A 141,656-nucleotide genomic window follows, 5' to 3' on the forward strand; every position below is an offset into this window, starting at 1 on the left:
TTAGAATGTCAGCTCCATGAAGGCAGGATTTTTACCCATCTTATTCTCTTCTGTATTTCCCAGTGCTTGTGGGTGGTTCAAAGCTCAGGCTGAGAGCTAGGAAACCTTATGCATTTAGTCTTATACTCTCCAATGCTCTTGCAGAGGATCCATTGGATACTGAACCTGGAAGGACCTCAGCTACCAGTCAATGCTGTGTGTTAGAACTATCCACAACAAGGGAGATGCTCCTTATCTCTGCTGTCAAATACCATAGCCCCCATCCACAACTGTCTACTGAGAACATGAAATGTTGGCTAGTATAACTAAGATTGGAATTTTAAATTGTAAAGATTTTTATTTTTTTATTTTTTTTATTTTTTTATTTATGACAGTTTTTTTAAGGCCTTTTAAAAAAATTTATTTATTTTAGAGAGAGAGAGGGGGGTAGAGAGAGGGAGAGAGCATATCAAGCAGACTCCCTACTGAGCACAGAGCTGGACGCAGGGTTCAATCTCATGACTCTGAGATCATGACCTGAGCCAAAATCAAGAGTTGTATGCTCAACAGACTGAGTCACCAGGGTGCCCAAAATTGTAGTTAGTTTTAATTAATTTAAATTTAGATAGCCACATAGGGCTAGCAGCTACCACACTGACATCACAGGCCTAGACACATTTTTTTTTTTTTTTTTTGGTTGTTCAATGGACAGGAAGTCTAGGCTTGAAAAAGTCAGTGACTTGAGTAAGATCACATTGTGAGTAGATGGGCACCTAGATGTGATTTGATGAGCATTGAAGGTGAAGTGCACAGAACTGAGAAAGAGACAGATGTAGGTCTCTGGTAGTGGTTTCTGGCCCAAAAAACTGGGCAACTTGGATAATTTCTGTGGGCCTCACATCTCTTCTGTAAAAGGAGGCTTTTACTTTATGTTTGCTTGCTCTAAAATGCCTTCTAATTATTCATGTTGAAAGGTTCTAGGGGCATCTGGGTGGCTCAGTGAGTTAAGCATCTGACTTGGGCTCAGGTCATAACCTTGGGGTCCTAGGATCTAGTCCCACATTGGGTCCCCACTCAGCAGGGAGTCTGGTTCTCTCCCTCTGCCCCCCACTCATGTGTGCTGTCTCTCTCAAATAAATAAATAAAATCTTTAAAAGGGGGGGCGGTTCTTGGTGGGAATGCAAGCTGGTACAACCACTCTGGAAAACAGTGTGAAGGTTCCTCAAAAAGTTGAAAATAGAACTACCCTATGACCCAGCAATTGCACTACTGGGTATTTACCCTAAAGATACAAATGCAGTGATCCGAAGGGGTATGTGCACCTGAATGTTTATAGCAGCAAAGTCCACAATAGCCAAACTATGAAAAGAACCTAGATGTCCATCAACAGATGAGTGGATAAAGAAGATGTGGTTTGGTCGGGCTCTCTGCTTGGCAGGGAGTCTGCTTCCCTCTCTCTCTCTACCTGGCCTACTTGTGATCTCTCTCTCTGTCAAATAAATAAAGTCTTAAAAAACAAAACAAAACAAAACAAAACAAAACAAAAAAAAGAAGATGTGGTTTGTGTACACACACACACACACACACACACACACACACACACACACTGGAATACTATGCAGCCATCAAAAGAAATGAAATCTTGCCATTTGCGATGACATGGATGGAACTAGAGGGTATTATGCTTAGCGAAATAAGTCAATCAGAGAAAGACAACTATCATATGATCTCCCCGATATAAGGAAGTTGAGAAGCAAGGTGGGGGGTTTGGGGAGTAGGAAAAGAACAAATGAAACAAGATGGGATCAGGAGGGAGACAAACCATAAGAGACTCTTTTTTTTTTTTTTTTTTAAGATTTTGTTTATTTATTTGACAGACAGAGATCAAAAGTATGTAGAGAGGCAGGCAGAGAGAGAGAGAGAGAAGCAGGTTCCCCACTGAGCAGAGAGCCCGATGCGGGGCTCAATCCCAGGACCCTGAGATCATGACCTGAGTCGAAGGCAGAGGCTTGACCCACTGAGCCACCCAGGCGCCCCCATAAGAGACTCTTAATCTCACAAAACAACCTGAGGAAGAGGGGTAAGGGGAGGGTGGCGGGGTTATGGACATTGGGGAAGGTATGTGCTATGGTGAGTACTGTGAAGTGTGTAAACCGGGATTCACAGACCTGTACCCCTGGGCTAATAATACATTATATATTAATTTAAAAATAAAAAATTATTTTTAAAAAGGGGAGTTCTAAATGGGTAATTTGGTGTCTTCCTTGCACAGTGCCACCTAGTGGTGCACTATGAACCCTGCATCTCCTCCTCCCGGGTGAATCTCTTGGCCAAGGAGGATGGAAACTTCTGTGAGGCGACCACTCTCTTCCTCTGCCTAATTTGGCCGTGAGATCGCACTTCAGTCTACTTCCCTCACAGACTTGGGCAAGCAGTTCAGTGCTGACGCTGCTAGATGTCCCTGGGCTTTTCCCGATCACCTTCCACACCCTCCATCCACAGGAACAAGCTTTGTGACCCTGCTCTTGGTGGAGCACGACCCATCTTACAGGTCAAAAGTCTCTCCCTGTGTCTGGTCCATGGCATCGCAGCCACCTCCTCTGCCAAGCCCCAGTTTGATTTTTTTTTTTTTCTCTAGACACAGCTCAACTGATGACCAAGCGAAGAGTCAGCAGGTGGAAATCTATGAGCCCCTCAACATTGAGCTGGGGACAGTGCAAGAAAGATTCTCAAGGTTCTTACCCATAAGATCGTAACAGTTCTGTGAGCTTGAGCAGGTTATTTAATTTTTCCGAGCCTTAGTTTGCACAGTGGAGATTAAAAAAAAATACCTATCTCATGGGTAGTTTTGAGCCTTCAAATTAATACATAAAGTACTTAGTGCATAACAGGTGATCAATAAATGATAGTTGGCTATAATTATTTGCTTGGGACCGATATCGAACTCTAGGGGATGCAGAAGGGGTGTAGAAGATGTGATCCCAGCAGGCTGCCACGCAGAAGCAAGAACAGATCATTGGAGACAGGGTATAATTAAGTGCAAAATGGTGGGTCATGGCCCGAGAGTGCTGTGGGAGCACAGAGCCAGGGAAGATAATAATCATCCTCATGTCTACATAACACTTCAGTGTTTACACTGTCCTTTAACATCTATAATTTTACTTATAACAACTGTGAGCTGGAAATTAATGTTGTCATCTCCTTTTTTACAGAGGGAACTGAGGCTCTTGGAGGCAACGTAACTACCCAAGGTCGCACTAGGAAGTAGCAAAGGTGGGACTTGAGCTAGGGGCACCCTGACTCAGTGACATCCTTCTTTTCACTCCCCAGAAGGTTTTCTGGGTAAGTCTGAACTTGAGATGGGTCTTGAAAGGGGTGAAGCATTGGAGAATCAGTGGAGGTTCTTCAAGCAGAGACACCCGTTAAGGATGCAAGGGGAGGGGCACCTGGGTGGCTCAGTAGTTTAAAGCCTCTGCCTTCAGCTCAGGTCATAATCCAGGGTCATGGGATCAAGCTCTGCATCAGGCTGCTTCCCCTCTCTCTCTGCCTGCATCTCTGCCTACTTGTGATCTCTGTTTGTCAAATAAATAAATAAAATCTTAAAAAAAAAAAAGGATGCAGGGGGAGGGGGCATGAAATTGGACCAGATGACCCTTGGGATCCTTCTGGGTGGGGAGAAAGCCCTGATCCTATATACCAAGGATTGCTGAACCAGTCTGATGGGGCAGAAGAGGTTGGGGAGGGCTTCCTGCAGAAAGCCTCAGAGGGCTGAGACGTGTAGGATGATCAGGAGTTGGCCAGAGCTCCCAGGCAAAAAGAAATATGAGCACATTTAGGGAACTGGAAGTAGTTCAACCAGGCAGAAGCCGGAGTGCATTAGAAGTGAGGCTGTGGCCAGATGGGCAGGGCCTTGTAAGCCACATTAAGATCTTAGACTTTATTTCAGGCCACTGAGAAATCAATGGGGTGTTTACCCTGGGAATTTGAGCTTTAGACCAATCACTTTAATTGCAAAGTGGAAACTGAATGGCAGGGGCCAAACTGGTGGCAAAGACTGGTGAGGAGGCTGATGCAGCATTCAGGCAAGAATGGAGGACTGCCTGGTGGAGGGAGCATTGCAGGGATTGGGAGACATGGCAGATCTGGGAAACAGTTTAAGAGGAAGAATGGACTGGAGTTGGTGATTGATTGGAAACTGAGGGTGTGTAGGGGGAAGTCAGGCAGAAACAAAGAAGGAGTTGAGGATGACTTCTGGTTTCTGGCTTGGAGCAGCTGCGTGGGTGGCTGTGTCTATCCCTGGGCTGGAGAAGAAGAGGGAGAAGTGGTCCCTGAAGGGAGACCAGAGGGGAGGGGCTTCCAAGGACAAAGGGATTTAGCAGCTGATGCGGAGTAAGGGAGCGGGGTCAAGTACTCTCAGTGGAAGGAAGCAGAATTTCCTCTTTTTATTCATTCAATATATTAGGGACCTACTTTGTGTTAGACACTAGGAATATAGGAGGGAACCAAACAGACCAGGTCCTTGCCCTCATGGAGTTTCCATTCTAGAGGGTGGAGACAGACAAGAAGCAAAGAAATAAGTACATTAAGGTGCCATGAATGACACAGAGTAAGGGGATGTAGGTGATGGAGGCTGCCGTTTCGAAGGGGTGATAAAGAAAGTCTTCTCTGACTTTTAGGCAGACATGAAAGAAGAGAGGGAGTATTACAGGGAGCAGGGGGACACCCTACTGGGCAGAAGGAAGGGCAAGGCTTAGAGGTGGGAGGTTCCCCGTATGCAGCAGCCACTCTAGCCACAGCAGGGATTGAGGTCGGAAACTGCTTTTGCTTCCTCCCAGCGATGCTGCTCACCAGCTACATGACCTTAGGCATGTCACTTAACCTTCACCGAGCCTCAGCTTTCTCATCTATAAAATGGGTATACTAATACAGAGAGCTAAATGAAGTTAGGTATAGTGCCTGGCACAGAACAGATTCTTCAATATTTTCACCTTTTGTTTTCTTTTTCCGTGGAGGTACTAAAAGATATGGGATGGTGAAAACTGATCTAACTGAGGCAAAGTGAGAACCTGATAAATTCTAGAACTGAACTCTCATGGAAGGAGGGAAAAGTTACACCAATATATATGTTCCTTCACCACATTATTCTCTCCTCTCTTTTCCTCCCCCAGCTTCTGACCTGGACTTTCCAAGCAAGCGTGTTGAAGAGAGACTGATAACAGACACTTCTGATGGCACCATCTCCTAGATTCAGTCTTCAGGTCCCTCCTCTGTCCCCAGTCCCCTGTCCCTACCCACGAATTGGTTTCATTTCACTCTGGGAGGCAGGAATGAGCAGAGGGGGTGTGGTGGAAAAAATGACTCAACCTAGAGTTTGGTGATTGGTGCAATAAAGCTCCACCCCACCAGGGGGTCTCCATGCTGGGTGGGAGGCTCCAGCCTTTATCAGGTGTGGCATGTTGAGATTCTAACTGCCGAGCCTCTAAGGACCACTGAAACAGCCCAGAGTGGGGGCGGCAGCGTGGGCCGTGGAGGCGATCACCTCTGTGCTAATGACTTAGATTCTTGTCAGAGCTTGGCCTCTGTGGGCAAAGGAAGAGCACGTGGAAGGAAGGGGCATCAGGAGGGGAGGGCTGTAGGGGGGCCTCCGGAAGCGGAACTGTGTGAACTTGGCTGAGTCATTATGTAATTAGCTACACCCTTGCACAATAGCCTTCTGTGGCTCCCCACTGCCACAGGATAAAGTCCTGAAGGCTTAACCAGAACCCAGGCTATCCCCTCCCTCCCATGCTTCTTACAGTGCTCTCTGCTTAGAATAAGCAAGAGCTTTTTTTTTTTTTTCTGATGCCTTTCCCTCATTTCTGATGCCATTCCCATTCATTTCATTTCACATATCATATACAGGATATAGAAAAACAACCTTTTCTTTGAGAGTACTTTTAGATTTAAAGAAAAGGTACAGAGATGGTCAAGTGAGTTTCCCTGAGTGCCTCACCCAGCTTCCCCTACTATTAATATCTGACATTGCCAAGGTGCATTCCTCAAAAGAACTCAGCACTGATATATTTCATTAGCTAAACTCCAGATGTATTCAGATTTCACTAGTTTTCCCACAAATGCCTCTTTTTCGGGTTCAGGCTCCCAGCTAGGACACTCCATTGCACTTACTTCTCAGGTCTCCATAGTCTGATCAGGTCTGGGAAAGCTTCTGTCTTTCTTGTCCCTATGACCTGGATAGTCTTCAGGAGCACTGATCAGATCTTTGGCAGAATGTCCTTAGCATGGGTTTATCTGATGCTTTCCTCATGGCTAGACAGAATTACGGGTTTACAGGAAGAGTAGGATGGAGGTGAAGTGCCTTTGCACATCCAATCTGGAGCACGTGTGACCCACATCACTTATTACTGGTGACATGAACAGTGGATCACTCCGTGATATTTTCCAGGTTTCTCTACTGTGAAGATACTTCCATCCACTCCCACGCCCTACTCCCTGGCCCCCTCTGCTATTTCCATACTCTATTCTTAAGCAAGTCACCAAGTCCAGCCCACACTCAAGAGGTAGAGAGTGGGATTAAGCCCTACCTTCCGGAAGGGGGAATGACTGGATAATTTGGAATTCTTCTTTAAAGTTTAAAAACTCTTCTTCCCTATTCATTTATTCAGTTATTTATTCATATCAATATGGACTCAACTCCTATATATTTATTTCATACTTTGGGCTATAATCCAATACTATGTTATTTATTTTGTTTCTCCAGTTGTCCCAGCTTTGGTCATTGGGCGTTCTTTCTGGTTGACTACTATGTCCCTTGGCCATGCCCCCATCCTTTTGTTTTTTGAGTGCTTCCTTCCTTTCTGGTACTATAAGATTCTCTGGGCTCATCTTGCCTTTTTTCTGCCCCAGCCCTTCAATGGTCTCCCACTACCACAGGATAAAACCCTAAAGTCTAGAATCAGTTTCTCCAAAGATCCTTGGTTCTATCTATCTATCTATCTATCTATCTATCTATCATCTATCTATCTATCTATCTATTAAAGATTTCATTTATTTGACAGAGATAGTGAAAGAGGGAACACAAGCAGGGGTGGTGGGAGAGGAAGAAGCAGGCTTCCCACTGAGCAGGGAGCCCAATGTGGGCTAGATGCGGGGCTCGAATCCCAGGACCCTGGGATCATGACCTGAGCCAAAGGCAGATGCTTAATGACTGAGCCACCCAGGTGCCCCCTTTGTTCCTTTTATTGGAGAATATTTTTTAGAACCCAAAATCTAGATGTTGGATCCTTGCTTGTTGCTACTGAGGAGTAGACTTTTTTTTTAATGAAAAGTATTAGACCTATGTTTTGAAATTGTGAACTATACATACACAGAAGAGTACATCAAGCAGATAAGTACAGTTTAAAGAATAATTATAAACTGAAGATAATCAAATCTGTTTTTACCATTATGTTTATTGCTTTGTCTCTTCCTCCTGAAACCTTCCCTTGACCTGCAAGGCCAGGATTGGGTGCCTCTCCTATGAGCATTTTTTTTTAAAGAATTTATTCATTTTTTTGACAGAGAGAGATCACAAGTAGGCAGAGAGGCAGGCAGAGAGAGAGAGGAGGAAGCAGGCTCCCCACTGAGCAGAGAGCCTGATGCAGGACTCGATGCCAGGACCCTGAGATCCTGACCTGAGTGGAAGGCAGAGGCTTAACCCACTGAGCCACCCAGGCACCCCCTCATATGAGCATTTGTAGCACCTGATGCTTATTCCTATCCCGATTCTGTATTAATGCATGTTCACGGTAAACAAGTTGGAAGACGCAGATGTTTAAGGAAGAAATCAAGCCAGCATTCCTGCTGTCCAGGGGGAAACTTTCTAACTCACCAGAGTCATCTGAGGATGTAAGGGGCTCGCTTTAGATTTGTGCTTCATTCATTAGCCACATGGGGCCAGTGAGTACAAGAACCATGGCTGGGTCTGAGTTGGGATGATTTGATACAAAAAAAGAATGTAGGGGCACCTGGGTGGCTCAGCGGGTTGAGGCCTCTGCCTTTGGCTCGGGTCGTGCTCTTGGGGTCTTGGGATCGAATCCCGCATCGGGCTCTCTGCTCGGTGGGGAGCCTGCTCCTCCCCTGCTCCGTTTGTCTGCCTCTCTGCCTATTTGTGATCTGTCTGTCAAATAAATAAATGAAATCTTAAAAAAAAAAGAATGTAAAATATCTATTTAACAGCTTCTTATATTGATTACTTGTTAAAAGGATGATACTTTGGATATGTGGAATTAACTAAAACATTGTGAAAATTAATTTTACCTGTTTGACTTTTTTGGTATTTTTTAAAAAGATTTTATTTATTTATTTGATAGAGAAAGAAATCACAAGTAGGCAGAGCAGCAGGCAGAGAGAGAGCAGGAAGCAGGCTCCCCGCCAAGCAGGGAGCCTGATGTGGGGCTCGATCCCAGGACCCTGGGATCATGACCTGAGTCAAAGGCAGAGGCTTAACCACTGAGCCACCCAGGCACCACTTTTTTTTAGTATTTAACAGAAAAATTTAATTATATATATATATATATATGTATATAAATTATATATGTGGCCTCCATTATATTTCTATCAGACAGGGTTGTCCCCATGACCAGATATATTTGAGCACTGATTGGATTTTGGTAGAGTGGTGATGGCTTCATTGGAGATGGGATTAGGTGGTATTTATTTATTTATTTATCGAAGTATAATAATATATAATGTTCTATTAGTTTCAGGTGTACAATATAATAATTCAACAATTCTGTAAATTACTCAGTGCCCTTGATTTCCTTTACCTATTTCCCCCTTCCCTCTACCCACCTCCCCTCTGGCAACCATCAATTTGTTCCTCTGTATTTAAGCATCTGGTTTTTTTGTGTGTGTGTGTTTTTTTTTTTATTTGTCAGAGAGAGAGAGAGAAGGAGAGAGGGATCACAAGCAGACAGAGTGGCAGGCAGAGTCAGAGGGAGAAGCAGGCTCCCCGCCGAGCAAGGAGCCCGACGCAGGACTCGATCCCAGGGACACTGGGATCGTGACCTGAGCCGAAGGCAGCTGCCCAACCAACTGAGCCATTGTTGTTGTTGTTTGTCCCTTTTTTCTTTGTTTGTTTCTTAAACTCCACATCTGAATGATATTATATGGTATTGTCTTTCTTTGATTTATTCCGCTTAGCAGTACACCCTCTGGAGATATCTATCTATCTATCTATCTATCTATCTATCTATCTCACATCTTCTTTATCCATTCATCAGTGGGTGGACACTTGGGCTGCTCCCATGTCTTGGCTATTGCAAATACTGCTGCAATGAACATAGACATGGATATCTCCTTACAAATTCATGTTTTTATATTCTTTGGGTAAATACCCACTAGTGAAATTATTGGATCATACGGTGATTCCATTTATAATTTTTTTGAGGAACCTGTTCTCTACAGCGTTTTCCACAGTAGCTGCACCAATTTACATCCCCAAAAACAGGACACAAGAGTTCCTTTTCCTCCACATCCTCATCAACACTTGTTATTTCTTGTCTTTTTGATTTTAGCCATCCCAACAGGTGTAAGGTGCTAAGTCATTGCAATTGTGGTTTACATTTCCCTGATGAGTGATGTCGAGCATCTTCTCAAGTGTCTGTTGACCATCTGTATGTCTTCTTTGGAAAAATATCTATTCAGTCCTTGCCCATTTTTAATTGGATTATTTATATATATATATAAATATATATATATAAATATATATACATTATTTTTTTGGTATTAGGTTGTATAAGTTCTTTACATATTTTGGATATGAGCCCCTTGTGAGATACATTTGCAAACATCTTCTCCCATTCAGCAGGTTGCCTTTCGTTTTATTGATGGTTTTTTCACTCTGCAGAAGCTTTTTATTTTGGTGTAGTCCCGATAGTTTAATTTTGCTTTTGTTTCCCTTGCCTCAGAAGACATATGTATCTAGAAAAATGTTTCTATGGCTGATGGTAAAAGAAATTACTGTCTATGTTTTCTTCTAGGAGTTTTATGGTTTCAGGTCTTACATTTAAGTCTATTTTAAGTTTATTTTTGTGATTAGTGTAAGAAAGCGGTCCGGTTTCATTCTTGTCATGGAGCTGTCCGATTTTCCCAGCACCATTTGTTGAAGAGACTCTCTTTTCCCCATTATCTATCCTTGCCTCCATTGTCATAGATTAATTGACCATATAAGTGTGGGTTTATTTCTGGGCTCGTTACTCTGTCCGTATTGATCTGTGTCTATACTGTTTGGATTACATACAATTTACATTTATGTCGTACATGTTGGGATTGTGACACCTCTAGCTTGTTCTTCTCTCTCAAGATTGCTTTGCTTATTCAGCGTCTTCTGTGATTCCATACAATTTTTAGTACTGTTTGTTCTAGTTGCAGTGAAAAATGTGGTTGGTATTTTAATAAGGACTGCACTACACCTGTAGATTGTTTTGGGCAGTATGGACATTTTAACAATATTGGTTCTTCCAATCTGCGAATGTAGAATAACTTTTCATCTCTTTGTGTCATCTTCAATTGATGTTATCAGAATTATATGATCTTTTTTTTTAAGTTTTATATTTATTTTTATGTATTCTCCACACTCAACATGGGGCTCAAACTCACGACCCCAAGATCAAGAGTTGCATGCTTTTCTGCCCCAGCCAGGCGAACGCCCCAGGATTAGGTGATCTTTAACATAGATTTTATCCTGGAGAGTTTATGATTATGCTCTTCTGCTTCTACTACATTGTTCTTATCCTCCTAACATGCCCTTTGGTTATTTGTTTCTGAGCCTCTGTTTATCCAGTATGCGCCATCTAGAATGCCTTCTCTCCTATCTCTTCTGTCAGAACCCTACCGAACCTGAAAAGCAGCTCACATGCCGTCTCAGCCATGAAGCCTTTCCTGGCCGCTCACAGCCAGAATGAACTCCGTAACACCTCCAGAACTACTACTCACCAACCCCTCCATATATTCTGTACTTTGGCAATTTGCTGACTTCCGTCCCCTACTAGTTTGGGAGCACCTTGAGGGCAGAGATAAATGACACAGATAATTCCAATAACTGATGTCAGATCCTCAAACTTGGGCTGTTTCCAAAAATCCATCTGGAGAATACATGGGGTCCAGGGTCCTCTTCTTTCCTGTCTCCCCTCCTTGCGCTTTACAGAAGTCACTCAGCCCAGGTCTTTAGGGGCACCTGGGTGGCTCAGCTAGTTAAGCGTTTGCCTTCGGCTCCGGTCAGGATCTCAGGGTCCTGGGATTGAGTCCCACGTCAGGCTCCCTGCTCAGCGGAGCTCCTTCTCCCTGCTCTTGAATCCTTGCTCTTTTGCTCTTGCTTGAGTGCCCACTCTCTTTTCCTCTCACATAAAAAAAAAAAAAAAAAAAAACCAACCAACCAAATAAGTAAATAAATAAATAAAGTGTTTTTAAAAACTCAAACAACCCAAATTTTTGCCCACAGCATTGGGAGTGGAGGTGTTATGCCTTCAGGGCACCAACCAAAGGTGAAGGATTCTGATGACTGAATAATAAGGCATTTTGCAAATCAGGCAATTGCTAGTTCCTTTTGAGGGACGCCTGGGTGGCTTAGTCGGTTAAGCCGTTGCCTTCGGCTCAGGTCGTGATCCTAGGATCCTGGGATCGAGTCCTGCATCGGGCTCCTTGCTCAGTGGGGAGCCTGCTTCTCTCTCTGCCTCTGCCTGCCACTCTGCCTGCTTGTGCTTGCTCTCTCTCTCTGACAAATAAATAATTAAAAATCTTAAAAAAATAATAAAATTATAATAATTTTTGATGATAGATCACTATGTGATTTTTGGCTTGTAACTCAGAAGGAATTCAAATAATTAAGTGACATTATTATAACAAAACTCTGTCCATTCTCATCTTACCTATGGTAACATGGTTTCTCAGTGATTCCACTTACAGAAATAAAAAACTGATATAAAATTATGGCAGAACCCAGCCTTATTCCAACAATAAGTAATATTTATCCAGAAATATGTAAACTCATAGCAAAAAATCTTTTTTTTTTTAGATTTTATATATTTAGGGGCACCTGGGTGTCTCAGTGGTTTAAAGCCTCTGCCTTTGGCTCAGGTCATGATCCCAGGGTCCTGGGATCAAGCCCTGAATAGGGCTCTCTGCTCGGCAGGGAGCCTGCTTCCCTTCCTCTCTCTCTCTGCCTGCCTCTTTGCATACTTGTGATCTCTGTCTGTCAATTAAATAAATAAAATCTTTTAAAAAAAGAATTAAAAAGATTTTATTTATTTATTTGACACAGGAAGAGAAAGCACAAGCAGGGGGAGCAGCAGAGGAAGAGGGAGAAGCAGGGTCTTCACTGAGCAGGGAGCTGGATGTGGGACTCGATCCCAGGACACTGGGATCATGACTTGAGCTGAAGGCAGACATTTAACCAACTGAGCCACCCAGGCACCCAACAATCTATTTCAATGAGATGCATTTCCAACATTATTTTGCTCTTGCTTTAATAATTACTTATGTTTGGGGCGCCTGGGTGGCTCAGTGGATTAAGCCGCTGCCTTCGGCTCAGGTCATGATCTCAGGGTCCTGGGATCGAGCCCCGCATCAGGCTCTCTGCTCCGCAGGGACCCTGCTTCCTCCTCTCTCTCTCTGCCTGCCTCTCTCCCTACTTGTGATCTCTCTGTGTCAAATAAATAAATAAAATCTAAAAAAAAAAAAATTACTTATGTTAAAAAACAAAATTCGGGGCACCTGGGTGGCTCAGTGGGTTAAGCCTCTCTGCCTTCGGCTCAGGTCATGATCTCAGGGTCCTGGGATAGAGCCCCGCATCGGGCTCTTTGCTCAGCAGGGAGCCTGCTTCTCCCTCTCCCTCTGTCTGCCTCTCTGCCTACTTGTGATCTCTGTCAAATAAATAAATAAAATCTTAAAAAAAAAATTCAATTGAGTAATTCCATCATTAATCAGGTAGCACCCCATCAAGCAAGTAGAGGGGTGCTCGGAGGAGTTGTACAAAATGTAAGGTTTTTATAGCAAGGAGGTGGGGCAAGAAGTTTCTAAACAAAAGAAAAGCAAGGCAAGATTGTCTTCCCTTAGAGGGAAAGACAGGGGGTCTTATGTGGACTACCTCCTCTTTGGGAGACTGAGAAGGCCTATGCAAGGATTACCTCATTGGTGCTTCTCAGAAAACTCCTAACTGACTGATTAGGATTTACATTTCTCAAGGAGGTTGAAGAGCAATTCAATAACCCTGGTTTAGTGACTTGCCTGGCCCAAGTAATACCTTTTGGGGCCTCTGGTTTTCTTTTTAACATTTATCAAAAGATATATGTCCTGGGGACACCTGGCTGGCTCAGTTGATAGACCATACAGACTCTCGATCTTGGGGTCGTGAGTTCAAGTTCCAGAGAGATTACTTAAAAATAAAATCTTGGGGCGCCTGGGTGGCTCAGTCAGTTAAGCATCTACCTTTGGCTCAGGTCATAACCTAGGGTCCTGGTGTTGCAGGATTTTTCCTCCGTCGGTGCCTGCAGTTCTTGGTTAGGCCACTTGGAAAAATGAAGAGGGAGACTGGACAGAGTGGTGGGCAGCAAAGCAAGGATTATTGAGTGATAGCACAGGGACCGTACAAAGCTCCTGAGGAGGGAAGGGGACTGGCGGGCGTTGCCACTGGAGCTTTGTCACCTATCTCTCACGTGGGAAAGGGTGGAGGGCTCCTTCCAGGGTTGTGTAAAATCCTTTTAAGGGCGATTTCCTCTTAGGACAGGGGCACTTGTCCCGGCCTGCCTGCCTTCCAACTACCCTTCATCCCTGGGTTGAGCCCCACACTGGGCTTCCTGCTGGTGGGGAGACTGCTTCTCCCTCTCCTCTCTGCTCATGCTCTCTTTCATTCTCTCCATCTCAAGTAAATAAATAAAAATCTTAAATAAAATAAAGTAAAATCTTTAAAAAAAGATACATTGCTTTGATCAGTTTTGTACTACTACATATAATAACATTGGTGCTATTTAAATTTCAAAAAAATTTTTTTTAAAGATTTTATTTATTTATTTGACAGACAGAGGTCATAAGTATGCAGAGAGGCAGGCAGAGAGACAGAGAGACAGGCTCTCAGCAGAGAGCCTGATGCGGGGCTCGATTCCAATACCCTAGGATCATGATCTGAGCTGAAGGCAGAGGCTTTAACCCACTGAGCCACCCAGGTGCCCCTAAATTTCAAAAATTTTTAAACTGTAACTTTACATATAAATTTCTGTTGAAGTATGAACTAGGTAATCAATAACAGACTTCCGAGCATAAAATACATCAGCCTAAGATAACATTGCGTGAGAGGAAGCAAAATAAAACTAGCTATACATTCAAGAAGAAAAAAAAAGGTACACCATTTGTGTCTGTTAAAGTAGAGCTTTTGTTCCAGTATTTTCTTGGAATGAATGATAGTATGTTGATGGTGGAACAGTTTTATTTAAAATATTGATATTTACAATATGCTAGGAAGGATAGCCTTTGCAACAGTTTACATTTATGATGAACATTTTAGTTGTTGATCAGAGGGGTACCTGGATGGCTCAGTCAGTCCAGCGTCTGCCTTCTGCTCAGGTCCTCATCTCCCGGTCCTGTGATCGGGTCCCACCTCCCAGCTCAGCAGGAGTCCTTCCTGCTTCTCCCTCTCCCACTTCCCCCCTTTGTGTTCCCTCTCTCGCTGTCTCTCTGTCAAATAAATAAATGAAATCCTAAAAAAACAAACAAACAAACAAAAAACCTTAAAAATATGCCAGATATCCTGCAGACCCCTTCTTCACCTTCCTCCCACCTTTTTCTGCCCTAGTTGGCTCAAGGATAGATAGTTGGAAGGCAGGCAGGAAGAAGTACCCCTCCACCCCAAGTGGAAACCACCCTTAAAAGGATTTTACTCCACCCTGGAAGGAGCCCTCCACCCTTTCCCACGTGATAGATAGATGACAAAAACCTGATTGGATGACAGGCACAGGGAGGGTTACTCAGATTAAAACAGCCTGGCAGCAAGCCCACATAAACCCCTAGATTTAGAAGCTCCAGTGACGGCCTTCTCAGGTCCTTTCTCTCTTTGGGAGCTTCTTACTCTATCATTCAGTAAAGGTAACTATCGCTCAATAAACTTTGCTGCTTGTCTGCTCTACCTCTTCATTCTTCAGAGTGGTGGGACCAAGAACTGCGGGCATTAAAAATCTTATAACACTTATAACAAGAACATCAACAGCTCTGTGACTTTTTTTCCCCCTTTTTTGGTGGGCAGCAAAGCAGGGTTTATTGAGCGATAGCAAAGTTTATAGTACAAAGTCCCAAGGAGGGGAGACCCGAGGGGTTGCCCAGCTCTGTGACTTCTGGCCATGGCTTGGGTTGGGTAAATGGGGAGTCTTAGCAGGAGGGTAAGAAGGTGAGGTCAAGGTCTCTCTTGCCTTGGTTCCTACCTCTGCAAGTCTAGTTCGTCTGACCTTGTCCTTGGACAGGGAATTAATGCTGCTTTTCAGCAGAGGGACTGCCCCTCTAGGTCGCTGGTGGTAACAGCCTGGCGGCTGCCTGTCCCAACTTCCTGCGTGATCCCTGGTGATTTTCTCTACCTTGACCACGCCTTCTAAATTACCACTTTGTATATAGTATAACCACCTTGAATTGCCTTAATTTGAGTGTGCCACTTGTTTCCTGTTGGTATCCTCACAAATACGGAAGGGATGCAGAATTTTTTAAAATCCTGGAAGGGGCCACAAAAGTAAAAAATCTGAAGACCACTGATCCAGACTATAGCCTCATCCATTCATTCAATAAATACTGTATCGTGCCCAGGGCTCCACTACAGAGGTGGCTTACATGGGGTCCCTCAACAAGGGGTCCCCTTATTACTAAGTAATAACTCAGTGGAACAGAAGATACACAAATAATTAAGCAAAGGGCAACAGAATGGACTGTGATAAGTGCTTTACTAAAGATTTGGGCAATAGGTTGTGGGAGCACTGTGGAGAGAGCAACCATCTAATTTTACTTGGGAGAATTGGGGATAACCACAGTGGAGGTTTCACTGGTTTTATGGCAGCAAAGATAAGTAGCTTGCCTGAGAGGGAAAGGGAGAAAGGGCATTCAAGGCCAAGGGGCAACGTGAATAGAGAACCAGTGGTTAGCAGAGGATTGCCGAGTCATGGCTGGGTTTCCAAAGGTGATTCGACAAGCACAAAGAATAAAAGAAATAATGTGTAAATACGATTAGGTTAAAATAAGGAACTTATACGTGGCAAAAAGCATTGTAAACAGAGTTAAAACATTAAATGGCTCCCTGGAAGAAGATAATTACAATTCATATATAAAGAACGCCTAGGAATCAGTAAGAACTAAAGATAAGCAAGCAAGTTGAAAGATAGGCAAAGCACAGGAACAGGCAATCCTGTAAGAGGAAGTCCTAAGAGAAATGCAGATTAACACAATTAGGGACTGCTTCCGAAGAGCAGAGGGTGACAAGGGGAAAAACAACTGCACAGTGGAGAAACCTGGAAACACCACATTGATCAGGTACTCAAGGGTCATAACATCACCAGTAACAAGTCACAACAAGTCACTTGGGCAGCTCATGCCCTGGGGTTGGATGTGCCAAGAAGAGCACTTCACCTCCGTGCTATTCTTCTCGTAAACCCATAACCTCATCTAGTCATGAGGAAAACATCAGATAAGCCCATATTAAGGACATTCTGCCAAAGATGTGATCAGGGTTCCTGAAGACTCTCCAGGTCAGAGGGACGGGAAAGACTGAGAAGCTGTCCCAGACCTGAGGAGACTAAATGCCGTGTAGTGACCCAGATGGGACCTTGGACCAGGAAAAGGGCATTAGTGAAATCTGAATTAATCTCGAGTTTAATTAAGAGTAATAAACCAGGGCCCCTGGCTGGCTCAGTAGATAGAGCTTGCAACTCTTGATCTCAGGGTTGCGAGTCTGAACCCCAATTGGGTATAAAGATTGCTTTAAAAAGATAAAAAATAAATAAAAATAGTCATAAGCCAATGTTGGTGTCTTAGTTTTGACAAATCTGTCATGGTAATGTAAGATGTTAAATTAAGGGAAACTGAAGAGTATTTGGGAACTCTCTTGACTATGTTTGCAACTTTTCTATTGATCTAAAGATACACCAATAATAAATACTCCAATTAAAAAGTTTATTTTAAAAAATGCAGAGGCACACCTGTGTGGTGCAGTTGGTTAAGCCTCCAACTCTTGGTTTGGCTCAGGTTCTGATCTCAGATGAAGCCCTGTGTTGGGCTCTGTGCTCAGTGCAGTCTGCTTGAGATTCTCTCTCTCTCAACCCGTGCCCATCCTGCTCTCTCTCTCTCTCTCTCTCAGATAAATAAATAAATCTTTTTAAAAAATGCTGGGACACTATTTTTCTACCCATCAAATTAAAAAAGAATAAAAAGTCGGATCAAGCAAGTATTGAGAAGATATGGGTAAAGTAGCTCTTTCATACTTGCAGAGGGGAGGGCAAAATATACCTTAGGAAGGGACACCTGGCTGGCTCATGTGGTAGAGCATGTGACTCTTGATCTTGAGGTTGTGAGTTCAAGTCCCACATAGGGCATAGAGATTTTTTAAAAAAGACATTTTAGGAAAACACTTTAGGAAATCAGAGAATGTACAAACCTTACACTCTGGAAATAATTTTCAAGTATAGGGGAGAATTCTTAAGTGCTTATGTGCTTAAGAGATACATATAAGGGCAGTTGATATGATATTGTTCACAATAACAAAATTGGAGCATCTTGAATGTCCATCAGTAGGGAAACAGATTTAAACATTGAGATATGTTGGGGTTCCCCGGTGATATAGTTGGTTAGGTGTCTGCCTCTTGGTTTTGGCCCAGGTTGTGATCTCAGGGTCATGAGATCGAGCCCCACATTGGGCTCTACACACGTTCAATGTGGAGTCTGCTTGTGATTCTCTTTCCCTCTGACCCTCCCACTCATGCTCACTCTCTCTCTCTCTCTGAAATAAATAAATAAATATTTAATTAAAAACTGAGATATATTGTGGCGCATGGGTGGCTCAGTAGCTTAAGCCTCTGTCTTTGGCTTGGGTCATGATCTCAGGGTCCTGGGATCGAGCCTCATGTTGGGCTCTCTGCTCAGCAGGGAGCCTACTTCCCCCCTCTCTCTGCCTGCCTCTCTGCCTACTTGTGATCTCTGTCAAATGAATAAATAAAATCTTAAAAAAATAAAAAAATAAAAACTGAGATATATTAATATGACGAAATATTTACTATAGAGCATTTCAAAGAACAAAGAAAGAACAAGATCTACACATACTAACATGGCTAGATGTTAAAAATATAATATTGAATGAAAAAGTAACGAGGAAGAAGGATAAATATGATGCCATGGATATAAATTTAACAGACACACAAACATATCATATTGGTTTTTAAAAAGATTTTATTTATTTAATTGTGAGAGAGAGAGAGAACTCAGGCGCACTGGCACACATGAGCAGGGGGAAGGGGCAGAGGGAGGAGCAGAATCCCCGCTGAGCAGGGATTTCCCCACGTGGGGCTCGATCCCAGGACTCCAGGTTCATAACTTGCGCTGAAGGCAGACACTTTAACCGTCTAAGCCACCCGGGTGCCCCACCATATATTGTTTATGTTTACATGTATCCTAATTCATTCATCTAATAGAACTTTCATGAGTGCCTTAGTACGTGCCAAGTGCAATTTTCAGTTCTGAGGATACAGCAGTGAACGATAATAGCTGACAATTATATAGGACTTGCTGTGAGCCAAGAACTCCGTAATAATAATAATTAGTAATAATAATAACAGCAAACACTTACATAGCATTTACTACAGAGCAGGTATATTTCTAACTACTTCACATGCATTAGCTCATTGAATCCTCATAGTAACCTTATGACATATGTTCTCTTATTACTCCCATCTCATAGTGCAGCACCGTGAAGTGAACGTGCCTAGGGTCACATGTCTAGACCGCGATAGTGAGGGCATTCAGATCCAGCCAGCCTGGCTCCGAGGCTGTCCTACCAATCATTACACTCTCTGCCTTGAATCTGTGACGGCAAGACAGGCCACACAAATGTGTAGGATATGTAGTGTGTAGACAGTGGAAGAGCTGTGGAGAAAAATAGTGAAGGGGAGGAAAGAGGGAGAAGGGAGTGGGGGTATTACATTTAAGGAGGGGATGTGGCATTCAGGAACGGCCTCACTGAGAGAGAACATCTGAGCAAAGGTTCCCAAGGAAGGAGAGAACCCTGCAGCTCTCTGGGGGTGACTGCATTCCTGGCAGAGGGAACAGCAAAGTCGAAGGCTCTGAGGAAGCTCTAAACCTGGAGTATTTGAAAAATAAGGGACAAGGAAGCCTGGGTGGCTAAAGCAGAAGGAAGAAGGGGAAAAGGTCAGAGGTGAGGCCCAGGAGATGTGGGGGTTACAGTGCGGGGGGGGGGGCTTAGAAGTCACAATGAAGACCTTGGAGGGTTCTGAACAGGGGTAACAGCACCCAACTGAGGCTTTAGAGGGCTTCTTCTGGCTGCTTGGTTGAGATGAGACCGCTCAGGGACTTTTGTAATAACCTGGCAAGAAGTGGTGATGGCTTGGACTAGAGTGGTTGCAGTGGGGGTGCGAAGAAGTGGTTGGGTCCTGGACATATTTTGCAGATCCAGTTGGTAGTATTTGCTGAGGATGGACATGAAAGAAAGGAAGGAGTCTAGGGTGACTCGGCTTTTTGGCCTGAGTAAGTGGGAAGATGGAGAGACTGTTTCCTGGATGGAGAAACAGTGTGGAAAGCGGGTGTGGACAAGCAGGTAGTCATGTGCTATATTCAGCTGGACACAGTAGTCTGGACTGTAGAGCAGAAGAGATAAAAAAAAATCTGTGTATGGTCTGCAGATAGATGTTATTTGAAACCACAAGAAAGGGTGAGATCACCAGAGATGTGAGTATAGATACAGGCGGTGCAAAGGTGAGAACCAAGCCCTGGGCCCTCAACATGTAGAGATCGTGCAGGAAGCTGAGGAGAAAGAAGCCAAGAAGGGGAGGGTTCGGCAACAGGAGACTGAGAAGGAACAGCCAGAAGAGTAGAGGAAGACTGGGGGGGTGGGAGGAACCGGGAGGGAGCAGTTTCATCAACTGATTGAAGAAAGGGGTTTGAGGAGCAAGTGATCAAATGTATGGAAGGCTCTGGTAGGTAAACAAAGACAAGGACTCAGGAATGGCTGATTGAGCAACACAGAAGTGTAGAGGGCAGAGTACAATACCCCAAAATATGCCGCTTTGGCGTAAGGACTGTTTTGAGCTGAAGGCGACTGATAGAAGGAAGGCTCTCTGTCTTCCCCCTCTTCAGATGAAAGAAGGACACAGATTGACGAAGGTGTCCCTACTTCTTCTCCACCAGGAAGGACAAGAGTTAATCCCTGAGACAGCTTTAGACCCTTAGCTGGAACTAGTACCCCAAGAGTCTATACAACAGACTTCACTAATGAGCCATTCTCTATCATTAGTTTCCTCTGTTTGCCTTCCCACAATTTGCTGTCCCTGGAGACAGGTTCTTTTCCTTTGTCTTGTCGCTTCTCTAAAAATGTATTGTTCCTGTGCTAAGATGATATATAAGCCCGGGGCGCCTGGGTGGCTCAGTGGGTTAAAGCCTCTGCCTTTCGCTCAGGTCATGATCTCAGGGTCCTGGGATCGAGCCCCGCATCGGGCTCTCTGCTTGGCAGGGAGTCTGCTTCCTCCTCCTCTCTCTCTATGCCTGCCTCTCTCCCTACTTGTGATCTCTATCTGTCAAATAAATAAATAAAATCTAAAAAAAAAAAAGATGATATATAAGCCCAAGATCTAACTAGACCTTTGAGTCACTCATCTGTGGGTACATGATACACGTGTCCACAAACTTCTCTTTTCAATATATTTTTTTAAGATTTTATTTATTTATTTGACAGACAGAGGTCACAAGTAGGCAGAGAGACAGGCCGAGAGAGAGGGGAAGTAGGATCCCTGCTGAGCAGAGAGCCCTATGTGGGGCTCAATCCCAGGATCCTGAGATCATGACCTGAGCCAAAGGCAGGGGCTTAAACCACTGAGCCACCCAGGTGCCCCTTCTCTTTGCTTTTTCCTTGTTAATCATCTTTGGCTAGTCCCACTGACAGGACTCCAGCAGGAAACCCATGATGGGTAGAAGAAGAGACTTTTCCTCTCCAATAGTGGCCATTAGTGACATTGACAAGAGGGTTTAGGTAGCATTTGGGGGTGAAAACCTAACTGGGCTGGATTTTGGAGAATGGGAGGAGAGATGATGCGATGCGGACAGCCCAGAAAGTTTTCCCAGGTTTTAGCCATAGCTGGAGGCAGTGCAGAGTGAAGAGATGTGTTTTAAAGTGTCCAAATGATACTTTACTCTCATGACAGAAGTTGCCTGTCATTGCTAGAAGTTGATGTACATTACATTCATATAAAGGTTGATGCCAAAACAGTTTCTAAGAGACTTTTAAAGATTTACAGTACATATATCTGTTAAAAAAAACCATCACAAATAATTGTATGTTGAAAGCAAATACAAGAAACTGTAACAGCTGATAATTCAGAAGTGAAAATTTTGTTTGTTATGTTATCTTTGTACTTTCAAATTGTCTTATAAATAATTAGGGGGGAAAGTCGTGGGCCTGAATGTATGAAGTTGTGTGCTATGACGAGAATGGGGATGGGGTATGCAGCTGTCTAAACAGAGGCTCAGAAAGTTCTCCCTGAAAGCTGTGTGTGTGTGTCCCACTTGTCTACAACCAGCTGGAGGTGGGACATTTTGGGTGTGGGGGAGGGAGGGGAGGGGTGGAGGGAGTGACAGGGAGGGAGAGAGAGGCAGAGGCCAACTCAGGGCTTGATCTCGCAACCCTGAGATCATGACCTGAACGATAATCAAGAGCCAGATATCTAACCAACTGAGCCACCCAGTCACCTCCAAAGTTTAATAGAGCAGGCCAGAGTTTTCCAAAATGAAGACAGGACCAACTGCTTCAAAACCTTCCAAAGGCACTTAATAAAAATTCCAACCCTGGGCCCTTCCCCTCCAGTCCGCTAAATTTTAACCTCTCCAGCAGGCCCAGGCAATCTGGATCTGGAACATGGAGTGGCAGCAAGTTTGGGGTTGGGGGGGGAAGGGAGCTGCGTTTTGTACCTGGAGATGGAAGTACTCATGGGGTTTCCAGGCAGTGAGTGGATGTGAGTTCAAGTTCACTGGTGGGTGTTTATCAGATTCATCCTCAAGCTCCCATTGCAGAAGCACAGCAACTTGCACACAGTAGGGACTCAATATTTATGGAGGGAATTACAATTTCAGTTTAAAAGTCCCCTTGCCAAATCCCAAATTCTAACTTGTGACCATCTTCCTAACTCTCTTCTAGTTGCCCAGGGTGTGGACAACTAAAAAAAAAAAAAAAGAAGAAGAAAAAAAAATTTAATTCTGGCTATCAGCCTAGAAAATTGGGAAAAGCTTAGGTTTCAGATTCAGACAGACTTGGATCTGGATCTAACCCCTCTTCTCCCTGGTTTGGTGGACGCAAGCAGCTCTCCTCTCGGAGTCCTGATTGTCTCGTGCACAAATTATATATCCTCTCACGCATTCATTCATTCACTCACTCACTCATGAGGGCTCTTCTGCCCTCCTAGAACTTACTTACATCCTACGTGCGAGTGGGTGTAAACAATTAGTATAGTAGATAGGTCAATTATTCCATATGTGTGAAGGTGAGAAGTGCTATGGGGAAGAGAAGAGGAGCAGAGAAAGGGCTGGGACTGGCTTGCAGTGGTGGCGGTTGGGCAGGTGAACATCACTACTAACTAGGGTTATCAGGCAGTAGAGGAGGGAGAATTGTGGGGAGGCTCCACGGATGTGGGAGGGAGGGGATGAGTGGATATCTGGGGAAGAGGGAAATGCTTAAGGTGGAAGTGTCTGGGAAAGAGCACAGAGACGAGGTATGGTTGGAATGGGTCAAGTGAAGCGGAAATTGGAAAAAAGAGCCTTGCAGGGCAGTGATATTACAACAAAGGAGAGAAAGAAATGAACAGTTAACTGAGTGCTAACTATGTGCCAGGAACTGGGATTGACATACACCAGCCATTTACTCCTTCAAATACCCTTACCAGGCAGGTGCAGGTTGACCTCGTTTTGTGATGCTTTACAGATGTTATATCTTCACAAATTGAAGGTTTGTGGCAGTCTGGCACTGAGCAAGTTTACTGGTGCCATTTTCTCAACAGCATTTGCTCACTTCTTGTCTCTGTGCCATTTTTTTTTAAGGATTTTATTTATTTATTTGAAAGAGAGAGTGAGCGTAAGTGGGGGTGAGGAGCAGGGGGAGAAGAAGAGGGAGAAGCAGACTCCCTGCTGAGCAGGGAGCCTGATGCAGGGGTCCATCACAGGACCCTGAGATCACAATCTGAGCTGAAGGCAGATGCTTAACTGATAGCCACCCAGATGCCCCTCTGTGCCACATTTTGGTAATTCTCACAACATTTCAAACTTTTCATTATTCTCGCATTTTTTTGGTTTTTTATTTTATTTATATCATTTATTAACAACAATTATTGGTGATTATTAATAATTATTATTGTAATTATTTAACTATCACATGATATTTATAATATAGTATATGACATTTAATAATTTAATTGTTAATAATTATTAATAATTCATCAATTTGTTGCTGTTTTATTATTTTATTTTATTTAACTTTTTTTTTAAATTTTAAATTTTATTTATTTGACAGAGAGAGACCCAGTGAGAGAGGAAACACAAGCAGAGGGAGTGGGAGAAGGAGAAGAAGCAAGCTTCCCACTGAGCAGGGAGACCAATGTGGGGCTCGATCCCCCGACCTTTGGTTCATGACCTGAGCCGAAGTCAGACGCCCAACAACTGAGCCACCCAGGAGCCCCATTCTTGCATTTGTTACAGTGGTCTGTGATCAGTGATCTTTGATGTTACTATTGTAATTGTTTTGGGGTGACATGAACTGCACCCACATAAGACAACAAACTTAATCAGTATATGAGTGTTCTGACTGGTCCACTGACCGGTTGTTCTCCCGTCTCTCTCCCTCTCCTCAGGCACCCTAGTCCCTGAGATACAAAAATATTGAAATCAGGCCAATTAATAACCCTACAATGTCCTCTAAGTGTTAAAATGAAAGGCAGTCGCACTTCTTTCACCTTAAATAAAAAGCTACAAATGACTAAGCTTAATAAAGAAGTCACATCGAAAGCCAATTTAGGCCTCTCGTGTCAGTTAGCCAGATTGTGAACGCAAAGGAAAAGTTCTAGAAGGAAATTAAAAGTGTATTCCAGTGGGGATACCTGGGTGGCTCAGCTGCCCTCAGCTCAGGTCATGATCCCAGGGTCCTGGGATTGAGTCCCGCATGGGGCTCCCTGCTCATTGAGGAGCCTGCCTCTCCCTCTCCTTCTGCCTGCTGCTCCCCCTGCTCGCGTTTTCTCTATCTCTCTCTGGAAAATAAATAAAATCTTAAAAAAAAGTGTATTCCAGTGAGCACACAAATGATAAGAAAATGAAACAACCTTATTGCTGACGTAGAGAAAGTTTGAGTGGTTTGGATAAGCGATCAAACCAGCGGCAAATCTACTTCTGGTGAGGGCAAAACCTAATTCAGAGCAAGGCCCTCACTCTCTTCAATTCTGTGAAGGCTGAGAGAGGGGAGAAGCTGCAGAAGGAAAGTCTGAAGATAGCAGAGGCAGGTTCATGAAGTTTAAGGAAAGAAGCCATCTCCATAAAATAAAAGTGTAAGGGGAAGCTGAAGCAGCCGGTGCTGATGTAGAAACTGCAGAAAGTTCTCCAGAAGATCTGGCTCAGATCAGTGATCAGTGATCAGGTGACTACACTAAACAACAGATTTTCAACATAGATGAAACAGCTTTCTACTGGAAGAAGATGCCATCCAGGACTTCCATAGCTGGAGAGGAGAAGTCAATGCCTGGCTTCAAAACTTCAAAGGACAGGCTGACTCTCTCATTAGGGGCTAGAGCAGCTGGTGATTTTAAGTTAAAATCATTGCTCATTTCCATTCCCAAACTCCTTAAACACAATGCCAAATCTGTTCTGCCTGTGCCCTATCAACGGAACCACAAAGCCTCGATGTCGGCACATCTCTTTATAACCTGATTTACTGAATATTTTAAGTCCACTATTGAGACCTACTGTTCAGAAAAAACATTCATTTCAAAAACATTACCACTCATTGACAATGCACTGGTCACCCATGAGCCCTGATGGAGATGTATATTAAGATGAATGTTGTTCTCATGCCTGCTAATACAATGTCCATTCTACAGCCCATGAATCTGGGAACGATTTTGACTTTCAAGCCTTATTATTTAAGAAATTTATTTATTAAGAAATTATTTAAGAAATTTAAAAATTAGATTTCATATGTCTATAGTTGCTTTAGTAGTAATTCCTCTGATGGACTGGGCAAAGTAAATTGAAAACCTTCTAGAAAGGATTCATCATTCTAAATGCCATTAAGAACATTCACAATCCATGGGAGGGATATTAAATATCAACATTAATGGGAATTTGGAAGAAGTTGATTCCCACCCTCATGGATGACTGTGAGGCTTCAAGACTTTAGTGGGGGGAAGTAGCTGCAGATGTGGTGTTAACAGCAATAGAACTAGAATGAGAAGCGGAGCCTGAAGACAGGACAGAATGCTGCGAGCTCATGAGAAAACTTTAATGGATGAGGAGCTGTTTCTTATGGGTGAGTAAAAAAGTGGTTTCTTGGGATGAAATCTACTGGTGAAGATTCCGTAAAGATTGTCAAAATGACAACAAATGATTTAGAATACTACTTAAACTGAGTTGATGAAGCAGCGGCAGAGTTTGAGAAGATTGACTCCAATTTTGGAAGAAGTTCTACTGTGGTAACATGCTATCAAACAGCCTTGTATGTTCCAGAGAAATCATCATGAAAGGAAGAGTCAATCAATGCAGCAAACTTCGTGGTTGTCTTATTTTAAGAAATTGCCCCAGCCGCCCCACCTTTCAGCACCCACCACTCTGATCAGTCAGCAGCTATTAACATGGAAGCAAGACCCTCTACCAACAAAAAGAGTATAACTTGCTGAAAACTCAGATTATGGTTAGCATTTTTAGCAATAAAGTTTTTTTCCTGTTGGGGAGGGTGGAGTTGTCAAATGATCCTCTTAAAAATTTTTTTTATTAAACTTACTTAAAAAAAAAACAAAACCATGAAGTTTGCTGCATTGATTGACTCTTCCTTTCATGATGATTTCTCTGGAACCACTTGGGGCTCAAACTCATGACCCTGAGATCAAGAGTCACATGTTCTACTGATTGAGCCAGCCAGGTGCCCCAAATGATCCTTTATTGAAATATTTTCCTTTGTAGTTCTTAACTAGCTGGGCATTCCACTGTACCACTATTTGATGTCATCTATGATGTCATGAGGGTGGTGGCCATGAACATTGCAACCCACAGACTGGGCTGTCCCAGGATCTCTTTAATGGTTCCAGAGAGCTCTCTGGCTAAAGATCCATGCAGCATCTGTTGAGCAATGTTGATAACCTCATCAAAAGTGATATTTCCATTGTGCTTAATGTTTTTCTTCTTTCTGTCTCTTGACAATTCCTTGAGGGCTTTGATAATTAGGGCCAAGGCTGAAGGTGTCTTTTCAGTCTGGGTCTGTCTGTTCTGAGTGGTCAGTATCCCCGTAATCCTCATTCCTTCCAATCGCAGGTTGCCTTGGTGATGTCATCAGCAACATTTTCTGGATATAGACCCGGGGAAGATGAATCAGGGCCAGGACAGATGTGGCATTGATTTCCCCAACGGTGTACCTCAGGTATACAACTTTGATCTCATTGGGGTCAAACTGACATGGTATTGGGGGGATGGTTGGATGGTGGGGGAATGGTTGATGAACCTGGATTTGGGGCCACGGAAGACAACTGCACCTTCACCTCCTCTGAGCAGAAAGCCAAAAAAGCCATAAAGCATTTTTTAAAATTAAGACTTATTTATTTATTTGAGAGAGAGCATATGAATAAGCAGGGGGAAGGGAAGAGGGAGGGGGAGAGGAACAGAAGCAGACTCCCTGTTCTGGGACCATGGAGCCCAACACGGGGCTCAATCCTACAACCCTGAGATCATGACCTAAGTGAAATCAATCAGATGCTTAACTGACTGAGCCAACCAGGCACCCCCACAAAGTGTTTTTTAATAAAGGTATGCACAGGAGGGCCTGGCTGGTTCAGTTGGTAGAGCATGTGACTCTTGATCTCAGGGTTGTGAGTTCAAGCCCTACATGGGCATAGAGCTTACTTTCAAAAAAAAAAAAAAAGGTATGGACAGTGTTTTGTTTTGTTTTTATTGAACAGTGTTTTTTTAGACATCATGCTATTGCACACTTAACAGACTATAGTCTAGTATAAACATAACTTTTACATGCACTGGGAAATAAAAAAATTGATCTGATTTGGTTTATTGTGATATTCACTTCATTGCAGTGGTCTAGAACTGAATCTGCAATATCTCTGAGGTATGTCTATATTATGACCTTACCCACTTTCTCTTTTATTTTTTAATAAAAATTTTTACTTATTTGACAGAGACACAGCAAGAGAGGGAACACAAGCAGGGGGAATGGGAGAAGGAGAAGCAGGCTCCCCGCTGCTGAATGGGGAGCCTGATGTGGGGCTCGATCCCAGGACCCTGAGATCATGACCTGAGCTGAAGGCAGAAGTTTAATGACTGAGCCACCCAGGTGCCCCTCTTTTTTTTTTTTAACGTAAGCTCTATACCTAATGAGGGGGTTGAACTCCAAACAGAGTGACAAAAACAAAATGCGACTTGGTTATGACATACAACTAGCAAGTGGCCCAGCATATTCTTTCCTAGTACCATACATTATTTGCCACATATATCTATTGATATCGTAACTATAGCAATTTCATAAAATTCCCATTACTTTTAGTGAAAGGATTCAATGAGGGGACAGGGGAGCAGACATGGCCTATGCAGGGGGAGATGCCACCCAGGATCCAAGCATCCCGAGACTGCCCTAGATCTGAGGGGGAAGGGTCTGCCTAAACATGGCTTCTCTGAGTCAAGAAGTAAGGGCCTGGAATGGTTAAAAAATGAGGACTTGCTAAAAACAGGCTGACAAATATTGCAGTATGTTTTTACTGATTCCTTTTGTAAGATCATACTTTTAACATGAACCATACACAGTGATATAGTTTACCTGAAATTATTAAATTCATAGCATACTCTAGGTGGTGTGGTCTCATGATGGAACCAATTTCACAGATGTGAGGGCCTTCCTTATAGTCTGTCAGTGGGCCCCTGTGACTGAATGTGAAACTTCATGTAGTTCTAACACTAAAAGTCTACACTTGAGGCCCTCAGGACATAGAAATGAAGGTAATAATATATATCATGGTGTTTACTGAGTGCTGCTCTAAGCTTCCCAATGATTCCTGCTTGAATCTTCCCAATTCCGACAAACATGATACATTCAAATCTCAGTTCCACCTCTGCTGTGGGTTAAATTGTACCTTCCCAAAAGATGTTGCAGTTCTAACTCCCAGGACTGTGAATGCAGCCTTATTTGGAAATTGGGTTATTGAAGATAATCAAGTTAAGATAAGGTCATGAAGGTAGGCCCCCATCCATCTGACTGGTGATCTTGTAAAAAGGGGAAATTTGGACCCAGAGACAGAGACCCAGGGAGATCACCACTTGAAGACTATGCTGCCATGATCAAGCAACACCAAACATTGTTGGCAAACCACCAGAAGCTTGGAGAGGAGCAAGGAACGGATTCTCTCTCACAGCCCTCGGAAGGACCCAATTCTGCTCACACCTCGATTTTAGACCTCTAGCCTCAAGTGTGAGACAAAAATGTCTTGTTCTTTTTTTTTTTAAATATTTTATTTATTTATTTGACAGAGAGAGAGATCACAAGTAGGCAGAGAAGCAGGCAGAGAGAGGAGGAAGCAGGCTCCCTGCTGAGGGAAGAGCCCAATGCAAGATCTCTGGGATCATGACCCGAGCCAAAGGCAGAGGCTTTGACCCACTGAGCCATCCAGGCCCCCCTGTCTTGTTCTTTAAACCACCCAGTTCGTGGTATTTTGTTACGGCAGCTCTAGCAAACTGATATAACTATACACTAGTTAAGGAATTCTCCTATTTTCTTATCTGCAAAACTGGAACCATAATAATGGTTTTATTGGCCAGGCTCTATTCTAAACCCTTTAGTTAGATTATCTCATTTGGTCATCATAGCATCGCTCCGAAATAGGTACAGCTACTATGTCCCCTGTTCAGATAAGGAAACTAGGGAACAGAGAAGTTAAGTAAGTCGCTCAAGGTCATATAGTAACTAAATACATAAGATAAAATACATCCTTCACAAGACAGTTGAGAGCTCTTCATGAGACCGCTGGTGTCTAGTGAAAGCTCTTTGTAAATAGTAAAGCATTCCACCCGTGTTAGTTAGAATCTCTGGGGATTCAATCCTCCTCTCCACCCCCCGCCCCCCGCCCCGCCTTTTTTTTTTTTTTTTTTTTGGTCAACTTCGACTTGTCCTCTTCCTACCCGTAGTTCCTTCCCTTGGCGACAGCGGTCGCTGCGGTGCGCGGGCGCTGACAGATCCCTCTAGCCCGCTGCGCTGGCTGCTCGCTGGTGTCTATAAATAGCAGTGCGGGGCTCAGCCAGGCATCAGTCCGCAGCCGCCGCCGGGAAGGGTGTTGGGCTGGGGCTGCAATTGTCGCTGGAGCTGGACGCGGCGGAGCTGAAGCTGGGCCGGGGCGGAGCGCAGCGCCGCGTCGGGGCCGCAAGGAGGGGTGTGTTGCTGCCGGCCCACCGCGAGCCGCCCCTAGCCGGCGCCGAGGCACCCTCCCGCCAGGCCGCCTGCCTCCGCCTTCCGCCTCCCTCCATTTCCCCGGAATTTCAGCCCGGCGCGCCTGCACCCCGGCCCTTCTCTGGGTGGGGGAACTCCCGGCCCCTTTCCGGCTTCACTCCTTCCTCGCAGGCTGGGCTTCCAGTCCCCTCTCTTCTTTTCCTGGACTGGCTCCCACCTCCCCACCCCTCCTTTGGTCCCCTTCCTTTAGGTCAGGCTCCCTGCCGCTTCCCTTAGCTGAGTCCTGGCTTGTCAGTCACTTTCCTCAGCCAAGGGTCCCAGCCTTCCCCTTTCCTTTTCTTTGTCTGGGTCCAACCTCTTCTGTCCCTTCCTCTGTCCCTAGAGTGCAGTCCCTCTCTCCCCCTTCACCCCCCACGCATCCCCCCAAACCTGGAGTTCCAGACCTATTGGACTCCTGTGGTCCTTTCTGGGTTCTTGGCCTCTTTCCCCAGTTTGGAGTTCTCCACTGCAAACCCAGCCTCCTTCTACCCCCCAGAGATCTGCTTCCACACAAATACCTCTCTAAAACATGAACTTTTTCTAGGGACAGCCCCAGTCTGTCTTCCACCTGCTGACCCCTTGCTACCTATGTCCCAGATCTTACTCTCACTTTACTAAGGGTCAAGGCCTGCTGAACCAAGGGATCAGCATGGTGCTTCTGTGGTCTGGCATCTGCGGCCGCGCTCCCCCGCGAATCTTCCCTTCGTTGCTGGTTGTGGTAGCCTTGGTGGGGCTGCTGCCTGTTCTCAGGAGCCATGGCCTCCAGCCCAGCCCTACGGCCAGCACCATCCGAGGCTCAGAGCCCCCACGGGAACGCTCGATTGGGGATGTCACCACTGCCCCACCGGAGCTCGCCCCCGAGAGCCGCCCTGTTAACCATTCCGTCACTGAACACGGCATGAAGACTCGAAAGGCCTTTCCGGTCCTGGGCATCGACTACACACATGTGCGCACACCCTTTGAGATCTCTCTCTGGATCCTGCTGGCCTGCCTCATGAAGATAGGTAAGTCCAGTTACCTGGACACTTCTGCGGCCCAAACTGGTGAGCTGCTTGCCCCATCCTTACCACTTGAGACTACCCAGGAATAAAGGGCTGGGCCACTCCAGTAAAGTAGGCAACCTCTGTCCTGCCATCTTGGTCTTTCTCAAACTTGGGCTCTGTGGTCTGAGGGCTCCCAAGATTGGAGCCAGCTTATGTGCAAGGGGGAAAGCAGGATGAGAGCATGGGATGCTTCTAATACGAGGTACGTCCAGCAAGGGTTCCAGGCCTGCAGGTCTCCTTTGGCTGGGTCAGACCCCGAGGGGAGCCAGGCACCCAGCTGTGTATGAGACAGACGAGTGTCTTCCAGCAAGTGGCACAGTCGTCTCTGTCAACAGCAGCCGGGGCAATTACATGCTTCATGGGAGGGCATTCCAGAATGGAGTGTTTATCTACTTGGCCTGTCTGAGGAGTTTAAGTATAGTAGGGGACCTGTGTGCTGGAACCTGCGGGATCCCTATAGTATCACCTTCCTTTATTCCCAGAATGTTATCTGTCAGCTTTGCCTGCCCAGGCTGGCCGGGAGCCCCTGAGTCAGTTTCCGGCCCAGGAATGCCATCTTTTACACAGTGTATGGGACCGGGGCCCTGGAAGTTTCTGAAGTCTGTTTTGGATGTTGGGGGGGGAGAGTGGAGGAGGTTGAAGTTTGGTCTGGCCCCGCAACTCACCTGCACACTGGCACCTCACTGTGTCTCACGGTGCTGCATGGGCTGGCCAGTCACATTGGCTGGCCACCCAACCAAGTCAGAGAGGGACAGGTGGATGGGCTCAGGATATTCTGGTCCAAAGAGACTTTGAAATGTTCTTTTGGGGAGAAGGAACCAGAAAAGTTGTTCTCCCCTCCTGGTTTCCCTCCCTGCTAGGCATGGACACTCCGTTCTGCTGGGTGATTGATGGAGTTCCCCGGAGCCTGCATAGCCCAGAAGTCCCTGGAAGTGTGTCCGGGGGGACTTTGAAAGCTGCCTTTGCTTTGTTAGCCTCATCTATCTGTGGAAGGCATGAGGATCTGGGATTCTGCTGGTTTGGGTTTGGGGAGTTTGTGACTCTGGGTAGGAAGCCTTGCAGCTTTCCCAAGGACATGCAGGAGCTGAGTGGTGATGCTAGGCTGGTGTGAGGCAGGCTCTGGGACATGCCGCAGCAGGACACTCTGTTTTGGTGTTGCTGGCATGGAGCTTTGGTGCTGTGACAGTAGGAGGGACTGTGCATGGAGCTGGACCACCAGCTCCATGTACATATACCCTGATGGCAGCCAGCTTCCTGGTAAAAATCAAGGACTGGGCAAGGGGAGCTATGTGTACTGATTCGGACAGCAACATGACCTTGAACCAGCTGGGGCCTTTTTCTGCAGGTCTTGCCCAGCTGTGAGACTGGCAAGAATCTCTAAATTTGACCATTATCAATTGAATCATGAAAACTGTGTCTTTTTTTTTTTTTTGGTAAGAAACTAGTGACCGTGATGTGTCATTTGCCTGTATGAGACCCAGAAGAGACCTCACAATCACTGTTTAGAAATTGCCCTTCTCTCTGCAACTCCCTCACCTTCCAGCGACACCCGGCATTGTGTTAGGGCACTGGGGGCTGGTTCACACACAACAAGCCTCAGTGTCTTCTCTTGGTGTGACCACAGAGATCCTACTCCAGGGAGGAAGGAGTTTGTCCCTGAAGACCTGATATCTGTGTCTAATGGGGTCAGGCTTGGCCTTCTTTGTCCCCATCAGAACCTGTACCAGGGACCCTGAGCAGCTGGAGAACAGAGAGGTGGCATGGCCAGGCCATCAGTCTAGAAGTTAGGAAACTTGGCTTCTCATCCACCTCCCTCTGTGACCTTGGCCCAGTCACGCCTCCCCACCTGTCAGCTGATCTTTGGCCCCTTCCAGGTCTGACATTTCTGCCATTCATTCCACTGACTCGGGTAACCCTGGCAAGTCACTCCGCCTTGGGCCTCAGTTTTCCCATTGTAAAATGAGGAGACTGGATATGATGTCTGAGAACGTTTGCAGTTCCAAAAGCTGGTGTCTCTGGCTTGGAAGGGCATTTGGAAAACAGAGGAACCCTAGCATCTGGCTCTTCTGGGGAAGAGAATTACGACCAAAAGATCCCAACGTCCCTGTTCAGGTGGCAAAAGTGAATGATCATTTCTTCCTTTCCCTTTGCAGTGGAGAACTGAGGTTAGATACAGGCACCTCTGCTCTGCCACCAGCCTTTCTGAGCCTCTGTTTCCTCAGGTATAAAGTGTGTGGGGGGGGGGAATAATAGTACTTAGAGTGCTGCTGATGTGACAGTGACCCCAGTTAACACAGATGAGGCTGCCTTTATACCTACAGGAAGTACTCAGTGAGTGACAGCTGCCCCTGTTGGGACTTACTTTATTTTATTTATTAGAGAGCCCGTGCATGCATGCAGGCTCCCCACTGAGCAGGGAGCCTGATGCGGGGCTCATCCCAGCACCCTGCAATAATGACCTGAGCCGAAGGCCGAAGCTTAACCTACTGAGCCACCCGGGCATCCGCACCCGTTGGGATTTGAAGCACCAAAGGCAAATGCATCTCTATCTCAGCCTCCCACATACAGTCTTCCTCTGAAGCTGGAAGATTACAAATCTCTCAACCCTAGGCTGCCACAGGGCGTCCTTCCTTAAGGTTTCAGTGTGTTGGGTGTGTCCTACCTATTTTGTTCTTTCACTTTAGCTGCCTCCGGGGCAAGTTCTGGGAGGGGAGGGGAGACAGCACCAACTGACTTCAGGGACTTGGGGCTGAGGCCATGCTCCCTGCGCATGCTCAGATATCCAGGAACCTAGGAGTTCATTCTGGGGTCTTGCCTACTCTCTCAGCTCCGCAGTGTGGGTAGGAACCGAGTCGGAGCCCTCATTCTGTCACGTCTGGCAGCTGCTTCCCTTGCAAGGTGCCCCTCCTTTAAGAATAGAAAGTGCTGTGTGCATTTCGCTTTCCTGTCCTCATCAGTGAGTGGAGCCTTAGGTTGGCCCCGTCAGAGATGGCTGTGGGAGGATAGGGTTGGTTAGAACTGAAGTTCTAGAGTAATGCTTCTGGGTTCTCTCCTGACTGGCTCCATGGGTGACATGAGGCCCTGCTCTGGGCCTTTTTGCTTGCTCTGATGGTCAGGGATTCTTGCCTTGTCTTTGATGGGGAGGGGCTGGTGGGAGGAGGGGGGGGTTTAGACTGTTGGGAGACCTGTGAGCGTGACCCCAAGCCTCAGGTTAGGTTCGCTTCCCCGCCCCCCCACCTTGTGATTTGGGCCCTGCATGAATTCCGCTTTGTCCCCAGTTCACCCGACTCCCAGTCTAGTGCTTGTTCCAAAGGAGAGCCCAGCTGTAACCTGGCTTGCCACTGGCACCCCCTGTGTTTGTTTGCCCATATCCCTGATCTGGAACTCCTGGCAGAGGCCCGAGAGCCCATAAAGCAGGTATTCTTCTTGTCTCCTGACCAGAGACAAAAAAGCCTTCCTATGTCTCTTCACATCTTATAGCTTTTGTTTTGTTTTGTTTTGGGCTTTGCAAGGCATATCCTGTCATTTCCTCCTTAAACAGGTCTGTGAGTCCGGGAGGTGGGGGTGGGGGTCACTGCAGCCCACCTCACATGCATGCCTATCAGCCCCAGCATCCGGCTTCCTGTAAAATAAGACAAGAACTCACCTCTTCCACTTCTGAGAAGGAGAGAGGAACAACTTCAAAGGTCATGTTGAAATTGTCTCTAGAAGCCCAGACGTCCTTCTCTAAAAAGAAAGGGGTGACCTTTTTCTCTTTGGGAAGGTAGCTGACTGACTGCAGGACGGTGGGAGGAGAGGGTCAGCCAGGGGCTGGGAGGAGGCCTTCAGGTAGGACACGTGTCTCCAGAAGCATCCGGGTACTTGGAGGGCTCATGACCGGTCACGTTGCTGGACTTCATTCTGAGGAGCTCCCACAAGGCATGCCTCTCTTCTCATTCTTACCCCGCTCCTCCAGCTCTGGGGAAGCAAAGACATGGTCAGAACTCCTGGGCTTCTGCCCCTGCCCCGCAGTACCAGTGTCCCTGCCTTGTTTCTCCGGACCCGACTTGCCTCATTGGTAGTGACGATGCCGTCTCTACCTTCCTTCTAAGACGGGTGTAGAGGCCACACTTGGGAGTGCCCAGCACTGTGCCCCGCTGTTCAGGCGGCTTCTAGGGCCTATTCAGACTCCACCCCTCTGGGCGGTCTTCCCAGCCCACTCCAGCCCACAGCAGTTGCTCTGGCTTCTCCCCCTGAACCCGTTTCCCTTATTGTTTATCCACAACTTTGGCACGAGGCCTAGCCTGCCCTGTGACATCTCTTCTGTTGGGTGTGTTTGTGTTTTAATCAGAATTACCATTTATTGAGTATCTACAGAGTAGTGTCAGGCACTTTATAAAAGTGATCTCATTTAATTCCTACTAAAATCATATGAAATAAAGCCTATCTCTGTTTTACAGATGAGGAAATAGCTCATAGAGGTTATCCTCCGTGATGTTGAATTGCTGTGTCTTTTCTGTTTGAGTCTTGGCGTAACCTCCTAGAGGAGTGTGCCTGTCTCTCCTGCCCCTCACAGACCCAGGGGCAGAGGCACACACAGCCTTCTGAGGAGTCGGAGCCCAGCCTCCTGCGCGTGGACTCCCTCTCGGATGCGGCAGATGTCAGTGGTGGCAACCCTCTCTCTGTCCCGAGAAAGGAGTTCAGTTCAGTGCCTGGCTTTGGGCCTATCCCCTGTCTCCATGAGTTGCATAGATACAAGGCTGGGCCTGTCCCTGGTCCTCTGGTAGTGACCTCCCTGTCCTCTCTTTGGAGGTGCCCTCTCTGTGGTCTGACTAGAGCTCATTTCTTCCCTCCTTGGGCAGGGGAATGTCAGTGAAAGGGGGGTTAGCCAGCAGGGGCTCTTCTGCCTCTTGGCAGAGAGGGTGCTCACGGCTCAGCAGGATCCCCTGAGAGGCAACCTTTGTGTTGGGAGCAGGTGGCATAAATTTCTTTAGCCCTAGAAGGCAGGCAGAATCTAGTAGTAACTATTATTACTACTGTAACTCGTTTCCAAAGCACTTACGTATGTAGTAGTTAATTCTGATCGTCTCAGTGGGTTAGCGGGTGGTTGATGTGCCCCTTCTACATCTAAGGAACCCAAGGTCACGTAGCAAGTAAGTGGCAAAGGACGCATCTCTGGATTCCTAACCCAGGACCCCATCCTCTTTCCTTCCTGGCTGACATGCCGTGTCCTTATAAAGATCAAGGGAGACCAGAGATCCGAAGGGGTTTTGATGAGAGTAAGTGACTAGGCACATCCACATTGGTAACTCAAGTGGTTGTCAGAAGGGACACCAGCTCCCCCAGTAGGAAGGGAGAGCTCAAGGAGCGGGCAGTCTGGGGTGGTCTAGAGCCCAGGCCAGATCAGCTCCTAGAGCTAACGAAGAGTGTGAGGGCTGAATTCAGCTTTGGGACCTGTCATTCTCAGAGCCCCGCTCAATGGAACAGCAAACCTTTGCAATAGAGGGCTTTTCCTTTTCCTTAAAGTGTTGTAGGCCCTCCCGGAGGGGAAAGGAGAGGCAGAGAAGTGAATTACAACCAAAAACATGCTGAATGGGCAGGAACGAGGAAGTCAAGAAACTTGAGATCTGGTCTCAGTTCTTTGCTGAGCTGTGTGCCCTTAGGAAACGCACAACCTCTCTGAGCTCCTGTTAGGAATTATCTGTAGTAGTTTTGTCCAATTTTGCGAATTACCTTAGTTGCTACTTACTAAGCTCCTATATCAGAAGCTTTGTCGGGTACTTGCACAGCTAGATTGGGATTTAAGCCCAGATCCTTCTGCCTCCAGAGCCCATGTTCCTCATTATACCCCAGCTCCCTTTCAATTCAGAAGTTTTATTTTTCCCATAATCATTTTGAACAAGGAAGTTTTACGGTTTTAGTATTTCAAGTCTTAACGGCTCTGTGTGGATCATTTCTTGGGTTTAGGAAAAAACTGTGACCTCCCCTCCCCCCAAGTCCCACTGTGAATTAAATCATCCTTCTCTGAGACGTTGGCATTGAGAATCACAGGAGAGGCCGGGAACTGGAGTGGAGGAGCCCCGGACTCCCTTTGGGAATGCCAGCCTGGACAGAGCTGGCTGGCCTGCCTTCTTCCGTCCTCTCCTCCCCTGCCCGCTTTCTTTCTTTCCGTGGTGGGGAGAGAGGGCTCACTCAGCAAACCCAGGACCTGGATTATTCCTGAGTCATCCATCGCCTGTGTGGGCCTCATTTTGCAGCATTCACACCCCCTGCAAACATCTGAGTCAGACATGTCTCCCCAAGGTTGTCTGCACACACCACCCTGGGCCAGACCATGTCTTTAGATGCCGATAAACATCAACTCATACTTTTAGGCAGCCCGTGATTATGTGTGGGTATTTTTAATCTTATAGGTTAATCTAATTTTAACTGAACTAAGTTTTGAGTCGGGTCTGGAGCAGTGGGCTCTCTCCCTTCTTTGGGATCCTGCTGACTTCATTTTCTTCCCCCAAAGCTCGTCTAACTTATGGGGCCAGTTTGGGGGTCTGTTAGGGGAGACCTGACCCCTGACTTCTAATACTGACTTGCTGAGAATTTGGAGTTCCCCACATCACCCCCAGCAAGTTCTTTTCTGAAAAGATACGTCCTTAAGCAGCTTGGAGCGAGGTTCAGGATGAGAAATCCTGTTCCTCCCCAGGCCCCCTTTCCAGTCCCTTAGGGGGACACTTAACTCAGTCTGGCCCTTCCCCAGTACTCAGACTGTTGGTGACCAGGCCACCACAGACAGAGAGGTGACATCACAGCTGTGTGTCCACAAGCTCACCAAAATAAATAGCTAACAACACTTAACACACTCGCCGTGTGGCAGGCAAAGCTTACAAGCGCTGTCTTTGTACTGGTCAGCCAGGACTGAGAGCAGCTAATTAATTTGTCTCATCAAGCTGGGATCCAAGAGGCAGGTCAGTTGAAATCAGCCACCAGGCATTTAGCCTGTGGCCCATCAGGGAACCAAGAAGAGTGAAACCCCCAGCCCTGCTGGTTAGGAGCTTCAAGTGTGCTTAGGAGAAAATGGTGTTCGCACAGAGGGGATGGGCAGACTCCCGGCAGGCAGAGTTCAGGGAATGGCAGTCCCTGAGGGCCGGGGTGAGTAGGGGACGCTTCTCAGGGGAAGTGGAACTTGAGCCAGTCTTGAAGGATGGAGAGGAATGAGATAACCATGCAGGACTGAGAGAGTTATTCTTAGCACACAATTCCCACAAGCATGTCAGCCCTTGAGGACAGGGCCTTTGTTTGCTTCCTTCTGTGTGCCTGGTGCAGAGTAAGGTCTCCTGAGTATCCAGGGATTGAAGGAGTGCGGGACTGCCTTCCGGGTGGAGATGGGGTCCATGTGAAGCATGGGGCAGACAGGAAACCAGTTTGACGGCTCCGAGAGGAAGGAGAACAAGGGTTGGAGAGGCTAGTCACCAGACCAAACACCAGGCTGGGAGTTTAGCTGAGCTCCAGAAATCACATCAGAGTGCTTGGATCAGCCCGTGTATGAGCCGTGCTGCCAAGGCCACCTCCCTCTCTGGCCACCTCCCTGGGCTTGGCTCTAATGGAGGGTCTCTAAGGGCATCCTCTCTGGGCTGGGTGGGGTCTCTCTGGGAAAGTCTGGGTCTGTTTGGTTTGCCCTCAATTTGTGTAAGTAAAAGCAAGATACCAGAGCTTCCTCTGGGAGCTGCCAAGAAGCCCTAATTGAATTAAACTTTCCCCGGGAAGATTCTTCAAGCCATCACTGCACCGTGACTGTGAATGAATGAGACCAGTGGCCATAAACCACACGAGAAGGCAATCTCACTAATTTATGGTTGTGCCCAGACAGGTTGACGTGTGGCTTCTCTTTGTTTTTATGTGTGCTGGGAGTGGGCTGGGGCCAGAATCTCCTTTCTGTGGCAGATTTATTTTGAAAATATGAATAAATAAAACATGTTTCTGGTCCAAACAAAACAAAAAGAAATGAAATAGCACGGAAGGGTATCAAGGTAAAAAGTAAAACTTCCCCTCCTCACTTCTCTGATAACCCACTTGGTCATCCTTCCCAGAGTTAACGCTCTCAGTGCTGCTTTTCATAAATTCTCTCTGTGTATATATGAGCGTGGGAGTAGGAGGATAGATATGGTTTTCATAAAACCATTTGTGTAAAGGAAAAGAGATCTAGGCTGGGACCTGGGTCCTAGTCCAAGCTCTGCCTCTTTGTTGCATATGGACCTAGAATAAGTCATTTTGCCTCTCTGGGCTTTAATTTTCCCATCTGTTGATTTCGGTTGTTGAAGGGCGTCTCTGGGACTTTCCAGCAGGAAAGACAGTCATCCCAGAGGAGCCCCTGCTCTGCTGAGGCCCTTTGGTAGATGGGCCACTGCTGTTGTTAGCCCTGGCTTCAGAGCACAGAATTCTCAAACACAGAATCATGGTCCGCTCCAGTTCCAGCTCAGGGTTATGGGATTAAACGAACAGGTTCGCAGAGAGCCAGCTCTGTCGCTGGGGAAGTAAGACAAGGCACAGAAGGGAGGAAGCACAGGTGGGAAAGTGTGCGGCTGGGGCTGGGATGATGGGCGTTGGATTGGAGCAGGAGAGATGAGGGAAGGTTTCCTGAAGGAGTAGTCCTGAGGAGTGGGCCAGGTGGAGAAGAGGAAGATTGTCTGATAAGATTTTTTTTTTTTTTTTTTTTTTTATTTGACAGAGAGAGATCACAAGGAAACAGAGAGGCAGGCAGAGAGAGAGAGAGAGGGAAGCAGGCTCCCTGCCGAGCAGAGAGCCCGACGCGGGACTCGATCCAGGACCCCGAGATCATGACCCGAGCCGAAGGCAGCGGCCCAACCCACTGAGCCACCCAGGCGCCCCAGAGTTTATTTGTCAGAGAGAGAGAGGGAGAGAGGGAGAGAACACACAAGCAGGGAGAGGCAGGCAGAGGGAGCAGGCTTCTTGCTGAGGAAGGATATAGATGTGGGATTCAATCCCAGGACCTCGGGATTGTGACCTAGGCGGAAGGCAGATGCTTAACGGACTGAGCCACCCACCAGTAAGGCTTGATTTTGGAAGGGAATCTGGCTTGGGTGGGAGATGGGACTGGATGACCTGCTTTTCTTCTAGGATCTAGGTTTCTAAGATTCTTTTTTTTTTTTTTTTTAAGTGAGCTCTGCATCCAGTGTGGGGCTCGAGCTCACAACAAGAGTCGTAGGCTTCACCAACTGAGCCAGTTAGGTACCCCTCAGGGTCTTTCTGAGTCCATGATGGAGTTCAGGGGGCTTGCAGACCCCCCGAAATAGTCTGCAGATGTTGTATGTGTGTGTTTTTATCAGAGAGAGCAGTGCTAGCCACAGATTTTCTGACGGGTCTGTGGCCCCAAAGGGTTGAAGAGCTTTGGCACTTTGTGCTGTGAAAATCTGAAGGAAGGTAAAGGACTCCCCTTGGGTGAAGTGTAATACTGAAGCCTGGGATGAGTGGGATTTGCCTATGGGGCTGCAGAACTCATTCTGGGCGAGGAAAACGAACCCAGTCAGAATGAGTAAGCTGTGTCCTGGGAAAAGGAAAAGGAGATCGACCCTGAAAAGTAGAGAAAAGCTTTTCTGGATTGGGAATCAAAGTAGACGCAGCTGACTCCTCCTGCCGTGCCCTCCTTTCAGGCAGGGAAGGTGCTGGGCTCCTTCTGCCCCCAGGGTCTGCTGGGTTTCTGTGGTGAGTCCACACCCCAGAAGGTAATTCAGGCCTCTCCCCCTTTGTCCTAAAGTGGATAGGGCCCAGACACACCTCTGAGTCTCTGCTACAGGAAGCAGCTATCTTTGAGGCAGCAGAAACAAGGGATTGCCTCTGGAGGGGACAGGCTTTGAGGGCACAGTGCTGGGCAGCCCTGACTGGCCTCTGCTGTTCTCTGGACTGAGGATGCTTTGCTCTCACCCTGTTTCTGGGTGTGAGAGTAGAAAATATTTTTCTACCTGCAGAATACTAGTGGTAGAAAGAACCTTATGGTAACTTGGGGCCCCAGGGCCTAGAGGGGAGATGGAGATGTTTTGATCCTATCCTCTCATTTCCTAGCTGAGGCCCAGAGCAGATGTCCCCAGAGCCACACAGGAGTTTAGTGGCAGAGGAAGGGGTTCCCTTGCTCTCGTAACTAATAACCCAGGGGTCTCTGGGCCATAGGAGCTGGATCAATAGCAGAGGCTGTGACCTTTGTCCTGGATGTTGGTTTCTAAGTGTTGGTAACTCTGATGGGCCCTTGAAGCCTAAGAAGGGCAGCCTCCTCTCCTGCTGGAGTATCTGTCTGAAAGCTGTTCCTGGCAGGGAAGCCATTCGGCCTTTGGCCGTACAGCCCCTTGCAGGGGAACCAAGTGCAAGGCTTTGGACACTGTCACAAGCCAGTGTCAAGCCTGGGTGCTGTGCTTTTTATAGCATCTTTGCCATCAAACCAGGCAGGGCATCAAGATCTTATCTGTTGGGTCCTGGGCCAGGGCCCACGGGAATCTGGATGCTGTACCAGGCAGGCAGGATGCCTGTTTGAGGCGGAGCCAGATCACCTCCCCGAGCACAGCCCAAGACTCCTGTTACAACTCGCCGAAGGAGGGGGGCCAGCGGGCCCGCGGGCCGACCAAGCAAAGGTGCATGAGAACCACTTCTTTTGAGGAACTCAGGGGTGGGTCTGAGGAATGCCAAATGGATGTAGCCCAGTGAGGCAGTAGCAAGTGGGAGTGATTTGAGGTGCAGGTGGATTTCTCTGAGGGTTTAGAAGAGGCAGAAAGACCTTACCACCTGTGACGGTCGGGGGAGGGGGTTTTGTGGGAGTGACTGTTGGACTAACCCTTGAAGAATAAGTAGGAATTAGATGAGACGCTTAAGTGAAACGGGTCTCACTGGGCACAGCCAGAAGCTTCTATTGGGGCAGGACCTTTGAATTACAGAGGAGTGTCCCAGAGCAGCTCCCTTTGGAAACATGGTGGTTAGGAACACGGGCCGGGCCACAGACTTGGGTTCAAATCTCTGCTCTACCACCCTGTGGCACCGTGACTTTGGGCAAGTCACTTCCCCTCTTTTCCAGTCTCAGTTTGATCCCCTGCAACATGGCGTAACACCTGGCAGCGATGTCAGAGGGATTTGGAAAGAGTACCCTCATAAGAGGGTTATCACAGAATTTGACATGTTCCAGACGCATGATAAATGGAGGCACTCAGGAATCCTTCTAGGATCCGGGGGAAGAGAAATACTGGCTTGTTATCTCCGACTCCTGAATCTCCCAGCAACTGAATAATCACTTAGCGAGACTTACTGATGCCCTGCTGCGTGTCCAGCTCTGTGCTCAGCACAGGGGTGAGGTGGCTCTGGGTAAATCATATTTATCCTTTTTTAATGAGTACGCTCCTAAGGTGGCTAGAGCACTTTCCAGCATGCGTCAGGAAACCTTCTGGGGAGTTGCTGTTCTCCTTTTTACGGGTACGGAAACTGAGGTCCCCAGAGGTCAAGCGACCCCACCTAGGAGCATAAAGCCCAACTGTGGCACAGCTGGAGCCAGACCTAGGACCTCTCATTCTGAGTCCTGTGCTGTTTCTCCTACGTGACAGGCATTTCACCGTCTAGCTGTAGTAACAAGACGTATCACTTGAAACATTTAATGAGCAAAGCATGATTCTGTATGACAACTTGATGTGTAGCTCTAAAAGCACGAAATTTTGCAGAACAGATGATGGTGTTTAAAATAGGCCCCGCTGTGATGCCAGGTGAACTGTGCCAGTATGAAGGACAGAAGGTTCTGCCGCTTTATAGCTCCACCACCCTGGCTGAGCCTCAGTTTCTCCACTGCAGCGGGGAACGTGTGTTAAGCTCCAGGCGCATCATAAGCACTGGGAAATGGGAGTTGCCGCCGTGCCCGTAGCCTCAAAGGAAGAGGAAACACAAATGACTGGAAGATGGTTTTAGGTGTGAGAGCCAGAGGCCATTGGTGACTGTCACCAAGACTGGCATGGGCACGCAGATGAGTCCCTGCACTGAGTGTCTGAGTGTGGTCTCAGCTGGGAGGGGGAGACACATCCAACAAATACTGATCTGTGCCTCGTGAGTGCCATGCCGGAGACGGGAAGACGGATGAAGATAATCCCAGCCTCCCGGGAGAGACTGACACGTAAGGAGGCACGTGTGACATGCTGTGAGAAACCACCGCAGGGCCCTGCAGGCTATGGGTGCACGGGAGGGGATGCGTGGGGGTGGCTCAGAGAGGGCTTCCCAGCGCTTGCTGCTGAGCCTTGAAGGTTAAGCAGGAGTTGGCTGGCAGGGTGGGTGGAGCTGGAGCAGGGCACAGAGACGGGATTAACGCAGAACCATAGGTAATGCAGAGCCATTGACCTTTGCTTATGAAACCCACTGGGGCATTTTTCACCGCTTAACTGCAGCCCCAGACATAGTCACCCACCTGTGTGGCAGGGCAGAGAAGCCAAGCCTCCCTGCAGGGCTGTGGGCACCCGGTGCTGGAGGTCGCACAGGTGCTGGGTGTGGCTAGGTGTGGTGGCAACAGGGAGCTATGTTGTCTGGGAACTCCTCAGCGCCTGGCCTTGTGCTCAGGGCTCTGCGGGGTACATTGCTGTTCGAGTGTCATGGCTGCCCTCAGGAGTACGAGTCCTGGGGTGTGCCTTTAGCCGGCTTTAGAGCCACCTCAGGGAATAAAAGTGCCCAGCCATCGCTGTGCCACTGCCTCAAAGCCTGGAAGGACTTCAGGGAGAGGAGGGATGTGGCGGGAATGAGGACAGAGCAGAGGCCTTTGTGCAGGTGTCTTCGCAAGACCTAGACAAGGCGGGGGGTGGGGGGGAGGGTGAATCAGGTGACAGTCGCAACACCGGCCGAGGCTCTGAGCAGTGGGTGTGAGTAGGTGGGCAGCCGGTTGGAGGGGGGAGATGAGGGGGTCTAGCCAGTGTCTGAGCTGGGGGTCAGTGAGAAATAAGTCTGGGTAGGTGGGCTAGGACTCCAGTGAGAGAGCTCCTCAGGCTGCTGGAGAGCGTGGCGGCTCAGATCTGAGGCTTGCCCTTCACTCCATTTCCACTTCTGCTCACCCTGTCCAAGCCCTGAGGTCTCTAACCTGGTGACTCCAGTGGCCTCCTGGATGGGCTCCTGGCTGCAGCTCCCCTCTGCCTGTATTCAGCTCTCCATAAAACAGCCAGAGGGTTGTTCAGAAGTGTAAACCAGAGCTCAGCCTTCCCCTGCTTCAAACCTTTCAAGTGCTTCCTGATGAATTTGGGATGAAATAAAATTCCAGAGAGGTGTGGCTACACCTGTCTTGACTTTACTGCCTGCTGTCCCTCCCCTGCCTCGCTCACACCAGCCAGCCTGGGTTTCTCAGGTGCATGGGGCTTCCCAGGCCTGTCCTCCACTCAGGACCCCTGCACTTCCTCTCTCCCTCCTGGAACACTGCCGCAGCCCTGCTCCCTGTCCAGGCCCTGGATCAGAGGTTATCTCTTCAGAGAGGCCTCCCGGGCCACCGAGTCTGATGTGTAGTGCCCCCCTCCTCCCATGTCAGACACTCTTCTGGGTGCTGAGGACACAGCCAGGAGCAAGACAAGGAGGCTCCTGGAGTCAGGGGGCTCGCAGGCCAGTGTGGGGTGTTGGGCAGTGGACACAACAGTGTCAGGCACTGATAAGTATCCTGAAGAAAATAAATATGAGAGAGATGTGCTCCTTTGGATGGTCAGTGTAGGTCTCTGTAAGGAGGAGGCTTCTGAGCTGAGCAAATGACCAGAAGGAGCTTGTCTTTCAAAGACCTGGGCCCCTGGAGAGGGCATGTCTGAGGAACCTGGAGTAGAGAGAGAGGGAGGGGGAGGAAGGGAGGTGTGTGGGAGTGGAAAGGAGGGCAGGGGTCAGATCTGCCTGGGTTGGCCTTGGGTTGGATTCTAAGTGCTATGTGGTGCCATTGAAGGCTTTTGATTAGGGTGACGTGGTCTGACCCGGGGAGGGATATGCAGAGCAGCCTGGGAGTCAGAGATGGGGAGTTGGCCCTGGCTTGGCACTGGCTTCAGTGAGCTGAGCAGAGCTGGTCCCTGGCCCACAGCCACTCGGCCCAGGTCTGTGAGAGCAACAGGTGCAAAGCTTCCAAGCAGGCACCTGTGGCCAGGCCGGCAGTGGGACGGAAGCTCCAGCCTGGGAGAGCCGTTCCCACGGAGGGGTACCAGGGAACGGGAGCAGGGCAGGAGGGGATGAGGGCACCGGTGGGAGGGAGGGGCTGGGTGGACGCCAGGCTCTGCTGGGACTCCTGCCTCCCCCTCCCCTACCCTAGTGCCTGCGGCAGGCGGTCACCAGACCTGTCTTGTGCACGCCTTGCTGTGGCCAAGTACCAGGGCTCTGACATGCCTGTTCCCTGCTGAATCTTGGGCTCCCACGTGACCTGGGGGGCTGCCAGGCCTCAAATCAGAGAATCAGACTTTATTACTGGGAAGGATGCTAGGGACGGAGGAAGGGATCCAGGTGGTTAAGATAGAGAAAGAGAAGGGGGTTGGGGATCAAGAGGTTTGGCTCTTACAGCAATGGGGCCTGGCATGCTGACCTGGGGAGGGTCCCCGACAGCGCCGTGGAGAGCACCCGGCAGTAAGGCTGGCCAGGGCTTCCTGAGCTGTGATAGAGCCGGCCCAACCCCCTCATCGCACAGAGGAGGAAGCAAAAGGCCAGAGAGGAAATGACTTGCCCACAGGCCACGTGGCGACAGAGCTGGAGTTGGTTCAGGTCTCCTGAGCCCCTAGTCCCTTGTGTAATGGTATCAGTGGGTCTTCCTTCCCCCACCATTCCCTTGGGACCAGCTCCCGTCATTCCCTCTGCAGGTGAGGGCTGCCCATGGGCACCCCGGCTTCCCTTCAGCCGGTCTCTGGGCACCTGCTGTGTGCCAGCACAGCTGTGCTGGCAGGAGCTCCCCCACCCCCCCAGCCCCATGGTGCAGACAGTCGTGTGCCGGAGATAGACGTGCGAACAGCCACGGTGCAGGCTGAAGTGGTTCAGGGAGGCGGCACAGTGTGGCGTGGGCCCTGGTGGCAGACGGGTCTTGGTTCTGGCACTGCCACTTAAACTGTAGTGGTGATAAGCCCTGAACCTAAATTGGGAAAGATCAAGAAGGCCTGTGACTCAACGTAGAGGAGTGTGGACTCTGTCTTGTAGTGACAGGAGCCGGAGAGGTTTTGTGGTGGGGCCTGATCACGGCGAGCCTGTGTTGAGGGTGCAGCCTCTCCTAGCAGGTGGAAAATGGACTAGATGAAGTTTCTCCCAGTGTTCTTGGCTCTGGGAATTTTCCGCCTCCTCCCTCCATAGATAATTATCCTTCCTAAGAAACTGATCAGATGGGAAACTGCAGGAAATGGTTTGGGACAGGGATTGTGTAGGAGTGGGGGGTGGGGGAATGAAAAGGATGTAGCAGGAGGGGGAGCCGAGCCTAGCAGCAGGAGATGGCTGCCTTGGGAGGAGGAGGGAGGGAGCCTGTGCAGACGAGGAATTTAAAGCAGAGTGGGTGGCTCCGGAGAAGCCAAGTTCCTCAAAGTTCCTCTGCTCCCCTGGTGAGGAAGAGGGGGGAGACTGACTGGCAGGCCCAGCTCTGCTGCTCAGCAGTCCTTCCACATCAGAAATTCCATCACCACAGGCTGGGGCCGATGATGGCACGTGAGCACACACTGGGGTACCTCCTCTTGCACAGAGCACACTTCCTGTCCCCACTCCAGGCAGGCCCAAAGCTTTAGTGGTGGGCCCGGCCTCTGCTCCCTGTGGGCCTTGCTGGTGAAATAACTGCTCTCGGTGTGCTGAGGCTTCCACGGAGCAAGGCTGCTGTCCACGTGAGCAGGTGACCAAACCACAGCCACCGCAATAGGCAGGAGGAGAAGCAGAGGCAGGGCTGCCTGCTCAGGGCCTGGATGGGATAGAAGGCATCCTTTGGTACAGTCCGTACAGGGTCAGGAGAGCCTGGGGGCTTAAGGTCGTCACTGTCCGGCAGACCTGGCTTTGAACCCCAGCTGCACCACCTTGTGAGCTCTCGGATGTAGGCTGAGACATGAACATCATTCGTCTGGACATGATCCTCCCTTGCATGTTTTCTTGAACCCTTTCCCCCTCTAACTGAGGGATAACATGCATAAGTACATACAATAGACCATGCTCATCTTTAAGTGAACAACTCAGTGATTATTTACAAATGTTCGCGACCATGTTAACAAATTGGTCAACATAGAGAATATCTATGTACCCCCACCCTGGGATCCCCTCTTGCCCTTCCCGGTCTGTACCCCCACATGCCTCTGAGGTAACCAGGATTCTGAGATCTGTTGGCATCAGTTGGTTGAACCTGTTCTTAACCTCGGCACAACTGGAGTCAGACCACGGGTACTCTCTTGCGTCTGGCGTCTTTGGCTCGGCTTATCCAGGAGGCTCCTTTATGTCATCAGATGCCCAAGAACCTGTCCCTTCCATTGCTGTGTAGCATTGCCTGGTATGAAGAAGCCACAGTGGCTCATTCCCCTGCTGGTCAGCATCCGGGTTCGTTCCCATTGTTGACAGTTAATGAATGAAGCTGCTCTGGTCATTCTTAGACTCCACAGGGTTTTGTGAAAATTGAATGAAATAATCTGTTACAGTAAAGTGTTTAATACTGAGTTTAGACTTAGAGCAGGTGCTCAAAAAATTTTTATTCCAGATTTTTGTTGTTATTGTTCATAAAAAGGAAAAAAAAATTCAAACACTACTTAAGTGTGTAAAGAAAACATACAAGTCTATCCCTTGTACTCACCAGCTTGTTAGAGCCGATCACCTCACAGTTCAGTGTGTTTGCCTGGACTTCGCTGTTGTGTGAAGTTCTTCTTCTTCTTCTTCTTCTTTTTTAAGATTTTATTTATTTATTTGATACAGAGAGAGAGATCACAAGTAGGCAGAGCAGCAGGCAGAGAGAAAGGGGGAAGCAGGTTCCCCGCTGAGCAGAGAGCCCGATGTGGGGCTCGATCCCAGGACTCTGAGATCATGACCTGAGCCGAAGGCAGAGGCTTAACCCACTGAGCCACCCAGGCGCCCCTTCTTTTTTTTTTTTTTTTTTTTTTTTAAGATTTATTTATTTTTAGAGAGAGAGTGTATTCTGGGGGGGGAGGGCAGGGTGTGGAGGGAAAGAGAAACTTAAGCAGACTCAGAGCTGAATGTGGAACCTGATGTGGGGCTTGAGCTCACCACTGTAAATCACGACCTGAGCCAAAACCAAGAATGGGACGCTTGACCAACTGAGCCACCCAGGTGCCCCTGAAGTTCTTTTTAATAATAGTTTCATAGTAGTAATGATGCTGTTCCTACTCTTTTGCAACTTACTTTCTTTTATTAAGTCTGACTTTTTAAGAGTCCCCTTATCTGCACTGAAGGAGCAGCTTCAAGAGGAACAGGCTGGGATGAGCTCCCGAACCAGTCCATTGGGGGCCTTCCACTCTGGCCTGGCAGGGCTGCTTTCAGGCTTTCCTGCGTGTGGAACCCTGGGTGCAAGTTCCTGGCTCTCTTGTGCCTGTTTGGGTGTGTCTTGGGCTTCAGTGCGCTGAGATTTGGTTTTCTCATCTTTAATGCAGGAGAACCCACACCTGCCCCGTATGGATGCCGTGAAGTCCAAATCTAAATGCGATACTGTACAGGAAAGATCAATGTTAGGGTAGGAGATAACGCATAGCAAAGTACAAAGTGGAAAGTACAAGGTGGAAAGTGACGCATGTGTGCTGCTTAGTATGTAAAGTCACGGGCTGTCAGAGCTAGAGGTCTCTGAGGGGCGATCCCAGCCTGCCCTTTTACCTGGGAGGGAACCACAGCCCAGGGAAGGCTGCAGAGCCCGCAGACATTGGCCTCACAGCTTCTAAGCAGCACGCCCAGCCTCCCAGTGGAGGAGGTGCCCACCATCCTCTGGTCCTAGAGGGTGGGGAAGGAGGAAGGTAGGGCCGAGGCGGGGACTTGGGTGGGGAAGGAGATGCTGCCCAGTCTGGGCTATAGCACCTTCTCCATCCTAACTGTGCCCCCAAACCCAGACTTCTGTCCATTCCTCGGCCCCACGGAGTTCACTTCCACCCCTTGAGGAGCCAAACCAGCACCCTTGCTCCCTGCCGCCTCCTGCAGGTAACAGCCCGGAGTGCTGTAGTGCTGTCGTCTCTGAGGCTTTTTACAGCCCTGTGTTCGGACCTCCGGAGCCTTCACCCTCCACCCCCAGCTTTTATAAGGATAGAGAGGGCTCCCCCAGGCCTGTGAGCTGATGGCCTAGACTGAGGTCAGGAATCCGGAAGCAAAACCCTGACCAGCCTGGGCTGGGGCCTGTGCCTCATTCACCCTGCGCCTCCCCAGGAAGAATAGGCATGATAAGATTTGCACAGAACCGGCCCTGGCGGGCTCCCCTCTCCCCTGTATTTGGCCAGCGCGCTCAGTACCAGGCGCACAGAGGCAGAAGCGACTCCTTGTGCCTGGGCTCCCCCCTCCTTGGGAGCTGTCGCTCATTACAAAAGCACCCGTGGTGGCGATATCAGGTTGCTGGGCAGGGCCGCCGGGAGTGCCCTGTTGGTCCAGGGTGGGGTGGGAGACCTCAGGTCCCCTTTCAGGGCGAGGCTGTGCAGTGACGGGTGTTCTAGTGGCAGAGAATGGTGACGTCACAGGAGTCCCACACGAAGACTCGGAGGCCCTGTCCCCTCATGCTGGAGCTCTCACCCTGTGTGACCCTGCTTTGGGCTCTCTGCCTTCAGCATCTTGGGTGGGTGACCCTGTGCGGGGAGTGGAGTTGTCCTCATTTTATAAATGAGGACCCCAAGGTCTGGAGAGGTTAACTAACTCACCCAGGGTCACACACACAAGAAAGTGGTGGAACTGAGTGACCTTGAATCCTAGGGACCCAGAGTGAAAGAGCGGTGAGGTTCCCTGGCCCTGTCACCGCATGGCTGAGCACACCCCAGACCCCGAGTGCGGACCCGTGGGGATTGGCACCCAGGGCTGGTGTGTTTTCCATTCTGTGGGTAACAACCATAGTTAGGACCGGAGTGCCCCCGACCCCCAGTCTGTTCCTTTGAACATTCTGAGACAGTCCAGTTAGGGCCTTAGCTGGGAGAGTTGACAACATAGTCATCCAGCTTCTGTTTGCTGTGGCTCCGATGAGGAACTTGGTTGAGAAGTGCCCTGAGGACAAGCCCCTGGCAGCTCTGGAGTCTGCTTCCTGGGCTTGAACCCCGCTTCGCCCTGCCCCCTGCCAGCGACACGGCCTTGGGCAGGTGGCCTAGCCCCTCTGAGTTGGTGATGTGAGTGCGCTAGTGCCCCCCCACCGGATGGCTTCAGGGTTAAGGAGTCCTCAGGGAGTGCCATGATCACCCACGGCCCCATCTCAGGGAGATGCTGCGCTCATCTCATGACTGAGCTGATCGGAACCAGGGCTCCAGCCTGAGTTCCGGGCCTTCTTGTTGTTGCTTCCTGGTTCCTACCACCACCACAGGCATCCCCACCCCTGCGCCCTGTGCACAGTCGTCCAGTGGGGCCTGCTCAGGTGGAAGCAGGGCTGCTGGTGGCTTTCTTCGCTTCTTCCCAGGCACGGGACTGTGACTTCTTTGGGGCACACTAGCAACTGACAGGTTCTCTGCCTGCCTGGGGCCTCGCCCCATGTGCTCGACTCATCACAGATGGGCTCCCAGCCTCCAGCCAGGCCCTCACTGCACAGCTCTGTGTGGGCTGGACTCTAGAACTTTGGCCTACGGAAGAGAGTGACGGCAGGAGGCAGTGACAGGTCATTTCCTATTGAGCAGCCTGGCGTGAGGGCAGAGCTCAGCCTCTGGGGCCAGGCCGTCCTGGGATCAAGTATCAGCTTCGTTGCATCCTGTCTGGGTGCCACGTGGGCAAGTTCTTTAAGCCGTAAGCCTCAGTTTCTCCTCTGGAAAACGGAAATAGCGCCTAGCTTATGGCGTTGCTGAGGCCAAACGAGTTAACAGAGGGCTTGGTGACAATTCTCCCTTCTCCTATTGGCACACAGCTCGCGGCCACACTATGTCCCCCAAGGCAGTGCCTGCAGGTGGTACACAGGGGCCTCGCGGGCCTCCCCCAGGGGTACCGGACAGCTCCTGGTCTCCCCTGGCAGATCACGCACGGAACCAGGCCCTGTTGGTCCTGCTGGGGATCTTAGAGGGACCCAGGAGTTTAGAGTGGGTGGGTGTCTCACTCGCAAGGTCATACAGCAAGCCAGCGACAGCCTGGAGTGAACCGGGCCTCCTGTTCCCAGCCCAGCAGGATAGAAAGCCAGGGCTCAGGGCTGGAGGAAGCATGCTGGGCTGTGGCTCTGGAGTCAGAAACACCCAACTGCATGGCCTTGGTTAAGTCTCTTCACTGCTTCCTGCCTCAGTTTCCCCAGCTGCAGAATGATACTGAAGTCAGAGACCCTTTAGGGTTCTCATGCACTGAAGGTGTACGGCACATCCAGCAACGTGCTCAGTAAAAGGTAGTTGTAAGAAGAAAAGGTGCAAGTAATGAGGGGTACAGTGTCCACATGAGGACTGGCTTTGGAGTATGAGGCCTCACCTTGCTGTGTGACCTTGGCTGAGGCCCTGCCCTCTCTGGGCTTTATTCTTGCATCTGTGGAATGGAGGGGTTCGTCTGGAATGGCCTCAGGAGGCCCTGTCTCCTCGGACCTCCTATGGCTTCTTACTGAGGTTCTTTCTGAACCCTAGGAGAGGCCTGACCTCCCTTTGCTGTTCCCGTAGCCCTGGGCCCTCCTGGCACCAGGACCAAGGCCTGCAGCCAGCCGTGTCCTCCTCTCTTCTCTGCAGTGTCCTCTGAAGGGCACCCTCCTCTGAGCATGCTCAGCTCCCCCATCCACTCAGTCCCTCTCCTGGCTCGTAGAGGCCTGAGGTGACAGACTGTCCCAGTGGGCAGGGATAGCCCCTCCAAGCGTGCCCTCTGTGTCTCCCTCCTCGTGATGCTCAGCCAGCTGGGCTGTTGTCAAAGTGTGTAGGAGACTTTCAGGGCATTCCCAGGAGATGGCTGCCTTGGACACCTGCTTGGGGGAAGCTCTGGCCTCCCACCCTGCCATCCTGCCCTGGAATCTGGCACCGAAGTTTCAGGGACCCTGCATCTGCCCAGCCTGTCTCCATCCACAGCTCCTGTGACCTGTCCTCGGGTACTCTAGAAGGCAGTTTCACAGATTTCAAAGGGGACAAGAAACAGATTCCATGGGGTTCCAGAAGGCTTCTGCCTCCTCTTAGCCTCCCTCCACCCTCCCTTTCTGTCTCCCCTCTGCCTCCACCCAGTCTCCCCCGGCCTCTGCTCAGCCTCACCTCAGTTTCCCCCTCCACCTATCCTCCTGCTCCCCCTCCACCTCTCCTGCCTCCCCTCTCCTCCGTGACCCTTCCCCTCAGCCTCCTTGAGCACCTTTGTCGGCTTCTGCCAGCCAGGCTCGGCCTGGAACGAATGATAACAGGGACAGGATAGCAAGCCCTGTTTCGGAGGGGCTGCCTTGGAGGGTGGCTCTGTCTCCTGACTATGGCTGCTTCCTGGGCATCTGTGCCTTGGTGCCAGCAGGCCCTCTGTGGGCCTGGGGACGTGGGGTACAGAGGTGAGACCGTGCCCTTTGCTGAGCATTTGCTCTGGCGGTGCTTTGCTCCAGATACATAATCTCATCAGATCTTGGGAACAGCCCTTGAGATAGAAATGATTATGAGCCCGCTTTTCAGATGAAGAAACTGAGAGTCACCTGAGACTCAGAGCTCCTGCCAAGGAGGGACTCAGCTCCGAGGTCGCAGAGCCAGGAGACCACCACCGGTTCTCAGGACCGTGCTTTCTATTTTATTTTATTTTATTTATTTGACAGAGAGAAATCACAACTAGGCAGAGAGGCAGGCAGAGAGAGAGGAGGAAGCAGGCTCCCCGCGGAGCAGAGAGCCTGATGTGGGGCTCGATCCCAGGACCCTGGGATCATGACCTGAGCCGAAGGCAGAGGCTTTAACCCACGGAGCCACCCAGGTGCCCCCCGTGCTTTCTCTTAACCACAGGGCTCCCTGGTGGCTGAGTTTGGGTTGAAACCTTAGACAGATCCCCAAGGCGACTGGACCCCTGCTTGCTTTTCCGGAGGTCACCTTTCTCAGCTGTGTCACTGCGCATCTTCCAGCCTGCATGTAGGATGGCCTCCCCTGGCTCAGGCCCCATTGCTCTGCCTCAGACCTCCAGAGCTCTGGCTGGGTCCTCCTCTGGCTCCGACCTGGCTTCAGCAGAGGGTCCAGCCCCTCTGATGGTGTGATCTTCCCACTGTGCTCCTGCGGAACTCCTGTCAGGGGCAGCCATGCTGGGCTGCAGAGTAGGCCAACCCTGGAGAGCAGACACGCTCTGCTCCCTGGGAACAGGGGAGCCCCTCGCCGTCCTACCCCTCCATCTAAGACCAGCCTTTCTGTTTGCCACGGTCGCCTGGCACCATGAGCTTTGCTTATCGCCATGCTGGAGGGGAAGGAAGTGGGGCTCAGGGCAGTCCTGTGATTTGCCAGAGATCCCAGCAAAGTTCAGGTTCAGAGCTGGGACAGCAGCCAGCTCCTGCGTTGGCAGACCAGGGCTCTTGACACTAGCCCATGCTTTGGGCTATCTTACTCCTCATGAAGACTGTCCTGGGCCCTGATACTGTGCTTGTTGGCGTGGACGGGGTTGGTGAGTGTGGAGTACTTTGTACAGTAGCAGAGCTCATTGGTCGGATGTCAGAGCTGGAAAGGCTCTCAACATGCCGCTGAGAATGGGGAAGGCCACGGAAAGGCATGGGCTGGTTCGAAGCACCTAGTAAGGTGGCGGCAGGGTCTCGATCAGAACCCAGGTCTACAGATCCCCAGCCTGGGCTTGGCTCGGCCTCTTCCTCTCCCCAGATGTAGCTTCCTGGTCTCCCGAGGCATGTGGCAGTGGACCAGAGGCGGGCTTGCCCATCCTGCTGGAAGCTGCTGGAGGCAGCGCGGCCTGTCCCCGGAGCCTAGACTTAACAACGCTGCGGCTGGACCACTCTGCCCACTCCAGGGTGCTAAGATGGCCAGGCCCGTCTCCCATTATTTCTTTCCCGGGGTGCTTGCAGATAGGACTTCCACATTATCCCAGATCACAGCCTTTTGGTGACTGCCTGAGCACTGGATTGGGAGTCTGCAAGTCCCAGGTTTGTGACCTGGCTCTGCTGCTACTTGTGTGAACTTGGGAGAGTGTCTGGACCTTTCTGAACTTCTGTTTCTTCATCTGTTGTCTACTGCCCAGAGAAATGGCTGCTTTGGGCCCACCTAGGTCATCACTTCCTTTCCAGCCTTCACCGTCAGCTGTGCCCAGGAGAAAGCCGCTACCTACGCCATGCTTATTCCCCACACCTCCTGCCTTTCCACATGCTGCTGCTTTGCCCAGAAGCCCTCCCAGTGCCCTCCTAACCCCAGCTCCGCCTGCAGGCTCATGGCAGTTCATCTAGTGCACCGAGCCTACTGCCACATTCTGGAGACAAGGTTCTGTCAGACTGGAGTTCTGCCCTTGGACAGTCATGCAGGCTCAACAAAGAAGTCTTGGTCTTTGCCACATCCCAGGCTCTGTGCCAAGTGCCAGAGCGTCAAAGAGGACTAGGACAGGGTCCCTGCCCTTGAGAGCCGTCTGGAGGGGGAGACAGCCCGCCAGCCACACGGTGTGAGCCGACTCTCAGTGGAGGGCTGCAGGATGCCACATGCAAGGGTGATGAGTTTCTGCTCTGGGGGTCATTGAGGGAAAGCTGCTGGAGTGACTGGAGTTCTTTGCTTCTCCAGTAACCCACCAAACAAAGCCTCTGGTTTGCTCAGTGCTCTCCTCCTGTCTGTGGTCCCACGTGGTCCTCACGGCAGCTTTGCTAGGTCATCTAGGCAGAAGACGATCAGATGAGCAAGTAGTGGTAGTGAGCCTGCTGTGTGGGCACAGCTCTGGGTGCTGGGGGTACAGTGGCGGTCGCGACAGCCCACCCTCAGGTGGAGGATGGGGGGCCCGTCCATGAGCACATACCTCAGGTAGTGGTGAGTGCTGCAGAGAAATATAAAGCAGGGTGAGTGGAGAGAGGCCAGGGGAAGACCTCCCTGAGGAGGTGGCATTTGAGCAGGGACCTGAAAGATGGAGGAAATCTGTCATTCAGCTCTGTGGTACAGAGTGTTTCACGTAGAGGGAAGAGTAAATGCAAAGGCCCTGGGGTGGAATTGTTCTGTTCAAGGAAATCAAGGAGGCCGTAGAGTCAGAGGGAAGTTTGCCATTCAGTTTGGGGGCGGGGGAGGTATAAGAGAAAGGATGATTACAGGGCTTGGGATCTGAGCAACTGAATGATACTGGGGCAGCGGGGACCACCGTAGGAGGAGTGGTCCGGTGGTGGGGAAATGAGAGTTTTCAGCTCCTGTGCCCTTGCCACTTCGAGTCCACCCCATGCGCACTCAGACACACCAGCCTATAGGTCACCCATGCCCGCTCCTCTGGGCAGCCTCCTCGTCTTCTCAGGCCTTACTCCAATCATCGACCTCTTTCTGGCCCTTCTGAGAGGTCACCAAAAAGCCCAAGTTGAGATGTAGCTGACACCTCTTCTCTGTCGCTGCCCCCAGATGCTGTGAAGCGCTGGTGGAGCTGGGAGGGGCAGAAGGGGCTCCCCCGATGCTTCCCCTGGGTGCTATCCTCTCCCACCCAGCCAGCGCCTCTGAAGTCTTACCTTGTTCTCCCTTCGAAGCATGCCCCCTCCCTCTCCTAGAGCAGCTGAAAATGGGACGCCGGGCCTCGCTTTCCACAAGGCTGTTGTCCTGGATATGGTAGAATTTCTCTTTGTGTTGCTTTGATGGTATTGTGAGCAAGTTCAAGTTATATATAATGGATCTAATTCATTGTTAAGCTTCAAAGCTAAGTGACTTTCCCCTGGAAGGGACACTAAGGACTACAGGTATTTGGTATACCGGATTTCAGTTTTCTCCCAAATTTGCATTTTGCAAACTCTACCCTACCCCCACTAAAGAAAAAGAAAAGAGAAATCCAGCTTTCTCAAGGTCTAAAGTTTCTGGAAATGGAACATCTTTTACGGAGCATCTTGTTTCTTCCCTTACCCCTGGTGTGGGCAGCCATGCTAGGAGCTCCTGCTGTGGCCTGCAGGTCAAGACCAATCTGGCAGGAGGAGGGCTCCGGACAGGGATGGAAGGGTGAGGGGAAAGCCTTGCACCTGGGGAGCGACCCACCCGGCACCTGGAGAGAAAGGTGGGGTGGCTTGAATCCAGACTAAGTCCAGGTTCTTTTTCACCTCAAGCCAGCTGCAGGGGCAGGGCCTGCCTGGGGCTCTTCGTGGAGGATCTCAGTATGGGAAACCAGTCTTCATCCTGATGCCATCCTGGAGGGACTGTTCAGTATACTACAGCCCGGGCAAGGCAGGGATAGGGTGAGGGCACTCCACGAGGGGCGCTGGGGAGACCGCGAGAGGGGAGGTAATCTTGGGTCTGAAACACTGCCCTGGACCTTGGGGGCATGTAGGTGGTCATCCCTCCTATGCTCTCTTTCCTTATCTTAAAATGGGGGTTAATAATGATACCTACTGCATTTGAGTTGTTGAGAAAATTAAATGAGACGCTTCAGTAAAGGGTTTGGGGCAGCCTCTGTCCCAGGATGCCGTTCTAGCCCAGGATGTAGAATACGCTCCTTATACCAAATTTTAAAACTATAGATACAGAAAAGTTTGGAATTTTCTATACCAGACTGGTCACAGTGTGGATTTGAAGGCCGGAGGGTGTCTTATGTAGCCAGTAAAGGGAAAGGAGGAGAATCATGAGGAGAGCTCCCTCCTCCTCCTTCCGTACTTAGATCCTGTTGCGAAAAGTTTTAAAGGACCATGCATTCTGTTTACAGTCATCAAAGCACTGTGTTTCCATTTTGAAAATAATCAAAAGAAACCAGTATGTATAGCAAGAACCTGCCAGGGACCCAAACCAGCAGTGATCCGAACCTGAGGTCCTCCCCACCCCCCTGAGCTGCCATCCTTACTGGCTGCCTGGAAACCTCTGACTTGCCAAGCCCTCTTGTGCCTCCTGGAGCTCTGTATCTTGTCAACACACACGGGCTGTTTACTGCCAGTCCCTGGTCCCTGTCCCTACCCCCCTTCCCTCGTGTGACTCATCCTCCACTTCCCAACATGGGGACTCTCAACCTGGAACCTTTCCTGTGGGGGGTGGGGAGAATCTGCTGGAGTGAAGTTCTTCCAGCCAATGTTTGTGGGGTGCTTAGGTGAGATGGGGTCGGGGCTGCTGAGATGCATCCTTGAGACCCAGGGAAAAGACTAGTGGGAGTGGAAGGCAGGGTGGGAGTAGAGCCTGGCTCAAGGCCAGGTCAGGGGCTTTGGGGGTCAGATCTCAAGGTCAGGGGACCCTCCGAGGGCTGCAGCACCAGCTGGGGCCCAGACTCAGTTCCTTGCGCGGCCTGCCAGCTCCAGCTGTGAGCCAGGGTCTCCCTCCCCATATGGTCTCACCCCCATCCCCCTGAGCTGCCATCCTTACTGAAGATGACGGAGGTCCCCTCTGCGCTCAGAAGATGACGGAGATGGGTCCTCAGAAGATGACGGAGATCCCCTCTGCGCTCATTTGTTCACACTCTTCCCCCTCCAGTCTCCTGCTCCTACGGCCCAGCTTCAACCCCACATCCTTAAAGATGAACGTGCTTTTCCACATGCTTTTCCTGAGCATCACCCGTGGGGCCCAAGGCCGTGTGCTGGGATGCCAAGCGGACTAGAAGACCCAACTACAGAGCTCCTGGGTCCATGGTTAGGAGCAGCACCTGACTCAGCTTGGGGAGCTCGGGAAAGACCTCTCAGAGGAGGTGACACCACCACCGTTAGGGCAATTAGGTTTTGAAACGTGGGTGGAAGTTCAAGGTGAAAAATAGTTTTCCTCTGTGTGCACAGAGTTGGGGTTTGAGGACTTCGGGCAAGTAGAGTTCAGGGATTGGGGATGGTAGGTTAAGTGCTGAGGCTTAACCCTGAACTCAGCCAGCTCCCAACCCTGGAAAGCTGATCGCAGCACCCGCTCTGGTGCACCTCTCTTGTGAGGTCTCTGAGAGGGCGCAGCTGTCGCTGTGTCACTCTGCTGATTGCTTTCAAGTCTCCTCAGCTACAAGGTCCCCTCCAGCCCAGGTGGCATCTCTGTTCTTCCCTCTTCTTCATCTCTGATGTTAGGCTGTTGCTTCATAAAGTACGTGTTGCTTCTGTGTCCAACCCTTTGATTCTCACTTGTCTACACACGAGGCATCCGAGGCTGGTCTGTGGGGCGATGAATTGCCCAGAGCATCGTGGTTACTAGAGGGCAGAGCTGGGCCTCGATTCCAGGTGTCGGCCTCCTGGCCCAGTCTTCTTTTCTCCATGCCTCAGGCAGCCTAATACATGCTGTTTGTGTTCTCAGAGAGCTTTTTTAGTTCATTTTCTACCCACACTTGATGTTCCCGGGGGGTGGAGCCCTGTCTCCCTGTGATATGGAGCGAAACAAGCAAGAAATAGAGGTGACGTGTGGAAGGCGAGAGGGGGAGGCACAGAGAGCCCGACTCCCCCAGCCTGGGGGACGATTCCCGCCCAGGTACTTGGAACAGACTTATTTACAGCTTCATCCACGGCGGAGGCATATTGCAAACTGGAATGCTCTCCCCCTTGATCCTGACAGGCTTTGCTTCGCCACAGCATGGCGCAAAAGGTCGGCAATCTGGAGACCTGGGTTCTAATTTTGCCTCTGCCTCTTGCCGGCTAGATAACCTTGGGCAAGTCACTTCACCTCTCTGTGCCTCAGTCCCTTCATCTATCAAATGAGGGTCTGGATACAAGAGAAGAAATGAGAGGAGCTCCATAGACACCCCAGCGCAGGACCTCGTATCAGACCCTCGGGAGTGTCTAATATGTGCTTTCTTCTCCGTGCTGGACAGTGTATGTTCAAGTGCGTCATGAGCAAATACAGTATCACTGAGTGGCCACTATCAGTTTACATGTTTGAAAATTGTCATTCACTGGGTGACTCCCAGAGGCCAGGAGCTCTAAGTTATCTCCATGACATTTACACAGCTCCCCTGGGGGTGGCGGCATCACCCCAGGTACAGAGTAAGGACCAAGATTCAAAGACACATGCGACATGTGTCATGTAACATCTCCCGTGCTCTTCACAACAGTACTCGTATTTGGATATTGGCAAAGGATTGGTGAAGACAGCCCCCCTTCCTCTTTCTCTTTCTTTCTTTTTTTTTATTTGAAAGACAGAAATTACAAGTAGGCGGAGAGGCAGGCAGAGAGAGAGAGGAGGAAGCAGGCTCCCTGCTGAGCAGAGAGCCCAATGCGGGGCTCCATCCCAGGACCGTGGGATCATGACCTGAGCCGAAGGCAGAGGCTTTAACCCACTGAGCCACCCAGGTGCCCCCTCTTTCTTTTTCCTTACTCATTTTTCGTTTTTTTTTTCCTTTTTTATCCATTTTTTGTTTATTTCCTTATTCGTTTTTCACTTACTCATTACCCTTAACATCTTTCTCTATGTGCAGGATTCTTGTCCTGGGCGGTTCAGAGGATACAGACCCTAGAATGGCTCTCTTTCTGCTTCTCTCTCTCTCTCTCTCTCTCTCTCTCTCTCTCTCTGGCAAACTTCTACTGATCCCTCAAAGCCCAGTCCAAATGGTCCCGGCCCTGGGAGCATCACCTGCTCTTGAAATTTAGCCATCCCCACCTCCTTCTTCTTTCCTACACTTGACATCTAAAAGGCAGCTTTATCTCAGTTCACAGAGAATTAATAATGCCTACTCTGTGTTGGAAGCTGGAGACCCAGAAGACTCTGGAAAATCTCCACCCTTAGGGAACTTAATGCCCAGTGATGGACAAGTTTACACCAATGGGTCTTCATAATGTAGAGTGATTCATGTTATACTTCAGTTTTGGAGAAAATTATACTAATAGTGGTCAGCACTTTTTGGTGACATTGGGCGCCAGCGTTGTTTGGCATGCTTTGCCCCGATTACTTCCTCTCGTGCTCCAGACACCCTCTGAAATGGGCTTCTACACAGATGGGGAAACTGAGAGTAGAAGAAAAAACTTAAATGCCCAAGGCTGCCCAGCTCAGAACCCTGACTGGAATCCTGGGAAGCCTGGCTCTCATGTCTTTGTCTCTGCTGGTCTGTTCGTCAACCTGCTGGGACACTAGCTAAGTGTGTTCTGAGTGTGTCCTTTATCCTTGGTTCTCGTAGCTCATGTTGATGGTGGAAAGACTCAGACTAAAGAAGAATCAGAGCTCCTCCTACCCCAGAGGAGCCTCCAGTCCCAGCGGAGACCAGAGCTGAATACAGATCCAGCAGACAGGGGCTGAGCAGTCTGATTGTTTCCACCTACTGCCTTAGAAATCCAGCTGATAAGACTGAGTACTTCTGGCTGAGTTAACTTGGGAGGGCTTCCTGGAGGGGGCAGACCTGAAAGATGGGAAGAATTTCCCAAGGTTTTTACTAGCCACTGGACTGGAAGGGGAGCAGTGGTGAGACTTCCCTGGTGGAAAGCTCATGGAAAAGAATGCCATCTCTGGGGCGCCTGGGTGGCTCAGTGGGTTAAGCCTCTGCCTTCGGCTCAGGTCATGATCTCAGGGTCCTGGGATTGAGTCGGGCTCTCTGCTCAGCAGGGAGCCTGCTTTCTCCTTTCTCTCTCTCTGCCTGCCTCTCTACCTACTTGTGATCTCTGTCAAATAAATAATACATTCTTTAAAAGAAAAAGAAAAGGAATGCCATCTCTGGCCCTCTCAGAGGCCTCTTCCGGCCTGAGCACTGATGCTCCCCATAGAAGCAAAATTAAAAGCAAGAGATGATGCAATGAGTGGCTAAGAACACAAGCTCTGGAGTCAGATTGCCTGGGTTTGAGGCAGATAGCAGCTACCTGACTTTGAGCAAGTTGCTTAACCTTTCTGTCCCTCAGTTTCCTCATCTGTGAAATGAGGGGATGGCCGTCGTGACCTCCCCGAGGTGTGGTGAGGTGCAAATGAGATAAAAAGCGTCCGAGCATGCTGCTGTGAACTGTGGAGTGCCAGGTTCTCCTTGCGAGGTATATTACCTTTCAGGCCTGTAGTTGAGACTGGTTGCTGGGGCAGTTGAAGAGGGAGTTAGAGAAATGGAATCATGTGCAACCAGGAATCCCTGGGGACCCGGCCGAGTTGCAGCCCCAGAGCAGTCCTCAGGCCTGGAACTAGGGCGGCAGAGCCCCTCACACACCCCAGGGTCTCTGGTGACCGGCATGGCTGGGCCAAGGAGGCCCCCTCTTCCCGGCACTCCCCTCTGACTGCCCAGGCCAGGGGAGAGACAGCGGGAAGTGGAATCAGGGGTGTCCCGTCACCCTGGCAACCGAGGGTGGTGTGGAAAAGCTTTGTCTGCCGCTCCGCTGCCTGAGCCTCAGCAGATGGGGACCATCCCAGGAGACGGAAGTAACACATTCTCATGGTGGAGCGCAGAGAAGCTCCAGAAGCGCTGGGAGCCCCTAGCCAGTTTGATGTTTGCTCAAGGGTCTGTTCAGTGTGCCTGCGCGTGTGTGCGCGCGTGTGTGTATGTGTGAGAGAGAAAGAGAGTGTGTATGTGTAAGAAAGGGTGAGAATGAGTGTGTGTAAGAGTGTTATAAGCTAGAGTGTGGATGAGTGTAAGAGGGAGTGTGTAAGTGTGAGGAGTGTGTAAGAGATAATGAGGGCAAGTATGTGTACAAGGGAGTGTGTAAATGGGAGCACACGTGAGAGTGGTGTGTAGGAGAGAATGTGTGTGGTAAGTGTGTAAGGGAGTTGGTGAGCGTGTAAGATAGCGAGACTGTGGGCGAGCGTGTGTGTCCCTCCGTCCCTGCAGTTGCCCACCAGCCCCCATCCTGGACATGCAGAGCTGCCTCTGCCTTGTGGTGGCGGGGACTGTGGGGGATGGGTCGCCGGGTGGCCCCCAGATGAGGAATTCCACACCTTCTCCCGTCCCTGCGCGGGGAGGACTGGACACCCTCCCAGGAGGCCATGTGGTTTGAGAGACCAGCTGAGCCTCGAGCTTCCTGCCTTCTCCCGGCGGAAGGGTCATGTGACACTGGCAGGTCACTGGTTGTCTTTGAGTCTCAGTTTCCCTGTCCGAGGAGCAGAGGGCTTGGGTGATCTCCAGGCTCCGTTCCAGCTCTGGCTTTGACTCTCACTGCCTCTGCCTCACCCCACATTCCATCCTGGTGACATCAATGTGGCCACAAAGCTTGGACCTTGCAAGTTTTGCCTTAGTTCTTGGCATCTTGGGATCTCGCCTTAAGGCTGGACTTTTGTCAGGGGACTCGGGACCCCAACCACGCCCCTTTCACCACACCTGGTGTCAGCAACCTTCCTGGATTTTAAGGAGACTCTTAGGACTAGGGGGTGGGAACAGCTGGTGGCGTCAGAGCCTTGGAAGAGAGACAAGCCAGAACAGGCCCACGGGGGCCCCCCTTCCCTACACCACTGCACCGTCCCCCCTGGAAGCTTGCTTTTCAGTAGTGGGCTGCCTACCTGAGGTAAGGAGCCAAGAGTGGATCCCAGACCTTCCTCTTCAGCCTGGGCCCCTCCCTCCCTTGCCTTTACCCATCAGGGCCTGCCCACCAAGAGGCAGGGCCAACACAGGAAGACCCCGGGGAACTAGCTCTGGGAACATGGCTCCAACCCCAGGTCCTGTGGGAGCCTGCTTCTGTGGAAGGAGGTGCTTTGCACCCAGGTCAGGAGGCCCGGGACCTTGCCATCCTGGGTGGCCTAGGCCTGTCCTGCCTCCTCTGAGCTCCAGGTTTTCCTCTGTCACACAGGAATGCCAGCTGTCTCTTAACCTAGTGAGGGAGGCCTGATGGCCCGAAGGTCCTGAGACTGGGAAAAGCCATTCCTGTGAGTTTGTCATGGATGTTCTGAATCCACGTCACCTCCGTGTCCCCAGTGCACAGCACAGCTTGGCTTATAGAAAATGTCCACGGTGGAGTGTAGGATTGAGTTGCTCCCTCTGCTACGGATATGCTAAGCTAGGGTAGAAAGCCTCCCTTAGACTCCGGGGAAGCCACTGAATCTTGCCAAGCCCCAGCTTTCTCTGCTGCAAAGTGGGGACAATATAAACCCCGCAGGGCAATTGCGAGGGCCAAAGAGATGCCAAGTGTCAGGCTCCCAGCACAGTGCCTGGCTTGTGTGCACCTTCAGGAATAATGAGCGTTCTTCATGTTACCACTCTTGGCTTGCATCACTCGTCCTCTTACCCCATCCCTCTGTGTGGTCCCTGACTCTGGGTCTGCAGCACACGGTGTGGCACTCCGGGGGCTGGGCAAGCTTTGTGGATTGGACTGATGGCCGGGGGAGGGGGGCATTTGTAAAGTTTAGCGTGCTGGTGGAGGTGAGGGCTGTCATCTGCTTGCCCTGGGCTGTCTCTTCAGCCTGCGCCTTCTCTTAGTGCTCAATTCCAGGGGAGGATGTCAAGGTCAGCTGGTTGGGCCTGGAGCTGGACTCCTGGCCTCAAGAAGCTGGTTCCTGATGGCTGCAGGAGCTCTGCTCCCCTCGACCCCTTTGCCATCCTATCTTCCCTCCAGGACGGTGCAGGTCTCTGGGTGTGCTACCATTGTCCTGTCTCCCCTGCTCCTGCCTGGGTTGTCTGACCTCACTGAGTGCCAGGGAGAGAGAGGAATTGGGGCAGCAACTGTGGATTGAAGGTTCGAGAAGGAGAGGCACCAGAGGAGTCCTGCCCTACCATGAGCAGACAGAGGTGGTCAGGGAATGCTTCCTGGAACAGGAGGCAGGTAGAAGCATGTGACATCAGCCACACGCAGTAGGGAGAGAGGTACAGGAATAGTGTTCTGGAGAGACAGACTAGACCAGGCAGATATCTGCAGGCAAAGGAAGGATGTGGCTCGTTTGGGGGAAAATGCCCCTTCCAGTGCACCAGCCTGTTGAACACTGGGGCTTACTGGTAGACATTACAAAGACTGGGAAATTTTTCAACAAGAGTTGAGGTTAGGGCCATTTTGAAGCCAGGAGAATGCATGTGGTGGCTCTGGGGTTCTCTCCTGGCCTGCGATGGAGATATGTTTTTTTCCACCACGTTTTGAGTGTCTCCTGGGAGCTTGGCACTATACCAGCGTTCTGGGCCTAGCTAGTGTTTCGGGTGTGAGTCTTGACTTGTAGCTCTGCTGGAGGGCTTTGGGCATGGGGAACGAAGTTTCTTCTCCTTCCCAAGGATCTCAGGGGTAATGAGAGCCAAAGCCTGGCCAGATGGGTTATCAGGAATTATGTGAGTAATGGCCTAGCCCTGTGCATTTCCAAATCAGTAGATACTTACCGAGTACCAACTATGTCCCTAGCCCTGGGCATCTGATTATAAACAGGAATCTGCCTGCACAGAGTGTATGGGCTAGGAAGGGGAGGAAGAAAGCGAGAGCTTTTTCACTTCAATAAAGTATCGTACTTTTTTTTTTTAAGATTTTATTTATTTATTTGAGGGAGAGAGTGAGAGAAAGCATGAGAGGGGAGAAGGTCAGAGGGAGAAGCAGACTCCCCGTGGAGCTGGGAGCCTGATGCGGGACTCAATCCGGGGACTCCAGGATCATGACCTGAGCTGAAGGCATCGATTCACCAACTGAGCCACCCAGGCACCCAAGTATCATACTTTCTTAACCAAGCTGAGCCTGCGGTTTTTGGTGCCCAGAATGCAGATAGGTGCTGGGGTCTTCCTACCCCAAACAAAACCAAAACCCATTAGGGAGCTTGGGGGCCAAACCTGGCATTGAGAGAATACCTCCCAGAAGGGAGTTTTTGCTACTTCACAGCTCTGGATTTGGGGCCCCAGGGTGGGCCAGTACTGCTGGCTCGGGGAGGGGGTTGGCATGTCTCAGGCTTGGGGGGGGGACGTTCATGCCTTGATGAGGAGGGAGAGCAGGGGTCGACTTACAGAACTTCGGTTTGATGGGAGCTGGGGCGTCAGACCTGGGTCCTGTCCCGGTTCTGCTACTAATTTGCTGTGTGTCCTTGGGCAAGTCCTTTCCCCTTTCTGAGCCTCAGTTTCTCCATCTTTAAAGTGGAGGCAGGGGTTAAGCTAGAAACAGATGGCAGCTAGGTTTTGTCTCACATGCAAAACTGATTGCTCGTTGTTTGGCTTCTGGAACAGCTCTGTGGGCTCAGCAGGAGAGTGCACAAGTCTGAGTGGAGGTGTAGGTGATGCCCTTGGATACCTGGAGCCTCGGTAATCAGTGGCTCCTCTCTGCCTTCTGGAGGCATAGAGAGCTGCTTCTTTCTACTGCTCTACCACCGAGGCAGAGATAATCTGTACAGCCTTTGAAAAAAAAACCCTTCAAAAACATTGTCACTTCGTGCATACAGCAAACCCTGGGAAGCTGGTATTACCATTTGCATGTCACAGGCGAGGAAGCCAAGACTCAGAGAGCTATCAGAGTGGCCCTCTGAGGCCGAGCCCCTGTCACCAGCTGCTCTTCTCTCCAGCCCCGTCCCCAGCCTTGTGTTCTGGCTCGCCGCAAGCCCACAGCCTCCCGTTCTCTCGCCCTCCACAGGTTTCCACGTGATCCCCACTATCTCGAGCATCGTCCCGGAGAGCTGCCTGCTGATCGTAGTGGGGCTGCTGGTGGGGGGCCTGATCAAGGGCGTGGGCGAGACGCCCCCCTTCCTGCAGTCCGACGTCTTCTTCCTCTTCCTGCTGCCCCCCATCATCCTGGACGCCGGCTACTTCCTGCCGCTGCGGCAGTTCACGGAGAACCTGGGCACCATCCTGATCTTCGCCGTGGTGGGCACACTGTGGAACGCCTTCTTCCTGGGCGGCCTCATGTACGCCGTGTGCCTGGTGGGTGGCGAGCAGATCAACAACATCGGGCTCCTGGACAACCTGCTCTTTGGCAGCATCATCTCCGCTGTGGACCCCGTGGCCGTGCTGGCCGTCTTCGAGGAGATCCACATCAATGAGCTGCTGCACATCCTTGTCTTTGGGGAGTCCCTGCTCAACGACGCCGTCACTGTGGTGAGGGGCCCAGACCCGAATCCAGGTCCAGACTGGATCCCACCTCCACCCGCTCATTACAGTAGCGAAACCGCAAATCTCCCTTCCCGCTGGCTGTGTGCCAGGCATCGTGCTCAGCACATGACGTGCGCTACCTCTTTCAGCCCCCGGGGTGCCCTTGGGAGGTGTTTCCCACTCTTGCTCTACAGAGGAGGCAGCAGGGCCTCCTAGGTCAGACAACTTGCTCGCATGTGGTAGGACCAAGGTTAGAAGCCAGGTCTGTCGAATGTCAGGGCCTGAGCTCCTGGCCTTTCCGGGCCAGACCCTCTCTGTCCCTGACTCAGACTGTGATGTGAACTTGGTGAAATTCTGTATCACCTTTAGACTTCAGTTTACCCTTCTTAGGCCATTGAGTCTTGGGGGGCCAGTTCAGTTGTCCTCTTGGCTCAGTCCTGAGTTATAGTTCGGTTTGTGTAGAGTTCAGGGGCAGCCGTGGTGGAAAGGACCCTGCCCTCCAAACCTCTAGGAAGGGCACCTGGCTGGCTCAGTCAGTAGAACATATGACTCTCGACCTCATGAATTATGAGTTCCAGCCCCATGTTCGGCATGGAGCCTACTTAAAAAAAAATAAAAATAAAATTTATTGTAAAAACAACAAACAAACAAACAAAAAACTCCAGAAAGTGGTAAATAAAATGGATTGGCCTGAGGTTGGCCACTTGCTTATTATGTGGTCTCAGGCAAGTGACTATACCGCTCTGGGCCTCAGCTTTGCTAGCTGCAAGTGGCCGAGTGGGCCGTGCTTTCCTCCCAGGGGCTAGGAAGGACAGATGTCCCCAGTGCAGTCCGCACACGGCCACGCTGTATGTGCTAACACAAGCCCTTCCTCCCGCCTGGTTTCCTCAGGAAACGTGTACGTGTATGTGCACACTCACGTCGTGTTGTGAAAACGCCCCCATGCTCCTAGTCAGACCCCTCAGAGAGCAGCTGTTCACATAGGGAAATACAAGGACACGTGTGCCAGGGCACGCTCACACACACACTCCCTCTTCACCCACCCCCAGTCCCTCAGGAAGCCTCACTTCCAAGAGACATAGTGGTGATTGGCTTGCCACAGGTAGCCTCAGCTTCCTCTCCTCTCCTCTTCCTCTTCCTCCCCTGCGGCCTTCCTTGGGTTCTTATGGGGCTGAGAGAGCAACAGCCTGATCTAAGCAAGCAGGCCTCAGTGCTGGTCCTTCTGGCATCAGCTCTTGCCTCAGTTTCTCCATCTGTAACAAGGATTGCAGTACCCAGCCCGACATCCTCCCAGGGTTCCTACCGGAGTCACGCCAGTGGGTACCACAGACAAAGCCCTCCCCAGTTGGGTCTGGGTTTTGGGGTTCAGGTTGGCCCTCTTGGGGAGCTGTGGGTTGTGGTTATGTCAAGGAGGTATCGCAGTCTTGGCCAACTTAGGCCTATGGCCATGCCTCCCCGGGTGGCAGCCGTGCTGGTAGTCCTTGCTTATGCTCACTTCCTGCCTGAGCACTTCCTGTCTATGAGCATGTAGTGCCTCATCTAATCCACGGAGAAACGCCAAGAGGAAACTCCCGTTTTTCCAAGCGAGGAGACTAAGCTACTGGTCTAGGTTAGGGAACTCATCCAGGGTCACATTAGCTGGTAAGTGATTGCAAGTGACCTACACAGTGGGAGTCCACAGCCCGCACACTTACCACTCTGCCGCGCTGCCTCCCTGGTTCCTTTGACGGTACACCCAGGTGGGAAAGGAGGACCTTGCCCCGTCCACCTGCCCCGCTGGTCAACGTTGTAGACCCTGGGGACCCATGAATCTCCTCAGGCCAGGAGTGAGTGTAGGTAGCCTAGGGCTGAGAACCCACTGTTACCCGCTGCTGGATCCCTGCCCTGTCTGCCAGACAGCTATGGCCTAGGCAGCACCGGGGATAGGCCAGTGCTTGGCATCTCCCCTTCTTGCTTGGCCCACGTCAGGCCCTTTCTAGAGCTCTGGGCATGAAGGCGAGTGCCCTGTTTCCCGACATTAAAGCTGAAGGCAGCCCCTGAGCCGCCTGGTCTCAGGTCCCCTCTCCTTACCCACGCTCCCTCCCTCTAGGTCCTGGGGCTTTGGAGAGTTCCTTCTCAGCAGTTCTCAGGTCCTCTTCCCTCTCTCTCAGCACCCCGGCCTGGAAAGCCCTCTGCTGGCTTCCTGGCAAGCTGTGTGGGAGTAGACCCAGTAGCCAGGGAGCCAACACCGAAGCTGCCCCCGTCCAGGAGGGCCCACCCACTGCTCCAGGGGGCAAGTTCTGGGCCTGGCGCTCCTGCCGGGGGCATGGGACCCTTTGTCAAGTCATTCCACCACCCTGAGCTTCTGTTTGGGAAAGCAACGGGCATCTTTGGCTCCCTGCCTACTTCACGAGGCAGCACACGTGATGTGTGCTGAGCAGGACAGCCACTGTCCGCGGGCTTTATCATGTGTGACGTGCCACTGAGACGACTGACCGTCTGGTGACAGCACTACGCTGACGGTTCCCAGCCCAGGAGGTGGGGAAGCCTCAACGCCTCTGGTTCCGCTGCCTCTGAACTTGGCTGCTGGTAGTAACCACCTGGAGAGCTTGTTGAGCAGAGATTTCTGGGCCCCACCTCCCGAGAATGCAAGTGGGAGTATGGCCCGGCTGTGTGTATTTTCAGAAATTTCCAGAAGCTAAGAAGTCCTGTTCTGGTTCGTTGTCTGAACTTTCTCTGCTTTGTGCTGAAGGAGAGACTGAAAGCCAGACAGGGACACGATGTGTCCAGGTCAAACAGTGAGAGGGGGCCGCTGGGTAGCGCTAGTGGTAGCTGACACCGTGATGGGCCTGGTTCTGAGCACTTGGCCTTGATGAACTAGTTTCATCCTCACGGTGGCCCTATAAGGTTGGTACCATTATCCCATTTTATGGCGAGGAAAAGTGAAGCACAGGGAGGTGGAGTAATTTGTCCTGCATAGAGCAGCAGGGCCACAGTTCCGGCCCAGCTCGTTTGGCTTCAGAGTATGTGCTCTTACCCAGCACGGCGCGCTGCAGCCCTGACACAAGGCCCTCCAGGCCCTTGGCCACTGGTTTTGACCACCTCCTTGGCACTACAGTTCTCTCCTATCATGTGGCCTCCTCCTGTGGCCCTGGTGGAGAGCATCGATAGCCCTGATGGAGCTGGGGGTGGGGGGGAGAGCCAGGGCCCTGCCCTCTTGCCAACCAGCCTACACCCCCTCCCCAGGTCCTGTATCATCTCTTTGAGGAGTTTGCCAACTATGACCGAGTGGGCATTGTGGACATCGTTCTCGGCTTCCTGAGCTTCTTCGTAGTGTCCCTGGGCGGGGTGTTTGTGGGCGTGGTCTACGGGGTCATCGCAGCCTTCACCTCCCGATTCACAGCCCACATCCGCGTCATCGAGCCGCTGTTCGTCTTCCTCTACAGCTACATGGCCTACCTGTCAGCTGAGCTCTTCCACCTGTCGGGCATCATGGCGTGAGTCTGGGTGCGGCCTGGGGGGAGGGGTGCCAACCTGGATTCTCCGGGCTTGTGGGGATCACAAGGGAGTTCCCCAGGCCCGGCCTCCAGGCCTGGGATGAAACTCATACACCAGGCAACTGCCTATGGAACCACTGAGTTTAAAGTTCTGGAAAGCTTCAGCACTGCTCCTTTTTGCCTCCAAGGGAGTTCCTTGGTTGTAGCTAGACACAGGCTCTCACATTCACTGTGCCCTTCCGCAGCCCCAGCAAGGAGGCCTGCGACCTCCATTGCCCTGAGGATTCCTGAAGGTCCTGGGGCCTCAGCCAGGTCTTGAAGTCTAGGGACTGTGGAGAGGCAGTGAGATGCAAAGGTTTGCCCAGTAGGGGAACACATTGGAAATACAAAGGGCAGGCCAGATTGGGGGATATGGGGTAACCTTTTAAAAAATTTCTAAATTTTTTATTTTTAATGTTTTTCATTCCAACTTTTCCTTTTCTTTTTATTTACTTCTTTTTATTAACATATAGTGTATTATTGCCCCAGGGGTACAGGTCTGTGAACCATCAGACTTATTTACACATTTCACAGCACTCACCATAGCACATACCCTCTCCAATGTCCGTCACCCAGCCACCCTCCCTACTCCCCCACCCCTCAGCAACACTCAGTTTGTTTCGTGAAATTAAGAGTTTCTTATGGTCTGTCTCCCTCCCGATCCCATCGGATTCGGGGTAACCTTGAGGAGGCCGGGCCAGCAGGAGCAGAGCCAGGTATGGACGCCAGGCAGGGAGGGCTGGGGCAGGTGCCTGGGACAGAGCTCCCTAGAGGGACCTCCACACGGGAGAGACACTGTGCTCGGGGGGAATAAAGCAAGGCCATGGATATGTGTAACCGACTCCTGTTAGATGGCCGGGCAGGGCAGCGGTGGGGGAGGCACAGGCTTTAGAGTTGGGCAGACCTTAGTTGGCATCTTAGCTCACTGGCAGGGTGACAGTGGACAGGCAGCAATCTCTCTGCCTCCCAGATCCCTCATCTGCCCACGTCTGGAGGGTTGAGTGAGAGGATGGAGATAAAAGAGTTATGTAAAGCCTGCAGCGGGTTCTGACCTGTCAGGGGCACCTGTCCGCCTCCCTGGCCATGGAGGGGCTCTGGGAAGGTGCAGATCCACTGAGCCCTGAACTCTGCTCTTCCCTGACCCCAGGCTCATCGCCTCGGGAGTGGTGATGCGCCCCTACGTGGAGGCCAACATCTCCCACAAGTCCCACACGACCATCAAATATTTCCTGAAGATGTGGAGCAGCGTCAGTGAGACCCTCATTTTCATCTTCCTTGGCGTCTCCACCGTGGCCGGGTCCCACCACTGGAACTGGACCTTTGTCATCAGCACCCTGCTCTTCTGCCTCATCGCCCGAGTGCTGGGTGAGGTCCCGGGCTGGAGCAGGGGAGAGGTGTGTGCGTGCGTGCGCGTCTGTGTGCGCGTGCATGTGCCTGTGTGTGCGTGCCATGGAGGCAGGAACTGGGCTGGGGCGGGGACCTGGTATGAAGGGCCCGGCTGGGTCAGCTGCTGGCGGCTCCTCTCACAGCTGCACAGCTGGGGCTTCCCTGCCCCTCTCTGCCATGCTGAGGCTTTGGTGGGCCTCATGATGGCTTATGGGGAGTCTGTGATCTCTGGGAAGACGGTTGTGTGTGAGAACGGAGGAGCCTCAGGGACCCCGGGTCTGTGAATGTTCTCTGCATTGTCTTGGGGTGCAGGTGAGTTGAGCGCTTGCAGACCCGTCTATGCCGCCGGCCCACAGCCACATACAGGGACCAGGCCTCCAGTCCTTGGGTTCTGCTTGTGCTTTCCAGACACACCTCACCTCAGGGGCTGTCTCACTTCCCCTTCCGGATCTCACTCTCCTCCTCTCTCAGTCCCTGCCTCTGACTGGCTATTGCATCTGCTTGGTAGACTGAAAACCCATTCAGTCCTGGGCCTCATCCTCCAGAGATTCTGGCTCCGTGGGTTGAGGTTGAATCCAGATCTCTGCATTTATTTATTTATTTATTTATTATTTATTTTTAAAGATTTTTTATTTGACAGACAGAGATCACAAGTAGGCAGAGAGGCAGGCAGAGAGAGAGGAGGAAGCAGGCTCCCTGCTGAGCAGAAGAGCCCAATGCGGGACTCAATCCCAGGACCCTGGGATCGTGACCTGAGCTAAAGGCAGAGGTTTTAACCCACTGAGCCACCCAGGCGCCCCAAGATCTCTGCATTTTAAAAAAAGCATTCTATTATGGAAAATTTGAAGCCTGTGGAAAAGTAGATCCCATGAACCCATCAAAATGACTAAATGCCAACTTGGGGCCAGTCTTGTTGCAGCTCTTCTCCCTGCCCCCCACTGACTTCCAGCCTCTGGAGGCGGCTGTGACACTCTCTAGAGCGCACCCAGGTTGGGAGAGCCCCTTGAGAATCAGGCTCTTGGCTGAGGGACCCAGGAAGGGAGTGTACTGGGTGGGCGTGCTTGCGGGGGCTGCCTCCAGGCAGAGCAGCCGTGGGTGCAGCAGCCGGGAGGGGCTGGGGACAGGCTGACGCTCTCCTTGCCCTTCCTGCCAGGGGTGCTGGGCCTGACCTGGTTCATCAACAAGTTCCGAATCGTGAAGTTGACCCCCAAGGACCAGTTCATCATTGCGTACGGGGGCCTGCGCGGGGCCATCGCCTTCTCCCTGGGCTACCTCCTGGACAAGAAGCACTTCCCCATGTGTGACCTGTTCCTCACTGCCATCATCACGGTCATCTTCTTCACCGTCTTTGTGCAGGTGCTGGGCAGGGCAGAGCAGCCCCGCCTGGGGACCCTGACTCTGCCAGTGGAAGGAAGAGGCGCCTAACCTGACAGGGGGCCACGGGTTCTAGTCCACCGAGAACTTGCTACGCAGTCTTGGGCAAGGCGCTCCCCCTTCAGGTCCTCACTTTCCTTAATTGTGAAGGGAGAGTTGGGATAATGAGCGACCAGTCAGAACACTGTCTAACTTAGAAATCCAGACAGTGCTGAGAGAAGTAGGCAGAGTCAGCAGGCCCATGGTACCCGGTACAGGGCTTTAGGGAAGTGATTTGCTATTTTAGGATCTCAGTTTCTGTGCCTGTAAAATGGAAATAATAGCACAAGATGTGGGGGTGGAGCTAGATAGGTTGCTAAGCTGGGCAGTAGGTCTGGAGTCAGCCCGGGTTCTGCTGGGAAAGACCTTCCTCCCATTTCTGGGTCTCGGTTCCCCACCTGCGAAGTGAGAGGATTGGCCGAGATGATCCTGGAGTCCTTCCAGCCACTGGCCAGTGATTTCCATGCATTGAAATGATCCTGGCTTAGCGGAGAGTCCCCTACCCCCTTCAGAATCCCCAAGGAAACCCAGCCTGGATGGCATCAGTGCTCCATCTTACCTGACCTGTGACTTTGGGCAAATGAGAAACAAGTCTGTCCAGGCCTCCATTTCTCTATCCCCTCTGTCTTTCCTAGATGCAAATCTTGGCAAGGCTTTATTTATTTTTTTTAAAGATTTTATTTATTTATTTGACAGAGAGAGATCACAAGTAGGCAGAGAGGCAAGCAGAGAGAGATGGGGGGAGGTCAGGCTCCCTGCTGAGCAGAGAGCTCAATGCTGGACTCGATCCCAGGACCCCAAGACCATGACCTGAGCCAAAGGCAGAGGCTTAACCCACTGAGCCACCCAGGTGCCCCTTGGCAAAGCTTTAGATGGGAAACAGTGTTGCCCAGGCATCCCCCTAGGGCTAGACTCCCCTTCTGTCCCTTCTAAGGATAGGGGACTGCCTCTTTTGCCCTCTTGTCCTGTTTCCAGTGTCAAAAATATTTTATCACCTTGACTTGGCAGTTGTATACGCTGATGGCTTACCAAGTCCATTTTCAATGAAGTCTGCATTGAGAGAGGGGCCTCCCTGCCTGGGTGTGAATCCAGCTTTACTACTAGTTCTGTAAGCTCTGAGAAAGTTACTTAATCTCTCACCTGTAAGATAGAGACAGTGGAAGAACCTACCTCTCAGGGTCTTTGTGGGCATGCAGGAGCTAATACTTAGTATGTCAGCCCTGGCTCTGGCGGAGGGCACGCACACGATGAGCGTAGCTGCTCCCACTGCTGTTCTGGACTGGGTGGCTACAGTCCTGTGGAGTGGTTTTCCCTATCAGCCGGGCCTGACTTCTCTGGGGTTGCGAAGCACGTTTGTGGTGGAGCCCACGTTTGAACAGAGGCCCTCTGACCCCTCACCCGGGCTAGATGACCGGTGTGTGAGTCATTCGGCTGGAAGGGGCTGTGTCCTCGGGAGGAAGCAGATCTTAAGGACCTGCCTTTGTGCCAGGGCTGACATGCAGGTTGGGAAAGTGGGACCTCCGAGCAGAGGGCATCCCGGCTTCAGGGGCTCTAGGGGTGAGGGAGGGGGGGATGCCCCGTGGTCTCCCTGCCAGGGTAGCAGACCGGGAGTGCCTGACGCCCACCTGCCCCCCAGGGCATGACCATTCGGCCCCTGGTAGACCTGTTGGCTGTGAAGAAAAAGCAAGAGACAAAGCGCTCTATCAACGAGGAGATCCACACACAGGTACTGGAAACTGGGCCGTGTCCCTTGTTTTAGGAGAAGGCTCAGGGAGCTGGGGGGCAGCTAAGCCTCACATCAGTTTCCTCACTTGGCCCCCTCCTCCCTCATCCCAGTGCTGGGTGGTCCCAGCCGCTTGAGGTTGCCAGATTGTGCCATAGGCAGGTGTGGTGTGGGCAAGCAGGAGCCCTAGGAGGGGGTGTCATGGCATCTCTACCTCTAGTAGGAACCTACCCCAAGCACTGGGCTCATGTGGATTCAGGCAAGGGGGCTCAGCCCAGGCATGGCAGGGAGGGGTTTGAGGGGCTGCGAGTTCAGGATGAGTGAGATGTTGGTGCCACCTCCTGGCTGCTTCTGGAACTGCAATGCTGGGCTGAGCCAAGGGGAACTAGGGTGAAAGTCTTGGTAGGGAAGGAGCCCAGTAGTGAGGCTTGACCTGGCCCTGGGCCCATTTCAGTTCCTGGACCACCTTCTGACAGGCATCGAGGACATCTGTGGCCATTACGGCCACCACCACTGGAAGGACAAGTAGGTGGCAGGCCTGGTGGGCAGATGGGTGGGGAGGGGCAGGGAAGGGGCAGGGGAGGGTCTCCCCGGGCCTGGGTGTCTCCCCACCCTGAGGAGCTGGTTCCACACCTCCCCTCCCTCCCCCTACCAGGCTCAACCGGTTTAACAAGAAGTACGTGAAAAAGTGTCTGATAGCCGGCGAGCGCTCCAAGGAGCCACAGCTCATTGCCTTCTACCACAAGATGGAGATGAAGCAGGCCATCGAGCTGGTGGAGAGCGGTGGCATGGGCAAGATCCCTTCTGCTGTCTCCACCGTCTCCATGCAGTGAGTGCCAATGGTGATGCTGGCAGCTTTCACACCCACACACCGACCCCTGCCCAGAAGCCTGGCAGGCCACCCACCAGGGGAGGGGGTGCTGGGAGGGGTGGTGGCAGGCCAGGTGTTGTCCAGGCAGGGTGGGTGAGGGAGCCACGGGGCCACAGAGGACACCTCCCCACCCCCACCCAGGCCAGCCTGACTTCCTGGCCCAGCCCAGCAGGCTCCAGGGTCACAGGAGTTTCTTGGGGACCTAACCTGTGCCTTGTCGTCCAGGAACATCCACCCCAAGTCCCTGCCTGCCGAGCGCATCCTGCCGGCGCTGTCCAAGGACAAGGAGGAGGAGATCCGCAAAATCCTGAGGAACAACTTGCAGAAGACCAGGCAGCGGGTGAGGGGCTGCTCCCTGCCCGGCACCCCTACAGCAGGGGAGGCCCTCTGCTCCAGCCCTGGCCCCCACCGGGCCTGGCTTCTGGGGCCTGAAAGCTGTTCCCCCCACAGCTGCGGTCCTACAACAGGCACACATTGGTGGCAGATCCCTACGAGGAGGCCTGGAACCAGATGCTGCTCCGCAGACAGAAGGCCCGGCAGCTAGAGCAGAAGGTGGGTCAGGGCCTGGAGCCGGCTCCCGCCTTTCACGGGGAGTCTGGTTTCTTCCTCCCGCATCCCTGCCCCCAAGCCCCTTTGAAGACAGAGCCACTGCCCGTGTTTTTTGGCCTCCTCCGCTTGTCTGGAAGACGGAGCCCCAGGACAGGTTCCAGAAAACTGCCTCCTTCTCTACCTCCCCACTCAGGGTAGCAAAGAGACCCACTCACTGCACCCGCGGGCCTCTGAGTCTATCCATGTGCTCGAACCGCGCATTTCCTGGCACTCGATCATTTCCTCAGGAACAGTTTTTGAGTGGTTCCCAAGTGCTGTGCGACAGAGCGGCCTCTGTGGGCCCAGCAGTGAATCAGCCCAGTCCATGCCTTGCCGAGCTTCTCATGCAGTGGCCCAGGCAGGACAGGAGGCACAGGGACTGTGAGCACTCCGAGCAGGGGGGGAGGCAGGGGAAGCTCGGGAACAGGGCCAAGAGGAAGGCAGTGTGGGCAGAGGAAGGCCCAGGCTGTGTGCCTCAGTTCCCAGTCACAGACCATGGCCATTGTAGCAACTGAGAGGGTTCTGCTTTCTAGAAAGCTTGTCAACGGGGTCAGGCTTTGGGCTTTATGCCAAGGGCATGGAGAGCCATGAAGGGGTCTGAGCAAGGGGCTAACTTGGGAAGGGGTGGGCGGTGGCCTGGATTAGTGAGGTGGCGGGGAATGGGGCAGAAAGGAGTGGGTACACCCAAGGGACATTGAGGAGGTGGGACTGGCAAGACTCGGTCACCTGTTTGAGGTGGCTGCGGGAAGAGGAAGGAGGAGTCCTCTCCAGCCTTCTGGTCTGGGGTGTCGGGAGCGGTGGTTTCAGTAGGGAGTGCCGAGAATGGCATCAACAAGGTCTTGAGGGAGGAGAAGAATCTGAGTTCAGTTCCAGCCTATTGCATTGATACCTGGCGGCCACTTGGGGTCCAGGTGCCCACTCCTGAGCTGACTTTACCGGCCTGGACCTCTGGGGCGAGTGTGGACAGGAATAGAGATAGGCGGGGTTGCTGTGGGAGAGGCAGGGCTGTTTAAGGCTGCTCCAGAGATCATACGGCTTGACAGAGGCTGGGAAGCTTTCAAGAACCCCCAAAGGCCAGCAGGGCTTCAGTGCGGGCGGAGACAGATGATGAGCCTGATGAGGAACTGCCAGAGAGGGCGTGGGCCCCGAATACGCCAAAGGAGGGGGTGGCCATCAGCCTCGGGTACCATCCCGAGGGGCTGCCTGTGCTCACCCCTGTCTTGCCCTTTCTCTGTCAGATCAACAACTACCTGACGGTGCCGGCCCACAAGCTGGACTCACCCACCATGTCGAGGGCCCGCATTGGCTCAGGTGAGCCGGGACACAGGGAGCCTGGAGAGGGGTCTGGAGGGCACACACTCCGTGCCACTGTCCCCTGAGGGTGAGACTCCAGCAGGGATGGGCCTCAGAGAGCCACTGGGGAGGACAGGCTTCTCCCTCTGACCTCCTCCCACTCCATGAGCTCCTTCTACATCAGGTGGAGCTGGGGAATCCCCCAGCTGTCCTCCCCAGGGACAGAGGTGCTCCATGTGGGGCTTACGGGGAGAACTGTGAAGGGCTTTGATGCCTGGCAAGGAGGCAGGAAGGTCTGCACCACTGGGATGTTCAGCACGTGGATGAGACAGCGACAGGCCTTCTTCCAGGCCTGGGCAGGTCCACGCGGAGTGATCCTGAAACATGGCAGCATGGCCGCCCTCACAGGAAGGTTCTGTGGGAAGGTTCTTGGCATGATGTGGCTGGCACATGCCAAGGAGGGGGCACATGCTGGGCAGGGCTTGGGGCAGAAGCCAGCTTGGGTCTTGCTCTTGGTTCCCAGATCCACTGGCTTATGAGCCGAAGGCCGACTTGCCAGTTATCACCATCGATCCAGCCTCCCCGCAGTCGCCCGAGTCCGTGGACCTGGTGAATGAGGAGCTGAAGGGCAAGGTCTTGGGGCTGAACCGGGATCCAGCCAGGGTGGCGGAGGAGGATGAGGATGACGATGGGGGCATTGTGATGCGGACCAAAGAGCCCTCTTCTCCTGGCACGGATGATGTCTTCACCCCTGCGCCAAGTGACAGCCCGAGCTCCCAGAGGATACAGCGCTGCCTCAGTGACCCAGGTCCCCACCCTGAGCCTGGGGAGGGAGAGCCTTTCATCCCCAAGGGGCAGTAGCGCTGGGGTCCGTGGGCAGTGCCCATCCCAACACAGACTCTCCCACCAGAGCAGGGGCTGCTGGGGGAGCTGGGGGCTCCATTCTTCCTGACCTGGATTGGCCCTGCCCCTCCCCCAACTGCATGGCAGCTGGGCCCACAGCCCCCACCGCAGCACGGCTTCCCCCTGCCTCCTGGGAAGCACCCTCCCTCCCACCAGAACTGCCTTCCCAATCCATTTGGCAGAACTGTCGGGCTGTGAGGCAGATCCTGCCCCTTCCCGATTCAGGCTCTCTCCCAGACCTGGCCTAGGGCCTCGAGAGTCCCAGCCCTCAGGGGCCTGCCGCCCGCTCCAACCACCTCCTCATTCAGACCAACCTTAGTTCCTAACCAAAGAGCCTCTGGCTCAGCCTTGGTCCCACCTGGAAAGGGAAGGAGCCACGACCTCTCCTGGCCTAGGCCAGGCCCTGCATTAACAACGGAAAGACTGGGGGACCAGGAATCTGACTGGGGTAGCGGTCAGTGACACCCGGCAGGCCTGCCCTCCTCCTGCCGGCTCTGTCACCCTGGCCAGCCCCCGACCTGTCCAGCTCAGAGCTGCAGGCTAACGGCATCTCTGAGCTTCTCTGACTAGAGCTGGGGCGCTTTGGACAGTCTGGACCGCCCCAGTGGGGACCACTGGACCCTCCAGGGGCAACTGTCAGGAAAAGGACTGTTGGCTCCAGAAAGTGCTGCCTTTTTATCTGTTCTGTTTGTTCACACTCCATGTATGATTCAATTTGCACAGAGGGCATTCCTATTTTTAAAACATTTTGAAAACCCCTGGCTTACCAGAGCTCTAGCCCTCCTACTCCAGAGAATTACCCCTCCTCGTCTGTGCCTATCCTGCCCAACACTCCCCCAAGTCGGTCCTCTGCCTCCTGGGCTCTTAACTGTGGCCCCAAGGCTATGATTTTAGAAGTGACCTCCTCCACTCCAGTTCCCGATTCTCTTTAACTCACTGATGCTGGGCCTTCTGGCACCTTCTGTGCTCTTGGGCCTGACCCTCAGTTCCTGCTGGCCTGTTCTTTTTCTTTCTCTCATCCCTCTCCACACCCTGGGCCCCCGGACCTCTTTTGTGCACCGCACCCAGCCTGCTGTGGAGCCCAGTCCTTAGGGGAGAAGGCCTCCCCAAGCCTCTCCCACCCCACCAGGACTGGTGGGTGGGCAGAGTCCTGGGCCCCCAGAGGCCTTTGCTCACAGGCACACACTCCCACCCCCCATAGCCACCATGGCCAGGCCTGGGCCTGGTGGTGTCTGTCCTTCCCCAGGATTGTGCAATAGTCAGAGTGTCCCTCTCCCGGACTGGGCAGTGGGTGCTCCTCTGTCCCCCCCTCCTCCTCTCCATGCAAGTGCTGTTTGGGGCAGGAGTCACCACGCGAGGGTGATGTTGACAACCGTGTTCCAAGCCACCACAGCTGCTGCTGCTCTGCCTCCCGTAGGGAAGAACCCGGATCTTTTTCATATTCTAATAAATCGGTGTGAGTTTTTTACAGAGTTGAGGGCTGCTTCCTAGGGACTGGGACATTGGGAAGGAGGGTGGCCTAGGGGCTTGAAGGACTTAGCTCCTGGGGGCCTGAAGGTCTTAGCTCAGTGTCTGGCATGGCAGCTGGTGGCAGGTTATTACTGTGTTCCCAGAGAGAGAGAAAATATGGATAGAGCACAGCAGGACACTCCCTGCCCCCAGGCACCTTTAGCCCCTGCAGCATGGAAAACCCAATGTGTTTGTGAATGACAGTGAATGGGGGGGGGGGGGGCAAGGGGGACTGTCCTGAGTCAACTTAGGGAAGGACTAGAAAATGAGCTGAGGTTAATCAGGTGAAGAAGATTTCAGAGAGTTCCTGAATATTCTAACTGGGAGCTGCACAAAGACCTAGGATCTGAGAAAAGGCTGGTGTGGCTGAGTCAGAGGGGGACAGGAAGGGAGGCAAAGATAGGACCCAGTGGTCCTCTTACAGATTTTGATTTATACGAAGGGCAATGGGAAGGTTCTGTCACCTGTGAAGCGGGGACAATATGCGTGGGTGAAAGTGCTTGGGTGGGTAAGGGTCAGCACAGTGCAGGGTCCTGGGGCGTTCAGTGGAGGTTGGATCCCCGGGGTGCATTTCCGGGATCTGACCGCCAGAGGGCAGTGGGGCCTTGGCACACACACCCCGGGCACCCCTGGCAGCTGGGCTGCCCAAGGAAAGCGGTTCATTTGCTCAGACCAGGAGTCTGGAATGGTCAGTGGCAAAAGGACTGTAGGGAAGGACCATAGCACCCATCCTGTATCAGCTGCTGCCCCGAAAAGAAAAACATGGTACATTCCAAGGGGTAGCAAAGAGCCTTCAACTAAAAGATTCTTTTTTTTTTTTTTTTTTATCTAACAGAAATCACAACTAGGCAGAGAGGCAGGCAGAGAGAGAGGAGGAAGCAGGCTTCCCGCGGAGCAGAGAGCCCGATGTGGGGCTCGATCCCAGGACCCTGGGATCATGACCTGAGCCAAAGGCAGAGGCTTTAACCCACTGAGCCACCCAGGTGCCCCAACTAAAAGATTCTTGACAGAGGTGTGGGTAGGGTGAAGGGAACCTCGCAGGCATGGGGCCCGGGGGGCTCTCACTACAGCGAAGCTGTTATAACCCCTTGACCCGAAGAGTGAGAGGAGGGAGTAACATAGCTGTTACTATGGGAGGGGCTGCCCTGCCCATCTGAAAGCCAGAAGGGAAGGCAACAGAGTGACTTCACTGGGTTTGGCCCACAGAGGTCAGCCTTGCAGTAAATGGAGCAAGGGGAGAGTGGGTTTGGGGGACAGGATATCTGAGCAGAGCCGTTCCCTTTGCTCCTCCACCACTCACCCACCCTTCAGATGAAAAACTCATGTCGTTATGCTTAGTGGTTACTCCGTTTGGGGTGATGAAAAGTTTGGGAAGTAGCTTGTGGTGACGGCTGCACAGCATTGTGAAGGTATGAGGTGCCCAGGATCACTCACTTTAAATGGCTCATTTTAAGTTATGTGCATTTCAGCTCCATTTTTGTGAAAATGGAAGGAAAACTCATCATCCCCAACAGGAGAACCAGTCTCATCAGCCCCCACCTCCCTGTCAGACACCATATTCTTGTCCTCCTTCAGTCACATCCTTTAACTTAAAATGTTAGTCATCACCGGGCTCTTTCAGTAAGATGGGGGGGGGGTGACAGAAAACAACAGAAACCCACCACGGCACCCCGTTCTGTAGCTGCTCCCAAGGCTTAGTTTAGCTCTCGATGGCATCCGCCTACTCCCTTCTATGTCCCTTTTACCAGCTGCCAGCTTTCTGGCCTCTTGGGCTCTTTACCTGGTGGGGTGACCTAAATAAGCCTTTATTCCTATGCAGCTCAGGTTCTTCTTGGTCTTAGGTTCGTTGGGTTGCCAAGTTTCCCGTTGACGGCCATTATCGGACATGGGAGATCCAAGAGGGACCCAGCAGATCCTCTGGATTCCAGATGTAGCCTTCCTGCCCATCCCCCACTTCCTTCCGGTAATCTAGATTAATCACACTATCTTGTACAGTTGCCCCTCGGCCTTTAGCTTAAGTAACATACAGAGCTCAAAATGACCCAAGGGAAGATCTATTTCCAATTTAAAGGAAGGACATATGTGTTCCCTGGAGGAAGTACTCCTCCTTTGGGCACTAAGGACTCCAGGCCCACTGAGCACAAAGTTGAGGGGATGGAAAGCAAAAACTCCCCCAGGAGTTTATTTGGAATAATACTGAGAAGAGCCACTCCTATCCCTACCCCTCGGTCCCTGGGCCTCTGCGTTCTGGCTATGAGAGCTGGGGCCAGATATTGGGCACTGATTGAACGGACGGATTGAATGGATGGCATACTACCCGCCCACCTGACCTTGAACAGTGGTACCTCCCAGCTGGGGCTGTAACGCTGTTCTATCCATTCGTCGGCTTCTGAGTGTCAGGCCACATTGTAAGTCTGATGCATTAAGACCATTGCTGTAGGGGCGCCTGGGTGGCTCAGTGGGTTAGAGCCGCTGCCTTCGGCTCGGGTCGTGATCTCAGGGTCCTGGGATCGAGCCCCGCATCGGGCTCTCTGCTCAGCGGGAGCCTGCTTCCTCCTCTCTCTCTGCCTGCCTCTCTGCCTACTTGTGATCTCTCTCTGTCAAATAAATAAATAAAATCTTTAAAAAAAAAAAAAAAAAAAAGACCATTGCTGTATGCCCCTCACCACAGAATGAAGCTGGGCAATGTGTGGGATAGCATAGTGATGAATAAGGTGTTCTGGAAAGTCCAGAGATGACCGTGCTAGCTGAAGTCTTGCAGGCAAGGAAGGGAAGTTCATATCAGAAATATGTATTTACTGCCATGAGCTGATAAGCGGCTGTTCCCTCTGTAAAAGAAGGGATTAGTGCCAATGGGTAGCTGGATGGTCCCCCTAGAACAGTGGTTCTCAAGGTTTTGGTCTCAGATATACTTTACATGCTTAAAAATTATTGAAATAGTATACTCTTAAAAATTATGAAGGGCTTTTGTAGGGGCTATATTTATTTTACTGAATGAGTTAAGCTTTAAAGATTTTATTTATTTGTCAGAGAGAGAGTGCAAGCTGAGGAAGCAGCAGGCAGAGGGAGAACCACGCTCCCCGCTGAGCGAGGAGCCCGATGTAGGAGTTGTCCCAGGACCCTGGCATCATGACCTGAGGCGAAGGCAGATGTTTAACTGACTGAGCCAGCCAGGTGTCCTTGAGAAATTGAGCTTGAAAATAGTTATCTATTTATTTATTTATTTAAAAGATTTTATTTATTTATTTGACAGAGACAGTGAGAGAGGGAACACAAGCAGGGGAACTGGGAGAGGAAGAAGCAGGCTCTCTGCTGAGCAGGGAGCCCAATGAGGGGCTCAATCTCAGGACCCTGAGATCATGACCTGAGCCGAAGGCAGACACTTAAAGACTGAGCCACCCAGGTGCCCCTAAAATAATCATTTAAAATGAATAAATCTATTACATGTTAATACAAATACAAAGTTTTGAATGAAAAACAACTTTCAAAACAAAAACTGTGGGGCGCCTGGGGGGCTCAGTGGGATAAGCCTCTGCCTTCCGCTCAGGTCATGATCTCAGATTCCTGGGATCCAGCCCCGCATCGGGCTCTCTGCTCAGCATGAAGCCTGCTTCCTCCTCTCTCTCTGCCGGTCTCTCTGCCTACTTGTGATCGCTCTCTCTCTCTGTCAAATAAATAAATAAAATATTTAAAAAAAACAAAAACAAAAACTGTAAGGAGAGCGGCATTACTCAACATTTTCACAAATCTCTAAAGAGATTTGGCTTCATGTGAGACAGCGAGATCCTCAGCTCTGCTTCAGCATTTAGTCTGTTGTACATATGTCAGCCCTCTGGAAAATTCCATCATACACTCATGAAAGAATGACAGTGGAATAGGCGAAGAATGCCTTAGTATTAATATGAAGGTAGATGCGACCCCACAGAACTCCTGAAAGAATGTTGGGGAGCCCCCAGGGGTTCCTCATTCACATTTTGAGAACCATTGCGCCAGGAACTGGTGCCACATAGGAAATTCAGCTTGGTCTTTGCTGCTGGCAATTGGGTCACTCAGCAGGGCCAGTTGCCCATCAGAATCGGTGAGGGAAATATGTGGAGGCTATGTATATTAGTTCTCTATGGCTGCTATAATAAATTCCCACAATTTAGTGGCTTCAAACCATACAAATTTATTACCTTGTGGTTCTGGAGGTCAGAAGCTTGACATAAGCCTTACTGGGCTGAAACTAAGGTGTCAGCAAGGCTAACCCCTTCCTAAGTCTCTAGAGGAGAATCTTTTTCTTGCTTCTAGAGGCTATCTGCATTCCTTAGCATGTGCCCTCCTTCCATCTTCAGGACTGGTATGGCCAATCCCCTCCCACATCACACCGCTCTGACACAGACTACCTCCTGCTTCCACATTTAAAGACCCTTGTGATCACATTGGGCCCATCCAGATAATGCAGGAGACTCTGCCAAGTTTTACAGTCCGCTGTTTAGAACCTTGTTTCTACCTGCTACCTTAATTCACCTTTGCCATATAAAATGTATTCACAGATCCATAGAATTGGAATATCTCTGGGACATCATTATTCTGCTTCCCTTACTATGAACAGCCCCCATCCCTGCCATCATGGCTACCTCGTATGTGGGCCCGTTGAGCAAGAACCAAGGTAGCCAGGGAGGTAGTGGGGGGAAAGAAGCTCACATCCACAGAATGGGCCTCATCACCTGCTTATTGACAGCCTTCTTCATAACGGATGCTCTCTTGGGGCATTTGTGTGCGTCAGAAATAGCTTCACCACCCGTGCCCATTTTGAGAAGTTCATCTATATATTTCCACCTTAGACCTCACTGCCAGTCTCCCAGTCTTGTCATTTTCGGGTTTCTGACCAGCCAGCGAACTTGTTTGCCACTGCTCGTGTATCAGTGTCGATCTGTACCTCTCTCCTTCCGTGCAGAACGGACAGCCGACATAACCAGAAGATCTACCCTGATGCTCTGAGAGGTCATGCCTTCATCGCTTTTAGAGACACCCCAAGTGTGGCTTTAAGGCAGCGCTTGTCCTTTGTGGCTGGTGCTTCCCTACCGGGCAGACTCACTTGGAAGTTATGTCTGTGTTTTCTCCCCCATGCTAACTGGTCATAGCAGCTTCCCCAACTTGAGGGAGAAGCAGTGAAGCAGTAAGAGAGAAGGTACCATGGGAGTTTGAACCACCTGCTCGTGCAATTTCCCTGTGCCTTCTGGGCTTGCTCAGACCCGATCTCATATATACCATTTAATAATAGAATGCTACCATGCACGTCCAATTTCATGATTAGTGGGATCAGATAATATCCAGTTCTGGAGGCATGGGTTGCTCGATGTCCACGGTTAGGCATTTATTCTCCACCATGTCCAGTCGTGAGTCAGGAGCTGTTTTTAAATGGAGGATACTTACTGGCAGAAAAGAGCGTGAATTAACCTAAAACCCTAAGGGTCTGTAACTGTCCTGCACCCTTCCTGTTGAAGCTTGTCTGCACAACAGTTTTTTCACCATCATCACTTCCAAATCAAAAAGCTCGTGGGACAGGGAAGCTTGCTCTGCACTCTGGACCGGCTGCGGTCTTATGTTGCTGTAGGCCTCCCTTGAAATGTGCAGTCCTCCAGGTGTCTCAGTAAACACATAGAACAGCATAGCCCAGTGGAATACATGTTGCTCTGAAAATGCAGAACCCCATCAAACACTTTGCCTCTTTCTTTGCAGGGGGCTTTAAAATGTTCAGCAACTTGTCTTTCGTTTTACAGGAGATATCTTGACATGCCCCAGACCACCAGATACCCTAGAAAATTCACAGACATGAGGTGCCTCTGAAATTTTTGTGCAGTTTATCACCCTTTGGCGTACACATGGTCTACCAAGAATCTCAGGTGCTCCCGATTTCCCGCTCAGTAGGCGCAGATACCACAATCTCATCAATATGATGAACCAGCATAGTGTTCTGAATTATACCAAGGTGATGATTGCCACTTTGGACTGTATTATGACAGAAATCCACAGAACAGACAAAACCCTGAGGTAGTAGAGGGAAAGTGTAATGCTGTCTTTACTAGACAAAGGCAGGTGATTTTTGGATTATCTTTACTGAGTGGAATAGAAAAGAAAGCATCAGGGCGCCTGGGTAGCTCAGTCAGTTAAGCATCTCAAGTCCTGATCCCGGGATCCTGGGATCAAGCCCCACATCGGGCTCCCTGCTTAGAAGGATCCCTCTTTTCCTCTCCCACTCCCTCTGCTTATATTCCTGTTCTCACTGTCTCTGTCAAATAAATTTTTAAAAATCTCTAAAAAAGAGAGAAAAGAAAAAAGAAAAGAAAAAACATCTTGGGTCAAAGATGTACATCAGACCAGGTGATGTACTGATTTGTTCCAGTAAAAATTTCATGTGTAGAACCATAGCCACAACTGGCATGAGAGCTCATCTAGAGTCCTTCCCCAAGACCCAGTGGGTTTGGCACCAGCCGAACAAGTGCCATAAACTGCGTCTTGAGAGAAATGACAATCTGCGTAGTTCAAATCTTTGATGGCGGCACTAATCTCTGAAATTCCCTGAGGGATACGGTATTGCCTTTGGTGGGGTCCTTTGATGGTGGTGACATTGCCAAGGGCTTCCATTTGGCCCTTCCACCCCTGAGAGCCTCCGTGAGTCAGGAAGTTAGCGGGGGGAATTCTTCCAGTCAATTTACAGACACAGGGTCTGTGGTCCCTTGGATCCACCAGGGCTAAGAACAGATTGAAAGCCTTGAACTCATGACTCCATGCAAGAGAGGAAATTCAGAAAGGCCCCAGAGTGACTCTGAAGGAATCTTCGCTCTCCGGTGATGACAGCACAGATATGGCAGAGAAGCAAGCCCAGGCCCTCACAGTCAAAATCCGAGGGTTGCAGAGTCAATGAAACGTGCCGCCCCCAGATACCTCGTGCTCAGGGAAGAGTCCTGGTTCAGAAGGCCTGGGACCCTTGGGCGTGGGATGGGGATATCTGGGTAGAACTTTGAGCCCTCAACACACCCTGAATCTTCGCTGTTGGTGAGGGCAGAAGGCCCCGCCTTCAGTCTGAGGAAACCAGCTTTTCCTAGCATGAAAGCCATTCAGCGACTTCACAAGGGGGATGCTGCCTCACAAGCGAAGCTGATTTTCCTCAGAAGGCACCCATCACCTCTCACTGCTTCAAGGCAAATATGGAAAACTTTCCCCCGCCCCCAACGTAGCCCAGTTTAAGGCTTTCAATCTGGTTTTTTCCTTTGTGGATGTCTCCTCGGGCAATCAGATGGAAAGTCAGAAGGCCACTCCAGTCTGTAATCACGACTGTCGCCATGGTGACTAAGTGCCAGAGCTGCTTGATCTCTCAAAGTCTTACCCATCCACCTCTTGCCACCACCGGCCCTGACGTCAGTGGCTGTGATGCCGCCGAGTGCCGCAGATGGCCGACGTCCGTCACCCCCCGTGGAGGAGGCTGCTAAGGCTAATCAAGATGTGTGAGCAGCCCAATTGCGGATGTCAGCTTTGCGTCCAAGGATCTGTTTCCCGGGGCTATTCTGGTGTCAGTTCTTGGAGCCATCAGGGCCCCGGATGGAAACAGATGGCCCACTTAAAGAGGGTCATGGAAAAGGGTTTGAGGAAGGGACTTTTACAAAGCGGTGGGCAGAGTTGAGGAAGCCAAGAAAGGCTGGTACACTCGGGGCTAGCAGCAGCAAGAAGCCTTTACCACCTGGGGAACAAGGGAAGGTTCCAGAACCTGGTGAGAGCTGCGGCCTTGGGAAAGATCGGCTTCCACTGACCAGTGCAGAATGGAGAAAGATGAAGAGAGCCTGTAGAGTGAGCAGCTGACACGATGCCCCATTTTACAAAGATACCAAGACTTTGCTGTCCCCATGCAATTCAGCAGGTAGGCCCAGAATGTGCAGGCATGTGTGTGTGCGCGCGCACGCCTGTGTGTGTGTAAAGGGAGGGAAGCACCCTTGTCCTGGGGCAGACACCCACCCTCAGCTTCATTTCCTCATCTGTGACAGTCTTCTTAATGTCTACCCACATCGTAAGCTCGATAAAAGGATCAGGAGAGAACCAGGAAAGCAATTTTCCATCAAGGAATATTTTTTGAGGACTCACTACAGTCTGCACTGTGTGCTCAGGGGAAGGATGGAGGGTAGAGGGGGGCACTTGTGGAGAGTTGAGATACCCCCCATTCTTAGTTCCCAGGATGTCCCAGAGGGGGACTTCAGGAAGGGGAACCACAGAATTGAACCCAGGAGCAGGAATTACTGGATTCCTGGAAGGTGGAAAGTCTGGGGGCCGCAGAGAGAGAGAAACGGGCAGCCTTGGTCATGCATCAGTGGGGCTGTTTCTCCTTCCATGTCCCAGAGAAGCCCCTGCTCTGACCCTGCGTCGGGAAATGGGAAAGGGCAGGCCAGGGGTGGCTCTAAAGCGAGGTGGCAGGTGGTCAGAGAAGATTTTGCTCGAATGTGGTCTATGGCTGCTGGACTGGCCGTGTGGCCCACAAGATGGCAGCCAGACTCTCTGCTTCCGCAGACCACCCGTCCAGGGCCCACTGACTGGCCTTCCAGGCCCACAAGCCACTGCGCCAAGATCCCCGGTGCCTCGCCTGTTCCACTGGTCCTACTCTGCCGGAGCGTCCGAATTTGAGCACAAACCATGTGATGTTAAATGTGTGTTAGTTTAAGATCAACTGCAGGAGAGACAGTTGCTCTGACGGAATCCACGCTGAGACGGGTGAGGGGTGGAGGTTTTCGGCCCCATTGCTCAGCAGGGCGATTCTCTCGTCCTGGCCACGACAAGAACCGAGCTTTCATTTCCCATCAACCCCAGCGGCTGTGCCAGTTAGCACACTGGTATTAGAAATGGGCCTCACTGCTGAAAATAATGGTATGGAGACATGGGGACTGGCTGGGATGTTATAAAAACACTCCACCAACTTTGCCTGGACAGCGTATGAAAATCCAGCCACCAGGGGGCGCCTGGCTGGCTCAGTTGGTGGAGTGTGAGACTCTTGATCTCAAGGTTGTGAGTTCAAGTCCCACAATGGGTGTAGCGATTACTTAAAAATATATTTTTTAAAATTAAAAAAGAAAATCCAGCTACCAACAGTAGTTTCTGTGAGTTCTGGGATTGACTGAAAGGGGACCAGAGGAAATTTCCGGGGTGAGAGAAATATTCTTTATCTAGGGGCGCCTGGGTGGCCCAGTAGGTTAAGCCTCTGCCTACGGCTCAGGTCATGATCTCAGGGTCCTGGGATCGAGCCCCGCATCAGGCTCTCTGCTCAGCAGGGAGCCTGCTTCCTCCTCTCTCTCTCTACCTGCCTCTCTGCCTACTTGTAATCTGTCTGTCAAATAAAAAAAATCTTTTAAAAAAATTAAAAAAATAAAAGTGATATTAAAAAATCTAGCCACCGGCCCTGGAGTTGACATTCTGCATAATCTCCACAGCACCCAGGTTCTGCTGCTGCTGGGGAAGGTTCTAGAAGCCTGGCTGGGTAGCTGTCAGCCCAGTCGTACAGCTGGAGTGGGGATCCATTCTCTACAGGCTCACCACTCTTGCAGAGGTGAGACAGACCATGTGGTGGAGCAGATGGACACTGGACACGGACACACATCAGTGTTTGTGTGCATAGTGCGCTAAAGGAGACAGAGAGAATAATAGGAGGGAGCCCTTCGGATCCAGGGGGATCTGCATAAGCTGCAGCTGAAGGGAAAGAAGGCACCAGCTACGCTGAGTCGTACAGAGAATGTTCAGCCGGAGAGATGGGCAGGACTCTGACATTTCCCAGGACCCGAGAGAAGGACTTTTGCAGCTGGAGAGCAGGGGGAGAAGCACAGAAGCGTAGGAGAGCGGGGAGTGATTCTATTCCGAGTGCACTGGAGACACAGTCCCATGATTTAGGCGGGGCAGTTACATTATCTGGCGTGTGCTTTGAAAGGGTGACTTTGAGCCATGTGGAAAATTGATTGAAGCCGATCTGGAATGGAAGCAGAAAGTAAGGAGACTAGGCCAGTGTCCCAGGTCAAGGTGACAGTAGCCAGGACTAAGGTGCAGACAGTGTTGATGTGAACGTGTATCATTTAGAGACTAATGGGCTGCAGAGAAAACATGAGAGAAAGGAAGGAATCAAGGAAAACTCCAGCATCCAGGTTCCAGTGCCTGGGTGGGGGCTGCTGCTGTTCACTTGGAGGGAGAGCCAGTCTGGAAAGCCAGAAGTTCAGAGTTGCCTGTAGCACGGTTTGAGTTTGAGATGCTGGTGGGAGAGCTGAGCGGACCGATCAAATAAGTCTTCATAGAAATGATCTGGAGCGCGAAAGAGGGCTGGGCTGGAGAAGAAAGGGTGTGAGTCTTACTGTATCTACATGGTGTTAAAAGCCGCAAAACCAGATGAACTAACCTAGGGACACAGCGGGTGGGTAGAGAGGGGCGGAGGGCCCCGCCAGGGCCCCGAGGAACCACTAGTGTTTCCAGTTTGGGTGGAAGAGGAGCAAACTGCAACACTGAAGAGGACTGGCCAGAGACCCGGGAGGAAGGTCAAGAGCATGTGGTATCCTCAAAAGGAGACTATCTCCAGGAGGAGAAAATGGGCAGCAGCACTGAGGGCAGCTGGGACGGGGAGTCTGATGATAACAGAAAAGGGCCCGTTGGGCAGAGGATCCCGTGATAACACCACAGGGGTTCAAGCAGCCAAAGCCAGAAGGTGGGGAATTCTGAAACAATGACCACATGTCTTCAAAAAATAAGTGGCAAGACCAAAAGCTCAAAAGTAAAAAAGAGGATTATTGTAGATTAAATGAACTATAAGGACTCTATCAACCAAATACAATGAATGGCTCTTGTTTTGATCTTGATTCAAACCAACCTGCTGCAAAAAAACATTTATGGAGCAGTCAGGGAAATGTGATGATGTATTAGGTAACACTGAGAAACTATTGTTATTTTCGTATTGACAATGCTACTGTGCTCATGTTTTAAATCTTTTTTTTTTAAGATTTTATTTATTCACTTGACAGACAGAGATCACAAGTAGGCAGAGAGGCAGGCAGAGAGAGAGAGGAGGAAGCAGGCTCCCTGCCGTGCAGAGAGCCCAAGGTGGGGCTCGATCCCAGCACCCTGAAACCATGACCTGAGCCAAAGGCAGAGGCTTAACCCACTGAGCCACCCAGGCACCCCAATGTGCTCATATTTTAAAAGTCATTGTTAGGCCACCTGGGTGGCTCAGTTGGTTAAGCCTCTGACTCTTGATTTTGGCTCAGGTCATGATCTCAGGGTCATGCGATTGAACCCTGCATTGGGCTCTGTGCTGGGCTTGGAGCCTGCTTGGAATTCTCTCTCTCCCTCTCCCTCTGCCCCTCCAATGGGTCTCTCTCTCTTTCTCTAAATAAATTAATTAATTTAAAGTCATTGGGGACGCCTGGGTGGCTCAGTGGGTTAAGCCGCTGCCTTCGGCTCGGGTCATGATCCCAGGGTCCTGGGATCGAGTCCCGCATGGTCTCCTTGCTCTGCAGGGAGCCTGCTTCTCTCTCCACCTCTGCCTGCCTGTGTGCTCTCTCTCTCTCTCTCCTTCTCTCTGACAAATAAATAAAATAAAAAAAAAATTTTTTTTTAAAGGCATTGTCTTAGGAGCACTTGGCTGGCTCAATCAGTGGAGCATGCAAGCCTTGATCTCAGGATTGTGAGTTCAAGCCCCACGCTGGGTTTAGAAATTACTTAAAAATCAAATCTTAAAAAAAAAAAAAGTCATTGTCTTAGAAATCCATACTGAAGTCCTGATTTATTTACTAATGGTATAAATAACTTGGACTTGCTTTAAAATGGCTAGAAGACTAGAGGAGAGAGAAGTGCTTGGGCAGAGATAGAATATTAACCACACATCGATGTCTGTTGGAGCTGAGTGTTTCAGTTCATGGACATTCATTGTATTATTCTATTTTACTTACGTTTGAAATTTTCCGTAATAAAAAAAGTAAAAGAAAGAAAAAATTCAAAAAGGAAAAGAAAATGTCTGTTGGATTTGGCAAGATGGATACCAGTACCCTGACAAGGGAAATCTCAACAAATGGAAACCAGATTGGAGAGGGTTGATGAGTGGATGGGACACATTGGGTCTAGACTGCACTTATAAGTTTGCTGTGTTAGGCAGAGGGGATCGAGGCGGTAACTGCAGGAGGTAAGACTCAAGGGCTGCTGTGATAGGCGGAATTCTAAGATGGCCTCCGAGATTCCTGCTTCCTGGTGTTCATGCCTTATATAACCCCACCACCCGAGTGTGGGCAGAAATTATCATCACACCTGTGATTAGGTTACATTATATGGCAAAGGTGAAGGGTCTTCTAGATATAATTAAAGCCCCTAATTGGTTGACTTGAAGTTAATCGTAAGGTAGAGTATCCTGGTGGGCTTGACCTAATCAGCAGAGCCAGTAAAAGAAAGAGATTCTGTTCCTGGCCTTGAAAAAGCAAACTTCCATGCTGTGAAGAGGGCCACATGGCCACATGGCAGAGAACAGCCGGTGGCCTCTAGGAGCTGAGAATGGCTCCCAGATGACAGAAGAAAGTGAGCACCCCACAACTGCAAGGAGCTAAATTCTGCCACCAGCTAGTGAGCCTGGAAGAGGAGCCCGACCGTCAGAAGAGACCCAAAGCCTTGCCCAACAGCTTGTTTTCAGCCTGGTGAGACCCTGGGCAGAGACCCCAGCAAAACTGTGCTGGACTTAGGGCCCACAGAACCTGTGGCGCAATCTGGGTTGTTCTAAGCCACTGAGTCTGGGAATGTGGGTGAGATGGAACAGGAAACTAGTACAGACATTTGTTTTGTTTTACTGGGGAAGATGGGAGATGTTAAAGATGGCCATATGCTGTTGGGAAATGACCCAGTAGGGAAGGAAACACTTTGAGAAAGTCAAAGGGGTAAAGATTCAGAGTCACATGCCCTGGGGAAAATCAGGGACAGCTTGTCCAGAGTGGGTGCAAGCAGATGGGTTTGCAGACTTGGTTGGCAGAAGCTGAAACTGTGTCGGTGTGAGAGAGGGCTCAAGTTGTCTGAGTAGAGAGAGGCAAAGTCACCCAATGAGAATCTATCTAGGAAAGGAGATAAGGAATCTGAGGAACAAGGAAAAGGAATACAATAATCATCTCAAGAGAGTGGAGAAGAAGGAATTCGTTCTTATTAAAAAGACAGGGGTGCCTGGGTGGCTCAGTGGGTTAAGCCTCTGCCTTTGGCTCAGGTCATGATCTCAGGGTCCTGGGATTGAGCCCCATGTCGGGCTCTCTGCTCAGCGAGGGGCCAGCTTCCCTCTCTCTCTGCCTGCATCTCTGCCTACTTGTGATCTCTCTCTCTCTCTCTGTCAAATAAATAAATAAAATCTTTAAAAAAAAAAGACAGTAAAATTTCCCATTTTGGGTCCATTGGATGTTTGAGAATAAGAAACCGGTCAGCCTCAGTGTACCTGGGTGGCTCAGTGGGTTAAAGCCTCTGCCTTCAGCTCAGGTCATGGTCCTGAGATGGAGCCCCGCATCTAGCTCTCTGCTCCACCGGGAGCCTGCTTCCTCCTCTCTCTCTCTGCCTGCTTCTCTGCCTACTTGTGATCGCTGTCTGTCATATAAAGAAATAAAATCTTAAAAAAAAAAAAAAAAGAAACCGGTCAGCCTCAATGTATGATGTTCTCAATAATCTTCAGAGACTTGACCACAGGTACCAAAATGGCTTTTGCCAAGTAAGCAAGATGAAACGAAAGCGAAGCTAAGGAGTTCATATCTGCAGGGACACAATTGTAATAATAAACCATAGAATCTAGAAGAGATCCAAAGAGAAGCAAATTTCGAAGGAAGTTGATGGGAACTGAGGTGTGTGACCTAGACATCTCCATGCGACACAAACATTATTAAGCGGGCATGTATTGTTAAGGAGAAGGCTAACGTGCTGTAACAAAGATACACCAGATACATGGACTTAATGGGATTTTTTTTTTCACGGAACAATCCTGAGATAAGTGGTCCAGATTGTCAGGCCACTGTGCTCTCTGCAGCCAGCCGTTCAGCAACCAGATCCCTTCCGTCTGTCTTGTTGCTCTGACATCCCCCAAGGTGTTGTCTTCATCTTCACTGTCAAAACAGGGTCCATGTTCAGCCTCGCGGGAGGGAAATGAACATGAAAGAGAATGCGGCTGAAATTTCAAAGTGTGTGTTAGGAGGTGCCCACATCACTTCTGTTCACGTATATCGACAGTAGCCCATGATAAATCCTTACCCAGCCACAAGGGAGTCTGGGAAATAAACAGCTGCTACCTGGGCAGCTACATAGCTGTTCTCAATGCCAAAGGAGAGAAGAGGTTTTGGTAGCCATCCAGCAGTCTTTGCCAGATATTATGACAAGCAGGTATTTGAGAAAACAAGCATGGTAATTGCCATAGGAGAAATTGTAATTTAATAATTCCCCTTACTTGAACCTTACCTATTCTACCCAGTTTTTACGTACTGTAATTAGTTTACCAATCTAACATCTTAGTACGTAAGTCTTTGGGAGTGAAGTTTCTGGTAAGCATCTTCAAAACATCTTCCTGAGAAGAGCTGACAAGCTGATCATGAATAACCAGGAAAAATCCAAGTGGAGTGAGAGATGGAAGCCAAGCTCTGGAGGTCACGTGCCTACTAGATACACAGGGACTTCGGATTTGTTTGGTCTCACAAAACCCAGGACCTAACCAAGAACGAGAATCTTATAAGAGACCCCAAAGGACTGCTCTGTCAGTGCAAGGGTGAACCAGAAGAAAGTGCTTCTGTACCCCCAGGGGACAGCAGGGAAACCGCCACAATGTCACAAAGAGCAGGAGAGGAAAATACTGTCCCGGAAGAGCGGCATCCTGGAGCTGCCTTACGCAGAACTGCGTGCCGAATTCACTCCTACTGCAGTCCACAAATTTTCAGACTGTAAATTTACTTTAAAATGATCCTGGGCTTCTAAAGTCCCTAGCACCTGCTAGAAGCAAATGCAAAGGCCGCCTAATGGAATGCGCCATCACCCTAAGCCTCAGGAATTTCAACAAATTATGTTTTAAAAATATGAACTGTTGGGGTGCTTGGATGGCTTAGTTAAGCATCTGACTTCCACTCAGGTGATGATCTCAGGCTCCTGGTGTTGAGCCCCGCGTGTTTCCCAGAGTCATAGTTAGATTCCATATTCAGTGGGGAGTCTGCTTGTCCCTCTCTCTCTGCCCCTCCCCCTGCTCATTCTCTACCCCCATAAACAAACAAACAAACAAACTCTTTTTAAAAATGTGCACTGTTGGGGCGCCTGGGTGGCTCAGTGGTTAAAGCCTCTGCCTTCGGCTCGGGTCATGATCCCAGGGTCCTAGGATCCAGCCCTGCATCAGTCTCTCTGCTCCGCGGGGGGCCTGCTTCCCCCTTCCTCTCTCTGCCTGCCTCTCTGCCTACTTGTGATTTCTCTCTATCTCTGTCAAATAAATAAATGAAATCTTAAAAAACAAATGTGCACTGTTAACCACGAAAGCAAGGGAACAAGCTACTGTGAATGACAGTAAAGGGAAAGATAGATACATTTAATTATGTAAAAATTTAGAAATTCCATAAAGAGAATAAAAAGACAAGCCATGCAATGGAGTAATACTGGAACCTATAGAACAGCTAATGGAGTCCTATCTGGAATATGCAAAGAACTCCAGAAATCAACAAGAAGACGAACCCGCCCTGTAGAAACACGGGCGGAGAAATTCGATATACACTTCATCAAAAAAAAGGAAATCCAAATGTCCAATAAACATATGGAAAAGCCCTTAACTGTATAAAAAATCAGGAAAATGCAAAAACTATAATGAGATGTCATTCCATGCAAGTCTGTGGGGTAAAATTCAAAAATCTCGGTCAAAAAGACCGAGAGTGATGAAGATATGGCGCAACAGGAGCTCTCACAGACAAGTCAGTGAATATCAGCCACACAGTTTTGGGGAAAGTGTGGCATTTTCCAATGAGAGTGGTGTAGACGTACCCTGTGACTTCTGGAAAAACGCCCTAAGGAGTGCACGCGCTATACTCCAGGACACGTGTACAAAAACGTTCGGGGAAGAATGATGTATGTAGCCCCAAATTGAAAACAATCAAAACGCCTGTCACTAGTAAAGTGGATGAACAAATGTTGTTACAATCCCATAATGGAATACTAAACGGCAATGAAAATAAACCAGAATCTCACAACAGCACACACTAATGTTATAAACCTAATGCTGAGCAAAGGAGAGAAACAGAAAAGATACGTGGGGAATTATGCCATCTTTTGCTCTTTTGGGAAATCAAAGAAAGAAAAAAGTCCAGGGGCGCCTGGGTGGCTCAGTGAGTTAAGCCTCCGCCTTCAATTCAGGTCATGATCCCAGGGTCCTGGGATCGAGCTCCGCATCAGGCTCTCTGCTCAGCAGGGAGTCTGCTTCCCCCTCTCTCTCTGCCTGCCTCTCCGCCTGCTTGTGATCTCTCTCTATCTCTGTCAAATAAATAAATAAAATCTTTTTTAAAAAAAGAAAAAAGTCCAAACTGTATCCCATATGGATGGACAAACTATAAAGAATGATAAAACTATAATACTGGCCAGAGATTACCATAAAGATGCAAAAATGTTTACCCCGAAGAGGAGGGGAAAGGATGTGATTGAAAAGGGGTGCATGCAGATTCTGGTGGGGCTGGCAATACTTGATTTTTTGGCTTCGGTGGTGATTACATGGGTGTTTGCTTTATAACCATATGTTATATCATGCATTTATATTTTATGCACCTTTCTGTATGTGAGTTATATTTCACAATCAATTTTTTTTTAAATAGAAAGCAGATATTATGACAAACTTTAAGACAACATATTTGAGGGGCACCTGGCTGGCTCAATGGGTTAAAGCCTCTGCCTTCAGCTTAGGACATGATCCCAGGGTCCTGGGATCGAGCCCCGCACTGGGCTCTCTGGTCAGCAGGGAGCCTGCTTCCTCCTCCTCCTCTCTCTCTCTCTCTCTCTCTGCCTGCCTCTCTGCCTACTTGGGATCTCTGTCTGTCAAATAAATAAATAAAAATATTCTTAAAAATCTGAAAAAAAGACAACGTATTTGAAAATTTAGTCAATATGGACAAATTTCTAGAAATTTCTAGAAAACTTTCCAAAACTGAATCCCTCCTAAAAAAGACATCTGAATAATTCCTTGACTATTAATCTATTGTTATGTGACAATTATGATCAACTTAGCAATTTAAGTTTATATACAAGTCATGCCAGACCCAAACTCCGAAATACCGCTATGGACTCTATGGACCACTTCTGAAAGGTGTTGTAGGGGAGGGAGAAACCCAGACCAAACTGTTCTCGAGGGCCAGTGTCCTCTGTCCTTCCCCACAGAAAAGAGCTGGCACCAGCGGCTGAGTAGAGGCTGGAAGGACTCGGGGTCAGGGGTTGCTCTAACTGTCCCAGTCTAGCCGCCACCACCCTCCAGAGGACCCACCAGCAGGCTTCTGATCCTATTGGTCCTCTCAGGGCCGTGTTTCTCTCTGGCTCTACCTCCTTCACTTTTCTTTCGCCCACAGCCAGCGTAGCGGCGGAGGATCCATTCATAACTCACCCAAGTAGGGTGAGAATCCTCCACTCACTTTACCGCTGGGTCTGGAGGAAGGCGGTGCCCCAGATGGCACCACCACACCTCCCCGCTCTCTCCAGTTTCTTCCCTGTTTAATAGCCACCTCTGTCTCTTTTTCATAGCCAAGGTCAACCCCCTAGCCAACACCAAAACCCACTTTATGATCTTTTTCTCAGTGGCCGGTGACAGTCTCAGCTTCCACTTCAAAGGATCAGTTTTGCCTCTCTCTCTCTCTCTCTCTCTCTTTTTTTTTAAAGATTTAATTTATTTATTTGACAGACAAAGATCACAAGTTGGTAGAGAGGCAGGCAGAGAGAGAAGAGGAAGCAGGCTCCCTGCTGAGCAGAGAGCCCGATGCAGGGCTTGATCCCAGGACCCTTCGACCCGAGTCCAAGGCAGAGGCTTAACCCACTGAGCCAACCAGCACCTGTTTTTTTTTGTTTGTTTGTTTTTAAGATTTATTTATTTAGGAACACCTGGGTAGCTCAGTCAGTTAAGCACCTGCCTTCAGCTTAGGTCATGATCCCAGAGTCTTGGGATCGAGCTCTGTATGGGGTTCCCTGCTCAGTGGGGAGCCTGTTCTCCCTCTCCCTCTGCCTCTTCCCCCAGCTTGTGCTCTCTCTCTCAAATAAATAAATAAAATCTTAAGATTTTATCTTTATAAGATTCATTTATTTATTTGAGAGAGCATGCACGTATATGCTCCCGAGCAGAGGGAGGGGCAGAGGGAGAGAGAGAGAGAGAAATCCCCAAGCAGATTCCCTGCGAGCGCAGAGCCCCAGGCCCTACACAGGGCTGAGATCATGACCTGAGCCGAAACCAAGAGCCTGCTGCTTAACAGACTGAGCCACAAGGCGTCCCCACTTGAGCATCTCTTGATAGACCAGGTTCATCCCCTGGGTGCTAGGTATGGAGCACTCCCACAGGAGAGCCGGCATCACCCCGGGTTGTTACCAGCTCAGCACACACTCCACAACCTGCAGACCAGCGGGCCCCACGAGGTGCTGGCTCTCAGCGCACGCCACAGCTGAGCCCCCTGTAGGCCCTTCCGCCATGCTTTAAGGCCACCTCGTCCCAGGTGAGGGGCACACGGACAGACCCCACTGCCTCCCCTGGGCACTGGCCTATTAGTGCACGTCTTTGATCTTCATGGAAACATGAACTTCTTGGTGAGACACAAGCTGTGTTAGATAGTCCCACGAGGGCCATTCAGGACATTTATGAATGGAGGTGCCGAGAGAGCAGAGGAGGGTGGGACAGCAAAGCCAGTCCTACAGTGAGACCTGCTGCCAGTGGGCAAACTGCGGGGCCTCCATCGACTAGGGTCTTGACCAGCTGTGGCTTATGGCAGACACAGAACTCATGCCATCGCCATGGAACAGTTTGTCCTCCTCTTGGGAAGCAGATGGAATTAACAAACTGTGACTTTAAGCAAGTTATAGCAGAAGATAAATTATACATATTGCATCAAGGGGAAAGAGAACATGTGATGTTTGCAAAATTCTTACGGGAATTTGTCCTTGTCCTGGGGAAAAAAAAAATGCTGGCTTGCTGTTTAACATTTCTATTAGAAAGTTGAAGCTCTTTGTGCCTCAAATAAGGCAAGAAAGTCATGCTGGGATGTCACCTCTGAAGCTGCCTCAAATGAGGAGGAGTCACGACCCAGCTCTGCCCAGCTCTGTCCCCAGGGGTAATGGGCAAACGTGGCTTGGCGTTATCTTAGATCAGAATAATGGGACAGGAAAAAGCCCGTGAATGGTCTGTATCTCTTGTCCTAAAATGTAAGTCTCATTGCAATTAGCGGTGTCAGAGGGAAGGCCTAGCTGATGTTGAAAGATCTTGAATTTCGTCCAAGTCCCAAAAACAGAGAAGGGAAGGTAGGATTAAGAGCTTCCTTTCAGAAAGGGAGGTTTTTTGGAGGACAGTCACTCGGGACAAGTGCTCTCTTGCCACCAGGGCCCGTTCTGACCTTCTAACCCCAGAGGACCTCCTCGTCACCCATCCTCCGATGTCTCTCCTTCCAAGGCCCTGTCCCCTGGGCACGACCACAGGCCACTACCCAGAGCTGACATAGAACCTGACCTCAGGCCACTTCTCCGTCCATGCCAAATGGACAATAAACGAGTACTGGGAGTTCTGGAAGGGTTTCCTGTCACTGGCGCTGCCGGAAATGGGCCACAGCAATCGATTTCTGGCTGGGGCTGGTTGCTTGCGGAACCATCTGTTAACAGGCTGTGGAGAGAGCTCAGAATTGTCTGAGAAATGACCTCGAAGGCTCATCCTGGGTTGCCTGGCAACTAGCAAGCCAGGACCGCTGGCTCCCTGTCCCTGAAGGAGGGGCTGGACCCGAGCTCATTCTCATGGGGGATGAGGGTGAGGCAGGGCCCAGGGACCCCCCTGAACCCCACACCCCCGCCCCCGGCTTCCAGGCCATCATTTTCCCAAATAGCTGACCCTTAAGTACCCACTGCTTAGCATTCATTCCCCTCACTCCAACGCTCCCAAGGTCATTCTCATACTTGCCTTTGGAAATGGAGAACATGGCAGGGGAGAAGGGTCCCTCTGCCCCACGGTGCCTTCAGCCCCAGACAGGGACCCATGCCTGCTGGCACTCTGCCTGTGAGCCCGACCTTCACTGAGTGTTGCTGCCCGTGTCCCCCGAGCTCTCTGCTTGGCCGGGGCTCGAGCGAGCATTCAGTCTTTGGGCAACTGGTCGTGGGACCTGCGGCTGAGGTGTGAGGGAAGGGAGGGGTGGCTGGGAGCCTGGGAAGGGACTCTGGAGAGTGAGATGGCTGCTCGGCGGCTTGCCCAGACTTTAGGACGTGCCTGGGCCCAGCCCTTCTCCCATGTGTGCCTTCTCCCCTTGACGACAGATGCCGCTGGGCGCACCTGACTTTGTGGCAAGGTCAGACAGCATTCAGCTGTCATCATCTGGTCCCCAGGTGCTTCATGTCAGGCTTTCATTCTCCCTGGGGCCCAACAGCTTATGAAAGGCCTGAGCTGTGTCTCAAAAGGAGAATAGTGGCTTGCAGAAGAGGGCATGGCTTTGTGCTAAAATCCTGGCTCCTGAACTGAGATTGGGCTCCTGGGACTGGTCCCGGACTCCATGAGAGCATCTTGATATGCCATAGACACTCGGGCTTCCAAGCACTCTGGCTTGGGAGCAACTGCCACGTGTAAACACAGGGCTGAGGAAGCAGCTGGTCCCTCCACCACCCAAGACCCTAGGGGACACAGCTGCCTCCAGGGAGATGCCTGCCCAGCATCTGCCTCAGGGAGGGGGTGGGTGCGGATTCCTTGAAGGCTGGACTCTTGACCCCTCCCCTTAAGCCCCCTCCTCCCCAGAAGCCCCTTGTATCAGGCCCCTGAGTTCTACCTGCCTTTACTTCCACCCAAAGGATCTGAATGGTCTCCTGCTTTTTCTTAAGACTTGCAAGAAGGATGGGGCGCCTGGGTGGCTCAGTGGTTTAAGTCTCTGCCTTCGGCTCAGGTCATGATCTCAGGGTCCTGGGATCGAGCCCCGCATCGGGCTCTCTGCTCAGTGGGGAGCCTGTTTCTCTCTCAGTGGGGAGCCTGTTTCTCCCTCTCTCTCTGCCTGCCTCTCTGCCTACTTTTGACCTCTCTCTCTGTCACATAAATAGATAAAATATTAAAAAAAAAAAACCCTGGGATTTACTATTAAAAAAAAAAAGACTTGCAAGAAGGAGAATGACAGGCTGTGTTCCCACTTGAGTGTACATCAGAACCCTCTGGGGGGAGCAGCTTGCTTAAAATAGAATTGCCCAGGCCCCAACTCTAGAGAGTCTAAATCAGCAGAGCAGAAGTGGGACACAGAACCCTGCATTTGACCCAAGCTCCCCACCCTGTGATTCTGGTTCAGGTAGTCTGCCACGTCTGTACTGGTGGAGTGCCTCAGGGTTAGGCAAGCCTGGGTCCAAACCCCAGTTCTGGTCCTGTATGAGTCTGGAATCATTTCACTTAGGATTGATGGATATCCAAAATAACAGGGTCTTGAGGAACTTGGCTGGTGTGACCCTTGATTTCGGGGTCGTAAGTTCAAGCCCCACAATGGGTATAGACTTTACTTAAAAAAATAAATAAAATATTTTTTAAAAAATTTTAAAAGCACATCTAAAGAAGACAGAAGTTTATTTCTGTCATGTAATGTCTGGAAATAGAAGTCCAGGCTGGTATGGTGATACCACAATCATTAAGGACCTAGATTTTTTGCTCCCAAATCCTTCACATGTGGCTTTTGCCTGATGGTCCAAAATGGCTGCTGCAGCTCCAGCCATCATAGCTATTTTCATCTAGCAGAAAAGAAGAAAAAGGAGGAGAAAGGCACAATCCCTCCACCTGAGGGCGGTTTCTGAAAATTGTGCGTACCACTTCTACTTACATTCCATTGGTCACAGGGCTAGATGTGTTAGAAGGGAGGGGAGAAAATGTAGATATTTATTTGAGTCTTGGTAAATGGCGATTTAAGACACAGACTGTCCAAAGGAGCTGAAACAGAGGGAAAGGGTGGTGGAAGGGAAAAATAAAATTAGCTAAAATCAATTGTATACTTACTGAATGCCTGTCAGTGTTCTAAGCACTTTACATGTAACCTTGAATTTAATTTTTCCAAGAATCCTGTGAGGTAAGTTCTACTCTTATTCCTTGTTTGTCACACATGCACCCCAAACCACATGGATTGAGAGATTAGCCTTGCCTGCCTACTCCTTGAATGACTCTGAGCAAGTTCAAGGTTGGCCAAAGGGAACAGGAGAACCATACGTACTTAGCTGAGACCAGACACAATTTACACACCCCCCTCACTCCCCAGACTGGGGTACATTGCCCTCCAAACCTTGAAAAGTCAGACCTCTGCCAGCCAGGAAGAAATTTTATGTGCCATTCTGATGTCTCTAAACCACGTGTCGGCCGGGGTGCCATATAAGACTAAGGTTTTACTCAAGCCCCACCTTATGCTCTGTGGACATGCTAGGGGGTTTCTAGCTCTGGCTTCTTCTTTCTGCTGAAGTGTTTTGTCTGTGGGTATTTGGAACCTGGAGTATTTGTTGGGCTCCAGCACCTCTGGAGAGAATTGTTGTGGACACAATCCTGGGCACGAAGTAGATGCTCAGTAAATGCTTGTTGAAAAATAATAACCATCATTTGAGTAAGTGTTCGCCATGTGCCAGGCACTGGGCTAAGAACTTTACTAATATCAGGCCTTTTGTGGCAAACAACGGACAAGATGTTCCTTTTACCAACAAAAGAACTGAGCTTCACCAAGATAAGGTACTGGCCAACGGTCTCACACCTAGTATGGATGTGGCAGAGCTGGGATTTGAAACCACAAATTGTTCATGATCATGCTCTCATGTCTACAACCTCAAAGAGCCACCCTGCACTAACCACACTTATCATGGATGTCCCAGGAGTCCGGGGTCGAGGCTGTTGGTTCTGTGAACAGACCCCTGCAAGAAGAATGAGTTCTGTGTGTGTTTCTGAGGCTTCAAACCACTGCCGGATACTCCTGACCATCTTTTCTATCTCCTCCCCCAGCTCCCCAGGCCCCCCACTGGAGGGAACCTGCACAGCACAGAATGGAAGGCATTTGCACTATAGAGTGAGGGAGGGAAGGACGGGCCTTTCATCCACAGGGCACTTGGCAACAATTTCTAGAAAAGCAACATAGTACAGAATTGAGAGGCTGGACTCCAACCTGACACTCCTCTGCTTTGTGACCTTGGTCAGGCTAGTGAGGATTAAATGAGTTGATACACATCACATAAAGCGCCGAGAAAGGTTGCCAGCACGCAACCAACAGTCTCCCAGTGTCCAGCCATTATTATGACTATTTCGGCTAATATCGGTACTGGCCGAAGCCAGCCAGCCGGAGAGGACTGAGTTCTGGCCCCTCTTCCTTCTTTTTATACATAACAAAATTGTCTTTTAAATAAGAAGTGATATATTATCAACTGGTAGAAAGTGTAAAACTTCAGATTAAAAAAAAAAAATCACCCACAATCCCACTCTCCAAAAATCGTCTTTCCAGTCTCCTATTTAACGAGTATCACAGTGCTGACCTGGTTCTGTTTGTTTTCTTCCCCAGAGGGTGACTGGGATCTGTGGTCCTCTCCGCCCCATCAGCCTCCAAGTCACCCTGGTCCCAAACGGTCACTCCAGCCTACGGCTTTCCTCATGGCAGGGGGCGATGTCTCAGAGACAAGAAAAAGAGGCTGAGGGGGCAGGGGGACAAGTGCCTCCAGCTCGTTCCTCAGCCACCTGGAGCATTTTATGAACAAAGTGTTTCTGTGATTTTTTTTTTCTTTCCGTGATTTTTAAATGACCCATCAGAGCTACCACTCCTGCTTACAATCTTTCAAAACTTCCTGTTGTTCTTACCCAAAGGCCAGGATCTCCAGTGACAGGACCCAGTGGCCTGAGTCTGAATCCTGAATCCAAGTTACTTAAACCTCTCTGTGCCTCTGTTTCCTCATCTATAAAATGGGCACAATGGAACCTATGTCCTAGAACTGTTACGAGGTAAAACGTGCTTTGTGCTTAGGGCAGCACCTGGCCTGTGGAAAGCTCTTGGTAACTGGTGGCAACTATTACTCATATAATTCTCTCCTTTCTTCCCTTTGCCATCTACCCAAGGACACACACACCGACAACGTGACTGCACAGCCCCCACTTTTACGCCCTCTGCTGCATGGCCTCGGGCAGCATCCAAAAGCAAAAGGACAGGGACGCCTGGGTGGCTCAGTCAGTTAAGCGTCGGCCTTCAGCTCAGGTCTTGATTCCAGCGTCCCAGGATGGAGCCCCGCGGTCTGTGGGGAGCCTGCTTCTCCCTCTACTTGAAGATCCCCCTGCTTGTGCTCTTTCTCTCACTCTGTGAGAAGTAAGCAAGTAAAATAGTAAAAAAAAAAAAAAAAAGTCCTGAGCAAGCTTTCTCCTCAGATGTCTTTCTTGTTTTATGAAGGATGGAGATTTTTCCAGAACCCTCTTCTGTCTCATTGAGCAGAACAGGGTCCCACACCTGCCCCTCAAAGACGAACAACATCCTGGCTACAGAACACCTGTGTAAATCGGGCTTCCATTAGCTTTGACCGTGCTTCTCAAACTCCAGGTGCATCAGAATCCTCCAGAGTGTTAGGAAAAACTCAAATTTCTAGGGCCCGCCACCCTGGGTTAGATGAAGTGGGCTTGAGGTGGGGTCATGAATTTGCATTCTCAGGAGTTTCCAGATGCTGCTGGTCCTGGGACCACACTTTGAGAATCTTGACACAGAGAAGGATCAGGGTCTGCCCCCAGGATGTAACCCAGTGTCCAGCTGTGGTCTTGGCCCCTGGAGACTGAGACAGGTGTGTGCAAACTCTGTGACATGGCTGTGGCCATGCAAAGAGCTCCCAGAGATTTCTGCCGGTCGTCAGGTCTGATGGTCTCATGGCCACTGTCCTGCTTCTGCTGATTTCTTGCAGCCGTTGCCTTTATTTGTACCCTGGAATTGACCCAAATGAGGGACAAGGGATGAGAATACTTTTCCTGGCTCCCGGAGCAGTCCTGGGGACAGGCTGTTGTGTGACTTACTGAAGACAAGCACACCATACAAAGAGGCTCAAGAGACATTGTGTTCCTAAAAGCCCTGCGGCCACCTGACCCTGGGGTTCCTACGTTCTCACAGGTCCTTCACTTCAGGCGGGGAGGCCAGCTTGCTCCTCTCCTATTCTCCCCTCTCTCCTAGTTGCCCTTGGGGCAACCAGAACCATGCTGCTCCCTCCAAACCCCTTCTGCTCTGTCAGGCCTGTGGCCAACCCCCAACCCCCACCCCTGCACAGAGGGCCCAGGGCAGAAGAGTGGAGCAAACACCTGTGGGATACTGTGAGTTGTGAGTGACGACAATGAGGCTGAGCCCCACCCCCTGGGAAGGGGGTGATTCTTATCTGAGGGTGGACAGGGGATAGACACGGCTGGTGTCTGGGTCCATCCCTGAGAGTTTGGGTAGGGGTGCAAGGGGATGAGTGTGGGACTCTGCCCACCTCCTCGTGAGCTGGAGTGGGGACTGGGCTTCCCTTCTGACCTTCCTGGTCCCGAGATGATTTTAGGAACCTTGGTGGGGATGCTGGGACTTCTCCAAAAGCATGGCAGGGGATCTCCCCCCTTCTCCTTCAGCTCTCAAAACTTCTCATGACAGGCTCCCAAAAGGCGTCTCTGAAGCTTTTGAGCCTCAGAGGCAGAAAACTTGCGAGCCAGGCAGAGGAACCCATGGAAGCATCCAGAAGCATCGTTTTAGAAAGGACAGCGTTTTAGAAAACTCAAGAAGGACAGTGTCTTTCTAATGCGGCTTGATTTTACCTCCCCAGGTACTGGGAAAGTGACTGTGTCCTTCATGGTGAACTTTGAGGGTGTTTAGGCAGGTCCTGACACTGGGAGGACTCTCCCCACTGTCAGCTTATTCTGAAATTTGAATTTCCGATGCACCTGGAGGAGTCCAGAAGGGGGCCATTGTTATTTATAACCACAGCTTCCTTCTCAAGAGAGTAAATCCTGCTTCATTAAATAAAAGCCCCTTTGTTCTGAGGCCTCTTATTGGGTCTGGTCCAGCAGAGACAGCCTGGTCACCAGTGGGAAGGAGAAGGCGGGGCTGGGAGGCCCAACCTCCCCCACTGCTTGGTGTCACGTGTCATGGGAGGATTGGGAGCCCCTGGGGCCTGCGTTGGTGGGAGCTGTGCAGGAGGCCAGGTGGAAGATGAGGGGCTGGCAGCAGGGAGGGGCGGGGATTGGGGGGAGGAAGGGAGGGTGGGGGGCCTGGTGGCCACAGCTTTTTAAGAACAGAAATGTCAGGGCGCCTGGGTGGCTCAGTCGTTAAGCGTCTGCCTTTGGCTCAGGTCACGATTCCAGCGTCCTGGGATCGAGCCCCGTGTCGGGCTTCCTGCTCTGTGGAGTACCGGCTTCTCTTCTCCTTCTCCCTCCCGCTCTGCTGCTTGTGCTCTCTCTCTCTCTCTGTGTCTGTCATTTGAATAAAATCTAAAAAAAAAAAAAAAAAAAAAGAACAGGAATGTCCCAGTGCCACTTCCAGTCGTGTGCTGAGCAGCGCTAAACTTCCTCAAAGTGACCCATCCCCCGTGAAATTCAGCTCACAGAGCAGCCTGGTATTCACGGTTTCTTGGGAGAAGAAATGGGCTGCATCCTGTGTTTGAGTCAATTCCCGGGCAGAAATAAAGGGAACAGCTGCTAGAATTCAGCAGAAGCCGGAAACCAGAGCCACACAATTGAAGCCCCACACAATTGAAGCCCGAGACTTCGCAGAAGTCGTGTGGAGGGTGAGGGCCGGAGGGCGAGGGATAGCGCCTGAGCCAGCCTCATTTCAAGCTGGGAGCCTCCAGCTAAGTCTGGCTTCTGCCCTGGGGCAGACGTTTGTCCCCTGCTTCCCCCCCAAAAGAAGCCCCTTTTGTTGAGGTGTGAGGGCAGCGTGCCCACCTCCAGGGGAGGAGGACTGGTCCCTCTGCGTCCCCACTCCCCTCTGAGGTGACTGGGTCCGTACGTGACCCTGTTCTGGTCAGTGAGACAGAAGGGGAGGTGGGTTGGGGGCTTCTGGGAAGGATTTCCCTCTCTAATAAAAGCAGAGCTCGTCCTTTGAAGGCAAGCCATGCCCCAGCTTTCCTTTCCTGGGCTGCTGTCTGCGGCAGAGTGGGCCCGGCGATCAAAGAGGGGGCTCCAAGGTCAGGGTAGAAGCATGACTCTGCCTCTAATGAGCTGTGCGGTCCTGAACAAGTTCCTCCGTCTTCTACCTCGTGTTCCTCGCCTGCCGAATGACAGTCGTAATGGCACCTTCCTCACAGGATGGTTGTGAAGAGGAAGTGAGTGTGCACACCTCAAATGTCTGCAGAGTTCGGACACGTGATGAGCACTCCATACATGAGGGCCACGATTACTGTTTTTGTCATCTGTGGATATGATTCTTAGAGCTGCAGTACGGTCTTTCAGCCAGGAAGGAGGGAGCCTGACGCGGAAGACGGGAGGGCAGAAAGAAGGAAGGGCATTCATTTAAAACAGCTTACCTCAAGGCCTCTTAAGATAACAAAATCCCCAACTCTTCAGGCAACTTTTAGTTGAATGGTATTACTTGCAGCCTAAAGCATCCTAGCCAAGTCATATGTAAAAGCTGGATGCCCATTATTGATTTAGAATGAGAAATAAGAGCGCTCGGTCTGAGAGATACTCACATTTATTGATGAGAATATTCACCTTGGAGGCAGACCATGGCACTGACTGCCAGTTATTCTCAAATATTTTGTTTCTCCTTCTTTCTTCAGTAAGAACTGCCATATTTTAACTGAGTACATGCTACTTGGCTAGAAACTACATTTCCCAGGCTCCTTTGCAACTAGGGAGGCCATACACCCAAGTTCTAGCCAAAGGAATATGAATAGAAGTGATGAGCACGGCTTCTAGGTCTTGCCCTTAAAAGGACTGGGCATGCGCTCCCTCATTCTTATCTCTTCTTGCTGGTGGGAAGATAACAAGAGCTGGAGCAGTCACCTTGGGTCCAGAAATGGAAGAGCCATTCTGAAGGTGGACAGAGCTGCCCCACCAGCCTGAAACCACCTACCTCTTATATACAAGAAAAATAAACAATCTTGTTTAAGCCACTGTATTTTTTGATTGCTTCCCTATAATAGATCCACATGGGGTTCCAGAATACCAAGCGGAAACAGTAGCACAGAAACATTGTTCTATGACTCTATGACTCTAGGCGTCAGTTCGCTGTTGCTGCATAACAAACCAGGTAATATTTAGGACTTAAAACGATTTCTTATGATTAAGATTATGATTGTTCTTATATGATTATGTTAAGATTATTCTTTTTTTTAAAACATTCTTTTTTTTTAGGATTTTATTTATTTATTTGCCAGAGAGAGAGAGGGAGAGAGAGCGAGCGAGCACAGGCAGACAGAGTGGCAGGCAGAGGCAGAGGGAGAAGCAGGCTCCCTGCCCAGCAAGGAGCCCGATGTGGGACTCTATTCCAGGTCGCTGGGATCATGACCTGAGCCGAAGGCAGCCATTTAACCAACTGAGCCACCCAGGCCTCCCAAGATTATTCTTATATGATTATGATTAAGATTATTCTTATGATTAAGATTTCTTATGATTATTTCTTATGATTCTGTAGGCTGGCTGCGTTCTTCTGCTGATCTTCCCAGGGCTTCCTCCGTGCAGTTGCATTCAGCTGGAGGAATGGACCAGGCTGGGTTCAGCTGGGACACTGGGGATGGTTAGACTCACTCTCCATGTGGTCTTTTGTCCCCGAGGAAGATAGTCCAGGCTAGGTTTCCTCTCATGGTGTTTCCAAGAGCATTGTGAGAGGAAGTGGCAAAGCACAATCGCTCATCTGGCCCCTGTTTGTGTCTTGGTTCCTGATACTTCACTGGCTAAAGCAAGTCACATGGCCAAGCTCAGCCTCCCTGTGGGAGGGGCCTACACAAGGGTGCAGCTACTAGGAGGCTTGATTCATTGGGCCATTTGGGTAACAATCAACCTCACCCTATTGTGCCCCATGAATTTTGGAAGCTCATTATGGGTAATTAGAAATCCTAGTACAGTGCTCATTAGGCCCATCTGCACAGGGACTAATAACCCCCTAGGAACTGGGACAATTAAAATTCATTCCTTTATTTGGTTATTCATCACCAACCTCCAAAAGGGGGCTTCAGGTTGTTTATGTAAACACAAAAGATTTTTAAATGACAAAATAAAATTTAAAAAGAGTATTGTAAAGCATCCGAACAGAAGGAAAATGAGGGTAGGAAAAAAAAATGCAAAAGATGGTGTCAGGAGTGTGTGTGTATGTGTGTGTCCGGCAGGCCATGCCGCTGTGAGGGACAGAAGGGTCACTGGTGAGTGCCTGACAAGGTCAAGGAGATGGCCAGGGAATGGGGCTTGGGGGAGCTGGAATGAGGTTGACTGCCAAACACTCAAATGCATCACTTCTCACCCTTTGCTGTGTGTTGGGCTCACCTGTGGAGTGGGTTTAAATAGAGATTCTGAGGCCCAACCCCTAGAACCTGGTTTTGTTTTTTTTTTTAAGATTTTATTTATTTGACAGAAACAGCGAGAGAGGGAACACAAGCAGGGGGAGGGGGAGAGGGAGAAGCAGGCTCTGCAGTGAGCAGGGAGTCCCATGTGGAATCAATCATTCCCTGGACCCTGGGATCATGACCCAAGCGGGAAGCAGACGCCCAATGGCTGAGTCATGCAGGTGCCCCTAGAATCTGGATTTTTAACAAGCTTCCCAGGTGATTCTGAAGTAGGTGGTCTTTGAACCACATTTTTTTTTTTTAATTTATTTGACAGAGAGAAATCACAACTAGGCAGAGAGGCAGGCAGAGAGAGAGGAGGAAGCAGGCTCCCTGCAGAGCAGAGAGCCCGACGCGGGGCTCGATCCCAGGACCCTGAGATCATGACCCGAGCCAAAGGCAGCGGCCCAATCCACTGAGCCACCCAGGCGCCCCTTTGAACCACATTTTGAAGTGACTTTAAAGCCCATAAGCTGGTGCCAGCTTGTAGGCAGAATACTGAGAGGGGAAGAACAAGCAAGAGGAAAGCTTGAATAAGTGAATGGCTGTCAGAGTCCCAGGAAGATTCCAGAAAGGGGAAAGGGATATTATGTGATTTTTGAGCTTTCTAATATTTCAGATACTTTATTTCTTCATAGAACAAACCTGAATGGGTATTGCCTAGTGGGTCTCGGCCCTCAGCAGCATTACCCCCCCAGGACCTGTCCTCATCAAAACTCATCATGGCATGGAGTCCCCGGCCACTGCTGATTGGACTGGGGTGGGCACCTGACTCAAGCTGGATTAATCAATTTTCTCTGCCAGGAAATTGGAGAGAGGTGAGGGTCTTTGATACCGTGTCCGTTGATGGCTGTGTTCCGCAGCGACAGCCCACAAAACTCTGTTGTTAAGGGACGGAATTGCCCAGTCCCTGCCTTTCCTGGATCCTGGCTCTGCAGCTTCCCTCCATCTTGTGACACACTCTGGCATCCTTCTACAAAATTCCACTTTTGCCTGAGTCAGCTTCTGTTCTGGCCTCCGAAAGCACCTTAACTACTATAGGCTGGCAGAGTGAGATGGGATCAGGGCTACTGTGTCTGATGTGGTCCCCATGATTCCAAACTGGGCTGTCCCTAAGCAACGGGCCCGTCTGGTCAGTTCCCTGAAGAAACCACAAAATGCCAAAGGCATCGTGTTGAAAGAGCTGTGGAAGCCTGAGAAAGATGCTTGGTGCCGCAGTGAGAATTCACTGCTGAGATGCAGACAGAAGATCAGTGAGGAGAACAGGAAGAAGCCAATGGGAGGTTGGCGGGGTCCACCCTGGGTATCACCCTCCTCCCTCTTCCGACAGAGCCCATGAGGAGACAAAAGAGACGCTTAAGATCACTTAACTAGTTGTGGGAGACAGGGAAACTTCAGTGAATAAGGTTCCTATTTCTGAAAATGTATCTGAAGTCTGGAGTGGTACCTAGGATAGTGCCTAGTGCTCCCCGCCCTGGCGGTCAGATCCTTGGATAATCTCCTCCCACGTAAATAGGCCTGAACTGGGGGACCAGTAGCTATGGCAGGAGAGACGCCATGTGATTCTTGTGGCCTGTCATAAATGACATCACAGCTCCAGCCTTCTCTCCTCTTGGGAGGCCAACCACCATGCTGTGAGGACATACAAGCAGCCCTACAGAGATGCCCGTGAAGTGAGAAACTGAGGTCACCTGCCAACCATCAGCAGGAGGGAGCCACCTCCTAGTCAGTCGGTCAGGTGACTGTAATCCCAACAGACTTCTCGACCACAACCTCATGGGAGAGCCTGAGGCAGAAGCCCAGCGCAGCTGCTCTGGGATTTCTGACCTACAGGAGCCGTGGGAGAAGAAATGTCTATTGCTAAGTTTGGGGTCCTCTGTGAATCTAGCAATAGATAACTAATAACTGAGGAGGAGAATGTTCTGGCATGGAACCTCTCCAGAAAGTAGTCACAGGTCACCTGGGTGGCTCAGTGGGTTAAGCCGCTGCCTTCGGCTCAGGTCATGATCTCAGGGTCCTGGGATCGAGTCCCGCATGGGGCTCTCTGCTTAGCGGGGAGCCTGCTTCCTTCTCTCTCTCTGCCTGCCTCTCTGTCTACTTGTGATCTCTCTCTGTCAAGTGGATAAATAAAATCCTTAAAAAAATAAATAAATAAATAAAAAGTAGTCACAGAGGGAACTACAGGGTAAGACTGTGGGCCCAAACTTGCTTCAGTGGGACTTCAGGCACCAAAGGCGGCCATGTGCATTCCCCTAACTTCCATATCAGGGAGAAGAGGAAAGGACACTTTTTCAGCAACTGAGCCCAAACCGCTGGAAACAGATGCTAATGCCTATGTCCTTTTTAGGTATGTCCTGCTTCGTCATCATGATAGACACATTAAGTTTACAATTCCTCTAACAGAAAATACCGGGACTGCTGAGTGTCCCTCCTAAGTCCAGTGAGAGGTCCACTTTTTCTTCTACAGAGGTGAGTCCAAGGATCCCAGAATGTCTACCAGCCCAAGGAAGGCCATCCTCGTTAGTTTTTCTTGGCATCAGAAGAAACCAGAAAATCAGGTACTAGACCACTGAGGGGGCCCATTTTCATCTGCACAGCTTTCCCCAAACCAGAAGTTCCAACGGTTTCTCAGAGCATGTCTGAGGAAATGAAATCTTGCCTTCACAAAACACCCAGGGATCTATCTAAAGGAACAACTCGGGGATGTCCTGATTCGTTAGAACAAAGAAGCCCAGACCATTGACCCAAGCTGCCCTCCTGGAATGCTGAGTCAGGCTGCATGCTTCTCCAGAAAGAAGGGGAGATTCAAGGTTGGGTTCATGAGCCTTCCTCCCTTTCCTGCCTTCTCATTCTCCTCCTGCCCCACTCCCTGCCCTCATCTCTACTTCACACCCACCACATCTCACTGCCTGCAGGCCCAGGGTGCTCGCACACCAGGGCCTTCCCCCATCCACACCCCGAGGATCCACTTCCAAATAGTCCCACTCTTTTGTCTCAAAGATTTTCTTTTTTCTTTTTTTAAAAGATTTTATCCATTTATTTGACAGATAGAGATCACAAGTAGGCAGAGAGGCAGGCAGAGAGACAGAGAGAGGAGGAAACAGGCTTCCCGCTGAGCAGAGAGCCCCATGTGGGGCTCGATCCCAGGACCCTGGGATTATGACCTGAGACGAAGGCAGAGGCTTTAACCCACTGAACCACCCAGGCGCCCCTCAAAGATTTTCTTGCAGGAAATTCCCGAGGGACCTGACAAGGGCATTTGGTGACCTCAGTCCTGCTGGTGTCAAGGTCATGGTGCGGGGGGGCCCACCCTAACTCACTCCCCATGCGTGGTGGGAGGAAGGTTTTCTTCCACAATCCAGGACCCAGCATATAGGGAAGGGCCAAGCAGCTAGAGTAGGACCCTCCTGGGAACTGCTGCGGAGGCCCCAGGGGGACAGGTGCGCCCCTCTGGTGGCCTCACGCTGCACCCACACCCACACCCCAGACCTCGACTCCCGCCCTGCTCTTGTGCCCCAGCACAGACTTCATTCACCACCCACGGCCTTCAGGACCCTGCCTGCCTGTCTCCAGCCTGGGCTGGCAGCCTCTCTAGCAAAGCAGGGGCCTCAGCTGAGAAGGGAAGTGGCGTCACTCCAGAGTTCTTGTCTGCTGAGCTGGGTGACACTGAGTTGATAGTTCTTCACACTATATTCTGCAGAAATTTTGAGACCCAGGGGAAGGGCAGGGAGGTGCCTTTTATGCTGCAGGCATCTGTGAGTGTCAGCATAGGAAGGTCAGGGAAGTGAGGTCTGGGACGACATCTTATTGGAAAGTGGGAATAATAAGATCTTAAAAGGAGATTATAGAAGTAAAGCCTTTTATTCAACCTCTGATGAGGTGAATTTTCCGGAGGGGTGGGGGTTGGGGACGAGCACACTGGTAGGCAGGGCAGGATTGGGGTGGAGCGAGGTTTCAGAATTTCAGGCGGCTCCAAATCCCGGCGGCAAAGTCAGGCAAGCAAAGACAGGGACTGATCCTTTGATACATGTGAGTTTCTGTCTGGAGAACCTCGAGAACATGACTTGTGGGCCCAGGCACATTTGTTGAATGAAAAAAATTACTGAATCAGTGAATGACTAAACCAACACCTCTAGGTGGAAACGGCCCTCTGACATTCTGCAATCGTGAAATCTGACTGCTGGAGACCAGCAAGGGTCAAAACTGGGAGCTGCAACTGAGTTCCCAGCCCCACAGCTCCCTATGGCGCCGCTGAGAAGGTGGCTCAGCGCCACGTGCTGGTGAGCACTGATGATGGCCGGCTCCTGCCCGCCGGGAAAGTCTGTCCCCTGGGTGCCAGGCAAGGCGGAAGGCTGAGACCAAGTCTCTCTCCAGGTGACCCGCTCCCTCAGGAACGGCTGCTCCCTAATTTATCCTGATCCTCCCAAGGGTCCATCAAGAAAACATATCAAAGCCTTGGAAAAGGCATGAGGGAGTCCTGGTGTCCTTTCAGAGGAAGTCTGGGCATCGGCCACAAGTCCTTGGATGATCCTGATTGTTTAGAGTTGTATGCTAATGACTATTTGATTGACTATATAACTCTGTAGTATGGAGGTAAGTTGTAAAAAACAGATAATCATGGAAATGATTCCTGCCCATTGCAAGCAAATGAGTCCTGTTCATGACACAAACAAGATTTGCTCTCAGTGCAATCCTAGTTTGAAGTTGTGTTAACATTTTGCGGGGTCCTTGTCAGAGAATGAGCTAGAGAAAACCTCTGACATGTGTTCCCTTGTTCTGACTGCAGGAGGGTCATGATTTTACCTTTTATTTTTTATTTTATTTTTTTATTTTTTTTTAAGATTTTTATTTATTTATTTGACAGATAGAGATCACAAGTAGGGAGAGAGGCAGGCAGAGAGAGAGAGGAGGAAGCAGGCCCCCTGCCAAGCAGAGAGCCCGACGCGGGGCTCGATCCCAGGACCCTGGGACCATGACCCGAGCGAAAGGTAGAGGCTTTAACCCACTGAGCCACCCAGGCGCCCCCATGATTTTACCTTTTAGATATGATATTTGCTCAGAGACGCCTGGGTGGCTCAGTGGGTTAAGCCTTTGCCTTCAGCTCAGGTCATGATCCCAGGGTCCTGGGATGGAGCCCCACATCTCAGCAGGGAGCCTGCTTCCTGCCTGCCTCTCTGCCTACTTGTGATCTCTGTCTGTCAAATAAATAAATAAATAAAAATCTTTTAAGAAAGAAAGAAATGATATTTACACAGCTCGTTGGTCCTCAAGGAGTCTACAAAGTCTCTCCCACCTTCCATCCCCTTTGTCCCCCAGCCTGTTCAGGTGGCACCAGCAACCGCAGCCTCTGGGTCGCCACTGTGCCCAGCATGGACCTCGAGGGCAAGCTGTCCTTGCATGCTTCTGTGCCAGCTTCTCCCTCCAGACTGCCAACTCCTAAGGGCAGGGGCCAGGTCTGATTCTTGCTGGATCTGCAGAGCTCAGTCAATGCTGTTGAGTGAATTTACGAATACGCTCAGTTTGGACCACACCTCGCTGCATGGGAAGGGCAATGCATTCATGTGGCCTAGCACTTCTGAGCCTCAGTTCCTGCGTGTGTGAAACGAGGCATTTCCTACGTGCTGATGGGAAGGAACTGCTGCATGTTTTCCATTTCCCTCTTTTGCTTTCTCCTGCCACCTCTCCCACCCCTCCAGGATACTATGAACAGAAACAGGGTCATTTCCTCTGGCTCTCTACCCCGCAAGGCCCCCAAGAAGCGTTCAGTTAAGCACCCCTGCCTGGTTCGTGAATGAGAAAGGGAAAGGGTGATGGCCCGAGGGGCCAAGGTGCTCATATGGGGCAGACAAGAAGCAGGACCTACCCAGCAGAAGCCTTGGACTTCAGTGCTGGGGGTTGAGGGGAAAAGGAAGGCTGGATCTATGAACAGGGATAGGAACCCCAGAAGAAAAACTGAAGGAAGAGAATGACTGGAAGAGGCTGGACTTCAAGTAGCCGAAAGTCCCAGACCCAGCCCCAGCGGATCTCGCAACACAGAACTCACTTGCTTCTCCCGTCCCTACTTTCCTAAGGGGCTTCATCTGCTGAGAAAGCGGACTCCGGAATAACTGGGGTTCTGGCGCCATCTCGTGGCCATTCCTGAAACTGTCCATCCAAACTGAGCAGAGCCCAGAGGTGCAGGAGGGAGGGGAGCAGGGCCCACACTCCCCAAGTTTTCCCGGCCTCCATCCTCTTCATCCTCATCTTCTCCCTGATAATATTCCTGGAACAGTGTTCAGTCCCTTTCAGGCCTGTAGTATATTTAATTCTTGGAACAATCTTAAAAGGCAGGTAATACTTAGCACCGTCTCACAAATGAAGAAACCGAAGCACAGAGAGGTGAAGGAGTTTTCCCAAGGCCGCGCAGCCAAGGAGGTGGACAGAAGAGCTCCTTTCTACACAGGAGAGGGCCTGTGAGGCCCTCAGTCCTGCTGCTTAACAGACAGTTGACTTTGGGGTCATTTAGTTCTAATTCGAATATGTTTTTGGTGCCACCTCTACCAGACCCTACATGGGGCGCTGGGACCTCCAGTCATCCTCTCAGTCCCATTAATCCCTTCCATGGCACTCATCACTGTTTGTCCGGCCTGAGTTCCTTGTGAAGTGTCGGTCTCCCGCCAAGACTGTGGGCTTCCTGAGAGCAGGGAACTGTATAGCCTGTTTTCTTAGCTGCTGTGACTCTAGAGCTCGGAATTGGATCTCAGAACACAGGATAGGTGCTCCATAAATGCTTGTGAATGAATACAGGATTTCTTAAAAAACAAAAACAACTAAAAAAAAAACTAAAGCAAAATACAACCCACAAACTAGTCCCCATCCTCAAGGCACTGAGAGTCTAGTAAGGGAGGTTGATTGGTAAAGGGCAGATGTGTTCCTAATCCTCTCCCCCGTGCCCTCCCCTCCGCCCCCACATACCCCAGCTTCCCTCAGGGCTTTCTCAGAAGGAAGCACAGAGCTGACCAGAGCCCAGAGGAGTCTCCTAACTTCCCCCTGTCCTGAGGCCCCAAGGCCAATGCAACAGAGCTGAGGCCTATAAACGAAGGAAGGGGAAAGGCACGGCAGGTGGAGGCCACTGCCCAGGGCCTGGACTGGAGAACCTGTGTGGTGACACGTGGTGACACCGAGAGCTCTCAGCCTCAAGGAGGAACAAGGAGGGAGGAGGGTAGGCCTGCAGGGAAGTCATCCAGCCAGCCACTAGAAGCAAATCCCTCCTTTGACACTGCCTCAAGAGTCCTCCTCCACAAAATGGGAATGAGATGAGGATAAAATGAGACACAGGGCCTGGCACACCGAAGGGAAACTCAGTTCTCCCTAGCTGGTTGCCCCACCACCCCAGATGCCCTTCAGGGGCCAGTAGCTGGCAGTCTTCTCTGGCCCCCCCTCCTGTCCCCTACCAGCTCCACCCCAGGCCATGAGGAAGCAGCCTGAGACTCAAACTGGAGGGGACCACAGCGCCGTCTGGTTTATTTATTATTTTTTTAAGATTTTATTTATTTATTTGACAGAGATCACAAGTAGGCAGAGAAGCAGGCAGAGAGAGAGGGGGAAGCAGGCTCCCTCCTGAGCATAGAGCCTGATGCAGGGCTCGATCCCAGGACCCTGAGATCATGACCTGAGCCGAAGGCAGAGGCTTTACCCACTGAGCTACCCAGGCGCCCCACACCATCTGGTTTAAATCAGCGCTCAGAAATGGTACACCAGGAGATCCCTGGGTCCAAGTACCCAACCCCACAAGACAGCAGATCCTCTCTGTAATGAAGACAAAGGCATGGGGTTGGGGAACTGGGGTGAGCCTCGCAGAAAGGGCACTGGCTAGAGACCACCCAATAATTCATTCTTATTTCTTAAGTACCTTCTGTGTTCCACCAGGTAGAAGCCCTGGTGAGGCAGCAGACCGTAAGCCAGTGTAGTGTGTGCAGCGTAGAAAATGTCTTCTAGGGAGAAAAACAAAAATAGGAAGGGAACAGGAAGGGGACTAGGGACTGATGGTTTGCAATTTTAGATAAGACGGTACAGGGGAGTCTCTGGAGAAGAGACCTTCAAACAGAGACCAGAAGGTGTGGTGTGGGAGAAAGCAGGGAGGATCTCTGAGGGAGGAGGGTCCCTGGCAGAGAAGAAAGGAGGTGCAAATGCCCTGGGGCAGCATTGTGCCTGCTGCCGTTCAAGGAGCAGTAAAGAAGCCAGAGGGGTGGCTGAGTGGGGAGTGGTGGGGGCCAAATGGATTAGGGCCTTATAAGCTGCTGGGAAGCCCAAATGAGGGTATAACGTGCAGCGACAGAGGTACAGGGTGGGAGAGAAACCCAGAGCCGCTCATTAGGCAACTCTAAACTTGTGTCTCATTCCCCAGCCACACCTCCCGCAGTGCACTATGAATTAATATTTTCTATAAATCCTGTAATTATCTTGTGAATAGCACAATTATATTGCATTGTATTTGGTGTGTTAAAAGCATTCATTTGTTAAATGTAAACATTTAAAGTATACCATGTATTATGTGGCTCTTTTTACTTTTTTCTTTAATCAACTGGAAGCCTTCAGTTGGAAGCGGGGGGGTGGGGGGGGCTCTTCTTACCCTCCGAGAGTCCCCTGGAGGCAAGTCTAGTGTCACACTCGCCCACACCCTCACCTACACACAATACTCATTCACCCGCTGTGCCCAGCCAGAACGCCGGGCTAGAAGACAGACACCTGCTCATCTGCCCCCTCGGGGGGGCCAAGGACAGGTGGACAGGTCCCTGCCGCGTCTTCCACTACCTCTGCCCCAACTCGCCCAGCCCTTGACATTTGACAGAAAGCATTCCCATTCTCACAGACCTTCACTACGAAATGGGCAGGGATTATTGTGTCCATTTTACAGGAGGATAAACAGAGGCTCTGAGAGGTGCCTGCTCAAGGTGGCTGAGGACAGAGCAGAGTCTGGAGGAGGCAAGATGAGGATGGGGAAGGCTTCAAAGTTTAAAGAGGAGGAGAGGAGCAGGAGGGCGCCATGGCTAACCCTGGACAGACCTGGGTTTGAATCCCAGCCCCACCATTTATTTACCTTGGGTAAATTCCTGAAACTTCCTGAGCCTCAGTTTTCAAATCTTTACAATGGGACTAATGATAGTAATCACCTCGTGGTTTTGTTGTGTGGATTCGGTGAGATAGCACATAGCACGGATGAAAAGGCTGTTATTATTGTTATTTCTAGTCCCACCAAATGCTGGGGTTTAGAGGCGGGGTCGGTGGGAGGGAAGCCACTCTGGTGACACCCCACCCAGCCACAGCCCCGTGCTGGTATCCTCCTCCTGAATTGCTTTCTCTGCCCGTGGAGATGGCAGTTACTATCACTGTGGACTCTCACAGCCCAACCTTTCCCACCACTCCTGCTTTATAGTTTTCGAAGCGCTTTTGTCCATCCATTCAGCATTTCCCGAGTGCCTCCTGTATAGACTGGCCCAGGGCTGGGTCCTGGGTCTCTCCTGGTGAGTGAGGCTGGCACCATCCGGGCACCCGGGGAGCTGACATCAGTATCTCATCCCACGAATGAACGGATGGGTAGAAACTGGTTAAGAGCAGGGGGAGAACCGTACACGGTCAGGAGAGAGAATCACAGGCAGCCTGATTCAATCTTGACCAAACCGCACAGCAGTGGCCGAGGATAACTTACTCCCGTTGCCTCGATGGAGACCCCGAATCTCAGACCAGGCCAGGGACCTGCCCAAGGACACCAACCAGGGAGGCAGGGGAAGGAACCAGGGGCCAGCACATCCAGCTGACTCCTTCTCCCACCCACGCTGGCCCCAGGGGAAGGAGAGCTCTGCCAAAGCCTCCTCTTTGGAGCGAGGCATTGCAGGGGTGGGGGGGGGGGCTGCCGGGAAAGTGAGGGAGCCTGTGTGGACGCCTGCATTTTCTTCACCTCTGCTTCGCCTCCCCTGAGGGGTGGGGGACCAGCTCAGGCCCCCGGAGTCTGATGGGCAGAGGACGCTGGTCCCTCCCATGGACATGAGCCTGGATACCTGTGCCCACCCTTTGGGCAGAGCTGTTCTGAGCATGGGCTCGGGGGTTGGGGGCTCTGAGGAGGGGCAGGGCTGCTCCCCAGGAGACGCTGTGCCAGGCCAGCTCAGCAGGATGCCTGCCTTGTGGGCAGAACAGGCTGGAGGCTGTGCTGGACTCCGAGTTGAGTCTGTTGAACTACTGTTTGGTAATGACCTCAGACCCCCCAGCTTGTGGGTTGTTTTGCCACCCGAAAAGCCCTGGCACAACTCTTATCTCTTTGATCCTCACCAAAAACCTGGTGGAGAGAAAAGACACTGGGTCTGGAGCTGAAAGACCGGGGCTCAAGTCCTAGCAAATGCTGGATGTCTGTCATTCAGTCATTCAACAAACATTCACGAAGCATCTATGGTGTACTGGGTTCTAGGCTGAGTGCAGTGAGCAAAACAGACCGGACAAGGTCCCTGTTCTCCTGGACGAAAAAAGATAGAAAGTAATCAAACAGTCATATCAGGGCGTCTGTCAGCTCTCTACCTTCTCCAGACCGTGTGCACCCTCTTCTCGCCCAGCCCACAGCGGTACCATCTCTCCTCAGGATGGTCGCCCTCTCCTGAGAACAAGGCCTCCATTTCCCCACTGCTCTGTTCTCCACTCACCAGACGGCGCTGAGAGTCTCCTAAACACTTTCTGCCTCCCATCAGCTTCCCACTTGGAACAAAATCCGAACTCTTTGCTGGGCCTTCCAAGGCCTCCTCTTACCTCTGCCGTTTCATTTCCTGTCACTCTGGCCCTCGTTCTTTCCCTTCTGGACACACTGTCCTCCCTGTTTTTCACATTCATGGTCCTGGGGCCCCTGACCCTTGCTGTTCCCTCTGCCTGGAATGTTCCAACCCAGACTTTTCTGTGGTTTCCTCTCACTTCAGCCAGCTCTCAGAACAGAGAGCATGTCCTCTCCTTCTATCCTTTGTCCTTTGGATCACCACTTCACGGTGTATGTGTTATATCGCCAGTGTCCTCTTCTAGAGCAGAGCCGGGACGTAGGAGGTACTGAACCGAAGAGGAAGACAATTACGGAGTGGAGAAAGGGCTTCGAATGAAAATCACAGGAGGCCTAACAGATGAGGGAACAGGAGGCCTCCCCCATCGGCGGCAGGGTGTCAGAAATGGCTCCCCGGGGAGCTGGGACAGGCCTTCAGAGTTCATCCAAACTGAGGCAAGGGGGCCAAGCCTTTGAGCCTCCCTGTTGTCCAGTCACAGGCCACCCCTAGAGAAAGGGGCCTTGTCCTGGGAAAGGGACATCTGAGTGGAAACCCGAAGTGTGGAACAGAGTGCCCGGGCAGACGGAAGAGCCTGTGTGAAAGCTGGGAGGCCACAGCGGCCCAGCCGTCGGGCAGCTGTCAGGAGAGTGAGGGGAGCCCGTGGGAGGGGAGTGGGGCTGCTGGTGTCAGGAGCTCCCTTGTCCTAGAAATGACAGCCTGGGGGAGCTAGACACCAGAGGGACAGGGTTAGCTTTGAAGTTCCTTGAGACCCTCAGGCTGCCCTGCAGAGGAAAAGCCGGAGAGGAGGGAAAACCAACCCGGAATCTTCATTGATTCCCACATGAGATGACTCTAGGCCTCAGGTGGTGGCTCTGGAGATGGAGAGAGGAGGCAGGGAGTCCGAGCTGTGGGGAATCCCGGGTGGGTGCCACGCGGATCCTCACCCACGGCTGGATGGCTGTCAGGCCCCGTCGTATCTGGCCTCAGGTTCCTTGACGCAGGCACGGAGGTGAGATTTTTGTGCAGGAGGCTTGCTGGGGGCTGCTTGCAGGCACGACTCATGAAAGGGAGTGAGGAAAGTAGCCGCCACGACAGAGGCCCTGGCCTGTCCCCTGAGGAGCTCGCTCAAACTGAGGCAAAGAAGCCAGACCCTGAGCGTCCCCAGTGACCAGTCACCGAATGCAGGCTGCCCCCAGGGAAGGGACATAATCTTGTCCCAGGTAGCTTCTGGGGAATGAGTGTCCCAGTCCTGAAGGGGGTCTGGGTGGTGCCCCCAGCATCCATAAGCAGTTCCTTCCTATGACCCCGCAGAGGGGCTCCTCTGACCCCAGCTTAACTGTGGAAAATTGAGACCTTTCACAAAGCTCTTGCCCATTCCTCACATTTGTGGGAACTTGGTGGTTAATAAGTCCAGGAACCCACCTTGCTCAGCCCCAGCTGTGGGTGCTGCTACTCAGCCTCGTATGCAGTAAGCACTCACTAACTGCTGCATGACCAGACCAGAATGTGGAGGGAGGAGAAAAGGACAAGTCGAGGGGGACTCCCAGCTTTCTTCCCAGTTTGGGCCCCTGGCTCAGTTGGAAAGCCTCTTTGGGGAGAGAGGTTGTGGTGGGGTTGGGACATGCCAAGTTCACGGTGTGACTGAGACACCTGAGGCCCGAGTCCAATGCCACCTCTCAAGAAGCCTCACCAGATGGGGTCAGAGGGAGAAGAGGCAAGGAGATGGCAGCAGGGAGGGGAACCGGGACAGAACGGAGTCTCAGAGTCCAGGGATTGGGTAATGCTCCCAACACCAAGAAGGCGGAGAAGGGGGGCCCCCTCAGGAACAGAGCAGGCCTGAGAGAGGCATGTGGAAGCTTGGGAGGGGGGCTTGGTGAGGGGCTTGGGGCTCGGTGAAGGCATGAGCGGTCCCTGGTGCAGGCTTAGAGGAAGAGGCAGGGAAAACAAGGCCCTCTGGAGAGCAGCTAACAAGGAGGTCTGCCCCAGGGTTCTGTCCTCTCTCAAGCACCCAGAAGCCCCCAATTCTACTCCCTCAGAGCCCAGGGTCAATATCCTTCCCTCCTCTACCATCTCTCCTGAGGTCCCCCTGACAAGTCTCCCAGCTAAGGAGATTCCTCCCTGAGAACTGTTGCCTCAAACCAAATTCAGGTCAGACAACAGGAAGGACTTCCTGGCTGGGAGGGATGGGAGGTCCTGCACAAGGTGAATGGGGGCATTTCTATCCCAAGACAAGGCACCAGATGCAGGACTTCTGGAGGCCCCCTTTCTAATCAGTGGGCCAAAAGAGCAGAGTATTCTCCAACCTGGACTGGAGGGGGGAGGAAAGGGAACTTCTGAGACTGGGGGAAGCACTTGCTGACAAAAAGCATCAGTGTCCAGAGTTCAGACTTGAGCAGGACTCCCTGGGTTAAAATCCCAGCTCTGGGGGCGCCTGGGTGGCTCAGTGGATTAAGCCACTGCCTTCGGCTCAGGTCATGATCTCAGGGTCCTGGGATCGAGCCCCGCATCGGGCTCTCTGCTCCGCAGGGAGCCTGCTTCCTCCTCTCTCTCTCTGCCTGCCTCTCTGCCTGCTTGTGATCTCTCTCTGTCAAATAAATGAATGGATAAATAATCAAAAAAAAAAAAAAATCCCAGCTCTGTCACTAACCAGCTGTGTAACCTTGGGTAATCTTCTTAACCTCTCTGTGCCTTGGTTTCATCTGTGAAATGGGAGCAAAAGTAGTACCTGTATCTTAGGGCTCTTATGAAGTTTGAATTAATAAGCTGAAGGGGCACGTGGCTGGCTCAGTCAGTAGATCATGTGACTCTTGACCTCAGAGTTATGAGTTCAAGCCCCATGTTGGGCATGAAGCCTACTTTCCTATAAATAAATAAAACAAATAAATAAATAAATAAACTGAAACTTGTAGGGTGCTCTGAACAGTGCCTGGCCCTAAGTGAGCCCTATATAAATATTTAAAAAAATGAAAGATACTGGCGACTTCCATCTGGGAGGCTCCTGGGCGCTGGGCCGGGTTCTTTATATCACCTCTACTCCCCGCGTTCCCCTGTAAGACAGGTCTCATCATTTCCATTTCACAGACGAAGAAACTGAGCCCAGAAAAGTGAAATCACTTGCCTAGGTTGACCTAGGCTGACTCTATCAGCATTCTTCTTCTTCCTTTTTTTTTTTAATATTTTTTAGTAACCTCTACACCCAACATGGGGCTCAAACCCCTAACCCTGAGATCAAGAGCCACAGGCTCCACCGACTGAGCCAGCGTGCCCCCCTGGCACCCTTATCAGCACCCTTAATGACGACTATAACCCTCTGTCGATTTTCTCCATCACAAAGGCAGGGGACGCCCCGGCCACACCCACAGTCGCAGACCACTCCAGTCTATGAACTCACTTCAGCCTCGTCAGAGCCCAAGAAGATTTCCTAGTAACTAATGACTCCGAGCTGCAACCATCTCATTAGGCAATTACCTCCGTGAGCGCCAAGGCCAGGAAGTGACCTCACTGGCCACTCAACACCGCCCTGCCGCTGGGGACAGAGGTAATGAGGGGAATCATGGCGGTGGTGACAGTGACATGGTGACATTGTCAAGTGACGGAGAAGCGGATGGTTCTGTCAGATCTTGGCTCGGTGGAGGGGGCGACGGGGCTGGCAGTTAACTTGATGGTGGTTAAGGGGGTGGCCAGTGGGGGTGGCAGAGCCTAACGTTGATGGAGAGGTGATGGCGGCCATGACGATCTGTCGGGTGGACCCGGTGGCGGGGGTTCTCCCAGCCTCCACTCCACCCTCCAGACCGCGAGGCTGGAAAGCAAACGACTACGTTTTCCTCCAGTGCCGCGTTTCCATGTGCAACGAGCTCCATCCGTTTGATTGCGCGGGGCTGGATCTGGAACGCTAAGGAGAGACACAATCCTGTGTTTTCTCATTTACAAAAGAGGAACAATAAAAGAACAGTGCCTGGCATGTGACAAGCACTCACTGTGTACGTGTTAGCTGTTCATGCTGTTGTTCCGGGCGGGGGGATGTTGTATGTGGTTTTTGTTTCTTGCCACCTCTGGGCTGCTCCTGCCGGACAGCAACGTTGCGGTAACAAGAGGTTTTTCTGCAGCAGCATTCTGGTGCTGGGTCTCCAGCATTCCAGAAAGGACACAAAGCCTGAGATCCAGGTCAGATGAAGGGCAGGGACCAAGGAAGTGACAGCATTGGACAGACCAGGCCCCACTGCAAGACACCTGGATAGGACCGTCACCATCAGACACTACACTGACCACTGCCACCATGTTCCGAGCAAATTCGAAGCCCTCCTGTCCTTGGATGAGTCACTTGAGATTTACAGTCCTGGGCTACACCATCCACTTGGCCGAGCCCAGGTTTTGGGCTCCTGTCTGGCCTGCAAGGGCTGTGGGGAGGGGTCTGCGGTCCCCTTCAGCTTCAGTAGTGGGTGATGGGGCCTCCCACGGTGGGGCCTTCCCCCTAATGGAAAGGGGGTTTGGAGGAAGGGCAGCCAAAAAATGATGGATGTCCACTCGGTATGGAAGCCTGGTGGTTACGAAGGAATAAAGAAGCTGAGAAGGGTTCCTGCCTTCTTTATTAAAACCAAACCAAAGAGGAAGCTGACTGAACCTTTCCACCCTGACCAGACCCAAAGACCCTTGAGATCAGACCTGCCAGCTTCTACTGCCACCACCTCAGGGGCCCCTGTGGGACACTGGTCCGTCTTTTACACTTTGGTCAAGTGCACATGGGACACTTTGCCCCTTCCCTTTACAGCCCAGAAACCAGATGTAGACATTCAAACCAGATGTCATCAATGGCCCAGGGAGAACAAAGAAGAAAGAAACATGGACATCTAGGGGCACCTGGGTGGCTCAGTCAGTTGAGCGTCTGTCTTCAGCTCGGGTCATGATCCCAGGGTCCTGGGATGGAGCCCTGCTTTGGGCTCTGCTTAGGGGGGAGCCTGCTTCTCCCTCTCCCTCTGCTGCTCCCCTGCTTGCGCTCTCTTGCTCTCTGTCAAATAAATAAATAAAATCTTTTTAAAAATAAATAAAATTTAAAGTAGAAACACGGACATCTATTGACTGATTCCACACCCACTTATTTGGCATCAGCTGGGTACCAATACGGCAGAGCGTGCAGTCCCTACCCCATGGGGCTCACTGTCTCGTGAGAAGACAGTCAAACCGGTGACATACAAGTAGATGAGGCCACTGTGGGGCCTGAAACACAAGCAGGATGGAACTGAGGGGAAGTGGGGAGCCCTTCAGAGGGAGAGGCCTGGAGAGGCCTCTTGCAGCTGCGGCTGGGAGGATGGGCAGCCAAATGTGCAGAGACTGGCGTCAGCCGTGGGCTCCAAGTCCCTGAGGCAGGACCAAGCTTCCAGAACAGAGTCCGTGCCAGTGTAGCTGGAGTATATAAGAAGTCCAGTGGGAGGACAGGTGGAGGTAAAAACCAGCTGGATTAAGAACGGGCATCTTGGGGCGCCTGGGTGGCTCAGTGGGTTAAAGCCTCTGCCTTTCGCTCAGGTCATGATCCCAGAGTCCTGGGATCGAGCCCCACATCGGGCTCTCTGCTTGGCAGGGAGCCTGCTTCCTCCTCTCTCTCTCTCTGCCTGCCTCTCTCCCTACTTGTGATCTCTACCTGTCAAATAAATAAATAAAATCTAAAAAAAAGAAAGAACGGGCATCTTAATGGGTCAATGGGACGCCACCACCGAGGGCATTTTGTTTTTTTTTTTTTGGTTTTGCTTTGTTTTTTCAAGATGTATTTATTTATTTGAGAGAGAGACTGTGTGGGGCGGCCGGAGGGAAAGGATCTCAAACGGATGCCGCACAGAGTGTGGAGCTGGACGCGGAGGAGCTCGATGTCAAGACCAAAGAGATACGACCAGAGCTGAAACCAAGAGTCAGACACTTAACTGACTGAGACACCCAGGCACCCCCAGGGCTATTCTCTCTCTCTCTCTCTCTCTCTTTTTTTTTTTTTTAAATAAGAGGAGGGACTTGTCCTCAAGCAGAAATCCGGAAGAAAGGGGAGATGCACACAGTCCAGGGAGGGGCATGGGTCCAGCAGCGGGAAGGTGAGGGCTTCCCCCACACTTGGCTCCCGTTTCCCCAGTGACATGAGGCTAGATCATCACTGGGCAGGGGGAGGGGCTAGGAGCAGAACATGTGTCCGTTAGGCCCCTTCAGGTTTCCAGTGTCCCCAGGGAGTCATGATCCAGCCCCAAGGCAGCCAGGGCCTAATTCCCCTTGCCCTCGAGCTCCTGGGAACCTCCTAGCAGCTTCGCAGGGTGATGGAGGAACGTCCTTGACCCGCCCCTCCCCTGTCACTGAAAAGAGGCCAACGGCAGCAACGGAAGCCTCAGTCATCACAAGCACAATGTCAGCTACAGCCACCATCACACTCGCCGTCAGCTTCACGAGGACAGGCTGTCCCGTCCCTGACCTGTGAGTTAACAGGACCCTGTAAGCTAGCTTGCTGGGCCCTGCGGAAGGCGCAGTCCTGGGACAGAGCTAGCGGTGCCCTGGAGTTGGAGCCTTCTGGCTTGTGAGAGCCGGTCCTGGAAATCTCTTCCCAGCTCTGTTTCATCACATGGGTAGCCTGAGATCAAGCAACAGTGAGGACTTTTAGTAACGCCTTCGCCACTGTACCTCTGGACGGAGCCCTGAGGTTAGTGAGAGACACCGAGCCTGCCACTGGCCCATGTAATCTCCAGAGCCTGGAGCAGGATCTGCGGGAGGAGGCAGCCAACCCCATCCATAGGGTCTGGAGGGGTGTGGATAGAGATAGGAGGTCACCTGCCCCCAGTACACACCTGAGAGGGGACCAGAGACCCTGGACATTAGCTCTGGGACCTCGCCTTCACCAGAGTCTCTGCCCCAGCCCAGGAGCCTAAAGGCGTGTGGGCTCTCAGCCAGGCTGCCTGACTCACCGTCCCAGAGTCAGACTCGTGGGCTGGCTCTGTCCTTGAAGGGCTGCTTCTCCCTGTTCCCTGATCTCAGGATGAGCCCTGACCCTGGTCACAAACTGGGCCTGAGCCGGGTAACAAAGATCTCCACCCAGGCCCAGACGGAGCCCCACCCAGATTCTGGGTGGGGCTCGATCAGCCGCAGAAAACACTCTCTCCCCTGTCTGCACTCAGGCCCTGGCTCAGCCCTGGAATCGGGGCCCCTGAGCCCAAAAGGGAGCAGGCCTGGAGAGGGGTTGGCTCAGCACCGGTCACCTCTGCTGTCCTCCTGCTTGGGGAAGCAAACTGTGAAAGACAAAGCAAAATTAAAACTCACCACTAGCTCCTCCTGGCTTTGGTGACACATCTTTGTCTTAGGAAATAAAGCCTGAAGGCAAAGCACATTTTCTAAGGCCTAACCCCTCCCCACCCCTGCCAGGCTCCCTCTTTGATTTGGAGGATTCTTACCATAAGAATCCTCCCCACTGTCCAGGGAACACAGGGCTCCCTGTTGCCAGGAGGAGAGGGAGCTGTGAGAGTCCCAGGAACTTCATCTGAGAGCCTCGGGGGTGGAGGCCAGGATCCAATCCGGCTTAAAGACTTGGGCGAGATTCTTCCCCTCTCCAGATCTCAGTTTCCCCATCTGCACCATGACTGATTTAGCCCTCTGGCCCCGATATCCAAAGTTAGGGAACCTGACAGAAATTTAGGGCCCCATGTTCAAACATTGGAAGGGTCATATTTTCTGGATAATTCAGACCCAGGGGATCCATGAGACCCAGGAAACTTTTCCTAAAACGCGTACAGGATACCGGGTCCAAGTCCAGGCATACCCTTTTAGCTCAGGTACCTTGGGCTAGTGACTTGACGTCTCTGGGCCTCAGTTTTCTCATCTGTCAAATGGCAATAATACCAAGTTTGTGAGGGTCAAATGAGATGGTGACAAGAAAAGTGCTTTGTAAGCTGTAGGGTACGGTCCTCCCGGGAGAGAGGGGCACTTATTATTGCCATCGTTTTGGGTTAATGTTCCAGCAGAGCCCAGAAGTGGATCAGTCTGACCAAGCTCTCAAGTGGGAGACCTCCTCGAAGTCTCCCCAGGATCCACTACTTCAGCCCTGCCCAGAACCAGCTTGCACCCAGCATAAGCCTTCCAACTGGATTCCCCACGCCAGAATTAGATAAATCTTCCTCACTGGCCCCCGTGGATCACAAACTTGGGAGCTGACCCAGCCCTGGGGATCCTCAGATCCCACCACTTTTGTTATTTATTTATTTTTTTTAAACTCTTTTTTTTTTTAATATTTTATTTATTTAACAGAGAGAAATCACAACTAGGCAGAGAGGCAGGCAGAGAGAGAGGAGGAAGCAGGCTCCCTGCGGAGCAGAGAGCCTGACGTGGGGCTCGATCCCAGGACCCTGAGATCATGACCTGAGCCGAAGACAGTGGCTTAATCCACTGAGCCACCCAGGCGCCCCTTGTTATTTATTTTTAAGATTTTATTTATTCATCAGAGAGAGAGAGGGAGAGCACAAACAGGGGAAGCGGCAGGCAGAGGGAGAAGCAGGCTCCCCACTCAGCAGGAAGCCCCGTGTGGGACTCCATCCCAGGACCCTGGGATCATGACCTGAGCTGAAGGCAGATGCTTAACCTACTGAGCTACCCAGGTGCCCTCCATGACTTTATAGTGGCCCAGATAGGAAAGGGGCTTCCCAGGAGGCCCACAGCATGTTTATGGCAAAGCGAGGCTAAAAGCCAGGCCTCTCCATCCTACAATACTCTTTCATCTAATCTCGGCCCCCAAAACAATGTCCCCAAGTCAGCAGGCCCTGGCCAGGCTGGGGTCTCTGGGAGAGACGGGCTGTCCAGGACACCCCTCCACAGCCTTCATGCTCTGCTGGGCTCCTGCCTCCTCCAGAAAGCCTCCCCTGATTGGCACCCACAAAGCTGAAAGTGAGTTTCCTCCCACTTCCCTCCTTTGACAGAAAACTGGCTTAAAGATGAACGGTTTCTGTCTGCCTGTCTGCTAGCCCGTACACGGAGTTTCTCAGGGTAGACAAGAACTGGATTCATCTGGGCTCCCCACCACAGGAGCCTACCTCAAAAGGAGGGCAAAGGGAATAAGAGAAGAGGAGACAGCAAGTGCTCAGTGCCCTGGGATTGAGGGATCCCAGCAGCCAAGGAAGAGGGTGGGACTGGCGAGGCGGGGGACACGGAAGCCCCGCCCCCGTGGACGTCAATTCCCGGGGACTCCCTCCCTCCCCCGCGGCCCATTCCCCAGGGCGGGCTCCTCCCGTGGGAACTGCTGTCTCGGCAGCAGCAGCGGGCTCCCGGCCACCTGGCTGCCAGGAATGAGGCTGGGCAGCGGGAGCGGCGGGCCTGGACAGGGCTGCCCCTTGCTCGAGCTGGAGTGGGGGCGGCTCAGGGCGGAGGCCGGCAGGGAGGGCGGCTGTGTGGGCCCAGGGAGCTGGAAGCATCCTTCTCCTTGCCAAGAAGCAGCAGCCGGACAGCACCTGGGAGCTGGTTAGAGATGCAGACTCTCAGGTCCTTCTCCGGACCTGCTGATTCAGAATCTGCATTTTAACAAGATCCCTAGGTGATTCCTATGCACATTCCAATTTGAGAAGTCCTGTTCTAACAAGAGTCTGCCTGTATACTTACAGGTTAAAGAAAAGACACCTACACACTTCCGGTTATAAAATAAATAAGTCACATAAGGGATGTAATGTACGGCATAGTGAGTAGAATTAAGAATATTGTACTGTAATTTAAGAATTGCTAAGAGTAGATCTTGAAAGTTCTCACCACAAGAGAAAAAAATTGTAACTGGTGATAGATGTTAACCAAACTTGTTGTGGCGATCATTTTGCAGTATACACAAATATCATGTTGTACCTGAAACTTATATAATGTTATATGTCAATTATATCTCAATTTTTTAAAAAGATTTTATCAGAGAGAGAGAGAGAGAGAGAGCGTGCACAAGACTGATGAGCCACCCAGTCGTCCCTATATCTCCATTTTAAAAATTAAACCATGAGGGGTGCCTGGGTGGCTCGGTCAGTTAAGCATCTGCCTTTGGCTTGGGTCATGCCCCTGGGCTCCTGGGATGGAGCCCCAAGCCCCTGGGCTAGGGCTCCCTGCTCAGCAGGGAGCCTGTTTCTCCCTCTGCTCCTACACCCTCCCCCCACCCACCTCACCACACTCGAACTCTCTCTCTCAAATAAATTAAATCTTTAAAAAAATTAAATCAGGAGAAAAAAGACATAGATCACCTTCCTTTTATTTTTCCTCTATATTTCAGATAGGGCATTATCTTTTTTTTTTTTCCAAATTAGGAATATATAGATGGAATACATTACCTATGAATTGTATTCCATTACAGGAAAGAAATACTCTAGAATATTTGTTATAAAATGGAATGTGGAATTGGTGGAGCTGGAAACCCACTGATGAGAACCCACTCCTGTTTTCAGACAGCAACCTCAGCTCTGAGGAGACAGAAATGGGGGCGAGCGGCCCTTGAACTTGAGGAGCTTCTACTCTAGCATGAGAGAAGAGACAGACTCATATCACTACCTTCCTGAGCCTCAGTTTCTTCACCCATGAAATGGGCATAATTAATCCTCAGTCATCGCTGCTTCTGACAGATTCTAACCAGCTTGGGGACAGGGAGGAGCCTTGTGGGCAGCCTTGAACGTGAGGGAAGTGAGGTCCCAGAGTGCCCTGCTCACAGCTCTGCCTTCTGGGGCCTCTTCCTGTCCTTCAGGATCCAGCCCCCAGCCATCCTGGTCCTCCCCACTAGAACCTCATCTTCATCTATGGTCTTACCCTTTTTCCTTCCTCTTTGACGTCCCCAAAGTCACCTGTCTGAACCTTGCTCCCAGTTGGCAAATTAGCACTGTTTCCAGGAGGAGCAGCACTCACACACTGGGTCTTTTATGCCCAAGTTACAACTCAAAGTTTTGGCTCTCACTACAGCAGGCTTCCTCAGGTGGAAACCAGGAACCAACTTTCAGTGAACTTGGGGAACACTCAGATTCAAGACCTGCCTCAGAGATCCGGCTGTGGCCACACAGTACCACTCCCTGCAAGACCTGCTTCTAGAAGGTGCTTCTTCCTCCTTTCCTCAAGCACCCCTTCCTTTAGTCCATGACTATTTACTGAATGCCAAATAACCAGCAACTACCGTACCGGGAACTGCGATACACAGAAAACAAAAACCGGCAAAACTTCTGCCCTCCTGGGACGTCTGTTCTGACAGGGAAAAGGGCAATGAGTAAGTCTACACAGTCTGATTTGTGGATGGCGTTGGGGGCTGTGGAAACAACAAAGCAGAGGAGAGGATAGCTGGGGTGGGAGGTCGCCATGCTCAGTGGTTAGTGAGCGAGGCCTCAGTGAGAAAAAGAAGCTGGAGGAACGGAGGAGAAGCCAGGTGGCTCTCAGGAGTGAGTCGGACAGATGACAGAGAGATCGCAAAGGCCCTGAGGTGGGACGGGAGCATCCGGGAGGCCAGTGTACCTGCAACAGAGGAGTGAGGGAGAGGAGACAAGGCTGGGGATATCCTGTAGAACCTTGCGATTGGAAGGACTTTGGCTTGCTTCCAAGTGAGATGGAGGCATTAAAATGGCATGATCTGGGGGGGCTCAGTTGGCTAAGTGTCCTACTCTTGGCTTCGGCTCAGGGTGTGATCTCAGGGTTGTGGGGCTGGACCCCGCATTGGACTCGCTTCTGGAGTCTGCTTGTCCCTCTCCCTCTGCTCCTCCCTTTCCCTTCTCTAAAATAAACAAATGTTATATAAAGTCTTGGAGGAGAAAAGTTAAAGGATCACTCAGGCTGCTGAGTTGAAAGCAGACTGCAGGAGACAAGCCCAATCACAGGGGCCGGTAGGGAGGCACCGATAACGGGCAGAAGGGCGAAAGCCGTGAGGTGGCAGTGGGTTGTGGCCCCGGGTGAGATGGGGGCAGATTCTGCCTGTGTTCTGCAGGTACAGCCAACAAGGCTTGCTGACAAACTTGACGTGAGATGTGAGACAAAAAGAAGTAAAAAAGGGGCGCCTGGGTGGCTCAGTGGGTTAAAGCCTCTGCCTTTGGTTCAGGTCATGATCTCAGGGTCCTGGGATCGAGACCCTCATCAGGCTCTCTGCTCAGCAGGGAGCCTGCTTCCTCCTCTCTCTCTGCCTACCTCTCTACCTACTTGTGATCACTGTCTGTCAAATAAATTAATTAAATCTTTAAAAAATTTTAAAAAAATAAAAATATAAAATGGGTTTGTCAGGACAGAATCCCATTGTAAGTCGAGGAAGAGCTGTGGAGATGTTGAGTACAATTAATAAATGAGCCTAGAATTGGGGAGAGAGCTCTGGGCTGGAACAGGCAAAGCTGGGATTTGCCCCCCCACACATGGCATTTAAAGCTTGAAACTGAATGAAATCACCAAGGGAATGAGTGCAGGCAGAAAAGACAAGAGGAGCAGGGAGTGAGTCCTGGGCGTTTCACTGTCTAGTGGGTGAGGGAATGAGGAGACAGCAAAATAGCAAAATCAGGGCAAGAGACTGTCTTACATGTCAAGGACTGAAAAGTATTTCAAGGAGGAAGGAGGGATCAGCTTTGCCACAGGAAATATATAGGTCTAGTGAAATATGTGGATTAAGAATTGACCATTAGAATGGAAGGAATTTTGCAAATCATATATCCAATAAAGAAAGACCTTATATCGCAAAAAAAAAAAGAAAGACCTTATATCTAGAATATATAAAGAACTCTTGAAACTCAACCATTACGTTAAAATAATGTAATTACAAAATGAGCAAAGGATTTAACAGACATTTCTCCAAAGACAGAGATGGCCAATAAACACATGAAAAGACACTGGTTTATTTATTGGAGAGAGAAAGAGAGCGCGCGCGCAGAGGGAGAGGAAGAAGCAGACTCTGCTGAGCAGGGAGCCCAACATGGGGTTCAATCCCAGGACCCCAGGATCACGACCTGAGCCGAAGGCAGACACTTAACGACTGAGCCACCCAGACACCCCAGAAGTAATAAAAAATGTTCTAAAATTGATTATTGTACTAGCTGACCAACTCTGTGAGTATGCAAAAAAACCACTGAATTGTATGTGTTATATGGGTAAGTGTACCCTTTGCGAATTATATCTCAATAAAGCTATTACTAAAAGACACTGATGATTGGATTTAGCAATGTGAAGGTCACAGGAGACCCTGACAAAGCAGTTTTGGTGCAGTGGTGGGGACAAAGTCTAACTGAATTGTGTTCAAGAAAGAACAAAATAACCGAAGACCGCAAGCACAGACATTGAAGATTTGCTATATAGAGAAATGGGAAGGACACCTTTGTTTTGCTGGGCTTTGTTGTTGTTGTTGTTGTTGTTTTAAGATGCAAGAAATACTGTTTTCACGTTAATTGGAATGTTCCAGTAGAGAAGGGAAAATCGCCAGGGTGAAGTCCTTGAGCAGGTGAGAGGCAGGTGGTCTGGTGGGTAAGTGCCTGGGAAGCTGCGGGGAAGAACAAGCGGGTTCACTCAAGGCAGCAGGAGGAAGGCTACAAATGAGGCACAGACCCAGGGATTGGGTAGGCATTGAGAGTCTATGGAAATTCTCCTTTGTGGGGCGCCTGGGTGGCTCAGTGTGTTAAAGCCTCTGCCTTCGGCTCAGGTAATGATCTCAGGACCCTCATCAGGCTCTCTGCTCAGCGGGGAGCCTGCTTCCCCCTCTCTCTCTGCCTGCCTCTCTGCCTATTTGTGATCTCTGTCAAATAAATAAATACAATCTAAAAAAAAGAAGAAATTCTCCTTTGATTTCTTCTATTTTCTCAATTTAGGAACCAAGGTCCTCCCCTGAGAGGGGACAGGGGAGGAGCTGTCCAGGGTTGAGGTTTTGGGGGGATAGGAATTGTCTCAGGACCTCAGGGGAGTGAAAGCTGCTGGTCCTATGGTAGGCTTGCCAGAGGGTGCTACGGGCTCCCTGGAGAGGATAGAGACCTGGATGCGATGTTCAAGTGAGACCTATCAGCAGGGCTGTCTTTGTCCACCTTCAGTCAACTGTGGGATACAAACCCAGCTGGATTAACCAGGGTGTGGTTTTGCCAGGTGAGAGCAGCAAGGGGGTGAGGGTGTGTGCAAGGCAGTAATTATAATGATGGTCCATGGAAGCAGAGCTGGTTAAAGAGGCTAGAAACAGTGGGGGAAGGTGGGAGGATCCATAGATTGAAGAACCTAGGGAATCAGGAGCCATTGCAGTCGGGGTTCTAGAAGCAGAGAGGCGAAAGACAGGAGGTGGTGTTCAGAGGATGGGATACTTGCTATCGAAATTACACAGGATACCGACAAGGTCCAGGAAAGTGTCTTGGCCATGAGGGACTGAGGCAGGGTGGAAGACTAGAACCATAGAGGGACCATCTCTGAACAAACCAAGTCATGCTCAGAGACAGGGCTCTGTGTAGGGCATGGGCCTGGGGTTCAGCTGGACCTGGGTGTGAAGCCTGTCCTTCCCACTGTGGGGCCCTGCGCAAATTAATTTGTTTCTCTGAGCCTTAGTTTCCTCTCATGCAAAGTGAGAGATCACTCCTTTGTCAAAAGATTGTGTTCTGCGGGCACCTGGGTGGCTCAGCTGGTTAAGCGTCTATCTCTTGATTTCAGCCCAAATCATGAGACAGAGCCCCATATCGGCTCTGTACTCAGCACGGAGTCTGCTTGAGATTCTCTTGCTCCCTCTCCCTCTGACCCTCTCCCTGTTCATGCTATAAATAAATAAATACATCCATACATCCACACATAAAATCTTTAAAAAAAAAAAAAGATTGTGTTCCAAAAATTGGGTAAGAAACTGTATGGAAACGGCCTCGTGTGGTTCCAAACAGGGTGCTCAGAAATGTGGGCTGATTCCAGAATGCTCGTCCAGAGCTGGAGTCCAGATGTGGAGGCCAACACTCTCTGCAGGGCCCCTTCTCCTTTCCATCACTTCATGTCACAGGTGAATGGAAAAACCTGACTCCTATTTCACCACCATTTTACAGACTAGGAAACTGAGGCCCAGAAAGGGAGAGTGACTTACCTATGTCACTACAACTCAGTTATCATAGAGAGTAACTAAATCAGAGTAACTAAAATCAGAGTCAGGATTAAGAAGGGAAATATGTATGGGAGGAGAAAGGCTCACGTATATTGTTTGAAAGCCAGATGGACTCTTTAGAAGCTACCCCAGCCGTCATTTCCGCCATTCACTGGGACAATTAGAAGTTGGTCTTGGTGAAGGTAAAAACCCTCTTGAGTATACCCCCTGCTCTCTCGCCTTCCTTCTTTCCTTCCTACATTCCCTTAGTTAACTCCCATAGTTAACTAAACAAAGAAATAAGACATTTCAGATAATGCGAAGAAAATAAAATGGAATGGGAAAGAGAGCAACCATGAGTATACCTGGAGTGAGAGAGAGAGTTTTAAATAAACTAAGCTTACTTAACTACATTCTTTTTATACTAGAATGTCAGCTCTAGGGTAGGGACCTTGCCCATCATATCTTGGATCTAGCCCAGCACCTGGTACACAGTGCTTAGTATATATGTGTTGGTTGATGAATGAATGAATGAATGAATGAATGAATGGATACATCTTGAGGGTGGTACCAGGGCTGTGCCAAGCATGGTACTGTGATCTGTGCCAACTCTTCCATGAGTAGCAGTTGGAAAATAGGGCTCTGGAGTCAGGAGACCTGGATTCAAGTCCCACCCTGCCAATTAGTGGTTGTATGACCATGTCACTTGACTTCTCTAAGCCCCGGTTTCTTCATCGGCAAATTGAGGATAATGATCCCACATCTTGAGCTGTATTTTAGAAATTAGAGGTCATGTATGTAAAGTGACCTGGAACATAGTAGGTCTTCAGTATATGTTAGTTTCCTTTCTCTTCCTTCCTCTGCTGGGGCCATGAAAGTCAAGGGTTTGGAGACTCTGGGTTCAGCAAAAGGGGTTTCTCATCTATTTCTTCTCTTTCAAAAGAAGGTAAAACAAAACAGTAAGCAACTTCACTGAGGACAGTGCAATGACTTGCCCATAGTCACACAATCAAGCAGTAGAGGGAGCAACAGGTCCCCTTCCAGGGGGCTGGAGGAAGCCCCTGATCCCAGACAAAAGGGAGGGAGGGGACAAAGGCAGGATCTTGCTTGTGCTGGACTTTGGAAAGAGGAAGTGATTGCTCTAGTCTGAGAGTCAGGCTCCTGGGTTCTAGGTCCAGGTCTGTCGGAGACAAACTGGTGACCCTGGAATGTAGTTTATCATCCATAGGTCTTGATTTCCTCTTCTGTAACATTGGGGATATTACTCCCTCCTGGGCCTGCCTTATAGAACGGGGCAGTGTTAGAAGAATGATATTTAATCTAAGAAAAAATATTTTAGTGTTAAATCTAGCAGATTCAATTTCTGAAAGTCCACCTCAGGTATGTAGATTTAAAATCAGAAGAAAAAGTGAATTCAAAAGTAACAATAGGGGCATCTGGGTGGTTCAATGGGTTAAAGCCTCTGCCTTCGGCTCAGGTTGTGATCCTGGGTGCTTGGATAGAGCCCGGCATCCGGCTCTCTGCTCACCAGGGAGCCTGCTTCCTCCTCTCTCTCTGCCTGCCTCTCTGCCTACTTGTGATCTCTGTCTGTCAAATAAATAAATAAAATCTTTTTAAAAAGGTAACAATAAACCTCATCCCTCTAGGCTCTGTAAAGTGGGAAAGAAAAACATGTAAACATATTATTTCAAGAGAATATATGAAAATGGGGGCACGTGGGTGGCTCAGTCGTTGAGCGTCTGCCTTCAGCTCACGTCATGATTCCAGGGTGCTGGAATCCAGCCCCGCATCGGGCTCCCTGCTCAGCGGGGAGCCTGCTTCTCCCTCTCCCACGCTCCCCGCTTGTGTTCCCTCTCTTGCTGTGACTCTCTGTCAAATGAATAAATAAAATATTTAGAGGGAAAAAAAGAATATATGAAAAAAAAATTTTTAAGATTTTATTTACCTATTTGACAGAGAGAGAGAGAGGGATCACAAGTAGGCAGAAAGGCAGGCAGCGAGAGAGGGGAAGCAGGCTCCCCGCTAAGCAGAGAGCCCGATGCGGGGCTCGATTCCAGGACCCTGGGATCAGGACCTGAGCCGAAGGCATAGACTTTAACCCACTGAGCCACCCAGGCGCCCCACAAATCAAATTTTTTAAAAAAAAATGTTTATTGAACATCTTCTCTGGGACAGAAAAGGAAACTGGCTCAGGAGGGGTTAGTGACTTGCCTGAGGGCACACAGGACCTGATAAGTCTGAGAAGCTGGAAGGAAAGACTTCCACCAACTGCTTACGAAGCCCCTACCAGAACGGGCTACAGAGGAGCCCAAGACGCAGGGTCAAGAAAACCAACTTCCCATTTCCAGCTGCCTTCCATCCTCCAGCCCCTAAAGGCCCTGGGTCTGCACAAACATAACAGAAAGAGCATGCCGCAACTCATTTGCTGTGTAACCTTGAAGGAGTCACGCCCCCTCTCTGAACAGGTGTCCCCTCCCCTCAATAGGAACATTAACGCTGGCGAGTCTGTGGTTGACAAGGGCCAATCAGGAGTGCGTTAAATAGCATCTACCTCGGTATACACAGTTTGCTACCTTTCCTTGATTCTGGAAGAACAGGAGGAGCGCTGTGTGGAGTTGAACAGGCGGCGCAGTGTCTCTGGGCTTCTGAAAATAGCGGATGACCAGGACCAGGCCAGGCGAACTCTAAATCCCTTCCAGCGTCGAAAGGAATCCTGGAGCTTCTTAGTGGTCCAACCGTGTTACAGACTCCACGGATCACTTCCCTCCCGCCTGCCGCTGGAGGGCGCAGTCCCTTTAAGTCTCGGCCTGCCTCCGCGCGGGCCAATCACTGCGAACAGAAGTTCTTTAAGGACCAAAGGAGGGAATTTCTGCCTGGGCCGGAGGGTGGGGCAGGTGCATGCCAGCCAGCCAATCGGAATCTCCCTGGCGACTAGTGACTCACGTGCCAAATTCTGCTGACCAATGGCAGGGGAGCTGAGAGGCGGGGCGCTCCCACTGTGTGACAGCTGTCTGGACCAATGGGCATGTCGCCCGCGGCCTATAAGAGTCTGCTGGGCCCCGCGTTACAGGCTCTAGGGTCGGTTGGTCGTCGCCGTCGGAGGTGTGCCCTGAGTTTGCCTCGCCGTCGCTGCCACCTAGTCCCTGCAGCCGCGCCCCTCGCCTTGGCCCCGGCACAGCCGCTCTCCCTGCCCTTCTCCCCTTAGTCACCCCCCCGGTTTCTGCCGTCGGGGCCCCGGGGCCGGGCTAATGATGCCGTCGGAGAGTGGAGCTGAGAGTCTGGACCAGGCAGCTGCGCAGGTGGGGACGGCTGCGGCCTCGGCGGTGGCCACGGCCGCCCCGGCAGGCGGCGGCCCCGACCCGGAGGCCTCATTGGCCTCCCTCGGACGGCACCTGAGTGGGCTAGGCTGGCCACAGGTGAAGCGACTGGACGCGCTCCTGAAAGAACCGATTCCCATTCACGGGCGCGGCAACTTCCCCACTCTGAGCGTGCAGCCCCGGCAGATTGTGCAGGTGAGCGGGTCCCGGGAAGGGGGTGGGGAGTTATGGGGTCTCCAGCCTGACAGATTCTTGTGCTTGGAGGCACCCAGAGTCTGTTCGATTCTCTGCACTGCTAGGGAAAATGAGACTTAGAGATGGACAGGGACTGTAACAAGATCGCACAGAGCATGGGCAGTAGACCATGCTCCCTCCATCTGGCTTTCCCTTCCTCTGCCTCGGGAGAGCCTCGATTCCTCCCGCACCATTCACCCTGGCCCTGGCTAGGAAATGGGAGGAGAATGGGGCGGGACTTGGCTGCGGTGGTGCTTGGGGTGGGGGTGGAGGGGGGTGGCCGGCAGGAGAGTGGCCCTGTCTGCTGAGACTAAGGATAGCAGGAAGCTCTGGATGGGTAGGGGTGCATGCTTGGGTTCAAAATAGGTTTTTTTCATCCCCAAATCTTCATCGTTGGGTTTCACACACCACCACCCCCCCAAGACACACACACTCACTCCTTCCCTCTCTGGAGGTTCTTGGGGCAGACTTTGTCCTGTGCTTCCTCAGCCCTCGGCTCAAGAACCTTGTGGCTAAGTGGAAAATCCTAGAAATCCCAAAAAGGACTCCATCCTTCTCAGCTGGGGATGTGGCAGGAGATTAACTAAGCACCAAACCAGTATTGGTGTCTGCATGATGGAGGGCGACATCGGGTGTCCAGTGTTTCTTCCCTTCCCCAGAACTGGAAGTGAAGTTTGGCCGTGGTGTCTCCTGAGGAGCAGAAAAAGAGAATTCTGGTAGCCCTCTCCCGTTCCTCAGACTCCCTCTTCCCTTTACCTAACTTTCAGCACTCTTCAAATTGCTCTTTTTTCTTTTTTTAATAAAGATTTTTATTTATTTATTTGACAGAGAGAGATATCACAGGCAGAGAGGCAGGCAGAGAGGGGGAAGCAGGCTCCCTGCCAAGCAGAGAGCCTGATGCAGGGCTTGATCCCAGGACCTTGAGATCAGGACCTGAGCTGAAGGCGGAGGCCTAACCCACTAAGCCACCCAGGCACCCCTCAAATTGCTCTTTTATCTGTATAACCTAGGTGCTGGTATACTCTGAAATGCCAGAATGGTAATCACTGTACCCATTTTGTGGCTGGGGAAGCTGAGGCTCCAAGGGGTCATGAGCTGTCTAAGATTACCTAAAGAGGTGAAAATCAAACCTGGAGAATCATGGGTCTTCCTGGGAGATACCTGCTCAGGCTCAAGGCTTTCTACCTCTTCCCCACCTCTCAAGACTCAACTTCTAAGTATTAGGGAAGTCTTCTGATAGAAACCAGAAAATCCAGCCACAATTCTTGTGTATTTCTGCCAGTAGACGGACTTTCTTTCTGGGAAGCTATCCATAGAAGCTAGTGAAGCCAGCCACTCCCCTGCCTCCTATGGTCTCAGCCTCCACTGAGGAGGAGGGGTGTCTGCTAAGGGATTACCTCGCCCTCCCTCCCAGGGAATGGGAGGGAGTGGGGGCAGATTCCCCAGGGCTGACTCACCCACAGCCCCAGTGGTGCTCACTGAGGCATTCCTCCCCTGCCCGCTGTCATGGGGTAATTAGGAAACCAGTTGAGGCTTTTCTTCCCAGGACACTCAGGTCAACCTTGGGGCTCCAACTGCTGTCTCTCCAGGACTGTTTCAGACATGGGGGAAGGAGGAGCCCCGTGTGGAAACTCCCCTCTGCAGGGACGAAGGGTGCCCTGGAGGGGAAGTTCCTGCCCAGTGCCTTTACTGGTGTCTGCTCTGTGCCAATCCCTAGTCGGGACACCAGGGCTCTAGATATGTCTGGGACCTGGCCTCTCTGCCCTTCAGGTGCTCCCTGCCAGGTGGTGGGGACTGCAGGCCAATAGGAACTGACTTCCTGAGCCCCTAATAGGAGAGTGTTCTCCTAGACTAGGGTCAAAGATATCACAGAGCAGGGAGCTGCTGGCTGTGGTGGAGAGATGCAGCCGAGATTTCAGAGCTGGCCTGGGAGGCTGGACATCTGGCTTCAGGGCCTAGACTATTGTCCGTTCTCTTTGCTGGGCCCAGGGTCCTTATCTGTTCAATGCGGAGGGGTTGGACTACTTTACCACATCATTTCAGGGTTCCAGAATCCAAAGGGAACAGTGCCTTCCCCTGCCCTGTACAGTTGCATCCCCAGGGAAGAAGGTCCATCCCATGGCAGGAATCTACAGCTGGCAGTTTCACAAACTGGGGAGGGCGGGGGTGCTGGTTGTGTATGGGCTGTGGAGAGTGGTGCTTGGTGTACATGGGGATGAGGGCCATCGGACTGCCTATATGAGGAGGTGGGGGAGTTGCTGGGGTGGGGTGGAGGGAAGGATGCTAGGTGTGTGTAGTGTGGGATGCTGGTTGTCCACGATTCAAGAATTAGAATCTTGGGGCGCCTGGGTGGCTCAGTGGGTTAAGCCGCTGCCTTCGGCTCAGGTCATGATCTCAGGGTCCTGGGATCGAGTCCCACATCGGGCTCTCTGCTCAGCAGGGAGCCTGCTTCCTCCTCTCTCTCTCTGCCTGCCTCTCTGTCTGCTTGTGATCTCTCTCTGTGTCAAATAAATAAATAAAATCTTAAAAAAAAAAAAGAATTAGAATCTTTCTCCCTCTGTATTCCATAAGACTTTGCCTACAGCAGCAATCTGAGCAGCTAGAGATGCTCATCTTCATTGGACCTGAGCTAGAGGGACCCATTCCCCTGTAGGAATCTCCCCTGCCTAATGAAACTCAGCCACTTAACTAGCTGTGTGACCTTGGATAAGTCCCTCGCCCTCTCTGGGCCCAGGGAACTGAATGAGACAATCTGATCTCTCTAGCTGCAGCCAGAGGGCCTGCATTAGTCAGCTCCAGATTGGAGTTTTGTGAGCCTGCTCGCTGACAGCACCCATATGCCCCCACCCACCCACTGCAGGTCTTGGCAGTGGCCCAGGAACAGAGCGATTCTGGGGAGGCCCTTGGCACAGGAGAAAGGAGGGTGCAGCCACTGCCCCCTTCATGGCTGGAAAGTCTGATTCAGGAGACTCTAAGCTGCCCTGCAGTCTTTGGGTGTGGCGGTATCTGGGGTCCGCCTGCCAAGCTGGAGCTATAGTCACACCTGGGAGAGGGACAACAGCTGCCGGCTGGCTGACACAGCCAGCCCCACGGCCTGACGCAAGCGGTTTAACAAGGGTACTGCTACCTACTCACCAGGCCAGATGCCATGCCCTGGGGTGAGCAGCAGCCTGGGAGCTGGTGCTGGCACTGAGTAAGGCTCCGTCAGCTCTACTGGGACCTGGGGAGGGGGCTGGTCCACTTTGCAAGTCTGGCAGGGTCCTTGGGACAAGGTCTTGCCTGTTTCTCTCCTTGGCCTACATGGGCACAGCTGCCAGTTTCCAGGATGTGGGTGAGAAGTCCCACAGGCCGGGCTGTAGCAACTGGCCCCTTACCTCCAGCTTTCGCAGTCTATCTGGCCAAGGCATCTCCCAACCCCACCCTCCCATTCCTAACTACCTTGACTCAGCTTTAGTGACTGGAGGGTCGCCCTCACTTTGAAGTTTTGAAAGGGAGTGTTAGAACCCTAGTGTCTAGTCTCTGCT

General features: G+C 50.8%; 2 protein-coding genes and 1 pseudogene across 2 annotated transcripts in view; 2 read left to right on the forward strand and 1 right to left on the reverse strand.

The window, feature by feature from the left end:
- Positions 1-26,412: 26,412 nt before the first annotated feature.
- Positions 26,413-26,995, reverse strand: LOC123926675 (annotated as a pseudogene).
- Positions 26,996-29,743: 2,748 nt separating this feature from the next.
- Positions 29,744-79,059, forward strand: SLC9A1 (solute carrier family 9 member A1). The gene is made up of 12 exons (XM_046017261.1): positions 29,744-30,927; positions 65,447-65,907; positions 69,127-69,377; positions 70,564-70,781; positions 71,956-72,158; positions 73,852-73,941; positions 74,393-74,463; positions 74,594-74,767; positions 75,035-75,149; positions 75,260-75,361; positions 76,636-76,708; positions 77,214-79,059. The coding sequence occupies exons 1-12, from the start codon at positions 30,573-30,575 to the stop codon at positions 77,549-77,551; spliced, it is 2,451 nt and encodes an 816-aa protein (XP_045873217.1). The 5' UTR covers positions 29,744-30,572; the 3' UTR covers positions 77,552-79,059.
- A 58,588-nt stretch (positions 79,060-137,647) lies between these two features.
- The window catches only part of TENT5B (terminal nucleotidyltransferase 5B), a 7,651-nt gene continuing 3,642 nt past the window's right edge, over positions 137,648-141,656 (forward strand). The window contains exon 1 of the mRNA XM_045997754.1: positions 137,648-138,093. Within this exon, the coding sequence (XP_045853710.1) occupies positions 137,830-138,093 (264 nt within the window). The 5' untranslated portion in view covers positions 137,648-137,829. The remainder of the gene's footprint in view (positions 138,094-141,656) is intronic.

Source organism: Meles meles, chromosome 1 (genome assembly GCF_922984935.1).
Source record: "Meles meles chromosome 1, mMelMel3.1 paternal haplotype, whole genome shotgun sequence".
NCBI classification, from domain to species: Eukaryota; Metazoa; Chordata; class Mammalia; order Carnivora; family Mustelidae; genus Meles; species Meles meles.

Coding starts and splice junctions, on each gene's coding strand:
- SLC9A1 (XM_046017261.1), top strand. CDS start 30,573: ATGGTGCTTCTGTGGTCTGGCATCTGCGGCCGCGCTCCCCCGCGAATC. Junction 30,928..65,446: donor GGCCTGCCTCATGAAGATAG/GTAAGTCCAGTT, acceptor CGCCCTCCACAG/GTTTCCACGTGATCCCCACT. Junction 74,464..74,593: donor CACCACCACTGGAAGGACAA/GTAGGTGGCAGG, acceptor TCCCCCTACCAG/GCTCAACCGGTTTAACAAGA.